This window comes from Lagenorhynchus albirostris, chromosome X, assembly GCF_949774975.1.
Source record: "Lagenorhynchus albirostris chromosome X, mLagAlb1.1, whole genome shotgun sequence".
Classification (NCBI taxonomy): Eukaryota; Metazoa; Chordata; class Mammalia; order Artiodactyla; family Delphinidae; genus Lagenorhynchus; species Lagenorhynchus albirostris.
This window is the reverse complement of record NC_083116.1, coordinates 15,050,155-15,194,333: the sequence shown is the minus strand read 5'-3', so window position 1 is coordinate 15,194,333 and position 144,179 is coordinate 15,050,155. Positions and strand designations below refer to the sequence as shown.

The 144,179-nt window shown below is 41.9% G+C and overlaps 2 protein-coding genes across 2 annotated transcripts; both read left to right on the top strand.

Moving 5' to 3' along the window:
* Positions 1-23,104: 23,104 nt before the first annotated feature.
* On the top strand, positions 23,105-83,682 carry ADGRG4 (adhesion G protein-coupled receptor G4). Its single transcript, XM_060137263.1, is given in 32 exon segments — positions 23,105-23,272; positions 23,275-23,731; positions 38,750-39,208; positions 39,211-39,364; positions 39,573-39,679; positions 39,682-42,844; positions 42,846-42,946; positions 42,949-43,233; positions 43,236-43,762; positions 43,795-44,107; positions 44,459-44,552; positions 45,542-45,554; positions 46,260-46,324; positions 47,782-47,828; positions 49,011-49,056; positions 50,577-50,740; positions 51,932-52,064; positions 53,812-53,881; positions 53,883-53,931; positions 61,241-61,296; positions 61,680-61,725; positions 62,204-62,216; positions 63,915-64,002; positions 66,078-66,199; positions 68,728-68,996; positions 72,171-72,249; positions 75,307-75,337; positions 75,495-75,563; positions 75,566-75,746; positions 79,798-79,870; positions 81,118-81,320; positions 83,585-83,682. Coding segments are annotated over 32 exon segments (7,743 nt in total).
* Positions 83,683-136,208: 52,526 nt separating this feature from the next.
* On the top strand, positions 136,209-140,437 carry BRS3 (bombesin receptor subtype 3). Its single transcript, XM_060137262.1, has 3 exons — positions 136,209-136,642; positions 138,221-138,572; positions 140,024-140,437. The coding sequence occupies exons 1-3, from the start codon at positions 136,209-136,211 to the stop codon at positions 140,435-140,437; spliced, it is 1,200 nt and encodes a 399-aa protein (XP_059993245.1).
* Positions 140,438-144,179: the final 3,742 nt, after the last annotated feature.

The window sequence follows — 144,179 nt, the reverse complement described above, 5'->3', positions numbered from 1 at the left end:
ATCAATAGTAGAATAACTGAGGCAGAAGAATGGATAAGTGACCTGGAAGATAAAATAGTGGAAATAACTACTGCAGAGCAGAATAAAGAAAAAAGAATGAAAAGAACTGAGGACAGTCTCAGAGACCTCTGGGACAACATTAAATGCACCAACATTCGAATTATAGGGGTTCCAAAGAAGAAGAAGAGAAAAAGAAAGGGACTGAGAAGATATTTGAAGAGATTATAATTGAAAACTTCCCTAATATGGGAAAGGAAATAGTTAATCAAGTCCAGGAAGCACAGAGAGTCCCATACACGATAAATCCAAGGAGAAACATGCCAAGACACATATTAATCAAACTGTCAAAAATTAAATACAAAGAAAACATATTAAAAGCAGCAAGGGAAAAACAACAAATAACACACAAGGGAATCCCCATAAGGTTAACAGCTGATCTTTCAGCAGAAACTCTGCAAGCCAGAAGGGACTGGCAGGACATATTTAAAGTGATGAAGGAGAGAAACCTACAACCAAGATTACTCTACCCAGCAAGGATCTCATTCAGATTTGATGGAGAAATTAAAACCTTTACAGATAAGCAAAAGCTGAGAGAGTTCAGCACCACCAAACAAGCTTTACAATGAATGCTAAAGGAACTTCTCTAGGCAAGAAACACAAGAGAAGGAAAAGACCTACAATAACACACCCAAAACAATTAAGAAAATGGGAATAGGAACATACATATCAATAATTACCTTAAATGTAAATGGATTAAATGCTCCCACCAAAAGACACAGACTGGCTGAATGGATACAAAAACAAGACCCATATATATGCTGTCTACAAGAGACCCACTTCAGACCTAGAGACACATACAGACTGAAAGTGAGGGGATGGAAAAAGATATTCCATGCAAATGGAAACCAAAAGAAAGCTGGAGTAGCAATTCTCATATCAGACAAAATAGACTTTAAAATAAAGACTATTAGAAGAGACAAAGAAGGACACTACATAATGATCAAGGGATCGATCCAAGAAGAAGATATAACAATTGTAAATATTTATGCACCCAACATAGGAGCCCCTCAATACATAAGGCAAATACTAACAGCCATAAAAGGGGAAATTGACAGTAGCACATTCATAGTAAGGGACTTTAACACCCCACTTTCACCAATGGACAGATCATCCAAAATGAAAATAAGTAAGGAAACACAAGCTTTAAATGATACATTAAATAAGATGGACTTAATTGATATTTATAGGACATTCCATCCACAAACAACAGAATACACATTTTTCTCAAGTGCTCATGGAACATTCTCCAGGATAGATCATATCTTGGGTCACAAATCAAGCCTTGGTAAATTTAAGAAAATTGAAATTGTATCAAGTATCTTTTCCGACCACAACGCTATGAGACTCGATATCAATTACAGGAAAAGATCTGTAAAAAATTCAAACACATGGAGGCTAAACAATACACTAGTTAATAACGAAGTGATCACTGAAGAAATCAAAGAGGAAATCAAAAAATACCTAGAAACAAATGACAATGGAGACACGACGACCCAAAACCTATGGGATGCAGCAAAAGCAGTTCTAAGAGGGAAGTTTATGGCAATACAATCCTACCTTAAGAAACAGGAAACATCTTGAATAAACAACCTAACCTTGCACCTAAAGCAATTAGAGAAAGAAGAACAAAAAATCCCCAAAGTTAGCAGAAGGAAAGAAATCATAAAGACCAGATCAGAAATAAATGAAAAAGAAATGAAGGAAACAATAACAAAGGTCAATAAAACTAAAAGCTGGTTCTTTGAGAAGATAAACAAAATTGATAAACCATTAGCCAGACTCATCAAGAAAAAAAGGGAGAAGACTCAATCAATAGATTTAGAAATGAAATAGAATCAATAGAATTAGAAATGAAAAAGGAGAAGTAACAACTGACACTGCAGAAATACAAAAGATCATGAGAGATTACTACAAGCAGCTCTATGCCAATAAAATGGACAACCTGAAAGAAACGGACAAATTCTTAGAAATGCACAACCTGCCAAGACTGAATCAGGAAGAAATAGAAAATATGAACAGACCAATCACGAGCACTGAAATTGAAACTGTGATTAAAAATCTTCCAACAAGCAAAAGCCCAGGACCAGATGGCTTCACAGGCGAATTCTACCAAACATGTAGAGAAGAGCTAACACCTATCCTTCTCAAACTCTTCCAAAGTATAGCAGAGGGAGGAACACTCCCAAACTCATTCTATGAGGCCACCATCACTCTGATACCAAAACCAGACAAGGATGTCACAAAGAAAGAAAACTACAGGCTAATATCACTGATGAACATAGATGCAAAAATCCTCAACAAAATACTAGCAAACAGAATCCAACAGCACATTAAAAGGATCATACACCATGATCAAGTGGGGTTTATTCCAGGAATGCAAGGATTCTTCAATATACGCAAGTCAATCAACGTGATACACCATATTAACAAATTGAAGGAGAAAAACCACATGATCATCTCAGTAGATGCAGAGAAAGGGGATAGGGCTTCCCTGGTGACGCAGTGGTTGAGAGTCCGCCTGCCGATGCAGGTTCGTGCCCTGGTCAGGAGCGGCTGGGCCCATGGGCCGTGGCCGCTGGGCCTGCGCTTCCGGAGCCTGTGCTCTGCGGCGGGAGAGGCCGCGGCAGTGAGAGGCCCGTGTACTGCCAAAAAAAAAAAAAAAAAAAAAAAAGTCAGATCACGTTATTCTTCTACTCAAAACTCTGTCATGACCCAGATCTTGGTTTCTAGGCACTATTATGCACTAAATGGAACCAGGGGTCCTAAGAGAAATGGTGGATTCTAGATCTGAGGCATGGAAAATGCAAGATAAACCTGGAGTATCTTGTGCAAGAAGGTAAGAAAGTGCTCAAAGAATCATAGGGATGTGTCAAAAAGGACACAGAAGCCAGCTTTCAAGGGCTCCTGTTGAGAAATTTGTCCCATCTAGGACAATTTGAACATCAAAATAATAATAGATTGCAACCCACTGAATAAAATAAGAATCCATGAGTTCATACTGATAAAAATGAATGAATGAATGAATATGGGAGAAGGGAAAACCCTTTCTGTAGAAAGCTGGCTAATAAATGCAAGACAAATGATGGAAATAGAAAATTGCCATTTGGCAACCATCAGGCAAAAATTGACAATGACTGCTAAAACTAATGGTTGAAGGTTTGAGGAGTGCTATACACTGAATGTTTATGTCCCAAACTCATATGTTGAAACCTAGTCTCCAATGTGATGGTATTAGGCAGTGAGGCTTTTGGGAGATGACTGGGTCAAGAGGGTGGAGCCCTCACGAATGGGACTAGTGACCTTATAGAAGAGGCCCCAGAGAGCTCCCTCATTCCTTCTGCCCTGTGAGGACACAGCAAGAAGAAATCTGTCTGTGGACCTGGAGGTGGGCCATCACCAGACACCAAATCTACTGGTGCCTTGATCTTGGACTTCCCAGCCTCCAGAACTGTGAGAGATAAATGTCTCTTGTTTATAAGTCACCCAGTCTATGGTAATTTGTTCTAGCATCCTGAATGAACTAAGACAAGGACGAATAGGATATTTACGCAGACTCTAAGTATTTTCCCACAGACCACTTACAAATTACAAATGGAAAAATTATAACTTTACCATGGAGAAATCTGTCAGACATCACCTTAACCAAGTGATCACAGTTAACATTCTCAATAATGGGACAAAATGACATCATGTGTGTCCTGTGTGATGCACTGCGAAGGACACAGCATCGTTTCTGTGCTATTCCTGACAAAAGTATATAACCTGAACTATGAGGAAAGATTAGACAAACCCAAATTGAGGGACATTCTATACAACAGCTGCTGGTACACTTCAAAAAGGTCAATGTCATGAAAGTCAAAGACAGGTTGAGGAATATTTCCACATTAAAGAAGACTAAAAAATAATGACAGCTAAAAGCAGTGTGTCATCCTAGATTGGACCCTGGATCAGAGGGGAAAACCAATAAAGGACATTAGTGAGACAGTTGGCTAAATGTGAATATGAACTGTATAGGAGGTAAGAGTACATCAAGGTAAGTTTCCTAATTTTGATGATTGTACTGTGCTTATGTAAGAACACTTTATCCCAAATACCTAAGCTGGCATTTTCCTAAAAATAATATTACATGTTGTCAAGGGATGCCTACATATGTAGCAAAAGTATGAAGGTACGCACAGAAACCACTACCAGCAGGGATTTTTTTGGATGGTAGTGTTTGAGGTAGCAATCAAATATAATCAAGACTGTCCTTGAAAATCTCTTAGGTAGTCACCAACTCTTCCACTGTTTCTATAGTTGAGCCCTGAATTCAATAGCGTGTTTGTGGTTGGGGGGACATGTTGTATGGAAATCATCAGACTCCTAATTGGTCTGGTGGGATGCTCATAGCAGGAAAGAGAAGGGGGAACAATGACAGCCTGGACCTTCACCAGACTAAGGGTCTGTTGTATTGTCAGAAACGGGGACAAAATCTCACCAAGCTCAGCACTCTGTGTGGGAGGATACTTCAATCAGCAGAGCCATATGGCTATCTAGACCTTCAAGTTTCCAGGGATGGATGGCTCATAACATCCCATGATAGCCTTTCCTGGTGTTTATCAACCCCTATCGTCAATAATGACTTATTTATGTTTAACTCATATCTCCCACTGCAATTTTAATCCATTTCCTATTACTCTATAGATACAGAGAACAGATGGTCAACATTCTCCTTATAACCTTCCTGAGAATGGAAGATAACCATTGAAGCCCTTCCTCCTCAGGTGGTATTTTTTTTCTTGACCAAAGGGTTCTGACCTCTTCATTTTTTTGCACATTTCGTTTTCCCGTCAATTATTTCATTTGCACTACATTGGATTAACAAAAACCCAGTGTTTTTCTTTGAAAAAGCAACACATACAGATGATTACAATTCTAATAGTACAAAAGTATATGCAGAGAATAGTGAGTTTCCTTCCCATCCAAGACCTCTCAGTCTCCTTTCCTAGAATCAGTTATTCTCACCAGGGTCTCCTTTCAGAGATTTTTAAAAACATATCCAAGTATGTATGAATATATTCTCCTCTAAATTCTTTTTCAATTCAGCAAATATTCGTTAAGCACGTACTATGTGCCAGGCACTGTGCTAACTCTTGGGGCACGAGAGGAGAGATGTGTTTTCCTGTCCTTAGGAGGGGAGAAAGATGTAGTCATTCATTCATCAAATCTTGATTGAGTGCTCCATGTGTGCCAGGCAATGTGTGAACCACTGAATAACACGGAGCCCCAGCCCTCCCAGAACTCCTGGGGGACGGGGAGAGACGGACCAATGAGCAAGCATGATGGGAAATATAAACCACCGCCAGGGGGCGCCAAGATGCCTAGCAATTGCCCCACATCCTCTTGTAAGCTGCATGGCCCCATGTAGGGAGCAGACCTCAAAAGCTTAAGCCTTTGTGACAGCCTGGAGGGGTGGGATAGGGAGGGTGGGAGGGAGGGAGACGCAAGAGGGAAGAGATATGGGAACATATGTTTATGTATGACTGATTCACTTTGTTATAAAGCAGAAACTAACACACCATTGTAAAGCAATTATACCCCAATAAAGATGTTAAAAAAAAAAAAAGCTTAAGCCTTGTTGCTAGTGAAAAGGGGAAGCGGTGGAGTTCTTTGCAGGAGCAGGGGGCACTGACACCCGTGCCAGGCCCTGGCCTAAGCCCTTTACACCCACCGTCTCACATAATCTTTACAGTGATATGGTGTGAGCGCCATTATTCATGTTTTACAAACGAGGACATTGAGGGCTCCAGAGATGTTAGGGAACTGGCCCTAAATCACACAATGGAGATTCAAACTCGTCTATCTTCTGCAAAACCGGGGCTCTCATCCACCATGTTGATCACAGTTTCTGGGCTTGGGGGTGAGTAATGCGTTATTCTGATACACCCCTTCTCCCCTCCTCCCCCCATGGAGTACCTACAGATAATAGGTTGACTCAACCTCTTATTTTATTTTATTTTATTATTTTATTTTATTTTTTGGACTCAGCCTCTTTTTAGACTGACTTTTTCCATTTAAGGTGTGACGTGGAAAGGAAAATACATTGGTCTGGGAGTCAGAAGCCTCGGTTCTAGTTCCTGCCCTGCCTCTCATAAGGTCCATGACCTTGAGCAAATCATTCTACCCTGTGGACCTCAGGGTCCTGAGCTTGGAAATGCAGAGGGTGGCAGGAACCATCTCTGGATGGTTGATGGGATTTGACATTTCCATCATCCCCAAAGGGCTGTAATGACACATTCTGGGGTAAAAACTACATCCCCCACCTTGAGAATGATACCAACAAACCAGTTCAGTAAGTCTACTTCTTTTTTATTATTTTAGCCACACCTAGCGGCTTGCAGGATCTTAGTTCCTGGACCACAGATTGAACCCAGGCCTGGGCAGTAAAAATGCTGAGTCCTAACCACTGAACCACCAGGGAAGTCCCTCAGTAATTCTACTTCTTTTCAAGGCAACTTGAAGGATGGATCTGCAGTGACGGTAAACTGCTGGCTCCCCCATACTGACAGTGTGAGATGTGAACAAATTAATACTTTCTTGGCCTCTGCTTTCTGCTCCACGCCTCCTCCCCACTTTCTCAATAAAGTGAAATGAGCTTGAGTTAAGTGAGCAAGTACCTGTTTAATAGATCTAATTTAATTAAAGCCAAAATCAACTAGCGACTGAAGATAATCGTTAGTGAAAACTGGGAAAGAGCCCTCAAATTAATGGGTTATTGCGGGTGTGTGATAACCTGAGAACTTTGCTCATGCTGATTTCATGCTTGGGAGAGCAGCCCCATGACGTGCTACCAGCCATGAAAAGAGGATGTGCCCGACCAACAAGCCCCATAAAGCTAAGAGCAGAGAGGCTGGTCTGATCCACAAAGGAAGGTGAGTGAGGCATGACCAGCAGATAATGAAGCTCTTGCTTTTTTTTTGCTCGTTTCATTTCACATCAAACATAGGGATTCAGAGACCAGATCTGGTCATTGGAAAAGCAAACTCTTCTTTTGGACCCCACGGTGACACGGGGGTGGGAGGCTAAGGGAGTCTAGTTCTCAGGTAAGTGTCTTCCTCTCTTCCTTCCTTCCTTCTTTCTTTTTTTCCTTCCTTTAAATTTCTTTAAATTATAAAAGTAACAGATATTCATCATACAAAACCAAATTGCATGTAACTGTATGAGGCATAAAGGTCCTTAATCTCTACCCTCCCTTTCTCTCTTTCCCTTTTCTTTCTTTCCTTCTTTCCTTCATTTTTTAAAAAATTATGGGAGTAATACAGGTTCACTGTAAAGTAATCAAGCAGTACAGAATGGTATGAGGCATACAGGAAACTGATTTCATTCCCATTCTTCCTTCCTATCTCTCTCGTCCCCTTCCTTCCTGTTTTCCCTCCCTTCCTCTTTCCCTCCCTTTCTTTCTCCTTTCCTTCAATTTTTAAAATCACATAGGTAACGTATGATAATTATAAAAGAATCAAGCAGTACAGAATTGTATGGTATGTAAAGGAAAAGTCCTCAGTCCCTGCCCCCTTTACCAACCCACCTTTTCATGCCTGATAGACACAGAGACTTACCTTATTCCTTTCAATGACTGCATAGTATTCTGTAGTGAGAATGTCCCATGATTTATTTATGGGGTGTGAGGTAAGTTTCTGAAACATACCGTGAAATTGTTATAAAAGTTTAGAGGAAATTCAAGAAAGGTATAAATTAGATTGTTTGCTGCTGAAAATTCCATTTTATAGATAGCAATCATATTCATTTCTATAGCCCTTTATACTTTGAAAATTGCGTTTGAAATATAACCTCATTTGATCCTCTTTTATAGCAGTTCTGGGAAATAGGCAGATTATTATCTCTATTTTTACAGATAAGGAAACTGAGGCCCAGGAAAATGAAGGAACAGCAATACGGTCTCAAAGCTAGTTACGGATTCGCAGTCTGTTCCTCTTCCAGCACTGGAAGTTTAAGCTGCCTTTCATCTTGCAAGTTATAAAAGATTTAGACATCCCCTTACTTCTAAGCTCGTAGTTTAGAAAATCCATCCAAGTCATACAAATTCCCTTATTATTCTAATGAGAATGGCAGTAGAACACTTGGTAAATATGAAGAGGTTTATTAATGGCTGGCGCTCATAGCAAGCCCAAGACTCATTTCGTTTCCTAATTGGCTTCTGTTACTTTAAATGTAAAGTGAGTCTATTCACTCCAAACCCTGCTTAGAAGTGGAAAGAAATACAATATGTTGCATTATCCTATAAAAAAATGTTTAAATCAGTAGTAAATCATTCAGAAGTGTATTTTATTTAAAATCAGAAAATACCCATCAGCATCTTACTGCCAAGCTTCTGTAATATGTTTCCATAGGATTTGTAGTTTCAATACCGTTTTGGTTGGAGAAAGGGGGACTTCCAGTGTGTTTCCCAAATAAGTAGCTTTAGTTACGATTATTTAAGGAGAGAAGGTGGATAAATGTAATGAGGTGGTCAGGTTTCTCTAAACAGGTCTGCTTTTTAAAAATAGCAATGATTTGGGAATTCCCTGGTTATCCAGTGGTTGGGACACTGTGCTTCCACTGCAGGGGGCATGGGTTTGATCCCTGGTAGGTCCCACATGATGTGCAGCATGGCCAACCCCCCCCCAAAAAAAAACAGCAACAACAAAAAAGATTAAAAAATAGCAATGCTTTGATGAGTTACTTTTGTTAATAAGATCTTGCATAATGCTTCCTCCAAAAAGTTTAGGATCATTAAAACAGCAAGTTGTTGGGTTGAAATTGTGTGCATTAATGTTGAATACATCACATTTTGTAATTATGCATTTAATGGCTGCCTTCCCCTCTGGACTAAGTGCCTCCTGAGGGCAGGAATCTCTGTCTTGTCTTCCCAGCACTGTATTCCCAGTGTACAACACGGTGTCTGATACATAGTAGACACTCAATAAAATGTGTTAAACGGATATGCAAAAAAATCAGTCGGTGAGGTTGCAGCCAGGCTGCATAACTCAGGCAAGGGTCTATACTGTGGCTGCTGCCATGGCTTTGAGCATGAGGAAAAAGTCTTGTGTGGGATGCGAAGGAAAAGTATAGTCACATGTACTTGGAGATCGTTTGTTCTGAATCTGAACTGGGCATATTTCTGACTTTTTGAACGCAGGTTTAGACAATGAAAGAACACATCATATATCAGAGGCTTTATGGAACCATTCTCATGTTGAGTTTTATCTTTCTCTCAGGTAAGAAAATGTATTCTTATTATCTTTTTCAATATCTCATGGACAGTAGGTTACCGAAATAAACCATTTGAAAAATTGCTGGGCTGCCTCTCAATGGCTTCCTGTCGGTCCATATGGCTATAGGACAAGCTGGAGCTTCAGCAAGTGAATCCACCCTCTCAGGATTCCCTGTGACTGGTGGAGAACTGGCCCCAAGTAGACAGTAGCTTGGACTACTGCTGTCTTTGACATATCTTAATGAAACTCTGACATGCCATTTGGTGGCTAATACACACCTAACATAAGATTTGGGTTTTCTTTTAGGCTGTTTTCTCTTATGCATAATGCTTTATTTAAAGCTCCCTGGAGCATTATGATATCATCTTTCTGTCTCCATGATATATATATATATATATATATATATATATATATATCAACAATCATAGAGTATAGACAGGGAAGCTGAGGTGTGATGAACAGGCATCTGTTCTGGGAGGCCCAGCCCTTGCCTAAACTCTGATCAGAACGGAGATAGCTTCTGTCTTTGTTTCTATTCTGCAGCAAATAGGTGATGGAGACAGTTGAACCGAAGTAGCTGGTAATTTGGAGACATAAGAACGAGGTTGTCTTGGAAGACTGCAATCTTGTCCATGTTAAGTGAATTCAGTTGGTAACATTGCTCATTTAGCACATCAGTCTTTAGCTAAAAGGCCATACATGCCAATGAGGGACAGTTCCTTGATGAAACAGAAGTGGGGTTTGATTTGAGTGGCCCTCAGATTTGAGAGCTGATCTTCTGGAAAAATACCAAATCATCATCGCCATCAACAACAAGCACTGACTGTGTGCAGAGCCTGATGGGAAACCATGTTTCTTATCATAAAGCTTGAAATGGGATCTAGGGGGCACAGTGGCAACTGTGTCGCCTGGCCTTGACTACCTGCTAGGATGTTGATTCCTCTTTTCCCTGACTATTTCCTCAAAGGCAAGAAACTGTGTTTCCTCGATTTCTTTATCCAAAACATCCGGCACAGGTCTTGACACACAGCTTGCCAGTACATATTTGCTGATTTAATAAATTAATGCAGTTTGAAATGATAAAACCTTGAACACCTGTACGGTGGTGGTGTATGTGACACAAACTCTAAGTGGATTTGTGTGTGTGTGGGCAGGGCATGGGGCATGGATAAGAGGGATCTAGGAATAGAGCGATCTAGAAGTCTTTAGTGTAGTCATGGAAGAAAAAGTGGAAGAGTGTGTGATACTGGAAGGTTAGAATGGGTTTTGTGAGGAATGTCATTGGTCAATGGAAATTATGATAGATGTGCAGATTTTAAACCTTCAAATCCATGGGGCAAGGCAGTGTTTCTTTTAGGTTATTAAACAGTTTTCATTGTCCTTCAGTTGGTGAGAAAGTCATCATTTTCTTCCTGGAACAAAAATTGGTTCTTGAAAAAAATAGTATGACTAAGGTTCAGTCCCCTTCAGGCTCCAGAAGAGTCACCAGCCTCCCAACTGTGAGGGTCATCGTGGGAGACAGGGCGAGGGCCAAGCCTAGATCAGGCAGAGGGTGATTCAGATGCTGTCGCTGGATGAGGCCAGAGTGTGGAGCAAAACCATGCCCATGGAGGAAATACCAAGGGTCAAGAAGAAGAAATCAAATCATTGTAAAGTCTAAAGGTGAGAGCAGTGCCAGAAAGAAGGGAGGAAGACTGAGGTCAGGAACTGAATAGTTGCAGAGTGGAGCGGGGGAGGGAGGAAGAAAGGGTAGAGGTAAGGAATAAAACAGAAATAGCCTCTGGGCTCCCTGCTTTTATTCTTGCTCTGCGATAGCCTATTCTCAACACAGCAGTCAGAGCCATCCTTTGATGTATTAAGTCAGATCAGTCACTCTTCTACTCAAAACTTGCCAATATGTCTCCATCACAATTAGAATACAATCCCAACTCTTTAATTAGCCCTAAAAAGCACTGCGCTATCTGGTCTCAGGGCCTCTTGGGCCTCGTTTCCTACTATGCTTCCTCTCCCTCTCTCTCACTCCAGACACACCAGCTTCCTTCCTAGTCCTTGAGAATGGCAAGCATAGTCCCACCTCAAGGCCTTTGTGCATACTATTACCCATGTCTGGGTCACTCTTACTTCACATCTTTGTAACCCTGGCTCTTTTTCATCTCCTAGGACTAAACTAAAATGACTCTTCTTCATAAGTTTTTTAAAATGTGTATTTATTTATTTATTTTTTGGCTACTCGACTTGCAGGATCTTAGTTCCCCAACTAGAGATCAAACCTGTGCCCCCTGCAGTGGAAGCGTGGACCTCTAACCACTGGACCGCCAGGGAAGTCCCAAATAACTCTTCTTCAGAGAGGCCTTCCTTAATTATCTGATTGAATGTAGACGTTCCCGTTCCCCTCATCCCTGCCCCTCGCATTATCTAGCTCATCAGCCTGTTAATTTCCTTCCGAGTACTGTTCACAATTTGTAATTCTCTCTCCTTGTTGAGTGACTGCCTCTCTCTCTCTGGAATGTTAAACTGACGAAGGCCAGGGACCTGGTGTGGACATGTGTTCGCTCTATCACTGCACTCCAACACTGCCATATAGTTGGGCCTCAGTGATCATCAGTGTCAAGTAAATGAATGGTCCAGGGTACTTCTGGCTTTATGAGTAAGGGCATCCATTTTGTTGGGTGAGACATGGGCCTTAGGCCCAAGTTTTGAAGGAGCAATCTCATTACCTTTGTGAGGGTAATTCCTTTGCCTCCCATTCCAACAAGAACTCTTGGCAGGCCACGCGTGGTCAGCAACCTGGGTACTGGAGGAGAGGACATGTGGATAACTCTGTAACTGGTGACTGGTGAGAGAAATGAGGCTCAAAGTTGGATGCTTCTATATATGGCAGATCTGGTTTTTTGGTTTTGTCTTTTTTTACATTTGTAGAGGGCAAAGTTATTCATTGATGGTAGGAAATTTTTTCCATATACAATGTTTCAGGCTTAATATATCATCTGTTTTTATTAACTAATTAATTTTTATTGAAGTATATTGATTTACAATATTATATTAGTTTCAGGTGTACAACATAGTGATTCAGTATTTTTACAGATTATACTCCATTAAAAGTTATTACAAGATAATGGCTAGAATTCCCTATGCTATACAATATATCCTTGTAGCTTATTTCGTACATAATAGTGTATATTTTTTAATCCCCTACTCCCTTATTGTACCTCCCCCTTCCTTCCCCCACTGGTAACCACTAGTTTATTTTCTATACCTGTGAGTCTGTTTCTGTTTTGCATATACATTCGCATTACATTTTAGAGTCCACATATAAATGATATACTGTATTCAGTGTCTGACTTATATCACTAAGCATAATATTCTCTAGGTCCATCTACGTTGCTGCAAATGGCAAAATTTCATTCTTTTTTATGGTTGCGTAATATTCCATTATATAGATATAGATATAGATATCACATCTTCTTTATCCAATCATCTGTTGATGGACATTCAGTTTGCTTCCACATCTTGGCTATTATAAATAGTGTTGCTTTGATTGTTGGGTGCATATATCTTTTTAAATTAGAGTTCTCATTTTTTCCAGATATATACTCAGGAATGGAATTTCTAGGTCATATGGTAACTCTATTTTTAGTTTTTTTTTTTTTTTTTGCACTATGCGGGCCTCTCACTGTTGTGGCCTCTCCCGTTGCGGAGCACAGGCTCTGGACACGCAGGCCCAGCAGCCATGGCTCACGGGCCCAGCTGCTCCGCGGCATGTGGGATCTTCCCAGACCGAGGCACGAACCCATATCCCCTGCATCGGCAGGCGGACTCTCAACCACTGCGCCACCAGGGAAGCCCTATTTTTAGTTTTTTGAGGAACCTCTATACTGTTTTCCATAGTGACTGCACCAATTTACATTCCCACCAACAATGTACAAGGGTTTATCTAAAGATTAGTTGGTTACTCACAAGACAAGTGGGAAGTATAGGCAATAGATGGCAGTAGCTGTGGGCCTCTGTGGTTGTCCACAGGTTGGCCATGGTGATGTGGGTAATGAAGCTTTCCAGTATCAAGCATGAATCTACTGTATCTACTCAGACAGCCATGGGTCTGCCAGCACCTGGTCTACCAAGTTTTTCAATGCTCCTGGCTATTCATTTGCAAGGATTTGTGATAGTAAGAGCCAGAAGAGCCCTTTTATGAGTGAGTAATGACATCTCCTAGTTGAGGCAGGCATGGCATGCCCTTGGCAGAATGCTTACCTTCACAGTGGGCAGATTCTCTACAGGATTGAAACAGCCAATGACTCCGGTGGGATCCATCCCCCAAATCTGTTCTGCCCCCTCTCCCTCCTTGAATAGAAGGTATTGCCAGGTGTTAGCTGGGCCTTGAGCCTTATGCAGTATTATGAGTTGAATTGTTTCCCTCCCACAGTTCATATGTTGAAGTCCTAACCCTCAGCACCTGAGAATGTGATCGTGTTTAGAAATAGGGTCATTACAAATGTAATTAGTCAAGGAAAGATGGAGTCACATTGTAGTAGGGCGGAGCCCTAATCCAATATGATGGTGGTCCTTATACAAAGGGGACATTTGGACACAGACAAGCACACAAGGAGAAGGCCGTGTGAGGATAAAGGCAGAGATTGGGGTGATGCAGCAGAAGCCACGGAACACCACATATTGTCAGTAAACCACCAGAAACTAGGAGAGAGGCCTGGAACAGATTTTTCCCTCAGAGTCCTCAGAAGGAAACAACCCTGTTGACACTTTGACCTCAGACTTCTAGCCTCCAGAGCTGTGAGACAATACATTCCTGTTGTTTGTGGTACTTTGTTACAATGCCCTAGCAACTATTACACTCAGACTCTGATGCTCAGTCAGATTCCCTGGATCAGAACTCTTGGGTAAAGTAGAGGAAACAGGTCACCTCATGGGGGAGAAACAGTGACCAGATCATGCCCACAGTGCCTGACCAGGGGTAAACCTCATTCGTCCACTCCTCCTAAGACGATGCAGGGCAGTGCACCTAGAATCTCAGTCCCCTAACCTTTGAAATACTTTCACATTTCAAGGAGAATCTTTGCCAAGAGAAGACAGGAAAACAAGTATAGAATATATCTGATGATTACTAATGCTGCCTCAGAAAATAAAGGGACTTTACTGAAAAAAAAATCATGCAAATTATCTATCTCTTAGAGTTCTAAACGTTTTATTCACTGCCTTTAATTTAATTTAATTTATTTGTTTGTTTGTTTATTTATTTATTTATCGGCCACGCCTCGCAGCTTGCGGGATCTTAGTTCCCTGACCAGGGATTGAACCCGGGCCATGGCAGTGAAAGCCTCCTAACCACTGGACCCCCAGAGAATTCCCTCACTGACCTTTATTTTTTTTCCATGGTCCAAGTATGTGGTGATTTTTATTAAGAGCAACTTTGGTTCTAAGAATTCCACCCTCAATTCTGTAATGCTTTCCTTTAAAAACAATTATACAAGAGCAAATACAAAAAATCTTAAATTATGAAAACAAATCCATTAAGGCTCCCTTTATATATATTATATATACTCAAACAAGTCAAGATTTTTCAGAGTAGAAGAATAAAGTCAAATGTGATAGCTTAGAAGTCAACACTACTTTACGGTGACTAGAAAACACTGAGCTATTTTAAGAAAACCGCAGAGTGGAAAAATGGAGCCATTTTTGTCAAAAAAGTGGCTCAAAGCACTGCCCGTGAGTCCTAGGGGTTTGGACTGTACAGTATTAAAGTGTGAGGGGAGAATGATGCCTTTTTAAACTCAGGCTTATGAGCCGAGCTGATCTGGCAACTACAAAGAGCTTCTCTATCTGTATGTCCCACTGTTCACTGAGGAGACATCAGTGAACACTGATTCAATTCAATGAACACTTGACACAATTTACAAGTCTTTTGGCCAGACCTTGGACTACTAATCACTAATAATTTTGCAGATTTGCCTCACTGACTTTTTTTTTTTTTTTTTTTTTTTGCGGTACACGGGCCTCTCACTGTTGTGGCCTCTCCCGTTGCGGAGCACAGGCTCCAGACATGCAGGCTCAGCGGCCATGGCTCACGGGCCCAGCTGCTCTGCGGCATGTGGGATCTTCCCGGACCGGGGCACGAACCCGTGTCCCCTGAATCGGCAGGCGGACTCTCAACCACTGTGCCACCAGGGAAGCCCAACCTCACTGACTTTTAAAATGGATGTATTTGTTACTTTTGGGGTCTGATGGGGAGAGGGAACTATCTCCTGATCTTTTGCCAAAGATTCTCTAAAACAGAGGGCAGGGCACAAGTTCAGTCTGTAGTTCAGAATTTGTCATCTTATGCCAGATGCTTCACCCACAGCACTGATACTTTTGCACAAGGGACAGCCCTCCATATGCTCACCTGTCAGCTTCCAACTCAGTACCCTAATAATAGGGAACAATGATTATATTCAGTAAATAGCAATAAAGTACCTACTACGTGCCAACCATTATGCTGAGCACTGGAAACTGGCAATAGTGGCCAAGACTCCAGTTATACTACTGCCCAGAAAATCAGATAATACAAAAGTTGGAGCATTCTGGGAAAAACTGGCATTGTTTTATGCTCAGTGAATTCAATTCTGCTTTAAAAATTGCTTAAACTTGGCATCCTCAGGCAAAGCAGCTTTAGAATTTAGCAAAAAGCAAAATAGAATAACATCTTGAGTGAGTATTGTGGCAATATGGCAAGAGTATTATTTTCCCTCTGGCTCCGCCAGAGAAAGACCTGGGGCACATTCTCTTGCTATATCAATCTGCTAGAGAGTTATAAAATGGTAGCTGGCATATAAAGATATCATGAGAAAAGAAAACTACACACCAATATCCCATATGAATCTAGATGCAAAAATTCTTAACAATATACTGGCAGACTAAATCCAGCAGCATATTGAGGATTATCTACCCTGACCAAGTGGAATTTATATTAGGAATGCAAAGGTGTTTCAACATATAAAAATTCATCTACCAATGTAATACACTACATTAATAGATTGGAGGGAAAAAAACATATGATCATCTTAATTGATGCAGAAAAAACATTTGACAAAATCCAACACCCTTTCATGATAAAAGCACTCAACACTCTAGAAATAGAAGGAAACTTCCTCAAGCTGTAAAGGGCATCTATGAAAACCTAATAGTGAACATCATACTTAATTGTGAATAGCTAAAATCTTCCCCTAAGATCCGGAACAAGACCAGAATGCCCACTTCTGCCACTTCTATTCAGTATTGTGCTGGAAGTTCTAGCCAGAACAATTGGACAAGAAAAAGAAATAAGACATCCAAACTGGAAAGAAAAAGTAAAATGATCTCTGTTTGTAGATAATACGATCTTACACAAAGAACATCCTAAAGAATCTGAAAAACAGATGATTAAGTTAACAAACAAATTGCAGGATACAAGATCAACACATAAAAATTAGTAGTACATTCTATGCACTAACAATGAACAATCTGAAATGAAGTTAAGAAATAATTTCATTTACAATACTTTCTAAAAGAATAAAATACCAAGGAATAAATTTAACCAAGTAGGTGAAAGACTTCTACACTCAAACCACGAACATTGCTGAAAGAAATTAAAGAAGACCTAAGTAAATGGGAAAAACCCCATGTTTACAGATTTAATATTAAGATGGCAATATACCTCAAAGAGATCCACAGATTCAAGGCAAACTCTATCAAAATCCCAATGGTCTTTTTTAGGGAGTTCCCTGGTGGTCCAGTGGTTAGGACTCAGTGCTTTCACTGCCATGTGCCTGGGTTCAATCCCTGGTGGGGGAACTAAGATCCCACAAGCCGTGCAGTGTGGCCAAAAAGAAAACATTTCAATAAATAAAAAAAATTCCAATGGTCTTTTTTACAAACATGGAAAAGCCAATCCCACAATTCACATGGAATTGCAAGGAACACTGAATAGCCAACACAACCTTGAAAAAGAACAAAGTTGGAGGACTCACACATCCTGATTTCAAAACCTACTACAAAGTACAATAATCAAAACAGTGTGTTATTGGCATAAGGATAGACATAGATTAATGGAACAGAATTGAGAGTTCAGAAAGAAACCCATACATGTATGGTCAATTAATTTTCCACAAGGGTGCCAAGACCATTCAATGGGGAAAAATAATCTACTTAACAAACGGTGATGGGAAAACTGGGTACGTAAACATATATGCATGTATACATACAAATACATGTAAACACATGTAAAAGAATGAAGTTGGACCCCTACTTCACACCATATATAAAAATTAACTCAACATGTATGAACAATCTAAATGTAAGAACTACAACTATAAAACTTTTAGAAGAAAGCATAGAGGTAAATCTTCATGACCTTGGATTTGACAGTAGATAGATTCTTAGAAATGGCACCAAAAGAACAAGCAACAAAGGAAAAAACAGATAAATTGGACTTCATCAAAATTAAAAACTTTTGTGCATCAAAAGACACTATCAAGAAAGTTAAAAGACAGCCTACAGAAAGGGAGCTATATGCAGGTCATATATCTCATAAGGTCCTAGTATCCAGAATGCATAAAGACTGCTTACAACTCAACAATAAAAAGACAACCCAGTTAAAAATGGGCAAAGGGGGCTTCCCTGGTGGTGCAGTGGTTGAGAGTCCGCCTGCTAATGCAGGGGACACGGGTTCGTGCCCTGGTCTGGGAAGATCCCACATGCCGCGGAGCGGCTGGGCCCGTGAGCCATGGCCGCTGAGCCTGCATGTCTGGAGCCTGTGCTCCGCAACGGGAGAGGCCACAACAGTGAGAGGCCTGCGTACCGCAAAAAAAAAAAAAAAAAAAAAGGGCAAAGGACTTGAATAGAAGATATGCAGATGATCAACAAGCACATGAAAAGATGCTCAATGTCATTAGTCGTTAGGGAAATGCAAATCAAAACCACAATGAGATGTCACTCACACCCTCGAGGATGGTTATAATACTAATTAAAAAAAAAACCAGAAAACAACAAGAGTTGGCAAGGAGGTAGAGAAGTTGGAACCCTCATATGTTGCTAGTGGGAATGTAAAATGGAGCAGCCACTGTGGAAAACAGGTCAGCTGTTACTCAATAAGTTAAGCATAGAATTACTATATGACCCGTTCCTAGGTATATACACAAAAGAAAAGAAATGAAAACATGTGTTCAAACAAAATGAATAACATGAATGTTCGTGGCAGCACTGTTCATAATAGCCAAAAGGTAGACACAACCTAAATATCCATTAATAGATGAATTAATTTTTAAACTGTGGTATACCCATATGATGGAAATTATTCGGCCATATAAAGGAGTGAAGTGCTAGCACATGCTACAACATGGATGAACGTTTAAGACACTACACTAAGTGAAGTAAGCCAGACACAAAAAGCCACATTGTATGATTTCATTTATATGAAATGTCTAGAATAGGCAAATCCACAGAGACAAAAAGCAGATTAGTGGTTTCCAGGGGCTGATGGGAGGGGCAGATGGGGAGTGACTGCTTAACTGGTACAGGGTTTCCTCTGGGGGTGATGAAAAGTTCTGGAACTAGATAATGGTGATGATTGTACACCATCGTAAATGTACTAAATGCCACTGAATTGTACACTTTAAAATGATTAAAATGGTGAATTTTATGTTACGTGTATCTTCTCGATACAAATACAATGATGCCTGGCACTCCTGGGGGCTGTAACATAGTCGTTTAAATGGGGTTTATGATAAGGTTTTCCCAACAGGGAAAACACTTACGTCATAATGTTAAGTGAGGAAAGCAGGGTACCACATTTTTCATACAATATGATCTCAGCCACATAGAAACAAGCAAAACCCATGCACAGAACCAAAAACAGCAAAAGAAATATTGTAAAATGTTAATGGTGGTTGTCTCTGGGTGGTGGAACTCTGGCTGAGTTCGTTCTCATCTTTTTACTTTCTAATACTTTCCATTTTTTTCTTTTAAAAAGCGTGTACAGTATCACTTTTATAATGGAAAAAACACCTCTTTTTTTTTAAAGTGGGGGAAACAATACATGCAATTTAAAACAAAAGGAAACAGAGGATAGAGGCGAAGAGACACAGAGGATGGCCAAATCAATTGCTTCAGGGGAGCAATCATGCAATTTGAACTTGAAAATTGCCAGGGAACAGATGGCAGCGTTCAAGCAGACATCTGCAATGGATAGTTAAATCATATGCAAAGACACAAGTGGCTTTTGAAGTGGGCCCTGGAGAGGCCCGCCAGAGAACACTGGTTGCCTGGCCAAACAGAAGGGCAAAGCTTCTGTCCCAACTCATCACAGCCCAGCCTCCTCCAAGCCCTGCTCAGGGCCTGGAGACTGCAGCAAGGGCTCAGCGCAGACGTGCTTGCATGTGTGAGGGCGCAGAGGAGGTTGTGGAAGAAGAGGCCTCTAATAACGACAATGGCAAACACGGCAGCTGACATTTACACGGGGCTTCGCAGTTTATCAACTTTCTCACAAACGTGACCTAAACATTAGTTATTGCACCAGTTTGTTAGTTATTGCATCAGCTTTCATAACGTCCCTACTAGGTAGGTAATTATTAATCCCATCTTACCATGGAGGAATGAGGTTCAGAGAAGTGACGTGAGTTTAACATACATATAGTGCTCACTGTATGCCAGATGCTGTCTTAAAAGCTTTCACATGGGGGAGGGATAAATTAAGAGTTTGGGATTAACATGTACACGCTACTATATACACATTACTATATGTAAAATAGATAACCAACAAGGACCTACTGTATAGCACAGGGAACTATATTCAATATCATGTAAGAACCTATAACGGAAAAGAATCTGTAAAAGAATATACATATTATATATGTATATATATTATATATGTATACATAATATATATGTATATCCAAATCACTTTGCTGTGCACCCGAAACTAACACAACATTGTAAATCAGCTATAGTTCATGAAAAAAATTTTTTTTTTAATTTTAAATGCTTTTACCTGCATTCATTTCCCATGTTCACGCAGCTAGGAAGGGGCAGAACTGGGACTTGAATCTGGCCTTTTTGGATTCCACTACACCACACTTCTGCTCAGATCTAAGCAAGACTTACCTCTGTCTGCAGAACCTTAAGGATGGCCACAAGTGGTTTCTATCTATCTGTCCTATGTATGTATGTATGTATGTATCTATCTATCTACCTATCATCTATCCATCCTTATTTTTCTGATTATAAATGGAACACATTGTTTATTAAAAAAACGCAAATATTACTGAAATAACATAGAAAGTAAAAATCTCCCTAAATCTCAAACCTGAAGATACTCATTCTTATCTGGAGTGTATTCTTTCAGATTTTTTTCTAGTGTATGCCGGCACACACATTTTTCTCTTATTTTTGAAATAGGATAATACTATATCTATACTTATGTAACTCCCATTTCACATAATAGTAAACCTTGGAAATCTCTCCATGACTATACATCTACTTTGTTTGTTTTACTATTCCAGTGTATAGAGGTGACAATTAACTTCTTGAGACATAGAGATTTTCCTCTTTTTTTCTCAATTACAAACAATGCTGCAATAAATATTCTTGTACTTGCAGCTTTGTACACATGTATGTTTGTCTAGAATAAATGGATAGAAATGGAATTGCTGGGTCAAAGCATATGCACAATTATGTACAATTAAAATTTTCATAGATATTGGCAAATTGCCCTTCAAAAAAAAAAAAGACAGACTGTACTAATTGTACTCCCACCACCAGCAGTGTTTTAAAGTGACTTGTTTCCCCACAGGCTGGTCAGTACTAGATATTCTCAATCTAAAGTGTTATCATCCTAAAAGGCAAAAAATGGTATCTTATTGTTGTTCTAACTTGTGTTTTAAAAATAGTGAGAGCCCATCTTTTTATATTTCTGATTTAGTTACTTGCTTGTTCATGTCCTTTGGCAACTGGTTTTATACTATCATACTGCAGAGAGCAGAGGCCCTTGTAGAGCATGTGAAATTATGATACATTCTCTTTTAAGGGACAAGTAAGCCCTGGAGATTTATGTTCACCATAATAACCATTCTTAAGTGTTGTATTTGACGTCATTTTGGAGGGCTGGACAGAGAAGCAATGTTAACCAACCATAATTGAGACTTGGGTTTCATAGCAATTATTGCCATGTGGGATTAGCTCTTGATTTATTAGCCACATGAAAGATGATGATACTATAATCACATAAGCCAAGGACAGAAAAGAGCACTTGCTCATCCACCATGAATGGTTCAGAAATAGCTCCCTGGCAGGTGGATGCTATGAGTTCTGGCGTATGGTTCTGTGTGTGTGTGTGTGTGTGTGTGTGTGTGTGTGTGTGTGCAGGCGAGTATGTGTAGGCAGACATGTATTTATTTGCTTTTGGAAGATAGTCAGTGGAGGAATGGAGGGAGAGAATTCTGTAGGGCTAGGGAGTATCTAGAAGCTTTCATATGGGGACATCTTCCCAAAGCAGGGAAGTTGTCACTTCCTGCCAGCCTGTGTAGTGTGCTGTTACAGCTGTCAGTTCTAGAGTGGCGGTCCCAACATTACACCCCTAATTCAGGGAAAGGTTAACGTTCCATTCTGCCATAAAGCTCTTTTTGCTTTGTCTTGGGCTATGCTGGGAGTGGAATTAGGTTGATGTTCGGCAAGCCTCAGATATTTGCCTAGTGCCCCGGGTTGTGAGGTATGCGATGGTGATAGTATCATGATTCATTAATAGCTACCTATGAAACAAAGGGCATACTCAGTTTATACTTTCATAGATATTGCCAAATTGCCCGCCAAAAGACTGTACCAATGCGCATGTCCTTCAGCAACGTTTGAGAGCACACATCATGTCACTTAATCTTCAAACAATCTTGTAAGGACAGCAGGTAGGGGTGTTATTTGGCGTAGACTATAGTGGTGGCCCTGGGTTGTGCATTCATGCAACACTGTGGCCCTGAATTCCCATTTTACTGAAGCAAACGGTGAGGCATCTGGAGGTTAAGTCACTTGCTCAAAGCGACCCACCTGATGAGCGTCAGAGCTGGGATTCCAACCCAGGTTGCCTGACTGCAGAGCCAGCGGTAACCAGGTACGTGGCCATCTCGAGCCTCTTAAAGCTGCAGCCCCCTTAGTGAGGAAATGGAAGGGAGGAATCAGGATACACTCCGGGCAGCGCCCTTTCTCCCTTTCCTGAACGCAAACGGAAGCCCTGCAACTTCAGCGTTGTCTATCCTTCAGGCCCCTGTCAGTGCCTCAGTGAGAAGCCGTCCCCAGAGACAGAATAAATCAGGTAATTTGGCTCAGGAAAAGGCATTGGAGAAATAAACTGCTGTTGCACCGTGAATATAAGAAGGCAGTTAGGTAGATGGAAATAGTCATCTTTTGATTATATGAGTGAGGATTATGTGCAGCAAATTTTAAGTCCAAGCTACCTTTTCCTTGGTCTCCCCCCAACCCCACTTCTAACCGCCCCCTCAAAGTGTTCAGTTGGTGTGTGCTCTGGGAACACTAATCTAACTTTTCTTATTAGCCCAGGCAAAATATAATTAGGAAGAAGCTCTTCTGCCAAAGTCAAGTCACATGCTAACGTCAAATAGAGATGATTTTTGTATATCAACTATTTTGGCTTACTTGCACCGGTATTGACCCATAATAGTATTGTATAATCTGGATTTGGCTCTACGGCTAAAAAAGATGTTAAAATTGATTTTTTTGTTACAAAAAATTTCATTTGTTTTCTCTTTCCCCTTCCCCAAATGTGGACAGATGCACTTTCACTAAAAGGAAAAAGGTTGGATTTTTAGGGCAGAGCTGACACATATGTAAGCCTGACCAACACCATTCCTGAACTCAGTTGATTCACAGTACGCGTTGACCTGCGATTTGTGGGTGCCAGATCAAGTGACTGGATGGCCTTCTCCTATAGTGTACTAAACCTACTCTCCTGGGTAGAGGAGACATAGACCTTGGACTCGCAGGAGACCATCAGCAGCTAATTGTGTACAACTTGGGCAAGACCTTTTACATCCGTTACCACCTGACTCCATTTCAGTGGCACACAATATGCTTGATATGGGATGGTGTGAAAGGCAGATTAGAGCTCCTCCTGAGTAAAGAAAGGATACTGGTAATGATGGATCAGCCACAAAACCTGGCGCCTAATGGGACTCTGGTTCTAGGACATTTTCGCAAGAAAGTGGACGACCATGTTAAAGGCATGGTTCCTAGGTTCACCAGCAGCTTGTACTACTTTCAACTCTGGGACCACATCCTGGGAAATGAAGAGTTTATGAAGCGTTTGAGCAGAAACGTGGTTAGTTGGGAAGAAGATGTTTGGCTCATCAACAAGATCATTCCAACCGTTGACATGAGAGTGCGCTGCGGTGAGAAACTGATGAATTGTCTTCCTTAGCAAGGGTAGTGGTGGTGCAGAACTCTTCTGCTCGCTACTATAAATAACCCACTCCTAGGCCCAGGCTCTGTCTTCCTCAGAGGGGCCCAAGGTTGCCACAGTTTTGTCATCTACTTTTTAACGTAGAGCAAATAGTACTTTTTGTCTTGTATTTTGATATGATTTCAAACTTACAGAAAAATTGCAAGAATAGGACAAAAATTTTCTATATATTCTCTACCCAGCTTCACTGTTACATTTTCCTCCTATGTTTTATCATTCTCCCTCTCTCTCTGTCCCCTTCTCTTTCCCCACTCCATACACTCTCTCTCTCTCTCTCTCTCTCTCTCTCTCTCTCTCTCTCTCTCACACACACACACACACACACACACACACACTCACAAATTGTTTCTTAATAATTTAAGATTAAGTTGCAGACATAGGGCCTCATTTCCCCTAAATATCTCAGTGTGTAATTTCCTGAGAATAAGGACATTCTCTTACATAACCACAGTACAGTTGTCAAAATCAGGAAATTTAACATTGATATGGTACTAATATCTAATTCATAGTCCATATTCAAATTTAGCCAATTGTACTAATCATTTCTCTTATAGTTATATTTTACTTGCTCCAGGATCCAATTCAGGATCATACATTGCCTTTAGTTATGGTGTCTCTTTAGATTCTAATCTGGAACAGACCCTTAGTTTTTCCCTGTCTTTCATGATGCCAATTTGTCTCAATACTGGTGACGGTAACTTTGATCACTTGATGCTAATGATGATAGTTAGATTTCTCCACTGCAAAGTTACTCTTTTTCCATTATAATTGAGTAATTTCCTGAGAGATATTAGGAGGCTATATCAATATCCTGTTCTTATCAAACTTTCACCCAGTAGTTTTATATCTATCGACGATTCTTGCCTCAATCACTTATTACTATGATGATTGCCAAATGACGATTTTTAGAACTCCATCATTTTTCTACATTTATTAGTTAGTATTCTATTGTGAGGGAGAGTGTTCTCTTCTACATTTACTTATTTATTCCTTCAGTTGTTTATATGTTTATATCAGCATGAATTCATGGACTCTTAGTTTATTCAATGGGTTACAATCTGTTGCTGTCATTTATTTTATTGCTCAAATTGGCCCAAATTTGGCCAGTGGGAGTCCTTCAGTCTGGCTCTTGTGTCCTTTTGACACATTCCCATTATTTTTCAAGCACTTCCGTACTTTCTAGCACAACAAGATGTTACAGGCTCATCTTGTAGTCTTCCCACTCAGCCCAAGAATCAGCCATTTTACCAAAGAGCCCCAGTCCCTTTTAGTGGGGAATGATATTGATAAACCAATTCATTTTTCTTTTGAGAGCAATGACGTTGTGGGAGAACTGTTAGATGGAATTCTTGTAAGAAAACTGGGTTTTTGGAATTACACATGTATTTCCTTCCTTCTTTCCAGTTTTTAGGAGGAAATATAAGGTTGTTTTTCTCTGTCCAACCCCACTCTCCCGTCAAATCCAATCTTCTCCATTGTCAACAGCTGCAGTCCCGAAGCATGGGTAAAGTCACTGATAACAGCATCAAGATAGAATTTTTTCTCATTTCCTGAAATGTTCACTTATTCTTAGAGGAATAGTATTTACTGTTCTTATGGATTTGGGAGGGGGTAGCGAGGGAAGGGGGGCTAGATCCATGCCTAATAGGACTCCTGCAGACTATGGAGATAGGTTTTCACCAACGGTCTGGATGCTGTTTGAGTTAATGGCAGAGGGTTTCTGTGTTTCTTTGAGCTCAGACTAATGCAGAGGAACAGGAAAGCCATTCCTTTGAGCTACTACCTGAAGGCATTTGGTTTTTCTCCTTTCTGAAGGCTTGAAAATGAAAGAGAAAAGTCCTAGCTGGCTCTGATTACAAAAGCGAGCTAGTAGGTTAAGCCTGAACAGCTCACTCAAAGCAGTTTAAAGTAACTTTATCATTGATGGAAGGAACCAGAAGTATGGCTCTATTAAATCCATATGCTTAGCAGTGGTCTTTGAAAACCTAATCTGGCCAGTGAATTGCCACGGCCTTTCATACCACTTTGCTGGTAAATGACTAAATCTAACTGAAGTGATAAAGTGTTAGATGACCCTCATTTATTTTGCTCTTTTGTACACTTTTTAATGTACAATCTATCCTCTTGGTCTGATTAAGTCTTGGTGGGCATAATATACAAATAATCCAATACAACAAACAAGCCAAAGAAAACATAACCTAAAATGACAATCAGTAAAAGGAGTAGAAAATGTTATTTCTACTATTCAGGTTCCTTCAAATGTTCTTTCCAAACCTTAGACAGGGTTTCCTAACCTGAGGTCCAGAATGGCCTTGACAGGTGAGCAAAGCCCTTGAGATGGTACGCACCATTCTAAAAATGCAAGATGAATATTTTCTTCCTGAGGACAGTCTATAGTCTTCATCATATTCTAAAATAATATAATCGCTGCCTTTTACTAGGTCCTTGCCGTGTGTCAGGCACATTATGGATGAAGAAAGAAAGCCCCTGAGAGCTTAAATAAATTGCTTAAGGTCACCCATCAAATCAGTAATGGAGCTGGGATTTGCACAAAGATCTGTCCTGTTGCAAAGCCCATTCTTTTCACCCCACACACCTTGCAGGACTGCCTCGAAGGAGTCTGTGGCCCCAAAACGGTCATGAGCCACTCTCTTAGAAGCTTCCTTTGAAGAGAATTGCTGGTGTTGTTAATCCACCTGGGGAAATTAAGCTACCAGCTATGGTCGCTGCCTGTTCACCCCTGAAGGAGCTGTAACACCATAGAATTTCTTCTACCTCCATCTTGCTGTCTGACATCTGGGGAAAATGAAGGCAGTTATCTGAATAGATAGGAGTGGTTACTACATGTCTAGCTTCAGCTTTTGCCTAATAAATTGCTATTTATGGTCCATAGAAGGATTATGACCTTTCAAAAATAAATTTTAATGAACACATGGCTAGGTTACAATTCTCAATAAATCTATTTACACATAAACTATATATGTGTATATTTATATATTCATGAGAACAGGGCTTTGGGGGAACATTTGCCGAAAACCATGAATGCTACCTGGGTTTAATAAACAAGTATTCACTGTAGTTGGAGATGTCTCAGGAGTATTTAAACAGTGCAGTGATAAATAATAATCATGGCAAAGGTGCTAGCCATTAGTAATTTAGTTTTGGAGTAGTTTTTAAGCCTTTTTTCTTTATTAAAAAAGTTACAAATGCAATAAATGATTGTGAATAAAACAAACTCAAACAATGCAAAAATACATGAAACATAAAGTAAAACCTACCCTGCGTCCTCTCCACAGAGGTGTCTATTTTTTTTTTAGAATTTTTTTTCCTATGGATTTATAATGTGTGTGTGTATGCATGGCTGTGTATGGATGTGTATAGTTAAAAAAGTAAAAATAATATATGCATATGTACATATAGGTTTACAATTTGATTTATTTTAACTTAATATTATCATGGACACATCAGTAGGTTTATAACCAGCTCATCCATTTTGGGGCTTCATATATCCATTTATAGATGTACTATAATTTATTGAACTAACTCACCATGGTTGAGCATTTAAATTGCTTCCAAATTTTTGCAGTTACAAGTAATGCTACAATGAATTTTCTTGTACACACATCTCCGTATACATGGGCTGGTAATTTCATAGGACACATTATTAAACGTACAATTTTAAGAGAAAAGGATATAAGCTTTTACAATTTAAGTTGGTTTACCTTTTCTGCTAGTTATTTTATTAAGTTAACTATTCATTAAAATTGATTTAGTTTTTACAGTAAAAGTAATAGACATGCATGGTTAAAATTCAAACAATGCATAAAGATATAAATTAAAAGTCTCCTTTCTCTTCAATCCCCTTACCCCAAGTGCTTCTCTCTAAAAGTAATGATTAAAAAGTTTTTATATATCCTTGCAGAAACAATTTAAAACTTGGGTTTGTGTGTAAATATTCTTTGTTTTTCTTTTTCACAGTTGGGATCATCATCATAAGCATAGTCCTCTGTAGCTTTTTTTTGCATTCGATAGTATATTTTGCAGATATTTCCATATCAGAAAGTATAGACCTACCTGACTATTTTTGGTGTAGGGGTTATGATAGAGCTATGCTATAATTTATTCAATGATCTTTCTTTGAAGGACTTTTAAGTTGTATCCAGGTTTTAGCTGTGACAAAAATCTAATGTATTTTTAAAAGGTATGGATGGTGACTGGAATTTCTTGATGTGATCATTAGGGACTGATGAGAAGCTAAAATTCCTCTCTAGGTAAATTGAGAGTGATTTCCTAATCTCAGCTCAGACACATGATCCAACAAAGGATTTGTTCTGACTTCCTAAAGGTATGTAGATTAAATCACTCTTAGTTAATGCATTTGAGAAATCCCTTCTTGGGAAAGAATGAAGTAACATGAATTGAGTCCATTCTGCAAAATCTACCCTGTATCAAAACATAGGGTCCCTGTGTGTGTGTAGCTATTGATTTACTAAGATTTATTAATTAATCTAATGCTCCAGCTGCTTTGAATTACTTTATGAACTAACCATTCTTAAAATATGCAGAGATTGACTATATAGTTTATGTACTTTCTAAGGCCCACTATTAAGCCTTCTATCCAGTTATCAGCTCTGATAGGAAAGGTTTCATTGTGATGGGCTCTTCTAGCTAAAAGGCAATTTGGTTTTGCCCCTGTACATCAGTTCTCTGTGCTATCCTCATTTTTCATCACGAAAGATAAGCAAGAGCTGTTTGTAGTTCATTCAAACCTCCTAATTTGTAGTCTCCTGCACAGGGTGACATTCGCCTATGGATTCAGAGATGGAAGCTTCTAGCCTGTCTCTCTCTCTATTGCAGGATTCATTTTTCATGTCCTTGCCTGGAAACTGAACACAGACAACATTTTGAAAACAACTTTTTTTCTCATCATGTTAAAGATGCTCATTTCATATTTTTTCTACCCCACAGGCAGATGTGTCTGTGACAGTTTCTGGTCACCATTATCTCTCACAAATCTAATAAACACGCTCTGAATTATATTTCCAGAGGTCGTGATTGAAAGAAAAATCAGATGCAAAATGTGGGCTCGAAAAACGCAAAGATTTAATATGAGGTGATATACCCAAATCACAAGCAGAATTCGGTACCTTAGCAAATGTTCTACTTAATATTCTGTTGGCAGGTACATCCGCAACAAAATGCCTCATAAATATGCAGCTACTCTATACCTCTGTTCTCCAGCTCCCAATGATTACAATAATACAATTTGGTCTAAAGTGAAGGAGCAAATGGCAATTAAGCCCACAGGCCCCTGCGAATTAGCATGGATTATCACCGCTTTAAAATACAGAGACAGCAAAGCTCATGCAGATCACTTGTGCAAGTGATCACTTGTTCACAAATGGGAACAAGATGAATGCGGCAAAACATGTTTGTAAGCCCTTCAAAGATGGAGGCCAGACTCCGTGGCTTCTGTGGTCCCTGCAGTACAAATGGACATTCAGTTATCATTCAACTACCTGCACGGTGTGGGCTTTTGCATTTGCTTCTTTTAACTTGAATTTTTATTGAGATAACTGTAGATTCACATGCAGCTGAAGATCTCTTGTACACTTTGCCCAGTTTTCCCCAATTGTACCATTTTGCAAAACTATGGTATAGCAACCAGAATATTGACATGGATACAACCCACTGATCTTATTCAGATTTCTCTAGTTTTACTTGTACTATTTGCGTGTGTGTGTGTGTGTGTGTGTGTGTGTGTGTGTGTGTGTGTATTGAGTTCTATACAGTTTGATCACCTGTGTAGGTTTACGTGTCCACCACCACAGTCAAGATACTGAATGGGGGCTTCTCTGGTGGCGCAGTGGTTGGGGGTCCGCCTGCCGATGCAGGGGACGCGGGTTCGTGCCCCGGTCGGGGAGGATCCCACATGCCGCAGAGCGGCTGGGCCCGTGAGCCATGGCCGCTGAGCCTGCGCGTCCGGAGCCTGTGCTCCGCAATGGGAGAGGCCACAACAGTGAGAGGCCCGCGTACCGCAGAAAAAAAAAAAAAAAAAAAAAAGATACTGAATGGTTTCAACACTGCAACCATCCATGGTGTTGCCCTGTTATAAACACGCCCACCTCCCTCCTTCCCTTTTCCCCCACTTCTGCTTCCCACATCCCTAACCCTTGACAACTACAACTAATCTGTCCCGTTTGTAAAATTTTGTCATTTAAAAAATGTTAATAAATGGAGTCATGAAATATGTAACCTTTAAGGACTGGCTTTTTTTTCCACTTAGCATCATTCTCTGGAGAGTCATCCAGGTTGTTGTATGTATCCATAGTTTGTTTCTTTCCATTGTAGAATAGGATTCTATGGCATGGATATATCACTGTTTGTCTAGCCATTCACCTCTTAAAAGGCATCTGGGCTGATTCTAATTTTTGCCTATTACCAAAAAAAAAGCCTGCTATGAACATTTCTGTACAGGTTTCTGTGTGAGAATAAGTTTTCATTTCTCTGGGATAAATGCCCAAAAGTGTAATGGCTGGGCATTATGGTAGTTGCACATTTAGTTTTATATAAAACTGTCAGATTGTTTTTCAAAGTGGTTGTGTCATATTCTGTTCCACCAGCAAAGTATGAGTGGTCCAGTTTCTCTGCATCCTTGCCAGCATTGGGTGTTGTCACTATTTTTCAATGTTACCCATCCTGGTAAGTGTGTAGTGATTTTCATTGTGTTTTTTTTTTTTTTTTTTTTTTCGGTAGATGGGCCTCTCACTGTTGTGGCCTCTCCCGTTGTGGAGCACAGGCTCCGGACGCGCAGGCTCAGCGGCCATGGCTCACGGGCCCAGCCACTCTGCGGCATGTGGGATCTTCCCAGACCGGGGCACGAACCCGTGTCCCCTGCATCGGCAGGCGGACCCTCAACCACTGCGCCACCAGGGAAGCCCTTCATTGTGGTTTTAATTTGCATTTCCCTGATGCCTAATGATGTTGAATATCTTTTCCTGTGATTATTTGCCATCTGTATAACCTCTTCAGTGAAGTATTCATGTCTTTTACCGATTTTTCTCTCTTTTTTATTGAAGTATAGTTAATTTACTATGATGTGTTAGTTTCAAGTGTACAGCAAAGTGATTCAGTTATACATGTATATATTCTTTTTCAGATTCTTTTCTATTATAGGTTATTACAAGATATTGAGTATAGTTCACTGTGCTATACAGTAGGCCCTTGTTGTTTACCTGTTTTATATATAGTAGTGTGTGTATGTTAATCCCAAACTCCTAATTCATTGCACATTTTTTCATTGGATTTTTTATTTTTAATGTGGAGTCTTGAGAGTTCTTTATAGATTCTAGTCCTTTGTTGGATATATGCTTTGCAAATATTTTCTCCTAATCTGTAGATTACTCTCTTATCCTTTTCACGTGGGCTTTCACCAAGCAAAAGCTTTTAGTTTGGGTGAAGTACAATTTATTGATTTTTCTTTTTGTGGATCATGCTTTTGGCGTCAAGTCTAAGAACTCTTTGCTTGGTGTTAATTTGTATCCTCCAACCTTACTGAACTCACTTTTAAGTCCCAGGAGGTTTTTTGTGTTTTAGGTTTTTTTAGGTTCCTTGAGATTTTCTACATGGACAATCACATAATCTGCAATGCCTTTTTTTTTTTAAACATCTTTATTGGAGTATAATTGCTTTACAATGGTGAGTTAGTTTCTGCTTTATAACAAAGTGAATCAGTTATACATATACATATGTTCCCATATCTCTTCCCTCTTGCATCTCCCTCCCTCCCACCCCCCCACCCTCCCTATCCCATCCCTCTAGGTGGTCACAAAGCTGATCTCCCTGTGCTATGCGGCTGCTTCCCACTAGCTAGCTATTTTACATTTGGTAGTGTATATATGTCCATGCCACTCTCTCACTTTGTCACAGCTTACCCTTCCCCCTCCCCATGTCCTCAAGTTCATTCTCTAGTAGGTCTGTGTCTTTATTCCCATCTTACCTCTAGGTTCCTCATGACCTTTTTTTTCTTCTTAGATCCCATATATATGTGTTAGCATACGGTATTTGTCTTTCTCTTTCTGACTTACTTCACTCTGTATGACAGACTCTAGGTCTATCCACCTCATTACAAATAGCTCAATTTCATTTCTTTTTATGGCTGAGCAATATTCCATTGTGTATATGTGCCACATCTTCTTTATCCATTCATCTGTTGATGGACACTTAGTTTGCTTCCACGGATCTTTAATCCCTATGGATCCTGGTTAAAAAGCTACTGACGTTTGATTGGATTACCTCTATTTGGGATATGAGTGATTATTTAAGGAATATTGTTTCAGGGCATGGCTGTAATTGGGATCCACATTGGGTTTCAATGCCTAGGCTTGCAAGGGTGCCTTCATGTTTTGCTTTAGCACTGTGATTCTCTCTTCTAAAGTTTGTGTCTGACTATTTTAGGTGATAGCTTTCTCTTGAGCAGTTCAGCATTTGCAGAACTTGGCTTTTATTATCTAAATTTGTTAATTCTTGATTCTTTTAGGTAGAGTCTCTTCTTTCTCCAGGGTTTGTGATGATTCTGTGTGAATTGAAGGCATGCACTTATGGGTACTGGATAATTGAAGCACTAGCACACACTGTCTTATTTCTTTTTTTATTTTTTTTTATTTCATTTATTTTATTTTTACTATGTTTTTTGTTTGTGTGCAACTTTTCAAAAAATTTCCCAACATTTTATTAATGAAAAAATTTTAAATATATTGAGAAGTTGAAAGGCTTGTAGGATGAACACCCATGTACTCTCTACTAGATTTTACAATTCACATTTTACTCAACTTATTAAATACATCCACCAACCATCCTTCTCGCTCTATAGCAGTCCATCTTATTTTGTTGATGCATTTTACAGTAAGTTATAGAAACACTTTATACCATTACACATGTTAACATGAGTGTCATTAGTTTTCTTGTTTTTATTCATTCACAATTGATTGCAAGAAAGCTTTGTAAAGAATCTAGACATTCTGAGGTAGATCCATAACAAAAAAATAATGAAAAGAATGACACTGGTTTTACATTTTTGTAAATCTCTTTTATGGCCTAAATAGAAGACAACCAGATTCTCATATTTGCTTCTGAATTTAATCTGTTAGGACTTGGGTGTTTTTGGTTGCTATATATGCAGAAGATCTGCCCTCACACAGACATGCAACTGGAGAAGGGAGGAGTAATTTAATAGCCATTTTAGATCATTGTAGATCGTCTTCTTTGATACTACATCAAAATAATTGTAAAAGTCGAGCATGGGGACCACACTGTCTTATTTCTTCTCTACATATGTCACCGGCGGAAATCTCGTCTCAACACTGAACCTCTCTGGGCCTAATCTCTAAATGAGGGGATTGAATACAATCTCCAACACAGTGCTAAAATTCTGTGATTTAATTAAGGAAGATTTGAGTTTTTATTAATAAAGACTTTAGAGGAAAAACCTTGAGACAGTAACGTCTCTGGAAAAAAACCACTTTCATCTGAAAGATTCAATGGGAGGTTTGCTGAATTATACAAATCCAGGTTTTAAGTTAAAATGAAAGTTGCATTCATTCCTAGGAGATATCTGGTACTTAAAATGCCACCTGTTTGGCAATTTTGTTCAACTCATTTGTTTTTCTTTTTCTCAGTCTTATGCTTCTTTTTGAGATGCTTACAGGAAGTGTCAATAACAATTAACGTCTATAGCTCAGCCCTCTCCAGATAAAAATATCATGCCTAACTCCCATCCTCCGTGTTCTAAAAGAGTTTACTTGTTATGGATTTCTCTAACAGTGCTATTTGAATGCTGGATCAAAGAAGATTACTTAAGCTTTTGTGTTATGTAGTGTTTTATTGTCTTCCTAGAAGGTTAACGCAGCTCAATCATTAATCATTTGTAAAGGAATGGGAATTGTGAAATCTTCTCTCAACAATTAGTGCATTCATAGGGAGTGATTCAGGCCCTGGGATGCCACACTCCTCAAATGTGATATAAGTGACACTGTAACAGGTTTGCTAAGCCAGTTGGCTGTGGTAAAGCCATCTGCAAAAATGGGAACCAAGATCCTGACAATTCTCTTTTTACTTGCAGTTATGGAAAAATTTGAATGCAGAAGCTTGAAATAAATATTGTGCTGCTGAAATGTACCGGTTTCTTGATACTGCCTAATAGGATGTGAATCTCTGATAATTGAAACAATGCTGTAAAATTAAGTAAAAAAGTACTTCTTATATCACTTTGAGTTTTCTTTTTATAAATGTGTGAACTTTTGTCTACTCATCTATACAGTTAGTTGCAGGTTTCTGATTGTCACTCATTCTACTTGCTAATGACCACAAAATCCCAAAGGATATCCCCCACACATCTCAGAATTTCTATATATGCAAATTAAAAGTAATTTTAATGCTCGAGACAGTGAAATAAGTTAGTAGATTGTCTACCACCATAATTATTCCTACATCATAGGTATTATGCTTCCCAGGTAGATAAATTCAAAATGCTAATTTCCCAATGGCAAATATGCATGATTTCATTTTGGGTGATTTGAACTGGTAAAAAATTATGACTCAGTGTTGAATTTCACTATGCACCATTTTCACTTGGATGTTCCACCATCATTCCAAATTCCACTTATCCGAGCCTGAAGCGGGTGTTTTTCTTCCGAGTGAGGCTGCCCTCCCAATTTTCCTATTTCTATGAATATCACCACTGTTCTCCAAGTAGCCCAAAAGCAAAAGTCAAGTTCTCTGACATTTCTCTGTCTTCATCTCTTAAACCTCTTCACTAACATAAACTGTCATGTCAATTCTTCCTTTCCAATAGCTGTAGGATTAGGGTTCCCCACACTACTCTCATCTCATTCCAAGCCTTCATCATTTCCACTTGTTCAGTTAGCCTGCAAATATTTATTGGACATCTACCACATGCCAGGCCCTGTACTAGGCACTGGGGATGTAATGGTGAGTGAGCAAAGAAAGATGAAGGCCCTACTCATAAAGCGTAGTGAGGAAGACAGGTATTAATAAGCACACACACATGAAAAACTGCATCTGTGACAAGTACTATGAAGAAGAGGTATGAGGGTTGTCATAAGAGGTATGTCATAAGAGCCTAGAATAGATTGGTTTGACCTAGTTATGGAGGCAAAGGAAGGCAGTCTTCCCTAAAAAAGTGATGCATGAGCGAGATCTGGAGGAAGAATAGAAGTTAATCAGATGAAGAAGGGTGGGAAGATCATTCTAAGTAGAGGCAACAGGACATGCAGTAGTCTTGTGGTGGGAAAATAATGCCAAGTATTGCAGGACTAAAATGAGGCTGCCGGGCTGAAGCCCAGAAAACAAGGGAGAAACTTAGTACAAACTGAGGCTGGAGAGGCAGGTAGAGACCAAACCATGCATAGTTTTTTTAGGCTCTATTAAGAAAATTTTTTTTAATCCTATGAGTAATACAAGGCCACTAACAGGAGCTGAGTATGTGAAGGTGTGTGTGTATGTGTGAGAGACACGTGATCAAATCTGCATGTCAGAAAGATCATTCTGATTGCATTATGGAACAGATTGGAGGGGCCCCAAGAGTAGAGGCAGAATCTAGTTGGGAAGCTACTGTAGTAGTCCAGGTGAGAGATTGATGGTGGCTTGGTCAGAGTGGTAAGTGATAAAGGTGGGGATAAACAGGTGGAGTAAAGAACTATTCAGCAGGTAAGATCCATAAGACAAGATTATGGATTGGCTATAGCAGGTGGGAGGAAATGAAGGAGACAGAGGGAGAGGGTTTTGGCTTACACAATTAAATGTATGATTCACTGTGGGAATACTGAAAGAGAACCCAGTTTGGAGAGAGTTCAAGTTGGGGCATATTGAGTTGAGGTGTTAATGAGATATCCAAGAGATGATGTCAAGTGAGCAATTAGTCATGTAAATGTGGAGCTCAGAATAGAGATCTGATCTAGAGATATAACTTGGAGATTCATCTGTGTATATGTGTAAGTTGGAATCCCAGATGTGAAGAAACTATAGAGGGACTTGCCTGGTGGCGCAGTGGGTAAGACTCTGTGCTCCCAATGCAGGGGGCCCAGGTTCGATCCCTGGTTGGGGAACTAGATCCCACATGCATGCTGCAACTAAGAGTTCGCATGCCACAACTAAGGAGCCCACATGTGTCAACTGAGACCTGGTGCAGCCAAAATAATTAATTAATTAAAAAAAAGAAATTATAGAGTGAGAAGAAAAGAGGTGCTGGGACCAAGCCTTGGGGAACCCTGATATTTAATGGCCAGGTGAAATAGGATGTGTCTGCAAAGGTGATAGCCAGAAGGAGTGGCCAGAGAAGTAGGAGAAAAACCAAGAGTGCGTTATGTCATAGAAGTCAACTCAAAGAATATCTTAAGAAGGAAGGAGTGGTCAACATTATCAAAAGCTGTTGAAAGGTCAAGTGAGATGAGGACTGAAAAAGTATCCATTGTATCTGTCTACATGGAGGCCATTGGTGGCCTTAGTGAGTGTTGTTCAGTTGAATGATGATGGCAGAAGCCAGATTACTGTGGGCTAAAGAATGGGTCAGGGGAGCATGAAGACAGCCAGTAGAGATCAATTTTCTTTAAAGAAGTTTGGGTGTGATGGGGAGCAGAGTGACAGGGCAGTACCTGCAGAAGGATGTGGATTTTTTTAAATCTTATTTATTTATTTTTGGCTGCTTTGGTTCTTTGTTGCTGTGCGTGGCTTCCTCTATTTGTGGCGAGCGGGGGCTACTCTTCGTTGCGGTGTGCAGGCTTCTCACTGTGGTGGCTTCTCTTGTTGCAGAGCACGGGCTCTAGGCACGTGGGCTTCAGTAGTTGTGGCACATGGGCTCAGTAGTTGTGGCACACCAGCTTAGTTGCTCCACGGCATGTGGGAATCTTCCCGGGCCAGGGCTCGAACCCGTGTCCCCTGCATTGGCAGGCGGATTCTTAACCACTGCGCCACCAGGGAAGCCCGGGGTTTTTTATGTTTTATTGCAACAGACTGGAACATGTTTTAAATCAGGAAGGGGAAGGCTCCTTAGGGAAAGGAGGGATGACTGTTGGTGTCAGCTTTCTGAGACGGCAGCACAGCTAAGTTTCTACCTGATGACTTCCTTTGTTTTTTCCTATGAAATAAGAGGAAAAGGTTACTTGATAAACATGTGAGGGTAAAGTTTGAGAATGGAGAAGGTTTTCAGTAATTATTGCAGAGAGTAGGAGCATAAATTGACCAGAGAAAAGTGGTAGGCTGGATGGGCAGTGTGAAAAGCTTATTTGAAGTTGGTGATCATGAATATATAGACATACTAATTCATCCTCCTGTGTGACTGTGCCCATCATTACATTAGAATGCAGGAAGAAAATATTGTGAAACTTCTGTTTATATTTATTTTTATCATATTCTTTTTTTTGTGTGTGTGTGGTACGCGGGCCTCTCACTGCTGTGGCCTCTTCCATTGTGGAGCACAGGCTCCGGACGCGCAGGCTCAGCGGCCATGTCTCACGGGCCCAGCCGCTCCGCGGCATGTGGGGTCTTCCCGGACCAGGGCACGAACCCGTGTCCCCTGCATCGCAGGCAGACTCTCAACCACTGCGCCACCAGGGAAACCCTATCATATTCTTTTGGCATATTTTGAGTATGTTTATAATGTACATAATGTAAATTTATTATACATATGTATACATTATTGGTAAATATATATACATAAATGGCATATGTTAAAGAAATTTTAATCTTGGGGTCCCAGATCAAAACATTTTCAGTTTATAGTACTGAGATGAATAATAGGCATTTGACAACAGTTAATCATTTTTTGAGCACTTCCTATATGCCAGGTGCTATGCTAAGTATTTTACATGCATTAACTCAATTCTCAAAACAATTTTTTAAGGTCGGTGTTATTATCTCACATTACAGAGGAGGAAATTGAAACACAGAGAGGTTAATTAACTAGTCCATGATTACATAATGAATAAATGAGGGAGCCAGGATTTAAAAATACATCTATTTGAATCCAAAGCTGGTCCTCCTTTTTTGGGAAGACTTTAACCACACAATCCAATTTCTGTAATAGATATAGGACCATTCAAGTCATCTATTTCTTCTTAAGCGAGTTTGACCACTTGTCTTTCAAGAAATTGGTTCATTTCCCAAAGTTAATCCTCTCACTCAGTGTGCTACTCTAGTATGCACCCCTCTTTTAGGAGTGCCTATATTTTTTTATGGAGACACGATGGAATGGATATCCTTCTACCTGTTACTTAACCAGGGCATTATGAGAACCATATATAGATTTTGGAAAGTAGAAAATCATCTTAAGAAAAACCAAGTAAAAAAAAAGAAAGAAGGAAGGAAGGAAGGAAAGAAAGAAAAAGAAAGAAATAAAAAAAGAAGGAAAGAAAGAAAGAAAGAAAAATCAAGTACAGTTGGCCCTTGAACAATGTGGAGATTAGGAATGTCAACCCTCCAGAGCAGGGAAAATCACGTTACAATTTTTTTGTTTTGGCTGCGCCCCGTGGCATGTGGGATCTTAATTTGAACCCTGCACCCCCTGCAGTGGAAGCGCAGAGACTTAACAACTGGACCACCAGTGAAGTCCCCCCATTACAACTTATAGTTGGCCCTCTGTATCTGTGCTTTCTCCATATCTGCTCTTCCGCATCTGAGGATTCAGCCAACCGTGGATTGTGTAGTACTGTAGTATTTACTATTGAAAAAAAATCTGCGTATAAGTGGACCCACACAGTTCAAACCCTATAATTCAAGGGTCAGCTGTAATCACATGATTTGATTTATATCTGATACTTATCTCCTCTTAAAAATGTGAAAAACCATTATAGAGCTGTTTCTTAAATTGTCTCTGACTTCTAAAGTTGAATCCAAGTGACATCCAAGTGACACATGCTTTGTAATTTTTCAGTTGTTTCTGAAAATATAGCAATTCAGGAAACAACTACAACTCTTTCACAGCAAATAGATTTGACAACACCACTCCAAGTTACTGGACTAAAACCACAAAAGACGGTCTATTCTTCTACCGTGGAGTCTAAAAGCATGCCTGTATTTGCAACTGATTATACAACCAGATCGTATTCCAATACAACATCTCCACCTCTGGAAACAATGACTGCACCAATTTTTAAAAAGACATCCATAGCTGAGACAGCTACATTCGCAGCAGACATTTCGTCTACTTCAGCAGCCATTGCTCTGTCTACCAAGAGTACCTCCATAGGCCCTACTGCCAATTCCATGAAAATAAGTAAATCCCCATCTTCAGAGAGCACAAGGACAACAAAAATGGCTGAATCCATTGCTACTGAGACCTTTCATCCAACAGTAGCTACTAGTTTTCTGTACACATCTGGATTTACCAAGAGTTAATTACATTCAAAACTTCAGTGACTGGATCTCAGTCGGCTGTTAGGAGGACAACATATTTATTCTCATCTATTGAGTCGATATCCATGTCTACAACATCTTGACCCAAATCCACAGGTATGGGGGCACTCCCTATCTCCACAGCTAGCCAGGAGTTTTTTTTTTTTGTGGTACGCAGGCCTCTCATTGTTGTGGCCTCTCCCATTGTGGAGCACGGGCTCCGGACGCGCAGGCTCAGCGGCCATGGCTCACGGGCCCAGCCGCTCCGTGGCATGTGGGATTTTCCCGGACCAGGGCACGAACCCGTGTCCCCTGCATCGGCAGGCGGACTCTCAACCACTGCGCCACCAGGGAAGCCCTAGCCAGGAGTTTCTTGCATCTACAGCTGCTGGAAGTGTACCTCAGTCCACGGTGGACCAGACTTCAGCTACAACTACTCACGTTGGGACTGCATCAGCACTGCCACCTGAGTCTGTCTCCTCTCCACAGCTGTTCCAGTGGATTCTGTATTTCCTAGAAATCAGACGGCATCCACATTGGCAACAACTGATATGGAAATACCCTTTACAGTTTATTCAACTAGGTCTATTGAAATGACACCTGCGCTAAGAACAGTTGAAACAGAGCCGGCATTTACAAATTTCCAGGATGTCTCTTCACCCAGAGTGGAGGGCACAATATCTACCTCTGTGCCAAAAGAGGCCTCTTCCGTGGCCCTTTCTTTTAGGACATCCTCTCCATTCACCAGAGCTCAGAGTGTACAGACAGTTATTGATGCTGAGACTACACATGCAGCCTTGACTACTGGGATCACACTTGCACCTACAGTGGCTGGAACTATGCTTTACCCCACAATCACTGGGCCAGTATATACCCAGAATACACCCCCCGGTGGTGAAAACATGCTTTCTCTGATTTCCACTAGATCAGCTTCCACATCCAAGGTGTCTGAGTCTGGTCCCACATCAGTAACTGATGAAGGTAACCATCTATCCTCCACCAATGAGATCATTTGGACTTCCAGGCCAGAACAGACTCTGTTGACATCAGCATTCCATGGGAGTACTTCTAATACAGAGCATTCATCCACAACTGCTAATATTATCATCCAACCAGAAGCATCCATAGAGAGTGAGGCCACTACCACCGCTGATGTTACTACCGACAGATATACAGCAGTTCTATCCAAATTGACATCTCCGTGGTTTGCTAATTTCTCCACAGTTTCTGAAGCCACATCTGTAACCAAACTGCCTGAGTGTAAACTTACCAGCTTACTACTAAAACCCACCTCTATGTCCACAGTAGCTGGAAATGAACTTCTTTCAACACCAAGGGAGACAGTTGTTCCACCAGTAGATAGAATATCTACCCTTGCTTATGTTGAACCAAATTTTTCTACTGAGGAGAGTGCTTCTGAGAACACGCAAACAGAGACAAATGGTACAATTGCATCTGGAGAGACAATAGCCCCTGTTGCAGAGTCTGCAACAGCACAAAGATTCAGAACTGCTGTGACAAGGAAAGAAACCACTTCCCATTTTCTTAAGGGAAAATCGACTGTAGCAGCGACAACCGAGGTTTCTCCATTTGCAACGATACTGGAAGCAACAGATGAATCTGTTTCCCCACTTCCTGATATGGAGAAGCTGACTACCCAATTGGATAATACAACTGCAACTACTGAAGCGAGAGAAAGTTGGCTTTCTACAAAATCGGTGAAAACCACGCCTAAGAATTCACCTCATGGAACTACAGAAATCTTTAATTCCACCCACATCTACACAGCACATTGGACTTCAGAGACTCTACCTGAGGGGAATCCAGCCCCATCTCCCACTTGTGGGAGCACAGAGACATTTTCTGAACCCTTGGGTGCTTCCACCACAAGGATACTGAGGATGAGTTTTGCCACTATCCCTACAGACAGGACGGCTATGTCCTTGACTGCTGGTGCCTTGTTTCCACAGCCTATAGCCACGCATTCCTCAGCAGCCCCTGTGCCTATTACCCTTGTGTTCTCACTGCCGGTTAATGTCTCTGCTGTCACCTCTATGGTGCTGTCTGAGGAGACTAAGGTTACCATGCCTGGGCCTTCTACATTGGCCAGGGCTTCCTCCACATCTCTGCCCTCAGATATCTCAACTCTGTCATCAGCTGCAGTGACCACAGCATCGATGCCGCCATTGGATCAGAGCACTTCCACAACCAGCGGTACCGTGCCTTCCCACAGAGACTCCATCCACACCACTTCAGAGGCCACAGGGATCTCTGTCAGGATGACACCCACGGCGGTTCCCTCTCTGGCAGAAACTCGAGTCCCCTCGCTGAGGCCTCCCACTCCTGTGGCAACTAAGGCTGAGACCACCATTCTGTCCCCGTCAGCTGACACAGTAACCCCTTCCACACCCACTCTTGGCTGCTCTAAAGCTCTCCCTGACAGCACTCCTGTTGTGTCCTCCACTCATGTAACCTCAACTATGTCTACACCATTAGCAACCCAACCCATAGCTCAAGTGGAGGAGACTTTTACCCCTGCTCTCAGCTTTCCATACACTTTCAGTGGTAGTGGACACGTTGTTAGCTTGGCTACCGGCACCACAGACACTTCCATTGTTGATGACACTATGCCCTCACACACCTCCGCCAACAAGCTTATTGCTTCACTCTACGGTCACATTTCTCAATCTTCCACACATCCTGTAAACACACTGGTCCCCACCTTATTAGTGACTGACATTTCTACCTTATCTTCTGACAAGGAGCGGATGACCACCTCCCTGGGAAAGACCCCTAGAACTCTGAAGGTGACAGAAATGTCCTCATCAAAGAATCCTCTTATTTCAGACTCCCACAGTACTTCATCCTCGGAAATGACAGACACAGGATTTGCTGAGGGCACGAAAATTTCCAGTCACCAAACACATTCACTTTCAGAGACTCCGTTTGTGACTCCACCTAATGAGAGTCCAACTTCATCTCCCACTTCTGGGAGCGCGCACACTCCACCTACCTCAACAGCAGATGTCCACATTTCAGAAACGCCTCCCAGTCTTGGGAAAACAGCTCTCCCTTCACAAGCTCTGACAATGACCACGCTTTTGTCTCCTGAAAAAGAGAGCATGAGTGCCCTCTCAGTATATACTCCCAGGACTGAGAAAAAGGTAGTAAGCACTACCTCTGCGACTCACCCGTTCTCACACCGCCAGGATACTTCATCTGCAGATACCATAACTTCTGGGACAACCAGGATATCAAATCCTGTAAACAATAACACAGCTCCTTCACACTTGCTTTCATCTAGGACTCAACCTGAGGTGTCTTCAGTTGCCTCTCCTATTTCTGAAAGCACACAGAGCTCCCCTGAGACTCCGTCTCTTTCCACAGCTCGACTATCTAATGCCAATTTTACAACTATGTGTCCTGACAGGATCGCTACAGCCCTTTCTGCTCCAAATGTACCTACAGCACTTCTTGGGAAAACCGCTATGGCAACGTCCATTCCCATCTACCAGAGGTCCCCACGGCCAGTTAGTGTCACTGCCTTCACCTCCAAAAGCGTTTCTGACACTCCCACGGTACTAATGACTGAATCTTCTAAAACAGCGCTCGCAGATTGTTTGAAAAGTCTCTGTAGCCACTTCTGGGCCTGTGGCTGAGATGTCAGCTAATGACTCTGCGCTTCCACCTTCTGCTGTTTCTTCTGATGCTTCCACAACAGCTGGATCATTCTATACTTATTGTCTTCAATTACCCCCAGGCCTTCTATGACCGTGCAAACATCGACATTGGATGTCACACCTGTGACATATGCTGAGTCTACTTCAAAAAGCACTGTGGCTTCCTGTGCTTTCACTACTTCAGAAATAACCGAGGTGTCCTCCAGGATCACACCTACATCCTTATCCTCCCCAACAGAGCCAACTTCTCCTTCTGTGAAAACTATTCCAACCACTATAATGGCTGGGCTAGTGACTACATTCGTAAGCACGCCTGCCTCTCCTCTATTCAGTTCTAAGAACATGAAGCTATTTCTTCCATTCCAAAGACCACATTTTCACCATTTCTATCAACAACACGACAACCATCACAACGATATGAGGCCTCCACTCTGGGCATATTCTCTGGGATTACTAATAGCTCTCTGTCTACTGTAAGCAGTGGTAAAGTAACGGTTCTCACAAATACTTATTCCAGAATTGCCACCCCTGAAAGTGTGCTTTCATCTACTCCCTCAGAAAATCCCCACACTTCCTTGAATATTCAGGTTTCCCCCTCTTTGACTGGCTTTAAGAGCACTCCTGGACCCACAAAAAGTGTAAAAGCCACCACTTACCATTCTTCAAGTACAGAAAAGATGACTTCCTTGTCAGAAAATACTTCAACAGCCGGGACAAAAGGTGCCACGTCTGTGAATGCACCTGTTTCATACCCTCCCTGGATTCCATCCAGTACAGCTCCACCCTCTTTGACATCATTTCTGTTTTCACCTCAAAGTACTGAAGCCGAGTTCTCTACTCCAAAGACTTCTTTTCCTCCTACATCCCAAATGGTTAATAATGGTTGAATGGTTGAATTGACCACACCCGGTCTATTGGTGCTATGCTTCTACCTAGCCCTACAACAACATCTACGTGGAGCAGAATCCCAGCTGCATCAGCATCCCCGACATTAGTTCCTCCTAAGCCCACACAGGACTCCGTTCTAAATATAGCCACCACTACATCCACTGCTACTGGAGCCCCATCTCCACTCATATCCACTGGAGTAACACATCCTTCTACAGCAAGTGTGTCTTCACTAACGTCTTCCTCTTTTGAGACAACCTGGCCTGACTCCACACCTTCCTTTTTATCTATGGAAACTTTGACTTCACCAATTGCTGTTAAGTCCAAAGGTATGTTCCGCAATATATGTGGCATCACAGAATGCATGCACAATGGGATGTGTGTTCTCCAAGGGAGCCAGTTCTCTGAAGGCAGAAAGGTAAAAAGAAGGGTACAGGTATTTCTTATTTATTTATTTATTTTTTGCAGTACGTGGGCCTCTCACTGTTGTGGCCTCTCCCGTTGCTGAGCACAGGCTCCAGACGCGCAGGCTCAGCGGTCATGGCTCGCGGGCCCAGCTGCTCCGCGGCATGTGGGATCTTCCCAGACCGGGGCACGAACCCGTGTCCCCTGCATCGGCAGGCGGACTCTCAACCACTGCACCACCAGGGAAGCCCTAATCTCCTTATTTTTAATTACAGTTTCCTTCTACAATATTGAAATGAGCTTCTCTGTCTTTGATGAAGAGCTAAGGATCCCTATTACCAGGGTTGTAAAAGAATTTGCAAAAAATTGGTAAATAATCTTTTGAATATTTGTGCTACATAAAAAATACGTGAAAAAAATATGACTGAGTAGATTAAAACTAGGCTACACTTTTTTTCTACCCATAATTTCACAGCAAATTGGTTTTGATTATTTTTGCTGCAAATTTATCCACTCTGTAATCAACACCATGAGGATGTATGAGGTCTCTCTTTCATAGTGCAAATGCTAAAAGCTTTTATGGGATGTTATTATTTTAATTGGTTTAGAACTGTGCATTTCCCTCCACTGACATGAATTCTGGGTCTTTGCCAAATTTCCCTATTTGGGGAACCTAGGAGAGCCGTGATAACATAGCGTATGCCATTATACTTAAAATATTTTTGTTTTCTGCATTTTCATTTCTTCTCTCTTTTACATAAGAGATGTTTCAGTTATCCTTACATTTTTCTGATGATAAGAGTAATACGTAAAAAATTCAGAGACTAAAATCTGAAACCCAGAAAGTAAATATCCTCCCTGATATTGCTTCTTGTATTAACTCCTCTTACCAGTTTAAAGTATATTCTTTCAGATTTTTTCTATACATATAATAACAGTGATACATGTGTGTTCCTTTACAAAAGTAATTAGAATCAGTAATTACGCTATTCTGCAACTTGCTTTCTTTCCACTTAACCCTGTATCTTTGAGCACATTCATGCTGGTAAATATAGATCTACCTCATATACTTTAACAGGATTTCACTGGATCGTTGTATTGTAGTATTTCTTTTTAATCCAGGCATCTTTTTGTGGACATTTAAGTTGTTTCTATTTTTTTCTCTATTTGGAAACAATGCTGACAATGATGCCCTTGCAATAAATTTGGGGGGCACTTGAGTATTTCTGTAGGATAAATTCCTAGAACTGGAATAGCTGGATCAAAGGACATGAATGTTTCACATTTTAATAGCTATCACTAAGTGACCTCCCACCAACAGTAAACGATGATGTCTGTTTTCCCTCTCTCCCCATCAGCATTTATTTTCAAGTATATACGACATGATTATAAGTGCTTGAAAAGGGGGGGGTGTATTCATCCACCAGGGCTGCCATAACAAAATATGATGCACTAGGTGGTTTAAATGACAGGCTTTTCTTTCGTTTTCTTTTTAATTGTGGTATAGTTGACTTACGATGCTGGGTCAGCTTCGGGTGTATAGCAAAGTGGTTCAGTTATGTGTATGTTATTTTACAGACATTTATTTTCTTACAGTTCTGGAGCTTGGAAGTCCAAAATCATGGTGCTGGCAGGGTTGGTTTCTGGTGAGGCGTGTCTCCTTGGCTTGTAGATGGCCACCTCACTGTGTCCTCCCACATGGCATTTTCTGTGTGTGTGCACGCAGAGAAAGAGAGATCTCTGGTGTCTCTTCCTCTTCTTATAAGGACACCAGTCCTATCAGATTAGGGCTCCACCCTTATGACCTCATTTAGCCTTAATTACCTCCTTAAAGGCCCTATTTCCAAATACAGTCACATGAAGGGGTTAGAGCTTCAACATGAATTTGGGGGGGGGGACACAGTTCATCCCATAACAATAGGTAAAATGTAAATTGAAAAGCTGAGTGGAGAGATGGAGATGTTGAACCAACTGAAATAATGAATGCAGCTTAATGATCACATCATCTCAGGTAACGTTGCTGGGTTAAGAAAGAGCAGCAGGAGTCCTCAAACTGATATGTCTTATCTTTTACAGTTGACTTCTATATTTCAGGACAGTGAATCTGTTCTTGCTAATCTGGCTGTTCAAATTAAAAGCAGGTATGTGAGTGTCATCCACTGTGGGTCTGTTTCTATCCCGAGGGGATTTCCTTTGTTTTTCTCTGAGATTTAGAGACTGCTGCATTTTGAGTTTCATCTTCCCTTCTGAGTGTAAGTTCTCTTTGGAATGAGAAAGAAGTTTATATTATTACTGTAGGGTATAAAGCCAATGGGAGAACAAAACAGAAGAAAGTAAATAGGGGAAACAGTAGAATTGGACTCAGTTACCCCTAATACCACTTTTAGCTTTAATATGCTATGATTGTGTGACTTAAGGAAAAAAAAATCATGTCTTAAAGGGATGAAAGGCTAGGGATGGCCATTGCATGAGGATTTATAAGACCTTTTACTTTTGGATAATGCACTTTCAGGAATTAGAAATTCCAAGGGAATTTGAAATGTTTAAAGTGAGTGAGGAACGCTGGTTAGTTCAAGACCTGCCTGGGGCACAGATTTGGAGAGGTGATTGCAGTGAAATTGGCAGGCACTGAGTAGTATCCAGAAGACCATGACAAAGGCAACTGGTCATCTGAGAACTATTTTCTCTGCTCCTGCCCTGCACATATACTAGCCCCCTGTCAAAGGGACATCCAGAAGAATCCCTTTGAAAAATAAGCATGGTTCTGGTATACCATAGTAAGCTGATTTTTTAAAACATTGAATGTGACTGCCTGTCTTCCATACCCTGGGATTTTGGTTTCTTTTGCGTGTTCAAACACAAATGGGTTCAAGAAGGTTCATAGAATGTAATGGAAGTAAATCCACGATAGGTTATTAAAAGAAAATTGGAAATGTCTGGAGTATACAACATTCTTTTAAAGAACTGTGTCTATGATTTTTCTTTATCACCAAGGTAATATGTGGTCATTGTAAAATCTTAGAGCTTTACAGAACTATATAGCATGGATAGCAAAAATCTTCAGAAACCTGCCTTTCCCCACCTACTCTGGTTAACAGCTTATTTTATATATTTCTCTAGATTTGTTGCCATGTGTTTACTAAGAGAATGGGCTCCCACTCTACACACTGTTTTACAACTTTCTTTTCTTGTTTTAGAATACCTCATGTACATCCTCTCAGGCCAATACATACAGATCTAGCTTATTCATTTTGATGACTGCGTAGAATTCTTTTGTACGGGTGTGCCTTGGTGTATTTATCCAATTACCTTAGTGATGGACATTTCAGTTACTTCACTTTAGTATATCTATTTTATACACCCCGGCTGGTATAGATTTCTAGAAGTGGGATTGCTGAAGCAAAGTCTTACCACCATTTTGGAGTGCAAATAATGACCCAGCTCTTTTAAAGTGTCTCCTTAGAGCCCTAGTATTATGAGAATTCCAAGCTGGTGGATGTTACTGTTTTGCCTGAGTTGTCATTCTCCTGAACTTGTTCCCTCATGTATTTGGTACTATATTTCATTTTTCTATAATTTTTTGATGATTTTGGTACAGAGATACTACTGAGGAAGAAATAACCATGGACCGAACGTTTGTAAGTAATTTTTCAAAACAAATCTACTTGCGACCCATCCTATACCTGATTAGATATAGCTAAATAGCTCTTCCATTCAAGGGTATATTATCAGGCAAAGTTCAGTTGTGATAACTGAGGGTCAAATTACATTACTTTCTTTGGGATCTGCACAAGAAGCCACTAAGAAAGCCATCCTCTGCTTTTCTGAACTGTCTATGTGGTAGTTTTTTGAGGCACATTTTGGGGGCTACAGTAGTATGGAATGATTTGGGGATTGTAAATGATAAATGGAATTTCTTGGTTGTAGACATCTGGCAAGAAAGCCTGGTTTTTCCAAGAGTGACACAATTGTTTGCAAGACAGGCATTCACGTAATAAATCCAGAGTGTGACAAAACTATCTTCCATCATCTGTTCCAGTGCGTCAAAGCTTTACAATGTTAGATTCTGAAAGAATTAGTATGCGCCCAGGGTTTAAGGTGTTTAAATCTGAGACAAATATTTTGACTATACAAAATACAGTCAAGCCTACAGTGCATTGCAAATTATCTGCCATCATTTAAAATACACTCTGTAAATACCTGAGTCAGAATTTAAAGATTGAACACAGTATAGATAACATCACATAAGTAAAATTCCTGTCAAATAATAGATGTAAAAACCTTTTGGTGATAATATGGTCCCCAGAGTCAGGCTGCCTGGGTTAGAATCTCTGCTTTTCCACTTCCTAACTGTGAGACCTTGGGCAACTTAATTAAACTTCCTATGCCTCAGTTTCCTCATCTGTAAAATGAGGATAATAATATCACCGTTCTTCACAGGGCTGTTGGAAAGATGGAACGAGATAACTTACATACAGTGCTTAGCACAGGACATAGAGTACAGTGAAATCTTGTTAGTGTTAAAATTATCATCACCATGTTTGGATCCAAATCCTGTGAGCCATCAGCTGTGGGATACTGGGCAGATCATTTAAGTTCTGTGAGACTAGAAAATGGGGTGACCACCCCTGCATTACCTACCCTACAGTGTTGGTGTCAGGACTAAATGCATTGATGTTTTTGCAGGTGATTTTTAGATGGCAATGGGTTACATAAATGTAAAGTATAATTACGATCGTGGTTGTTAACGATAAGCCCCCTAGTCAATTGTGACGTTTGTTTAAAGATTTCAGTGACTACGTACTTTTCTTTTGCGTTATTTGAAACAGAGAGAAAGGCAAGGAATGGCTACAATTTCCCGTGTACCATACAGGTAGGAGCTGAGTTTATTCGTAGCTGGTACATTTAGTTCTGATTTTCCTTCCATTTAATTCTGTATGTGTAGCCTGTTGGTCAGAGTTGTCAGAAGGAGATCAAAGTACCCGGTGGTTATTTTACAGATGCTGTAAATGGGCTCTTGCCTTCACGAAATAAGTTGTTTTTGTTGGTCACGGCACAGCCTAACAGCCTGCCTGCTGCCTCTTTGTAGTGAAGAGAAAATGGGGTCCAAAGTGGTCATGATTTGGGGATAGGTCAATAAAGCATTTATTGTCATCAAAAAAGTCCAGGAAATACTGAGCAGGGAAATTGAAAAACAACATGGAAAGCAGCCTCGGTCCTGTTCAGACTCGTGGTCTGGCTCCTCCCAGAACACTGGCTATTGCTGGTCTGCTCGATGCAGCCCAAGAAGGACATATAGCCATAGGAGGCTCATGGAAAGGTCATTAAAATGTTCAGGGTGCTAAGGGTAGAGGGTCTGCTCTACTCTTGCAGCAAGAGGAGAGGGTTAAAAAAGAAGAGTCCTCTTCAGACTGAGAAGATGAAAGCTGAGAAGATAGTCTACCAGTGGAATGGGTAGGATGAACAGGGACTTCACCAAATATGGATCAGTCGCGGGGGGGGGGCATGGCTTCGATTGGACATAGAGAGAAATTTTAGGTAAACACAGGCGCATCTGACTTTCAAGAGCTGATAGGAAATATAGGAAATGGGTTCTTCCAAAAGATGTATCTACAAATGGAAATGGAGAAAAGGCGTAGGTAAGTTTGTGAATCTGAAATGTGCTCAGTAATGGAGGAGTAGAGGAATTTAGAATGTTTGAGGACCTCACTATAGAGATCGAGGTTAAGGACAGCCCTATTCTTTCATAACATATCTTTTAGTAGACAGAACATTCCGAAATGAAATATTAGGTCTTTGTGACCTTGGCTAAGGCTCAGTTCCTTCATCTGTAGAATGGGGATAATAATAGCACTACCTCATGAAGTTCTTGTGAAGATAACATGAATTAAAACATGCAGAACAAGAGCTCTACAAATGTTGGCTACTGTTATTATCATTATTATTCTATTATAGAAATAGGCCTTCTTCAGAACGCAGCTTTGTAGACTAATTGAGCATGTGCCTATTTGCCTTATTATTGCGGTAATGATGGGTAAATTAGAGACCAGAACGGTAAAAGGTTTTCTCTGAAGTAATAAATCCTGAGTACTCCATCTTCCCTATTAATTATCACAAACTCCTAGAAATCGCATGGCTAGTCAATTTCAACATAATGCAAATGTTGCTGACTCTTCTTTTGAAAATGGGTTTTGAGTTGTTTGTTTTGGATATGAGAAAATTTATCAGATGACTTCAATATGCTGTCTTCCATCATTTCTTAAGATTTGCCACTTAATAGCTGTAAAATGCTTGACATTTATGGACTACTAATTAAGTCATCTGCAACGCAGGCCAAGTTGCACTCTGTGGCCATAACTCCAACATCTTTTTTTTTTTTGCTCTTCTTTTTAGCTGTGCTTGTCAGGTCATCATAAAGGCCAACTCTTCATTAGTGCCTACCAAATTGATTAGCAGGATCAAAAGTAAAATACATGGCAACCTCACTCATGGAAACTTCACACCAGGTCAGTTGACGTTATTAGTAAAGTCTGAACACGTTGCAGTGAAAAAACAAGGTAATTTCCATTGGGTATTTCCATATAAATTCACTCTTTGTTATAAAGCTCCAAATGCATACATAGTAAGAGATTCTGCCTTCAGAGGGGGAGAGAAACTGTCTTCGATTTCCTTTCCACAGCCTCAGTGCTCATCTTGCCCTGGCAACCTTTCTACCTGGAAGAGCTTTAAAAACGAGTGCCGGAGGGGTTACCAGAGACCATCGATCCGCTCTGGATATTAGCAGCGGCCAGTTCATCAATGGAGTGGGCGGACTGTTTCTCTTGCTTAAATACACCAGAGAGGGAGAAGAAGGCGTCTTACATCCTCACTCAGAGAGAAAACTGGAATGGTTGGGCAAGGCTGGCTGGCCCGCTTCTCCGGCCACCCTGATTTCTGGAATCAGGGTCATAAACCTCGTGGGTGGTCAGTAAAAACTGGGACCTTGGGAATTCCCTGGTGGTCCAGTGGTTAAGAATCCATGCTCTCACTGACGTGGGCCCAGGTTCGATCTCTGGTCGGGGAACTAAGATCCTGCAAGCCGCGTGGCGTGGCCAAAACAACTACCTCCCCCCGCAAAAAACAAACAAACCTGGGACCTTACCACATAAACTTAGCTCAGGACATGTCTCCCTTAATGTGACAACACTTGGCAGCAAAACCTTGCCGTCAGCATCAACAAGAGAACAGAGCACCCTGGTCTGTACTACCGATGACGAATACACTGAGTTTACTAAAACCAAATCCACCCCAGAGCCCATTAAGAAGGGAGGCGCCACCAGAAAAAGAAGCCAGCCTTTAGCCTCCTGTCACTGCACCTCAAACCATTAACAACTGCCACTCAAAAGGAAGGCAATCGACAGGTGGGGACTGATTTGATTTTTCACTCTACATCCCTTTGCGTGGCTTGATTTTTTTCAATGCCTATGTACCATTTTAATAGAGCCAAAGCAGAAAAACTGGCCCATCAAGTGGTAGTTTTAAGGCAAAGGACCAAATGTGAGATCGTACTGGGAGCCTTATTTAAAAAAAAAAAAAAAAAGATTCCATTTAATGTTATTTTCAGCCTGGTTTAAATTGCCTGGTAGAAAACTTTCCCCTTTTATTAGCTGATGTTTATGTGCAGGGTAATAATGTTGGGTGATAATGGATGTTCATGAAACTTTTAAGTGCCTTTTGCCCTTTCAAATGTGCATACATTTTCTCTGTAGAGTCCAGAAAGTGCAAAGCTGAAGAAACAGCCTCTAAATACAAAGGGACATATAAGTGGCTCTTAACCCACCCTACCGAGACAGCCCAAACTAGATGCATAAAAAATCAGGATGGAAACGCTACTAGAATCTGGTACGTACCAGCCGAGTTCTAATTGAGCGTTCAGATACATAAAGGTCTGCTTAATTGGGAGCATGTTTCCATGTCATTTGAGCATGCTCCCTCCCTTTCTTTCTTTTACCTTGTGGACCTACTTAAGCATACACATGCCATATAATAACATTCCAGAAAAAATTTCAAAACAGAAGAGAAAAAAAAAGCTCCCATAATCCCACGACCTGAACACAGCTGTTTTTAAGTTGTATTTTTCCATTTGGCCTTTCACCGTATGCCCTTTAAATTGTATGTAGTGGTATTCACCGTCCTTATAGCACTAATGTCATTCACCCTTTCACTCCATGGTTTATCAAACGTTTTCCATGCTTTACATTCATCTTCTTAATGACTTTTTCAAAAACCTGCCTCAGAAGCTACCTTGTTGATGGGCCATAATAATTTACTAAATCACTCTTCTATTGTTGACTTTAACATTTTCCTTTTTAAAATCATCAGCCCCTCTTTTCCTACTCTCTGCTACTGGTTTATGCCATTAACTTAAGTGGGCAGGCCAGAGGGGCAGCAGGTTTTGACAAAAGCTTAAAAATTCTCTTTTGGAGGTGACATCTTGGACAGGGTCCTACCTCTTCCTGCCTGCATCTAATCACTTAGCAAGTCATGCAGCTTTTGTGGTCATAATCAGAGCTCACATCTACCCTTTCTTCTCCTACCCCACTGCCACTCCTTGGGTGCCTACGATTAAAGTAGTCTCCTTGCCTTCTAACTGCCCACTACCCCCCAGCTACACTCCACCAGCGTGATTTCCTAACGTATGGCTGTCATCGTTCCAATCTCCCACTCCAGTTCCATATTGCCTCAAGAATTAAGTCCAAACCCCTAACGTACTCAAGACCTGCAGGCTCCTTTCCCTAACATGCACTCCAGCCAACAAGGGCCATTGCCACTGTGGACTTGCATCTCTTTCTCTGCTTGTGCTATTTGCTCTGCTTGGTTGGAGGAGTGGGGGACACTTTCTCCATCTCTGTCCTTTTAGCGTCCAGCTCAGCTCAAAAGTTGCAAATAAGATCTCCTTGATTGATGGCTCAACAGATTCTGTTTTGTTTCTACACTTTTTCCATCTCATATCTTGCCTAATAAATGTAGTTACATTTACAGTCTCAAAGCACCAAGTTACAAGCTCCTCAAGGGATGAGACCTTGCCCTGTTTGTCTGTAGTACCTACTACCAGTCCTAGAACACAGAAGGTTCCCAATAAATGTGTTAGCTGATTTGAAATGAACTGGCTTGAATTGGATGGGGCATAGTGGAGGGTGGATGATGAAGGCCAGTGAGTCACAGAGGGTGCTATACTAACTGCCTTGAGTAAATTAACATGCTGAAATAGAGACCACAATTCTAACAGGAATTCCCTCTTAAAATGAGGGTAAGGGGCAAAAGTGAGGGTAGGAGTCATGTCCAGAGGGGCAAAAATCTCTGCCTTGACTCCCAGTCCGATGGATGTGGCCCTGCTCCATCTCAGCCTCTCTTGCCTGTTTATACCTCCTGCATGGGGACCCTAGATTCACTTGCTCCCCAGGAGCAAAGTTTTCTTCACTGTACAAACACTGGGCTACCACCTTTGCTATCTCAGCCAGGAGGCTGGGAATGGGCAAAGGGGAGGCATGCCAAGGACACACCGTGTTCCTTCACCATTCGCTTTCAAAGTATTCTGGCCTCATCTTCCAACCATGAAGCTTTTTGTTATCTCTCCTCTCTTTTTCAGCTCAATCAGTATCAACACTGGCAAATCTCACTGGGAAAAACCAAAGTTTAAACAATGCAAATTGCTTCAAGCGCCTTCCTAATAAGATTGTGGACCTTGCTAATATTACAATAAGTGACGGTAAGACTGTTCTGTACACATTAGAGAAATAATGGAACTCAGTTAGTTTGTCTACTTGACCTGAGACCAGAGAGAGTACAGGCAAACCACCCACAGAAAAACCTACCTGACAACAATCCAATTTCAGAAACGAGGTAGTTACATTGGTGGAGGTGGGAGTGGAGCATGAGAAGTCAGAACGGTCAGTGTTTTTTGTTTCATAATGTTTTTTATTTTATAATTGTTGGCTGATTATTTTTTGTTTTATTTTAAATTTTTAAAAGTTTTAATAGGTAATACTTCATATAGTTCAATATTGAAAAAATAAAGAAGTGTATGCAGTGAAACCTCTCCCTCCCACTGCTAACCCCAGCCATTCAGTTAGTATCCAAGGAGATATCTATGCATCTGTAAGGAAATGCGTGTGTGTGTGTATTCTTCTTCCCTTTTTGTATGCAAAGTGGAGCGTGCTATACAAGCTGTTATGCACCTTGCTTTTTCCTCTTAACATTATATTGCAGATATTATCATACTAGTATATGATAATATAATATACATTCTTTTTTTCACTGAGTTGTATTAACTGCATGAATATGCTACAATTGATTTCTTTAACCGTTGCCTGCGGATGGTAATTTAACTTGATAATTACACTTTACTTTTAAAATACTGCTATAATGGATATCATGCATGTGTCATTTTGTGTAAGTATGGTATGCTTAAAGCATAAATTCCTAAAAGTAGAATTGCTGGGTCAGTCATACTTTTCTTTAAGATAAATTATCTTTTATTTGCTATGCCAAAATTTTTTTGAATTGATAAAGCTAGACTTTACATTATCATTTCACTTTTTTCTTATTTGTCTTATTTCTTTTAGTATTTTTTATTTTATTTTTTAATTTTTTTAATGGTTTTCCTTTTTTTCTTTTAGTATTTTTAAAGTTGAAGTATAGTTAATTTACAATGTGTTAGTTTCAAATGTACAGCAAAGTGATTCAGTTATACATGTGTAAATATATATATTCTTTTTCAGATTCTTTTCCATTATATGTTATTAAAAGATATTGAGTAGAGTTCCCTGCACTATACAGAGGGACCTTGTTGTTTATATATTTTATATACAGTAGTTTGTATCTGTTAATCCCAGACTCCTAACTTATCCCTCCTCCTTCTTCCCCTTTGGTAACCATAAGTTTGTTTTCTAAGTCTGAGTCTGTTTCTGTTTTGTAAGTTCTTTTGTGTCATATTTTAGATTCCACATATTCGTGATATCATATGGTATGTGTCTTTCTCTGTCTGACTTACTTCACTTAGTATGACAATCTCTAGGTCCATCCATGTTTCTGCAAATGGCATATTTCATTCTTTTTTATGGCTGAGTAATATTCTGTTTATATATATATATATATATATATATATATATATATATATATATATATATATATATATATATATACTATATCTTCTTTATCCATTCATCTGTCAATGGACTTTGAGGTTGCTTCCATGTCTTGGTTATTGTAAATACTGCTGCTATGAACATTGGGGTGCATGTGTCTTTTCAAATAAATCATACTTCTGATGGTGTCAAAATGCTCTCTGTAATAATTGCACCAACTTATACTCCCACTTGCAAAGTGCCTGTTTCAGAACATCTTCAAATCGACACAGCATGCTATCAGATTTTAGGATCTTGATTTGATAAGTATAAATTAATCTCAATGTAGTTAAAATTTTTTATGGAGGTACTGACATCATAAAATTCAGCCATGTAATGTGGACAATTCAGTGTTTTTTAGTCTATTTGCTAGATTTTGCAACCATCACCACTAATTCTAGGACATTTTAATTACTCCTAAAAGAAACCCCATACATGTTAGCAGTCAGTCTCCATTCTCTCCTCCCCTCAACCCCTGGAAACCTCCAATCTACTTTCTTCCTTCTTTTAATTTTATTTTATTGTAGTAACTACACTTTATGTAGATATACCTTCTTGACATTTTTTTTACATCTTTATTGAAGTATAATTGCTTTACAATGGTGTGTTAGTTTCTGCTTTATAACAAAGTGAATCAGTTATACATATACATATGTTCCCCTCCCTCTTGCGTCTCCCTCCCTCCCACCCTCCCTAACCCACCCCTCCAGGCGGTCGCAAAGCACCGAGCTGATCTCCCTGTGCTATGCGGCTGCTTCCCACTAGCTACCTACCTTACATTTGGTAGTGTATATATGTCCATGCCTCTCTCTCACTTTGTCACAGCTTACCCTTCCTGCTCTCCATATCCTCAAGTCCGTTCTTTAGTAGGTCTGTGTCTTTATTCCCGTCTTACCCCTAGGTTCTTCATGACATTTTTTTTTCTTAAATTCCATATATATGTGTTAGCATATGGTATTTGTCTTTCTCTTTCTGACTTAATTCACTCTGTATGATAGATTCTAGGTCTATCCACCTCATTACAAATAGCTCAATTTCATTTCTTATTATGGCTGAGTAATATTCCATTGTATATATGTGCCACATCTTCTTTATCCATTCATCCGATGATGGACACTTAGGTTGTTTCCATCTCCGGGCTATTGTAAATAGAGCTGCAATGAACATTTTGGTACATGACTCTTTTTGAATTTTGGTTTTCTCAGGGTATATGCCCAGTAGTGGGATTGCTGGGTCATATGGTAGTTCTATTTGTAGTTTTTTAAGGAACCTCCATACTGTTCTCCATAGTGGCTGTACCAATTCACATTCCCATCAGCAGTGCAAGAGTGTTCCCTTTTCTCCACACCCTCTCCAGCATTTATTGTTTGTAGATTTTTTGATGATGGCCATTCTGACTGGTGTGAGGTGATCCCTCATTGTAGTTTTGATTTGCATTTCTCTAATGATTAATGATGTTGAGTGTTCTTTCATGTGTCTGTTGGCAGGCTGTATATCTTCTTTGGAGAAATGTCTATTTAGGTCTTCTGCCCATTTTTGGATTGGGTTGTTTGGTTTTTTGTTATTGAGCTGTATGAGCTGCTTATAAATTTTGGAGATTAATCCTTTGTCAGTTGCTTCATTTGCAAATATTTTCTCCCATTCTGAGGGTTATCTTTTGGTCTTGTTTATGGTTTCCTTTGCTGTGCAAAAGCTTTGAAGTTTCATTAGGTCCCATTTGTTTATTTTTGTTTTTATTTCCATTTCTCTAGGAGGTGGGTCAAAAAGGATCTTGCTGTAATTTATGTCATAGAGTGTCCTGCCTATGTTTTCCTCTAAGAGTTTGATAGTTTCTGGCCTTACATTTAGATCTTTAATCCATTTTGAGCTTATTTTTGTGTATGGTGTTAGGGAGTGATCTAATCTCATACTTTTACATGTACCTGTCCAGTTTTCCCAGCACCACTTATTGAAGAGGCTGTCCTTTCTCCACTGTACATTCCTGCCTCCTTTATCAAAGATAAGGTGATCATATGTGCGTGGGTTTATCTCTGGGCTTTCTATCCTGTTCCATTGATCTATCTTTCTGTTTTTGTGCCAGTACCATACTGTCTTGATTACTGTAGCTTTGTAGTATAGTCTGAAGTCAGGGAGCCTGATTCCTCCAGCTCCATTTTTCGTTCTCAAGATTGCTTTGGCTATTTGGGGTCTTTTGTGTTTCCATACAAATTGTGAAATTTTTTGTTTTAGTTCTGTGAAAAATGCCAGTGGTAGTTTGATAGAGATTGCACTGAATCTGTAGATTGCTTTGGGTAGTATAGTCATTTTCACAATGTTGATTCTTCCAATCCAAGAACATGGTATATCTCTCCATCTATTTGTATCATCTTTAATTTCTTTCATCAGTGTCTTACAATTTTCTGCATATAGGTCTTTTGTCTCCTTAGGTAGGTTTACTCCTAGATATTTTATTCTTTTTGTTGCAATGGTAAATGGGAGTGTTTTCTTGATTTCACTTTCAGATTTTTCATTATTTGTGTATAGGAATGCCAGAGATTTCTGTGCATTAATTTTGTATCCTGCTACTTTACCAAATTCATCGGTATTTGTTTTTCTCTTTCTGACTTACTTCACTCTGTATGACAGACTCGGCAGGCGGATTCTTAACCACTGCGCCAACAGGGAAGCCCCTGCATGACGTTGTTGATGATCGCTATTAATTGTTGTTATTTACACTTAATAGCTCATCTACTTCTCACAAGAAACCAAGACTCAAAGAGTGCTGTGATCTGAATGTTTGTGTCCCCTCAAAATTCTTGTGTTGAAATCCTAACCCCCAAGGTGATGGTATTAGTAAGTGGGTTGTTTGGGCAGTGATTAGGTCATGAGGCTGGGGCCCTCATGAATGGGAATTATGCCCTTATAAAAGAGGCCCCAGAGAGCACCCTCACCCTTTCCACCATGTGAGGACACAGCAAGAAGGTGCCATCTATCAACCAGAAAGCAAGCCTTCACTAGAACCCAACCATGTAGGCATCTTGATCTTGGACTTTCAGCCTCCAGAACTTTGAGAAATAAATTTCTGTTGTTTATAAGCCACTTAATCTGGACTTTGTTATAGCAGCCCTAACAGACTAAGACAAAGAAGTTAAGTAGTTTTGCCCAAGGTCACACAGCTAGGAAGTGGCATAGCTAGGAATCAAACCCAGGATGTCTGACTCCAAAGTTCAAGTATTTAAGAGGTTCATACGTTAATACCTGGGTGTGTTTGCATTTTCTAAGGATACTATCCAAAGAAATGAATTTCTAATGGTCAAATTTTCACAGAGTTATTTTGGGGGAGGTTGTACTGAGCCAGCTTAAACATACCACATACCAACTCAAATATAACACATTATCTCTAGCTATGTCTGAATGATGCTCAGTTCTCCTGGAATTCTGTAACTGCTCCCCCTCTATCTAAATTCTATTTGTTCCTGTGGGCTTAGCTCAAATTCCACCCAGGAAGTTTGCCTGGAGTTCATGAGTCCCTGCTCTCGTCCTCACCTCCCTGCTTGTATTCTTTTTTTTTTTTTTTTTTCGGTACGCGGGCCTCTCACCGCTGCGGCCTCCCCCATTGCGGAGCACAGGCTCCGGACGCGCAGGCTCAGCGGCCATGGCCCACGAGCCCAGCCGCCCCGCAGCACACGGGATCCTCCCGGAACGGGGCACGAACCCGCGCCCCCTGCATCGGCAGGCGGACTCTCAACCACTGCGCCACCAGGGAAGCCCCCTGCTTGTATTCTTGTCTTACATCTCTGCCTAGCTTCTAGATTGGTATTCCCAAGGAGGTTGTGGCATATATCATGGCTCAGGCATGTTTTATTTTCATGGCACCTAGCACAAGGTTAGGTACCCAACAGGTTTTCAGTAGCTATATATTTATTAGACCTTTTTTTTTTAATGGAAATAATAGGTTGGACCCAGGACAGGCCAGTTAATGAACAAATAATTTTAATAAAAATTAAGAATGTGGTTCATAGCACTCAGGCCATTTTGGTGAGCTTGTAATTTCTCTGTATCATCTCAGATGCCATTATTTTAGTCTTAGTTTCTCTCCTTTCTTCAGAGAGCTGTGCTTGTTTTGTAGAATAAAAGATAAACCTGTTTTGCATAGATTTCACACCTAATAAGTCATTTTTATTCACTAACACCTTCCACTGAAAGAGATTAAAGATCTTTGCCAAAATTAGCCTTCAGACGTCATGGTGCTAGATGAAGGAGGATTAGAAGTAGCCTACCATCAATTTCAGAACCGGAAGGGTCCTTATAATTAATCGTGTCCCATCTCCTCATTTTACCAATGAGGATATTGAGACCCAGAGAGGGGAAGGGCCCTGCTGGAGGTGACACAGTTTATTCATTTATTCACCCAGTTATTTATTCAGTTAGGAAATATTTATTAAATTCCTACTATGTGTCTTGTGTGGTGCTGGATGGTGGGGGGAGGTTCTCACATGGAAGGGGGTGACCTGAGGCTGGGACCTGGGCCACTGTTTTGGGGGAGTAAGCACTTACAAGAGATGCCACCGTTTAACTACATCCCATCCCCCGCCCAAGTTCTGAGTCTCACAGCCCTGCTTTCGCACTGCTTCTTCTAACATCTTTTAATCAAAATCTTAACTGTCATTACAACATACTACCTTAAGGATCGTTGATAAGACACCACTCCTGGAAAACACGTGCCTCCCCTTCCACCCCTCCACTCGCGGGCAGTCCTCGGGGAGAGGGACAAAGCACGAGGCAAGTACAATACGGCACAGGGGCTCTGGAAGCACGGGGATGGCATCTACCCCTGTGTGGGAGCTCAGGAAAGGCCAGCTGTAGGAGAGGCATCAGCTGAGACCCGAGGTTGAGTACCAGCTAGAAGATGAAAAAGGGTGAGGAAAGGAGGGAGGAGTGTTTCCGGCAGAGGACACTGCTTCTGTAAAGGTTCAGAAGTGAAATAGGTACAACTGGAGCCTAGAGCCAGAAGGTGGAAGAGTGAGCAATGGTTTACTTCCTTTCCCTGAACAGCCGCCATTTTGTAAGTCAAGGAAATAAAGCCAGAGAGCAGGTTAATTCAACCCTGGGTCGCAGTGTGTTTCTCCAACTTTGGCCTTTTCACTACAGAAAACTACATCTCTTAGACTAAGTTGGGAGGGTTGTCGTGTGCCACAAATAAGACCCTGCGCAGACAAATAAATATTTTAAAAAAACATTGGCTACTTAACAGATGTGATTCCAAGACTTAATGAAAATTTTCCCATTCCAGGTAGCAGAGGTGTATTGTAATTGGGGCCTTCTAGAAATAATGCCTTAGCCTAAAGGGATAAATAATATAGTGCGTTTCTAGAACAATGGCAGATTGGCAGGGGAGTCACTGGGGGGGCAGGTGGATCTTTTGGTTGTCCCATCACTCTAAATGATATTTAATTCCGTTTATTTTTGAGGGAGGCAAACCACTTCATTCAAAATAATGGAACATTTTTATCCTTTGATTTTCCATGAAGAGCATTAAAATATGTATTAATTATCACCAAAGGATTAAAACCATAGTCGTATGGCATAACATAAAGAATATATTAATAAACGATCAAATTTAGCCGTGGTATAAGAATGAACTACTATTCCATTCTTTGATGTTAATGTATGTCCAGTGTGGAGTCTTAATAGCTTCCTTCATTGCCAATCTAAAAGACCATATGGTACAGCACATTTTTCATGGACCTTAATTCTAGTAGGGAAGAAGGAAGAGTGGGAGAGGGAACTTAAACAGAAATAGATACGAAATGAAGCATGTTTAATGGGTAAGATCTCTTCATTCTGGCTGGGGCCACAGCTCTCCAAGCATCCCCCATAACCAATTTCTCATTGCCCTCCATTTCCTTGGAGATTGCAAGAGTGTTTCAGGAATGTTCACTAGGCCTAATGATAGGCGGCTCAATCTTGTATCCATAAGGCTTGACCTCAGCTGTGAGCCTCAAATTCCACAGTTCCACAAGAAACACCCACCTCACATCAGACCTGCATTGACCATCTACGGTCCCCTCCTGGACTTTGCACCAGAAGGACGTGGCAAATTCTTATGTTACCAAATGCTTTAAAGGACACATACCAGTTCACCATGCAGCAGTAACATACTATTTTCTCACTTGTGTACCCCAAGATTCTTGGGGTTCGTTTTAAAACCAACTCACAAACGGTCCGTGTGTGTGTGTGTGTGTGTCTAGTGTTTGAGAAAACATTGAGAAGAAAACACTTGTGTGTAGTTGTCATTGTATGGTAACGATCACAAGGAAAGGTATTTGCCTCTGATTTTTCTTTTTTCTAGAATTATGATCAAGTTCACTGTGCCTTTTGGGACCTTGAGAATAACAGTAAGTATTTTTCTTAGCAAGCTTTGGCCTTGGTTCTCAATGAGACTTTGCCCCTGACCATGTTGCTATCTGGCAGTTACACGGGAGCGAGTTGTACTGAAGTTACTGTCTTATCAGACCCTACAGGGGACTCTGAATGACCAAGATACAAACATGAGTTTCATATCTAATTAGGGCATGGGAGTTTTTGTAAAACTTTCTTTTTGAGAAGAGACTTATTTTGGAGATCAGGGGAAAAAATCACATAACTCAGCAAGCTGGAAGAAACAAAGTTGCAAGACCCAGTACAGAGCAGTCCTGAGCTGTTTGAAGAAAGTTAAGGGATGAAGATCTGGCTCTCTTTATCTGTCTTTCCCATTAGACTGGCCACATTTTTCCTTCTTCTCTTCTACATTGACTGTGTGACCTTGGATGGTCCATTTACTCTCTAGGGGCTTCAATCTTTTTATCTTTTCACGAAGGGGATAAGACTTTCTAGTTGGTCTCGAAGGGTCCTTCCTGCTTGGCTGGGTATGAGTCTTTGGGGACCATAAGAGAAGGGGTCGTGGAAATAATGCCATTTGCAGCAACATGGATGGACCTAGAGGTTGTCACACTGAGTGAAGTAAGTCAGATAGAGAAAGACAAATACCATATGATATCGCTTATATGTGGACTCTAAAAAAAATGGTACAAATGAACTTATTTACAAAACAGAAATAGAGTCACGGATGTGAAAAATTTGATTTTTTACATGGTTACCCAGAGGGAAAGGGGGGAGGAATAAATTGGGAGACTGGGATTGACATATACACACCACTATATATAAAATAGATAACCAACAAGGACCTACTGTATAGCAAAGGGAACTCTACTCAATATTTTGTAATAACCTATATGGGAAAAGAATCTAAAAATAGTGGTTATATGTATATGTATAACTGATTCACTTTGCTGTACAGCAGAAACTAACACAATGTTGTAAATCAACTACACTCCAATAAAAATTAAAAAAAAAAAGAGAAGTGGTCGTGGAAGGGGATTGCTGAATGGGTTCCTCTTAAGCTTGTCATTGCCATTGGAATCTCCAGGGATATAGCCAAATCTCAGAGAATTCCACACGGAAGCAATTGCCCCTGGAATGTCAGGAGTGGCTCTGGGACCAGGCCTTCCACCTGTGGAAGCTCTGCCTGGGACTTTTCCTTTTTTTAGTATCCTCGGAGTTCTGGGGGAAAAAGGGGGAAATTCTCTTCCCATTCGACTCCCTGGCATGTGGAATACTACTGCTTTCCTATAACAGAGATAGCGCTGTCCTTTTCTGGTCCCCTCCAAGTCGCCCAGGATAAGATTTCCGTAAAATGGTAGGCTTTGTTCCCCACAGCCTCAGTAAGTTGATCTGTGTGTTCATAATACCTCTTGCTGGGCTCCTCCCAGGTCATCTTTGGCCCCTGCCCCTCTGTCCATGGATCCAGAACTTCTGGGATCTATTATCATTATCCTGGATGGACAAATTTTGACCACACTTAGATGCCTGCCCTAGGATAACCCCTCTGGTCTGGTACTACTCTGGAGGTTTTACTCTAAACCTGGTCTAGTACGCAAGCTCTACAGGTTCTTGAGGTATGTGGGTTAGTTCTAGAACCCTGAATATGCTTAGGAGTGAGAAACTAGGCAGGTGGCAAATAGACCAGAGGCTTTAATTGGCCCTGAGGAGTTCCAGACCATCATCTGGCTTAAATGCAAAGCACTTGAGACCATTTGAATTCTGGGTTGAGCTGGCTGTTTCAGATGTTTATTCCAGTCCCACCAAGGAAGCCCACGTGTCAGCCTATATTCCATAGCTCATGCCCTTCAAAAAGTTCTAGATCTACCCGTTTCCCCTTTGTGCTCCTTGAAAAAACAGTCCTTACTCTGTCATTCCAGCATGGTGGTAGAACTGTTGTTCATCATTGAAGTCTGTCCTAATCTGTAGAAGAATGGGAAAAGTGAGAACCAAAGAAGTTATGCCATTTACGAAGTTCCCCACAAGTCACTTTTGCCTATTAGACTTAATTTAATTTCAGTGTTCAATTATACGGCTATCCTGCTGCCTTAACAAACGATACTAATTATAGCACACTTTGGAAAGGTACATATAATGAAAAGTTAAACATTTCTGAGAAAAGCAAAATTGCTTTGAAATTCCCTTCTGTCGCTTGCAGATGGGCAAGGTGGACGTCAGGCTGTAAAGTAAAGGAAACAAACCTGAATTACACAATCTGTCAGTGTGACCATCTCACCCATTTTGGAGTCTTAATGGTGAGTTGTCTCTCAATCACTCCTTATAGAATTTTGACAACTTTTTATTAGATTACAGACCAGAAATATATGTGTGAACTAAGTTGTGGAAAAGTTCCACGCAAGTGGAAAAACAGCCCCCTACCTTGTTCATTCAAAGTAGAGCAAATTGAAACAAATATTTATTTTTCTCCTTATAAAATTAATGCCTGCTTGTCAAAATTCAAACATTACAGAAAAGGTCCCTATAATCCCCCTCCCAAGAGATCACCACCTTTAACATCTTTATGTATATTCTTTCAGGTTCTTTTCCTGTGTGTATATTAATATATGTTTTTGTTTTATAAAAATAGGGTCGAATTATTCATACTGTTTTTACCACTTGCTTTTCACCTAACCATATATATTGGACAGCTTTCAGGCAAATACATATCCATCTACTTAATTTTTAAAAAATACATGTATAGTATTCCACTGTGTGGATTTAACACAATGAATTTAACCAATCCCCTATAGGTAGGCATTTGAGTTGTTACTGTTTTTCTCCGTTATGAACAATGCTGTAATATGCATTTTTATTTGTCTTCTAATATTGGTGTAAGCATTTCTGTAGAATAAATCGATGGAAGTAGAATTGCTTCCAATTAAAATATTAAATTGTAATAGATATTGTCTAATTGCACTGTAGGGAAGTGCATATTTTTTTAGTGCTTGTGGTACTTAACCAAACAAGAGTTATCTGATCAATTCGCATATCCAGGCTTAGAGCCTCGGAGTCACTGTTAACCTTTCTATCTCCTTCGTTTCCTATGGTCCTCCCTAACATCAGGACTTGATGCGTTTTCCTTCAAAATGGCTCTCAAATGTGTTTCCTTCTTCTCTACCCACCCTTGAGCACTTTGTTAGTTCTCCTAAATTACTTTATTGTACATAGTATATACTAGTATCTGAATGTGTTGTGTATGAGTTGTTTCTTCTACTAATGGTAAACTCCTTGAGGGCTGAGAGTCTGTTTTATATTTTTCTTTCTTTTTACCATATCTATTCAACAAATAAGAGGTGCTCCACTGATAATTATTGAACTTTAAGAATTTTGTTTACTCCCCTGCAAATTGGTTAGAACATTATGGCATGAGTCAAAAGACCAGGGCCCACAGTCCAGCTCTGTCACTAACTATCTCTGTGATCTTGGTCAGGTTATTTCACTTGTTTGGACCTTACATTTGTCTTCTGAAATGTGAAAGATTGGAATAGACCAGGGTTTCTTAACCTCAGCACTATTGCTCTTCTGGGACAAATAACTCTCTGTTGTGGGTGCCGTTTTGTGCATTCTAGGATGTTTAGCAGTATTCCTGGCCTCTACCCACTAGATGCCAGTAGCACCCTCTCTAGTTGTGACAACCAAAAATGTCTCCAGACGTTGCTACCTGTCCCTGGGCAGGGGCAAAATTGTGTCCAGTTGAGAACTACCAGAGTAGACCAGCACTTCTTAACCTTTTATGAGTCACGAAGCTCCATTACCATCTGATGAAAGCTATGGACCGTCTTCCCAGTATGATGCATACCATTCAAATAATTTTGCATACCATTTCAGGTCTTTTATGGTCCTCAGGTTAAGAAATTACTGGTTTATGTGATCTCTAAGGTCCATTTTGTCACTTAATTTTATGAAAATTATTTAAGGTCTAAGGGAAAGGTACATTTTTTGATGTTCTGTGCAGTGTTTTGGGACGCTCAGTATAGATAATAATTCACTTTGTATCCCAAATTCACATCTATTAGTTTGGTTATATTTGAAGTGTGAAACATGTTAATGACAATAAAACCAAGGACTAAATATTCTTCCAGTACTGTTGATGGGTCTCCATGCCCTATACACAGTAAGTTGCACTAGGCATACTCAACCAACAATATACTCAACCAACAATATAACAATATACAGTGTTATCATATATCCATGTACATACTCTGGTTTTGTAAGAGCTTTAACAGAGATGCTGTGCATCCTGGGAACCTCCTGTTAGTGAGCACTGGAAGTGTTTTACCATAAACTTGCCCTGGCAAATGTATAAAATACAACACATTGCATTCCCTAGGATTTATCCAGGTCTGCAGTGGATGCAGTGAATGAACGGATATTAGTGCTTATAACATACACCGGATGTGGAATCTCCTCCATTTTCCTGGGAGTTGCAATAGTGACATACATAGCTTTTCAGTAAGCTGGTAGAGTCTCACTCTAAATTTAATTTGGTTTGATGGATGCTACTGGCATTGTAACCTTGTTAATTTCATGTTAGTTTCACAAAAAGTTTCTTATCACAATAGGGAGAGGCCAGATCCATTAGATTATGAAGTGGGCAGGTTAAAAACAAAACAAAACAACCAAGGCTTCTCTGAAAAAGAAAAAAGATTGTAATTAAATTTTAAGAAAGCAAGAGCTGGGATAGGGAGGGTGAGAGGGAGATGCAAGAGGGAAGAGATATGGGGATATATGTATATGTATAGCTGATTTACTTTGTTATAAAGCAGAAACTAACACACCACTGTAAAAGAATTATACTCCAATAAAGATGTTTAAAAAAATCTAATGAATCAGAATTACTCAAATAAATAAATAAAAAAGCAAGAGGGTTGAGATAGGAGAAGGTTTCTCTAACAGGATACAAAAACACTAACCATAAAAGAAAAAGTTGACAAATGAGACTTCATTAAAATTAAGAACTTCTTTTCATCAAAAGATACCATGAAAATAGTGAAAAGGCAAACCACAGATTGGGAGAAGATATTCACAATGCATATATCTGACGAAGGATTTGTATGCAGAATATATAAAAACTACAGAGCAAAAGGCAAAAGAAAGACAATACAGTTAAAAATGGGCAAAAGAGGGCTTCCCTGGTGGCGCAGTGGTTGAGAGTCCGCCTGCCGATGCAGGGGACATGGGTTCGTGCCCCGGTCCTGGAAGATCCCACATGCCGTGGAGTGGCTGGGCCCGTGGGCCATGGCCGCTGAACCTGCGCATCCGGAGCTTGTACTCTGCAACGGGAGAGGCCACAACAATGAGAGGCCTGTGTACCACAAAAAAAAAAAAAAATGGGCAAAAGACTTGAACAAGCACCTCACAAAAGAAGATATCCATGTCTAGTCCTAACCTCTACCCAAATGGCTAACAAGCGTACGACAAGGTTCTCAAAATCATTACTCATCAGAAAAATGCTAATCAAAACCACAATTATACTTTTATGCCCCCACCAGAATGGTTAAAATTAAAAATACTGAAAATAGCAAGGATCGACAAGGATATGGAAAACTACAAATGGCACAGACACTTTGGAAAATTCTTTGGCAGTACTTACTAAAGATAAATATCCATCAGCTGTTGACTCAGAAATTTCACTGTTAGGGAGAGATGATTGTATATGTCCACGGAAAGATATATACAAGAATATTCACAGCAGCTTCACTTATAGTGGCCCCAAATTGGAAACAACCCCAATGTACATTAACAGTTGACTAGTTGAATAACTTGTAGTATATTCATAAAATAGAATGCTTCACAGCAGTAAAAATGAATAAACTACCATTGGCCTTTGAACAACATGGGTTTGTTGTTCAAACAAACTGTGAGAGTTCGCTTATATGCAGATTTTTTCAATAGTGAATACTATGGGGGCTGCATGATTCTGGGCTGGTTGAATCCGAGGATACAGAACCGTGGATAAGGAGGAGGGACAACTACAAGTTATAAGTGGATTTTCGACTGCTCGGAGGGTCAGTGCCCCTAACTCCCAAGGTTCAACTATACTTCTACATAATATAATGTAATATCTAAATCTCATAGACAGAGAGTTGAGCAAAGGAAGCAAGAAAAAGAAGAGAATGTGCTGTATGGTTCCATTTATTTGAAGTTTCAAGTACAGGCAAAACTAAACCTATGCGGATAGAAGTGAAACTATTGGTTACCTCTAGTGGAGGGTATTTAATGGGAGAAGGAATGAAGGAGCCTTCTGAGACGCTGAAAATACTCTACCTCTTGATCTGTGTGGGGGTTCCACGGGTGTATTCATTTGTAAAGATTCAGTGAGTTGCATTCTTAGGACTTGTGTACTTACCCCAATTTAAAAAACCCACGTACACACAAAATGAAAATTGCAAAATTTAAATCAATAGACATAATAGAAATGAAAAAGAATCAAAGGGAAAGATTTTTTTTTAATTTGGAAAATACAGGATCAGTTTTCACAAGTACAATTGTGATCACTTAGTGAAACTTAAGGTCATATTTCCATGATGCTAAATATCTGGATCTTTGGAAATACCCAAGTAGCTACTTGAAATGGTTTCCATAAGTCATCCCGCCATTTGGTCATATGTAGATCCAGCCTTGAGTCTGCTGAAGGAGTGGTGGGAGAACTGTAGTATCCAGGGAACTCTTTCCTTCCTTCTCTTCAAAAGAGAAAAAGAAACAGAAAAAAGGGGACTGCTTAGCTGAGAGAGGCTATTATAATTCCTGTCAGTGAAGGTCACCATGTTTAGAATACTTTGACTCTACCTGGAAAGAGAGTGGGGGACTCGAAAATTCAGTACATATAAGATAATATGGATAATTTAATTTTAATAGGCAGTTCTTTTATTCTTTCACTTATTATGCAGATAAAACATGGCGATGCTTAATCAAAAACAGAGACCCTAAAAAAAAAAAAAAAACAGAGACCCTACCTAACATTGTGCCTTTTCCTTTAGCAAACTTCGAAAAGATCATCCTTCCAAATTCCTGATCAACCTGTGCACAGCACTACTGATGCTAAACCTGGTATTTCTGGTCAATTCCTGGTCATCATCATTTCAGAAATCGGGCCTTTGTATCACAGCCGCTGTGGCACTTCATTACTTCCTGCTCGTTTCTTTGACTTGGATGGGTCTGGAGGCAGTCCACATGGATTTTGCTCTAGTCAAAGTCTTCAACATATACATTCCCAATCATATCCTTAAATTTTGTCTGTTTGGTTGGGGTAAGTATATCTGCCATGGTCCTTGATGTCTTTGTTTCAAGCCTGTGTCTGTCTAATTCTAGCTCAATTAGACAAATTATTTGGGACCAAATGCTGTTACTATCATAGGTAAGGAGTTAAGGATTGCTTCACTGGTGTTTGGGTGGACATTTCTTTTCCTGTCTGTATTGCTCTATAAATTCAACTTTTAACCTCTATGGTGAGGAATCGGTCCACACATATTTACTGAGCACCTGCTTGTGTGCTGTGCTAAATGCTGGATCTACAGTAGTGAACCTGTCAGCTTTTATCCTTCCCTTTACTCAAGTTACAATCCCAGCAAATACACACGGATACAACAGCCAACACTGAGGTAGCGCTCCACGTGCCTGACGCGGTTTGAAGTGTCTCGTTTAGTCTAAGTGTCTCATACTCATTTAATCTTCACAATACCTCTCTGGGAAAGGTTTCATCATTGTTCCCATTTAAGAGATGAGAATGCTGAGGCACAAAGAGATTAGGTAATTTGCCAGAGTTTACACAGCTAGTAAGTGGCAGAACTGGGATTTGAACCAGGGGGTCTGTCTCCATAGTTTGGACTTTGACCTCTAGGATCCAGTCATATTGTTTAAGGGCCAGGGAAAAGACTTGCAAGATGTGAGAGGGTGCTGGCTCAGACATGCCCCCATTCACACCACGCCTCATGACTGTCACCGTTCTGCTGCCCTATAGAAGAAGCCAGGTAGGAACTCAGCATGAACAGTTCCTAATTTAAATGTCATTTCATTGGTTGGCTTTCCTGCATTTCTAACTGACATGGACAACTCAGCCCTTCCCCACCCCTTGCCTATTCAAACCGGCTTTGAGGTTCAGAAAATGTGTTGGATCCATAAGGGATGTGTATTAAGTGAGATGCGTAGGATACCCGGGAAGATAGATTTTATCTTCCACTGCCTTGGTGAAGACAGTAGCTTTGCAATTAGCTACTCATCCTTTTAATGAGGTCATTAACGTAGTACATGCTTTCTTTGGATACACGGTTAGTGCTATTAGCCATGGTAATGTGGGGAGCAGAGACGGGCAAATGCTAAACAAAGCATGATCTAAGAAGTGGTTTGAGTATAGTTTGGAACCCGTCAGAAATACAAAGCCAAAAGCAGTCAGAACACTCCCTTTTGTGCCTGGCAACCCTCACCTCGAGTCAACTGGAAGATTGAAAAATGTTGTGGAAGAGGCTTCATGAATAACCCAGAAGGCGGAGAAGCCACATCTGGCTAACTGTGCAAGGGCTGGGAATAGCACTCGTTCCCCCGGCATCACTCATTCTCGGCTTCCTCGTCCGACCCTCCTTCCTTCACCTGCTCCTTCGTGTTGGTATTCCCCAGGGCTGGCTTCTCATCTCCTTGATCTGCACATTCCACACACACTTTCTGGGGTGCAGGGGGGAGGCAGGCAAGGCTAAGGCTTGGTAATTGGAGGCAGGAAAAACTTGAGGAGTGTCAAGTACACACCCAAGCCAAGGCCAAGCCATGGTGAAGGCCTGACCGGCTCAACCAGTAAAGATACAACGAGCCGCTTTCAGACTCAGTTGATGACTTATGTAGACGGTGAAAAGACAAGTAGCTAAAGCTGCCAGCTCCCAGGTCCTTTCTCCCCACACTATAAAGAATGACACCCAAACCAGAGAGAGCAGGTGGCTGCCACACGAGTCGCAGGATTCCCTGCTGCTGACGAGCCAGCTCTCAGGTGAAGCTATGTGGTTTCTACTGTGCAGCTCTGTTCTGAGGGCGCAGGGTGCAAAGTCCCACCCTGCTTCAGAGCCCAGGAGGCGATGAGAAGCTGCGTCATGACAGTCTTCTGGGGAGAAGAGTAGGAGATGGCCTCGGAGCCCCCCCTCACAGGCCTGCCTCGTCTTCTCGAATTCGTGGAGGATCACAAGGCATTCCACCCAAACTCAGATCAGTCGTGGTACAAGCCTTGGCCTGCTTGGTCTCTGGCTCCCTGCAAGGTCGGCCAGGGAGCCACTGCAGAGCTGGCCTGCTACAGGGAGTCTCAGAGCGTTTAAATATTAGACAGATGCAATCAACTGTTAGGAAAATAAATATTAGTCTCTGTTTGTGTTTGAAGTTCTGTCTTCCTAATGCCAAAACAACCTGTTGAAAAGGTTTCATTCCTTTATTTAAATCCCTGTCGAAGGCAGTAGATATATTTGTCCACATTTTTTAATAACCAGTAGGCATCTTTTTTGGTTTAATTAGCAAAGTGTTAACACAGCTTGGGGACTGTCTCACGACTTTCTTCCTAAATGCGAGACCTCCCTCCATCCCTCCCTTCCGGCCCCAAACTAGTATTTTTTTCATCTGCATCATGCTGGGCCCTGTGCTAGGTGTGCCACACACAGAGCAGAAGGGACTGTCCTGTTAATCACAGGATAGGACGATGGAGGATTTCTTAAGATGCTTGGCACTCTGGGGTTTGAAACAGCTTTGGAAAGTATCTTACAAAACCCCTAAAATGTGTGCAGGTGTTATGCTCCTAGTTTAGGAGAAATACATTGTGAAAAAGAAAGAAGTCTTTTAAGTTTTGCAAATGTACAGGTAATTGGATTTTTAAACCCTGTGTCTATACTCATGTCACGTTTGACCACTTGGACTGAACTGATTGCTTTATTATACTTGGACTGAATTGACTGATCGTTAACTGGTCGATCTAGTCAAAATGTCAAACTAGTAACGAGCGTGGAAACGGCTCCCCTGTCAGAAAAGCACTGAAGGCTGCAGCTGATTGCCTGTGCCCTTCCTCCAAGGTGGCCTAGACAAAAAGAGACCGGGAACTAAGGGGCAGTGTTGAAAGAGAGACACATTGGCAGCCAATCCTCCGAGAAGAAATGCTTTATGCGAACTTGCATTCCCATGAACTAGATGTGCCAAGTTGATTTTTGGTACTTGTGCTATTTTTAATAACCAGTGGGTGTTGTACTGAAGCCATTGGCATGCTGTTTAGTTTAGCAGATTAGAGAACTCCTAGAAATGTTTAACCTGGAAGAATTCACAAACATTTTGCAAACAATGGTATTTTGATGCCCACACATCTGTGGCTCATTTAAAGTGTCTCAATGTATCAGTGCCAACAGTCATTGATCGGGAGCTCTCCCACTTCCTAATGGGATGCCTTTGGCTTGCTTTCTCACTCTAGGAATCCCAGCGATTGTGGTGGTGATTATACTGGGTGTGAAAAAAGATCTGTATGGGACTCTGAGCTCAACGACTCCATTGTAAGTACCAGCATGTCTGCTTCTCCAGTGGTAATGCTCTTGGCCATCAGGGTATGGTGAGGTGCTCCCTGGCCTGGGGCTTGGTCTTGACACTGGCTTCAGGGAGGAAATTGGTCTCAGCCTTTTTACCCTAACAAAGTCATGCGTGCACTGATATAATGGTTAGGTGTCTGCGCTCAGTATGACCTTGGTCAATCAACTTACTTTACCTCTTCCTTCCATTTCCTCCTCTGGGAAACGGGGATAATAATGTTTGCTCTCAGTGTTGGGTGCAGATTAAAATGACACCATGTATGTAAAGTGCTCAGCATGTGGCCTGTCCCATCGGTGATACATATCTGGTAGTGATTATTAATTAATGAGTAGTTTATTTATCTATTTATTTATTTAATTTTTTGACTGGTAAAGAGCTCTCAAATTTATTAAATGGGGCTATAATAATGATGTAAATACAATGCAAGAAAACATAATAAATAAAAGAAATCAGCATTATAGACAGCTGGCAGCTATCATGATTAGAAAGCTTGCAGAACTTAGGAGTTGGAATGGCCACTATAACGAAATACTGAAACGGGTTGGAAAACGTTTCTGTATTTCAACGACAAAGGTCTCCCCTGAAGAAGACTCCACCACTTTCCTCTGTAAATTGGCTCAGCTTTGTTGTCCTGTGGTTGTACTTTTCTTTCTTGCTTTTTCTTTGCTCTTTTTGATATATAAAGCCCATCTCTTTGGTTCTCTCAACCACAGGTGCCAGAGAGTAGCTATTCAAGTCGCTCTACCTCTCCAGAACCTTCTTTTACAGGCCTGTAGATAGTTACCATGCAGTCCTTCAGACTGCACAACCTCACTTTACGCTTTGGATTGTTTTTTACTTACCCGTATCCATTCTCTGTATCATAGCCTCTCAAGTTCTTTTTCACTATAGAGTTCCTCTCCCACTGGACTGGAATCAAATGCACAAGGTCTTGCCCTCCAAACTTCTTCGTCTTTCATATTGAGATGACAGTTTCCAGAGGGTCAAAATTATATTGCCCCTGCCAGCAGATGCCTTGTAATTATAATTGCTCCTTATCCTTTCTCTTTCTCCCTTTTCTCTTCCCTTCCTTTTCATCTCCTCCTCCATCCTCCCTCCTTGCTTGTTTTGTGACTTAAAGGGTCCCCAGTGCGTATCTAATGGTGATTCTTCTTCAAAGATCAAAAGCAAAAGCAAAACCAGAACAAAACCAACTCCACTCCCCCTGAAAAAGCCCTTTCATGTGTGAATTGGTCAGTAAGAGGCAGACTGCTCTAAGAGCTTTTAAAAAATAATTATATTTTGAAGGAGTAATACATGCATACGGTAGAAAATTCAAAAGTACAAAAGGGTAGAGGATGAAAAGTGAAGTCCACTCCCAACACCAAGCTTCCCAGTTTCCGTCTCTTGATGCAACTCTTATTGCCAACAATCGAATTTGTGTAGATATTCTCTTGTACACTTTGTCACCCAAATAGTAGATATACACTGCTTCGTACTTAACAGTATGTCTTGGAGATGATTCTCTAACCAAATATATAGCGCCGCCTTTTTAAGAGTTTTCTATAGCCTCTTTTAAGGCTGAAGATGATATTCAGGGAAACTTAAGTTTTTCTGGTTTTTTTTTTTTTTTGACCACGAAGTTGAATGTCTTTCTTGTTATAAGCCACAGACATTTTGCAATGAATGCCCAATTCATTGCACTTCAGATTGGCTAATAAGCATGTACAGGAATGCAGCAGCAATATTTATTAAATCTAAAATCTTTTTGAAAATTTATTTTTTAAAAATATTTATTTATTTATTTTGGCTGTGCTGGGTCTTAGTTGCAGCACGCGGGAATCTTTAGTTCCATCATGTGGACTTCTTAGTTGCAGCACGCATGCAGGATCTAGTTCCCCGACCGGGGCTCAAACTGGGGCCCCCTGCATTGGGAGCGTGGAGTCTTACCCACGGGACCACCAGGGAAGTCCTGAAAATTTATTTTATTGAAGTAAAGTTGATTTACAGTGTTGTGTTAATTTCTGGTGTATGGCAAAGTGATTCAGTTATACATATATATAATAGTTTGCATTCGCTAATCCCAAACTCCTAATCCATCCCTCCCCCATCCCCCTTGGCAACTACAAATCTGGGGAACCCTAAGTATTAGATTCTATTAGGGAAATTAAATGCTTTACCCCTACTCCCTTGAGACCCACACAAACACACACAAACTCACATACAGATGAAAGTATCCACACCAACGTGAACAATATGACCACAGGGGATATTCCTAGCTCTGGAAAAGAGGTCTCAGCTAAGTTGACACACAGTTAAATTAGTGAAGCTCGTCTATGTTCAAAAATCACAGGTAATGCGTGTAGTAATTGGAAATGTTATGAGATGAAGTATCTGTTCCCATAAATCACTGCATAATTCTTCTTTAATAGAAACTGTAAAGCCGTTAATCAATCCAGTGACCAGCGTTGCCTTTTGGAATTCAAACCTGTAGCTGTGGTGCGGGATTGAAAATAAACATCATATTTGAAAGCAATACAGTTAGAGCTGTCTTCTTTTTGTTGAATTTTCATTAACTCTGATGATCTCATCGCTATTTGATATAGCAGTCCAAAAAGCCAGTCATTACCCGTGTCCTTTCACTGTGAAATTTATCATGTGAAGCAGAATTTATCCTGCAAATACAAGCTCAGGTGTAAGCCACTTCGGGGGGAATTACATAATGTGTTTTTCTGCTATTGAGGAAGAGAATAGCCTCCCAGGGAATTGGACTGAGAGGTTTCTGCATGTGTAGGGCAGAAATATCCTCTAGGATTTTTAACTTGACGCTGGGAAGAACCTGGACTGGGGCTCAGGAGACTGGGGTTCTGATGCCAGCTCTGCCTTCAGTGAGCATGAGAGAACTCTGTCGAGCTGGTTTACACTCTAGGCCTAGGTGTTCTCGTGTGAAATGCAACTGACTCAGTGATCATCAGAGTCGCATTAAAAATAGGAGTTCATGTTTCTCTACCTCACAATGGCCTTCTCTCCTTGGTCTCTTCCAGTTGTTGGATTAAAGATGATCCTATCTTTTACATCGGTCCGGGAGGAACCCACGTGCCGCGGAGCTGCCGGGCCCATGAGCCATGGCCGCTGAGCCTGTGTGTCTGGAGCCTGTGCTCCGCAACGGGAGAGGCCACAACAGTGAGAGCCCCGCGTACCGCAAAAAAAAAAAGATGATCCTGTCTTTTACATCTCAGTGGTGGCTGATTTTTGCCTCATATTTCTCATGAATCTCTCCACATTCTGCACTGTTCTTTTGCTCAACCGAATTCCATGAAATCCCAAAGCCAGAAGACTCGACGGAAGATGATGCTGCATGACCTCAAAGGCACAACCAGCCTGACATCCTTACTTGGCCTCACCTGGGGGTTTGCCTTTTTTGCCTGGGGAGCTGTGAGGACCCTTTTCTTGTATCTTTTTGCCATTTTTAACACTTTGCAAGGTAACTGTTGCTTCTCTGTACTTTCTCTGGCTAGCTAAACCTCCATCAAGGTTTTTGCTGCTTTGGAAAATCTTACCTTTAGTATTCAGTATTTTTTCAAAGGAGGAAAAAATAATCCAAGGGGCCTCTGCTGTCAATGACTGACAGGCAGCCGCTAGAAACATTGGCTAGATGTTAGGGCTTCATTAAACGAGACCACTCTCTCTTACTCAGGGATGTAGAGAGAAATCCAGATAGCTAACTCAACTGCAGCTAGTTGGCCATGTGTCTATCGAACACTGATAGGCAGTACACCCTACAGTATTCATTACATCAACACATTGTGCTCGTAAGTGTACAGATTCACACCTGTGTTGACATTTTGAAGTACATAATCTCATGGAACATAGCAATTACTGGACAGTAGAAACATTAAACTGCTGACCCCATAGACTCTGGCTGCATCAGATATCCTCATACTGTGGGAAGGAGCCAGGTTAGGAAATTGTAGAGCCATAGAGGATTGAACGTGGAGAGCAAAGAGCAGTGGGCCACGGCAAGAAGCCAAGGTTCTGGTCTTGGTTTTGCTACAAATCAGTCTTGAAAACGTCACCACAGCTGGTTGAATTAGATGACCCTAAACGAATGACTCTATAGCTCTTTAGTCTCCTGTCTGTTTTCTGGTGAGAGGAACAAAGGATTAATGAAGTTATTCAATGGTAGGCCAAAGATGGCATGAGGAGTAAAAGGTAGGGCTCTGGTTAATACACTTCTGAGTAATTGCTGCTGTTCATTATAATCTGAATTCTTATAATCTGCTTATCTGAACATCTTGGCAGGAAGAGGCATGCAGAATGATTTCCTGGGCGTCTCAAAGTCCACCCCATGCTCTTATCCTCAAGTTTGGGCCAGCTCATTTGGGGTACTGGGGCAGGCTGTGAGTCGACTTGGGCAGTCCATTGAGTTAAGGTCTCCCTTACTGCTCTTAACTACTTATTCATTCAATAAACCCTTTTACCAGAGTACAGGGAACTGGTGGTCCCATAGGGTGCTTCAGCAAGAAAGAGTTCTATGGTCAAAGAAATTTGAGAAATGCACAAAACTACCCCTCCCCATTCTTGAAATGACACAATGTTCCCTAGCATGGTACAAGTTTGAGAAATTCTGCTGGGGGAAAATAACTTTAAAAATTTGTTTTAAATTGAACATTTTTTAAAACCTCAGAGTCCTTTGTTATTGTGGTTGTTAACCCCTGAGGAACCTTGGGAAATATGAGCTGCTCTGCAGTTAATATAGGCCATGCTGCAGGGCGTGGGGGAAAAGTCCAAAATAAAGTATACTCTTTGACGGCAAGTCCTGTGATTCAAGAAACCATCTCATTTTAGAGCAATGCAGTGTATCAATTGGAACTTTTGTCCCACTGGATTCCACCAACCTTACACGGCCAATTCTGATTGGAATATAAAGAGACACAAGATATGTTGTTCTCCGTCCATGTGCCGTCTTTATTCCTTCTGACACTAGGGCCAGAATTTTTAGGAGCTCTCCACACTACTGTCGCGTGGTTTCCTTTGAGGCTACCAGCGCTTGGTTGTATCTTAGATCGTCAAACGAGGGCCCGATGATGGTTCTACACTTTACCTCTTGACCTTACCTGGCCTCCACTGAGGTAGCCTGGTCTCAGTAGCATGATGCTTTGAGAACGAAGCTGCCTTGCTCTAGAATGTGGACAGAGGTAGATTCGTGAACTAGGTGCCTGTGTGGATTTCTTCCTAAGCAGTAACTCCAGGCTACTCTTGGGCTCACAAGTTCTGAGGAGAAACACACTCAACCTTATGGAAAGAGGGGTTAAAGGAATAGCTGATAAAAGAACCAGAAAGCAAAGAAGTTTAGAGCTTAAAGCGGGGGAGGGGTGTTTTGCAAAAACAGCATGTGCTCCATTCCTGTGGTGGAAGGAGAGAGTCGTGTCTAAGTGGGAAGCCTGGATGGGTAGATGCAGAATCCAATGGGAGATCTCCTGAGGACGAAAACCAAAGCCCAGATCCAACATCAACAGAGCCAAGCTGTCTGCGTCTGTCAGATGCACTTTATGTCAATCAAGCACCAAGGCTTGCTAGTTCCTAGTCCCGCCTACAAGGTAGAATGCGCCATCTTGCAGAAGGGGGTGTTTTCAGAGCTCTGAGTTTCAAACTCTAGTCCCATGGACACACACACACACACACACACACAGAGGTCTCAAATATTCAAAACAAGAATGCAATGAAACAAGTGAACAAATTAGCCATTTAAAAGACAGATGGTAGGGCTTCCCTGGTGGCGCAGTGGTTGAGAGTCCCCCTGCCGATGCAGGGGACACGGGTTCGTGTCCCAGTGCGGGAAGATCCCACATGCCGCGGAGCGGCTGGGCCTGTGAGCCGTGGCCGCTGAGCCTGCACGTCCGGAGCCTGTGCTCTGCAACGGGAGAGGCCACAACAGTGAGAGGCCCGCGTACTGCAAAAAAAAAAAAAAAAAAAAAAAAAAAAAAGCAGATGGCAAGTTTGTAATTCTGGCTGAAGGGGGTTGCCCTGTGGTCGTGTGAAAAAATGATGCTCTTGCTGAGCCATTTCTGAAGGAGGGATGCACAAATAAAAATGCAGGTGACAAAAACCTGACATCTTCCCTCCTGCCTATGTGCTAGTGAGTAAGCAGATCAATCTGTTATTGGAAAGAAAAAGGAAGGCTGTCAGGAAGAAAGGGCGAGCTGGCAGGCAGCTCATTGGAATTCACAGAATAACCTTTAAGCCTGAGAACTAGCTGAACTCCATGCAGGAAATCAGAGCAGTAAGAGGGGCTGGTTGTCACTGTGGCCCCTTGTTCCTGCTGAAGCTGGAGGAGTTTTACCTGCTTGGAGACTGGGATTTGCTCTCATCAGGCTGCCGGACCACCTTCCAGGTAGCTGCTGCTCAGAAAGAGTGAAGGCTGCTGGCTTCCTCTCCACTGCTGTTTGGTTACAAATGGAGATAAAGCCCTCAGGGGAGGTAGTGGGGCTTGTCACTTGTCACCGTTTAGCCTCCAGATTGCTGCCTCCCACCTGGAATCAGAGTCTCAGTGCTGGGGCCAGGAAAGCCAGGTCTTCCCGATCCAACTTCCCCTCAAGTGACAGGAAGTCACAAGCCACCACTTGAAACTTCCTAGAGACAGAGAGCTCCGCACTCCATAAAGCAGAGCGTTTAACGTCCCTTTTCTTTTCTTTCTTTTTTTAAATTGAACTATACTTGCTGTACAATATCGTATGTTACAGGTGTAACATACAATTATGTATGTTACATAATTCTTAAAGGTTACACTCCATTTAGAGTTATTATAAAATATTGGCTCTATTCCCTGTGTTGCACAATATATACTTATAGCTTATTTATTTTACACATAGTACTTTGTACCTCTTAGTCCCCTACCCATCCCTCTCTCCACTGGTAACCACTAGTTTTAATGTCTCTTTTTTAAAATTTGAAATATATTTGACATATAGCATTGTGTAAATTTAAGGTGTACAACGTGTTGATTTGATACATTGTATATTGTAATACAATTGCCATTGTCGCTTCTAATCAGCTCTGAATCTTATCTGGGTCATCCTTTCCAGGGGGGTGGGTTGGAGAGAGAGAGAGAGAGAGAGAGAGAGAGAGAGAACAACATCTTTTATAACCTAATCTTGGAAGGGACATGCCATCACTTCTGCCATATTCTATTGGTACAACATGGGAGGAGACTACATAAGGATGTGAATGACAGGATATGGGTATCACTGAGAGCCATCTCAGAGGCTGGTTCCCACTGCAGACCTTATCTCTCAAGCTCTAGGACAGACAGCAGCCCAGGAGGAAAACTGCGGTTGACATGAAACCTTGATACAGACCTTCTTGCTAGCACTACCATTGAGAGAGAGGCTAGAAAGGTGACCTCAGAAAGCTAGTAATAGCCTTGGGGGTTCCTTAGAAGGAGTATTGATGGTGACAAGAGTAGGCTTGAGTCTAGGCATTGGTGACAGCGAGTGAAAGAAGCTGAAAAAGACTGACCTTCTTCTCCTGGCTAGGGTTCCTCATTTTTGTGTTCCACTGGGTGATGAAGGAGCATGCCCAGTGGATACTGGTAAGATGCCATTTGGGGTAAGGTATTGAATTTACAGGTTTTCCAAACTGATGAGATTTACTTGTCTCCTGACGAGTTCATACACCATCAGCATCAAATGGAGGCTGTTTCCATGTCAGGAAAAAGATTTGTGCTTTTGTGCGGAGATGAATGAAGTCAGGTGAAAGATGTGACTTCGGCCATATTTTAACATAATGAAGCTTCGCTTTTGGCCCAAATTCCTTGGACTGCTTGTCCTTGCTGTCACTTAAGTCTCAATTCAATTAAAAGAACATTGGGGACTTCCTTGGTGGCACAGTGGTTGGGAGTCTGCCTGCCAGTGCAGGGGACATGGGTTCGAGCCCTGGTCCGGGAAGATCCCACATGCCACGGAGCAACTAAGCCCGTGCGCCACAGCTACTGAGCCTGCGCTCTACAGCCTGCAAGCCACAACTACTGAGTCTGTGAGCCACAACTACTGAAGCCCGCGCACCTAGAGCCCACGCTCTGCAACAAGAGAAGCCACCGCAATGAGAAGCCCGCACACCGCAACGAATAGTAGCCCCTGCTCACCGCATCTAGAGAAAGCCCGCACACAGCAACGAAGACCCAACGCAGCCAAAAATAAATAAATAAATAATTTAAAAAAAAAAAAAAAAAGAACATTGATTGAGTGCCTATGGTGTTCCGGGCACTGGGTCACAGGGGCTTTCTGGCCTGTAGCCAACAGTTGACTGAGCAGATGTGGGAAGCAAGAAGTCATGGTGGAGGAGAGAGCTTGTCAGCATCCCTAAGATGCCTGGCTGGTGGCAGCCCAGATGGACCAGTGGCCCTTCCTGCACGGTGGGAGGTATAGTGGACTCTGGTGTTGCCTCTGAGAATATCTCCAGTTCAGGCAAACTGGTTTTCTATGCATCAAAATGCTCTTCCATCCAATTCAGGTAGCTTCGCTCAGTCTCAATGCAAAGCTCAGTTTATTGCCTTTAGGGAAGGCGATGCTTGAGCTAGAAGATGCTATAAGTAGCACAGAGATCCAGTTCCTTTTTGCTGGGCATGTCAGTAACCTGCTGGTCCCTGTGCTGGGCTCTAGGGAAAGCGGTCTTCCTTGATAAGTGAATTGGCCCTGCCTGTACCACACATTATAGTTCAAACTTACTTCTCACAACTTCATAGAAAAGCTGCCTCCTTGAGGTACCCAGAACGAACAGACTGTACATTGGGCTTTATATTTTTAACAGGATTCTTAAGGTATAATTTACACATTTGAAGTGTAGAATTTGATGAGTTTTCTGGTTTTAACTGTTTGGGGAGTCATTTCAGATGGCAGCAGCCTGTGTGAGCTCGATGTTGGGCAGAAACAGGAAAGACTGAAGAAAACCTTTGTGCACAACTTGTTGACACCGACCGTCAAGTCAACTGCAACTAGTTCCATTTTCAAATCTTTAGGCTCCGCCCAAGGCACTCCTTCAAAAACAAGCTCCCCAAATGGTGAGAGAAAAGGCTACACTGTCTATACTTATATTCCAGAGGTATTGAATTAGTGTGAGGCCTCAGACGTGGTCTTGGGAAATGATTCCTCCTCAAAACGAAATGCACATGTGCATGTGCACACCTGGGCTTACTCTGGACTGAGAAAGTGTGCATAGAAGCACCTAGTGAACTTAGTATGTACAAATCAGTGGGTTATTAGATTCACGGAGGAGAGAAGAGACTGGAGGTAAAGAAAAAAATTGCATGGGTAATTGCAAACAATCGTCACAAACTGTTAAAATCCGAAGGCACCTCATACATTGTCTAGTGCAATCCCCTCATTTTACAGATGAGGAACCTTAAGCAGGAAGAGGAGAACGCCTTATGGACAGTCCCGTCAGCAGCAGAATTGGGGCCAGAAGCTAGTGACCCCCAAGCTAGTGCTCATCACACCCCACCGAGAATACCGGCTGAGCTGCACATTACTCTTAGAGGCTCACCTTCTTCCACAGGAAGCCAAGCTTCTAGGTACAGAGACAGACGTGAGGTGGAGATGGGTGTTAGGAGGGAAAGTGTAGGGAAAGGATTGCTGTAAAGGCCTAAAGTAAGCAGAAAGGCAAACTAGAGCAAAAACTTAAGAACTTCAAGGTGATGTTATGATAACTCCGTGTTCTGTGCTTCCAGATGGACCATAGTGCAGTGGCCTTTGGTTGCCTTTCTTAAAGACCAGAGTAGACTCCGGTTCACACACAGAACACCTCTGGTGGCCTAGCTGTAGTCATTCTCTCCATCTCGGTGCTGGTGGTAGAATGGCCTCATCCCCCTGTAGTTTTCATTCTATTGGCTCCATCAGCAGTTCTATTTCCAAGGGCTGTAGTCAATCTGGAAGCAGTATGGTGGGTTAAAAAAAAAGGCACCAAACTTAGAGTCAGAAGAGTTTGGCTCAACTCACTAACTCCATGACCTTGGGCACATCACTTCCCTACTCGGAACTCCATTCTCTCTACCTTCAACATGGTGGGGTGTGGGGGGCAGGATGAATCATCTCCAAAGGGCCTACCAGCTTCAGGACAGTGTGAGGCCACACCATTTTCCAGTTTAGGCTCATTGACTAGTGTTGGAGTCTCTGCCTCCATTTCTACATGGGCAAGTCGGTGCATGTGAAGAAAATCTTTCCGTGGCCACAAGCGTCCATCAAATTTCTGGCCAGCTAACTTGCAGATATCTTGGTGCCCATGTGGAGCCACTGGGGAGCCATGGCATATAGAGGCACGAACTGTGGAAGGTTTTTAGTGGATAATAGTTGGATCTGATTGGGGAATATGTTCAAGAGGGTGAGTTAGGCTTGGCTCCCCTGCTGTCCTTGAGGGATATTGTTTCATCAGCAAATATACAGCCCAAATGGACATACTTTTCTTTGAAAGAGTAGTAGTAAATACCATGTCCAGGATTTTAATGTCGTTGGACCAAGCTATAGACCTGGAGAGCCCAGGGGCCTGCAGCCAGCACTGAGATGCTTGTCAGTTATGACAGTAACTCAGCCAGTGGGGCAGGTAGTCCAGCCTCTTGGGCCACAGGTTCTACGACTGCAACCTGGATGCTGCCATCAGACATATGGCAGCCAGAAACTCGATTCCATTGGCACTGAGTGAAAACTTGCACCCTCTGTACCACTAGGCACTCTCAAACTTGAGAAACAGCTGAACCTTCAGAGCAGGAATATCAAATTCATAGGGGATACAGATAGGTGTGTTATCATTTTATGTTGTCTTTTCCTGAAGGCCTCCAAGGTTTGTCCATGACTAGCCTCCTCTAGGTTAAGGTTACTGTGAATAACATAGCCTGTTATTCACAAGGCAGGAAGAACAGATGCACTTGTAATTGCTTAACAGTACTGTCAGGATGAATTAATTCACCCCAAATTTAGATTAAACTATCTGAGGAAAGCGCCACAACTTTTACTTCCTTTCTAATTCTTCTATTTATTCCTTCATTTGATAAACATGTCTTATGATTCTACTATGTGCAAAGTCCCTAATGCCACAGCTGAAAATGCTCTTTTTTTTTTTGCGGTACGCAGGCCTCTCACTGTTGCGGCCTCTCCCGTTGCGGAGCCCAGGCTCCGGACGCGCAGGCTCAGCGGCCATGGCTCACGGGCCCAGCCGCTCCGCGGCACGTGGGATCTTCCCGGACTGGGGCACGAACCCGTGTCCCCTGCATCGGCAGGCGTGACTCTCAACCACTGCGCCACCAGAAAAGCCCTCTTTTTTTCTTTAATGCAGACAACTTTGATGAAGATCTCAACTGTTTCTCTCCTTTGAGTTGTGAAGCTGTGGAAATCAAAATGAATTCCATTCACAAACAAAGATTTCTTCAATAAATCCCAGCCGAGATACCCACCTTCCCCTACCCCCAGATTGGGGAAAATGTTGATTTTGTGAAAGCATCTGCTTCAACTTTGTATTCTAAATATTATTTTGGAAGGGGCAGAATGAGATAACATTTAGTGAATATTAAAGCCAGAATAATTCTCCTATTCATTGTAATAGTTGTTTCTTACATTTTTTGTAGAGAAGTTATGAGCCTATAGTTATGATATGTTAGGCGAGAGCTGTCTACAGCGTTGGAGATTTTGTTTCGAAAACTCTTGTGTCTACATCCTGAAAGAAAAAAAAAAAAGATCGTGATCAGGGTCCTTACAGTGCTGAGAGTCAAACAATTTCAGGTGGCAGAAGTTTCCAGGTACCCAGTTGGCCTGACACCCACGCAGGCAGTAGATAAGAAAAGTCACAAGGTCATACCTTTTGGGGAAAAAAAAATGCTATCCTGTTGGCTTGTCATGACAAAGCACCTGAAATCCGCTTTACTAAAGTTACTCTTTTGATTGAAGCCCCTTGTTAAAATGTCAACATGTTTTGTGAAAACGGTGGCTCATCAATCCACAGACACCCATCAGTTCCTTAGTGGGGATGAACTTCTCAACCAAGACAGCCCCTGAGGGCACAGGAGGCAGGGTTCTGAGGAAGGGAACAGAACAGGAGCTGTCTGAAGCTGGTGGTTTTTCCTAGGGAGCAAAGGTCAGGGTGAGCAACAGTAAGGGATGGAAGAGAGAAGACTCATCCAAAGGCAACAGAGTGACCCCGAGGATGAACTTTGCCTGCCTTACACTCTGTAGCTAAGCATGATGTGTGGCCTTCTTCTTTTTTTTTTTTTTTTTTTTTTTTTTTGCGGTACGCGGGCCTCCCACTGCTGTGGCCTCTCCCGTTGCGGAGCACAGGCTCCGGACACGCAGGCTCAGCGGCCATGGCTCACGGGCCCAGCCGCTCCGCCGCACGTGGGATCTTCCCGGAACCGCCTGCATCAGCAGGCGGACTCTCAACCACTGCGCCACCAGGGAAGTCCTGAAAATATATTTTGATCCCATCTTCTAGGACCCTTCAGCTCTGAATAGGGAGGGCTCAGTTGTGGGAGAAGGAAATCTGCTTACATTCCCCATCTTACCATACTCTTGGCATGATACTCACAAAGTGAGATTCATAGAAAAGGGGGAGGCATATGGCATTCAGGGCCCTGCAGTGGAAGACTCTGGTGTGAGTATTAAGAAAAGCCCCCAAAGAAATCAATAGTAAGTGGTAACTTCAAATATTGAAAAAAAAATTCATCTCATCTAAATGCATAAGAAAGCTACAGATGTTTCTTTAACATATGTAGTCTTATGTAAATGTTTATGTAAATTAAACAAAAAGTTGGGACTGGCAAATTCTCAAGTTTTCAAGATTTACTTATGTGAACGTAGTATTCATCATAGAAACAGATGGAAGGTTTTTGCTCACACCTCCTATCACTTAGATGGGAGGGGAGGCAAGCCTGAAGGATGTGCTACATTAATGGGGGAAGGCACTCAAATCAGGGGATGTACTAGATAGATGGTTAGATAGTTAGATAGATAGATAGTTTTCACCTTCAGAATGTTAGCCAGCTCATCCATCGTGCTTAGCTGGTTTGGGGCAGCAAGGGGACTAGAAATAGAAATGAATCTGGGTTGCAGTGAATTTTGATGAAGGCCTAGTTCATGCAAAAAAGATTAAAAAATAAATCTTCAGCCCACCAATTCCCAGAGGAATGGAAAACTTTAGAGCAATTATAGGGGAAGAATAAAGACCTAGACCTACAGCCTCCATCAAATCTTCGACACTGGCCCTTTCAGGGGTAGAGACAGAGGGGTATACTTTACAGTGGATCAGACTTCCCCAGTTGGTGGACCTAAAAAATCAAGTTGTGAAGGCTGACAGTGAGTTGGATTGTCCTCTAGCTGTTTTCCACCCCCAAAATATTCTCCCAGTCCTTCTTCCCATCCTTTATTAACCTCAAAATGGTTGTGTAATATACCTACTCCTCTGCATCTTGGCTTTTTTGATACTGTTGTTGTTGTTTTACATTTAGCAATATGTCAGAACATGAAGGGTTTTTCTTTTAAGACTGCATGGTATTCCATTGTATGGCTATACCATAACTTTTTAAACAGGTTTTCTAATGATGGTTTCCAAATGTTTGCTATTTCAAAAGAATGCTGCAATAAATAGTCTTGTATATGTCCCCCCATAAAGAAATAGGTTTGTGGACTTGAGGTTGGGGGACTATTTCCTAACACTGGGACCAGTGGCCATACAGCTAGTGACTGCTTCCTTTTGACTGAGTCCAGAAATGTGAGCAAGTAAAGGTTTCAGGGAGGTCTGACATTCTTTTAAGCTGTTTATCTGACCAAGTACAGCATGCTGGTCATTACAGGTGCTTCCTCTGGGCCCAGCCCTATGCCAAACACCACAGAGGATGCAGTGATATATAAGCCACAGTGCTACCCATAAGAAACTGGAGCTGTCCTTGGGGTAATAAAACACCCACACCAGTAACAAATTGTAGTAACAAATGTTCACCCTTCAAACTGTGTGGTAGAGACCCTCAGGCATAATATACAGAAGTCACTTAATTATAAATCTAATTCCTCAAATACTTACTGAGAATCCACTATGTTTGAGATGCTAAATAAGACAGATACAATTCCTACAATTGACTGGGGAGACAGGAAACCAAATGTCCAATAACAATACTGTGTGTGATACTGTCATACACTATTACTGGAGGTTTCAATTTATACAGCTGGTGGGAGGACAAATAGATACAGCCTCTTTGGAGAACTGTTTCGTAGTTTCTAATAAAAAATTAAACAACTCTATGACCCAGCAATTCCACTCCTAGGTATACGCCTTAGAAAAATGCAAACATATGTCCACAAAAAGACTTGTACACAAATGTTCATAGCCGCTTGGTATTCGTAACAGCCCAAAACATGGAAACAACCCAAATACTCATCAGCAGTGGGAGCAAACAAATTGTGGGAGACTCATACAGAGTAATATTACATGACAGTGAAAAGAGAATGAACTATGGATACACAGAACAACACGGGTAAATGTAAAATATATACTGAGTCAAATAAACCAGACATTAAAGATTATATACAGTATGATTTCATTTATATGAACAGGCAAAAATAATTGATGATTATAGAACTCAGGATAGAGGTTATCTCTGAGGGAAGGGTATATACTGGGAAGGTGCAAGAGGGAAATTTCTAGGGTGCTGGGAATGGTATGTATCTTGATCTAGATGTTGGTTACAAAGGAATATATACATATAAAAGTTCATCCAGCTGCACACTTAAAATAGAACCTTTTATCCACTTTATGTATGCTGTCTCTCAACTGAAAAGTAGAAGGGAAAAACTTTTTGGAGGGTACTTTAGCAGTATCCACCCAAACTTAAATGTACATGTAATTATCCCCAGAAATCCAATTTCTAGCATTTTATCCTAGCATAGAAATATAAAGATGTATGGGCAAAGTTCTTTACAGCAACCCTGGAACAGTGAAAACTGAAAATAAACTAAAGCCCAGCAATATCATAATGGTTAAATAAATGTGGGCTATATATAATATGAGATAATATGCAGCTAATAAAAAGAATAAGTTACATCAATATGATTAATAATGTAAAGATGTCCACAATATAGTTTGTGCTAAAAAGCAAATTGCAAAATAGTACATACAGTATGATAAAATATGTGTAAAAATAAAACCGTGTGGGTATGCATATCCATATATATGTGGTCCACAGAAAGTCTGTAAGGATACACACCCTCTTGTTAACAGTGGTTTACCTCTGGGGAGAGTGATTGGTGGGGACTTTCACTTTTTATTTTATATTCTTATGGATTGTTTTAATTTTTATAAAATTAAAGCCTATATACTTTTTGTAATTTAAAATGTTAGTAATAAAAAAATAAAATTTTAGTAATTTTAGTAAATAAATAAATAATTTTAGTAATGATCAAATACGTGTAGTGCTCTGCGTTTCCCTGTCTTGGCTGTTATCATTCATTCACTGAGATAGTAACAGTAGAAGTAATCAAAGGGGGATTGTTGAGAAAGATGACAAATTCAGTCTTGGACATCTGGTTTTGAGATGCCTGCAGGACATTCAGGTGTAGATGTTTAGAAAGGAGTTGGATAGGTAGGTCTGGATCAGAGGGGAGCAGTTAGGGATGGAGATAGAGATTTGGGGGGTATGGATGGCGATCAAAGCCACTGTAGGAATCAATGTGATTATTGAGGGATAGTATATAGCGGAATAATGGAAGCAAGGAGGCCCAGACGTGAGGAACACGAAGGGGCCGACAGAAGTGGATCAGCCTGCAAAAGCCATCTTGAAGGAATGGCTAGAGAGGTAGGAAGGAAACCAAAAGTATGAGGGGTCATGCAAGCCAAAAAGGGAGAGGTTCACAACAGACAAAGTAGTGACAATATGCTGCGGAGAGTGGAGATATGAAAAGGGGAGGAATATCTCTTCAGGATTTAGTGACAAGGAAACTCTAGTGAGATCAGGAGGTTGAGTGTGTAGGGGGACAAATGTAGCTCTTTCATGCTTAAGGAAACTTTTTTTTTTTTTTTTTTTTTTTTTTTTGCGGTACGCGGGCCTCTCACTGCTGTGGCCTCTCCCGCTGCGGAGCACAGGCTCCGGACACGCAGGCTCAGCGGCCATGGCTCACGGGCCCAGCCGCGCCGCGGCATATGGGATCTTCCCGGACCAGGGCACGAACCCGTGTCCCCTGCATCGGCAGGTGGACTCTCAACCACTGCGCCACCAGGGAAGCCCAACTTTTTTTTTTAATATAGAATTTTTTCATGGGAGTCAAACTATTGAAACAAATGCCACTACCCCCCCCTCACTAGCTGTTATTATTATTTCTTGTAAACATTTCACTAATTCTTAGAGAATGGTCTCATGGGAAGCTGCTCTGAAGTGCTTTTTCAGTTACTTGAGTCTGCGATCAGTGTGGTAAGTTGCTGGCAGGCATTTTGGTGAAAGACCCATCCATGGTTAGGAAGGATGAGGCCAGTGGGCGGATTCTAAACCTACACCGATTGCTCAAAAATATAGCTCTTTCAATAAATTTAGTTGCTACATTGCAGGAGGTGGTGGTGGAGTTGGGGGTCACTGGAAAGGATTGAGGTTGAGACAGATTTTTTTTTAATATAGTATTAAAATCAGAAAGACTTGAACACATTTACATGGTGATGGGAAGTATCAATAGCTAGTTGAAGTATAGAGATTGAAATACTGAGGGGGAGAGGGTACGATTTAGCCAACCGAGCAAGGAAGGAGGGGATGGGGTCCATAGCCCAGATGGACAGACACCTCCTAGACAGAAGGTGAGACACTCCATTGTAACAGGAAGGAAGGAGGAAACGGTGGGAGTGGATGCTGGCAAATTTATAGATTTGGTAATAGGAATTTAAGGTAGTTCTCATCTGATAGCTTCTATTTTCTCTCTGAAGTAGGAGGTGATGTTACCTGCTGAGAGTGAGGGGAGAAGTGATAAGATGGAGAAGGTTTAAAATAGCTGCTATGGAGAACAGGAGGAAGCGCTGAATGAGGAAACAGAAGAACTTGTAGGCCTCCTTCAAGCTCCACTTGAGGTCATAATCGGGGGGATGGTGTGAGTTCATCTTCTGGGAGTGAGGGTAGAGGTGGAGGGTCTACACAATGTCAAGATCTCCGATCAACTGGGTTACTTGATTCAAACAACTAGTTAATTCAGTGAAGGAAACCTGCTAACATAATTACTTGGCACGAGAAGAGCCCAAATCATGATTACATCCCCAGTGGAAGCATTTGGATTGAATTCCATCACCAGAGGCTCTATAGCATGTTGGAGAAAAGGAGACTTAACAGTAGCACCTCATTACTCTAGTCACAGCTCAGAAGCAGCTGCCTTTACTATTCGCACCCTCACCAACAATACTTTTCTAAATTGGAATGTTTCTTTTTTTTTTTTTTTGCGGTACGCGGGCCTCTCACTGTTGTGGCCTCTCCCGTTGCGGAGCACAGGCTCCGGACACGCAGGCTCAACAGCCATGGCTCACGGGTCCAGCCGCTCCGCGGCATGTGGGATCTTCCCGGACCGGGGCACGAACCCGTGTCCCCTGCATCGGCAGGCGGACTCTCAACCACTGCGCCACCAGGGAAGCCCTAAATTGGAATGTTTCTTATTGCAGCATTACTTATGGTGACAGGAAGTTGGAGCGGCAAAATGTGGTGGACACACGTTTGGGAGTCGTCTTCAGCAATTAGAAGCAAGGGATTAGATGTAGATAGAACAACATGTATAGATTTTGAAAACAATACTGGGTAAAAAAAATAGCAAGAAACAGAATAATATTTACTGTAATACCATTTACAGAAATTAAAGACATTCATTGAAAATGATAATATGCATTTTATAAGAATACATACAAACAAAAATATAGTAATTAACCAGAAGAGAATGGTGGCCAATGAGGGAGGAGAGTGTGAATGACATGCTGGGATGGCCGGGAATAAATAAATTCTGTGTTTGATTAACTCAACCTTCTGCACCTAAGGCACTAACTAAATACAGAGGTAAATAAATCCAAACACTTCCTAATCTCTTGAAGACTTTGTTTCAAGCAACACCTTTATCTCCAACCCAGAATAATGGACTCATACAGGATCAGAGCTGGGGGAGAGTGTGCAGGTCATCTAGGGCTGCCCCTCACCTCACCACTTATTTTTATTGAGGAAGAAACTGAGGCTCTGAGAAGGGAAATGACTTGGCCCAAGTCACACTCTCAGTTGCAAAACTTAGACTAGATTCAGATCTCCCAAGCCCTGTACTCCTTCCCCTGAACCCTGCATATCCACTCGAGAGAATTCTCACTTGTTTTGTTGTCGTTGGCCTCTTAAATGAATTCAACTTCATCCTATGGTTTCTGTTTATTTTTTTTTAATCTAAAAATAAAAACAGGAAAAAGGTGTACTGCCCTGCTTTGCTTACACAGGGGAAGAGCGGTTAAAACCAGTGAAACTTATCCCAATTGCAAGGGTTCTCAACAATTTTTTTAAAAGCCTATGACACACTTTTTAAAAACTTTTATTGGGATATGATAGCTAGATTGAAGGGCTTTCGAAAGTTTACTAAACAAGGCAGTAATAATAATAATGTAGTCCCTACTTCACTGCTACGTCTCACAGGGCCTGGGATAGCATGGCGACATTAATCTACGTGTTTATCAGCACACGTCAACCCTGTGTCATGGTTTGAGTAGAACAGTTCCCTGCACTGACCACCCTCACTTATATACCCTTGAGGCATGTGAACATGCAGTCTTTCTGGACATCTGGAGTGATATTGTTCTGTGACATCCATTTGATGTTGTTTGATGTTGCCCTATGCCTCTTCCCCCTTTGCAGGTTGAACTCCAGTCTATTCTATATTGCGTGGTCTACTCAACACAATATTCTTTACGACAGTCATCGTCGTGACATTTTGCATGTTTGGTCATAGTAAAAGTACATCACTTTCTTGACTCACCAGAGGGGTTCAGGGCACACCTGCTGAGCCCCACTGCCACAGGCTATAATGGAAGGCAGCAGAATGGAGTCATTACTAGTATCAGAGAGGCCAGGGTTTAAATGCTAGACCTGTCACTGTGTCACCAAGCCTTGGCAAGATACTTAAGCTGTTTAATACAATCCAACAAAAATTCATGGACCTATTATAGGCAAGGTTCTGTTCTAGGTGCTCGGGGGTACAGTAGCAAATAAAACAGATGAAAATCCCTGCCCTCATGAGCTGACATTTTAATAAGGGGGAGATAGACAACAAACAATTAACATAATAAATAAGTTAGAAGGTAGAAAATGTCATGGACTAAATAAAAAGTTGAGAAGTGTACTTGGGTATTGGGTTGCTGGGGAGAGGGTGCAGGTTGCAGTATTAAATAGAGTGGTCAGGGTAGGTCTTATTGAGAGGTGACATTTGGGCAAAGAGGAAAGGAAATTAGCCATATGGCTACCAGTGGTGGACAGAGGTATTTCTGGCAAGATCAAGGAACAGGGAGGTGGCAGTGGAGGGGTGAGGAACACTTGAATTCTGGATATATTTTGAAGGTGGATCCATCATGATTTCATGACAGATTGGGTATGGTGACTGAGAAAAATAAGATATCAAGAATGACTCCAAGGTTTTTGGCCTGAACAACCAGAGGGATGGAAATCCTGCCTGCAACTGATGAAAGGTATAGTTACTGCCCACATCTGATGAAAGGCAGAGTTTGGAACAGGTTTTCCTTCTTTCTTACTTGTTTATTGTGGGGAAAGATCAGAAACAGTGTTTTGGACATGTTGAGATGTCTATTAGAAATGGTAGTGGAGGATTTCCCTGGTGGCACAGTGGTTAAGAATCCGCCTGCCAATGCAGGGGAGACGGGTTCGAGCCCTGGCCCGGGAAGATCCCACATGCCGCAGAGCAACTAAGCCCGTGTGCCACAACTACTGAACCTGTGCTCTAGAGCCTGCGAGCCACAACTACTGAGCCCGTGTGCCACAACTACTGAAGCCCATGTGCCTAGAGCCCATGCTCGGCAACAAAGAGAAGCCACCGCAATGAGAAGCCCGCACACCGCAACAAAGAGTAGCCCCTGCTCGCCGCAACTAGAGTAAAGCCCGCGCGTAGCAATGAAGACCCAATGCAGCCAAAAATAAATTAAAAAAAAATAAAAAGAAATCCTAGTGGAGATAATGTTGAGTAGGAACACAAGCCTGAAGTTCAAGGGATAAGTCTGGGCTGGAGGTACAAATTTGGGAGTCATGGGTATAGAGATGGCCATGAGACTAGGTGAGACCACCTGAGGAAGGCGTGCAACTAAAGAAGAGCTCCAAGGACTGAGTCCTGAGGCCCCACAGCATCAAGAAGTCAGAGATGGGACACAACCAGCAAGGGAGACTAAGGAGTGATCTATGAAGTTGGAGGAAAAGTAAGACAGCGAGGTGTCCTGAAAGCTAAGGAAGGAAGTGCATGGAGGAGGGAGTGAGCCACTGTCTTCAGTGCTGCTGACGGGTCAAGGATGACCGTGACTGAGAACTGACCCATGGATTGGGAATGTGAAGGTTATTGGCGACTTCGCTGGAGCAGGTGTTATAAATGGTGGAGGCGAGATCCTGATTGGAGTAGCTCTAAGGAAAAATTGGAGACAGAGCGGAGGCAACTCTTTAATGGTGTTTGCTGTGAGTGGGAACAAAGAAATGGGTGGTAGATGGTAGATGATGTCTTAGCCCCCTCCTCTGTAAAAAGGGATTGATAGCATTGTCTATCTCTCAACATTAACGACAAAATTAAAGAAGATCCAATGCAAATTTTTTGAGTACTGAGATAGTACATGTAATATGTTTATTACATAATTGGCACTCAATAAAAGGTAGTTATTATTTTAATAGTGATTAAACATTATAACATTAAAATAGAATTAAAAGCATATTCCTTTTTAAATAATACATATTTTAGTGTCCTAGGCCAACAGATGAGTCATTGTATGAGGGAACAAAAAAATCTCAGAGGGAGGGAGGGAGACGCAAGAGGGAAGACATATGGGAACATAAGTATATGTATAACTGATTCACTTTGTTATAAAGCAGAAACTAACACACCATTGTAAAGCAATTATACCCCAATAAAGATGTTAAAAAAAATCTCAGAATAAGTTTTGCTGTAGTGCACATCAAACCACATCTCACAAAGAACACATCAGCTGAGTTTTCATCACATCTGTGTTCCCTAGAATGTAGTAGTTATATGTAACTACCAGAGGCCTAGGAGAAAAGCTTCTTTCAAAACCACAATCTTCTCTCAAAATGGGACAAGCATCTCCATTAGTGAGCATATCTCTTAAGTGTGACAAGGCCGTAAAGTTGGCCTCCTTTTTTCCTGTATATACATTATTTTTTCCTCTCTCAGCCCCTAATTGCCAAGTTAAATGTCACAGAAGTAAACTGACATCTGAGAATTTTCTCCTGTCCAAGCCAATACACCTTCTAAAATCTTTTTAAGATGGTGAACAAACGATATTACATAAGCTACAAGTTGTGAAGCCTGAGCAGACCTGAAGAGAGTTTATCTGTGAAATAAAATAAAACTTAAAACGAAGTTAAGCTGACAAGTATTGAATATATGATGGTATACACAGTAGTTAGCATGCCGTATGTTAATTAGGCGTAAGTGGTGAGCTATTAGCATGAGTGATTCGAATTAGTTATTCTGTTACACAGCCAAGCCTGATTGCATCTTTCCTCTTTGTTAATTTTCCAGGCACTAATATTTCTATTAATGGTGAAGATGTTGATGTTCTCCAAAACATCACATTCTATCATGTTTGTTTACTTGTTAATTCCTTTCTGTTTCCAAGAAAAGGTGTTCTTCCTTTCTAAGAAACACACTTCCATCACCTCCTTGGGGATCTACCTCCATCAATTCCTTCTCCTCCATGACCCAAATCTGTCCTCTGCTCACAGTGCCCGAACCTCTGGCATACTAAAATTCCTTCCCCAGAATCTGTCTCCCCCACAAGCCAGCACCCTATTCTGCTTTCTTCCAGCACCAAACCCCTCACAATCCCCAGTTTCTCATTTTTCAGTCCTTCTTCCTCCCCAGCAACCTACCTTCTTCCTCCCCTGCACTACTGAAACTGCTTGGGCGAAGATCACCAAGGACCTACTAATTAACTTATCTGATGATTTCCTCTCAGCACTTATCCTTTTCAACCTCTTGTAACATTCCAAACTATTGACACCCCTCCATGCTGAAACTTTGTCCTGCCTCAGCTTCCTTGACACCATTCTGTCCTGGCTCTTGTTGGCTTTTCCCCGAGTTCTCTCCTCAGTCCTCTCTCCTCTTCTTGCTTTGTGTATTCTCCCTGGGAGAGAGAATTCACTCCTATGGCTTTTGTTAGCAATAATATGCTTGTAAATTTCATGTCTGTATCTCTAGCCTAACCCTCTCTACTGAACTCCAGCCCTATATTTCCAACTCTTAATGGACATCTAAATGACTCCTAGACACCTCAAAGTCAACATGTTCACACCCCAACTCACTAACTTAATCCCATCTTCCCAAATGAGAAATCTGGGCATCATTCTCAAGTCTCTCCAATGTCTGGCCACCCACATTCAATTTGTTCCCCAGTTCTGAAATGCCTCTGGAGTCCTTACCTCCCTCTTCTTCTCCAGGTACCAAGAACTTGATTCAGTGTCTCTGCATTTTTATATGAAGTCTCTCCTCCCCCACCAACTCTATTGGCTTCAACCACATGGAACTGCATAGCCTTCCCTGAAAGTGCAATAATGTCTTCCACTAAGGAGCAGAGCCTAACTTACTTATATTTCTCGAATGTATTTCTTATCTTGTAGAAAATGCCATCTGTGTTCAACCTACAGTATATGCAGGCTTCAAGCCAATTATGCTGCGTTACTGAGTATTCAGTGTAAGGAAGCTCTGGGGCTGATGGGCTACAATGTGCTTTGTTGTATTAACAGGGCCCTTTGGGTCCCTGGCTGGTCTGTGACCCCCTCCCTCTGCCCCGCTCTGGAAGTATCATGCAGATTAGAAAAGATCAGCTAATGACCAGATATCATTCAGGGGACTCCTACCTTATTCTGTGCAGTGAAGATCTATAAAAGGAAAATGCCCATTCACTCATCCAAAGCAAAATGGAACCCCACGGTAAGCTGGAAAATGTAGGCCTAATTCCTGGTAGCGGCCTTTCCCCGGTGCCCTCCACTCAACCCATTTGGAGAGAACGGATCTGATTGCAGTTCTCTCAGCTCATTGTAAAGGAGTATTCACATTTAACAAAGGTGTATTTTAAGAATATCTCTGTCACGTTGTTACATTTTTGTTTCAGACAAGAAATCCTAGTATAGTACAGTATTTCTTAGATCTTTCCTTCATTTCTCCAGCCATAGACCAAATGCAGATCTTAACCACGTTATTCTTGAGCAATTATAAGGTCTCTCCACCTCCCATGTTAGTCTACGTGATTCCTCTTTCCAAAGCCATTCGCTTATTTATCCAGTCTGCCTATTGGTTCATCAGTTAACAAGAATTCATTAACAGTTGTGCACTGGCCACTGTGCTAGGCCCTGAAATAAGGGAAGGGGAGGAAGATATAAAGTAAATCAGGGGACTTCCCTGGTGGCACAGTGGTTAAGAATCCACCTGCCAGTGCAGGGGACACGGGTTCGAGCCCAGGTCCGGGAAGATCCCACGTGCCGTGGAGCAACAAAGCCCGTGCACCATAACTGCTGAGCCTGAGCTGTAGAGCCCATGAGCCACAACTACTGAAGCCCGCGCACCTAGAGCCCGTGCTCCGCAGCAAGAGAAGCCACCGCAATGAGAAGCCCACGCACCGCAACGAAGAGTAGCCCCCGCTCGCCGCAACTAGAGAAAGCCCGCGCGCAGCAACGAAGACCCAACACAGCCAAAAACAATAAATAAATTTATTAAAAAAAAAGTAAATCAGACACCCACAAAAGGTCCACAATTCAGCGCGGGAGATAGACATCTCTGCCTGGAGAGACTCCATTCTCCCCTCTGCGCGAGCAATTCGTGCTTCAACTCAGCACTCAAATATCACAGGCAGAGGGGTTTGCTGCTCCTTGGTGCTCCCCCAGCTCTTTGTTTACACCTTCACTGGGGTGCCTGTTGCAGTGGATTGAATATTCTCTCTTATCTCAAGACAGCGACCTCCTTGAGAACAGGGATTATGAGCTTTAGACGTGTAGAGCTTAATGCATCCGAGATGCCTCAAACATCGCCGAACGAAGTAACGCAAGAAGAGTTCAACTTCCTGCCACGCTGAGTTCCAAGCAGAACGCCATCTGTTGAAGGGCGGGGGCTCTTCTTTATTCTGCGAGACCTCTTCTGCAGCCAGACAACCTGCTTGCCAGTCCATGAATAAGCAATGATTCGCCTGTCTCCAACACCCAGACATCCCGTTCCTGGCTCACCTGTTTGTAGCCCGGTGCTTCTCAACTTAAATGTGCGCCCAAATCGGTTAGACATCTTATTACAATGCAGATGCTCAGTCAGGAGATCTGGGAGAGGTACCTGAGATTCTACATGTCTACTAAGCTCCCAGGTGAAACCCGTGCTGCTGGCCCAAGGACCAGACTTTGAGTAGCGAAGACTCTAGCCAGCTTTCCCTATTCTTAGGCCTGCTAGTTACTTAAGTTAGGACCGCCCCATACGGCTTTGTAGAAATGCCCAGCATCAAGGCACCCAGCGGAGAGGATAATGAGGGTTGAAAGCTAAGCCGTGCTTACCAGGCTCTGCACTCTTGCACTGGCCACATCTGCTGGCAGGAAGGGGCACCTTCCCCCCACCTTTTTTCTACTTCCCACAAAGGCTCTGTGAGCCCCGTGCACCTCCGGGACTGCATGCATCGGAAGGGAGCACCTTTTTTCTAATTCACACAAAGCTGTCCTATAGTCTAGCAGCCTCGGCCATGTGTGACACCCAGCCTGCCCCGCTCCTGTATCTTTTGCTCCTTTCTGACTGATCACTCAGGTTGCTGGTTCTGTATACAATTTGGTTTTGTTCTGTCACTTTCATGGGTGCCCCTGCATTTGTTGATACGTGAGAAACAACAGGATGTGAAAGCACCGTACTCTTCATCACGGGACTTGCGCTCCAGACCCAGCTCCTTTTTTACTCACCTCATGACGTCAGGCAAGGCGCAGAAAGCCTGTGAGCCTTGGTTTCATCATGTATCAAATGAGGATTGTTAAGACCTGCTGTACCGGATTCTCTTGGTTATTGTGAGGATCAAAAGTGATAACCTGGGGGAAAGCCCTTTGTAAATTGTAAGGTTCTGTACAAATGTTAAGGATTATTACGAAGGGGTTAGGTGGCATATCTTTAAATCCCTTTGTAATTCTCCCCAGCCCGGAAGCACAGTGACCTGCGTGTGGCGGCTTCAGAGCGTACTACTAGTCGACCAGCTGACTCCACAGGAGTGTGCTCTGCAGATTCTCTCTAAAAAGCCCAGCGACTTTGGCGAATGCATTGTGTGCCAAATTTAGAAGGAACTGTAACTCAAGTCCATCAGCTTGCAGAGTCAGCAGGAAGATAACATCTTTTCATGCAATCACAGTGGTTTCACAGGAATTAGTCTGTACAGAAACACCAAAGTAAAGACACCAAATTCCAAAAAGTTGCTTTTAAAGGTAATCTTTCATTTTTTTCAGATTTGGAAGGTTGACTCACCTGTTTATATGCTAAAAAGAACCCCCTTATTTTGATTTCTGAATACTTTCCCTCCTAGTAGTCAAACTTATTATAGAATAAAACATTTTGATAATTGCTTTTTAATATGATGAAAGGTTGGAACCTTTTCCAATGACAAGGAAATGAGAGAATATAATGGAATGATGTCTTGTAATTTTTATAACTTCCAAATAGCAATGAGAGAGTCGTTCATTTATTCACTGAAGTTTCCTTCCAGAATCACAGAATTACTCCTACACAGCAATTAGGAGGGAGAGATGAATGTTTAAGCCTTAGCTGTAACTTGTCTTCTGGGGAGGAGGGGACTAGGTTTAAGCTGTTGGCAATGGGAAAAGCTAATTAACAAACAGAAAATGTTAGTTATTATTTTCCTATGTTCTGAAAAGCTTTTCCAAATTGAGGAGTTAAATAAACCATCACTGTAATCTTCAACGGTTTTCTTTTAGAAAGGAAGTCAAGGTAAATAAATCTAAATGTTCATATTTTAAGTGTTAATCTTTACTTTAAAAATATGGTTCTTTGGAGGAAGGTTTCTTACCTATCACTTGTCAAAGTCCATGGCTGGGCAGTTCAGTGGGTAGGAGCCCAGAGCTAACAATTCCACGTGTTCAGAACCTTGTGGGCCCCTCAGCTTCCCCTCTTCTCAAAGTTACAGCCAAGCCTGCCAGTGTGGGTCACAACTCACCAAGGGCACTGGCCAAGAGAGTGGGGAGGGTTTCAAACAGAGCCATCCTCGCTCCTGGAGAGACAGCTCAGAGTTGATGACTTACTCTTGGGACTTCATGAATTATTTCCTTGATTGCCAGAGAGGCCAGGACAATTTCAGCCTTCAGGTGCAGTAACTTTCTATCTTCAGTTCCTAGTCCGTTCCTGTCCCTCCTTTCCTGATGGAGTTGCTGATTTTTCCTCCTTATCTTTCCTTTAGCTTACCTGGGAATATGTTCTCTCCCAGTCTCTCTATCTCTGCCTCTGTCTCTCTCTGTCTTTGTCTCTCTCTCACAGTAAGCCTCTTCAGCTCTTCTTTAGAAGTCGTTGGCTGTTAGATTTAAGGACAGCTGACTCAACAGCATATCCCAGTGGGCAAAGCTTACCTTCATCTTCTACCTAGAATCTTTATTTTTTTAATTTTTTGACACTTCTCTTCTTCATCTCTCCTTGACATTTGTTTTCTCACCTATGTACTTTACCAGTTAGTGCTGAGAAAAGAATAACAAAAAATTAATGAGAAAGGACATGTGTGTTAGTATCCCATGTATTCAAGCTCTTCCAAGAACATTACTGTTTTGCTGAAAGTTGTGTGCGTCTGTCAAGAGTGAAAAAGCAGAAAATGGGATTTTTGAAGATGGATTTTTATTTCTTACTGCTTTAAACCTAGAGACTAGTTGCTACAACAAAAATCACTCGCTGGCTGTCCTCTTCAGCAATGTCCTAATTTTATATCTGTCCTAATCTAAATATACGTGACTTTCAAGCCATGTCAAGTCCTTTTGGGAAAACGATGGTGTGCAGATAAAATGGTTTTTTTGTTTTGTTTTGTTTTGTTTTGCCTTGCCTGCTGTTTTAGTGTTTTACAGGCTATGGTGTGTCTCCAGCATTCATTCATTAACTCCTCATTCATCATTCATTCATTCATTCATTCAATAATCACTTAGGAAGAGCCTCACTTTCTGCCAGCTCCTTTGCTAGGGCCTGGGGACACAAAGATACACAAAAATTAAAAATCCCTGTCCTCAAGGAACTAGGTATAAGGGAGAAACAAAACTGCCCTCATAGAGCTTACACATTAGTGAGAGATGCAGACATGTTCACAAATAACTACAATATTACATAGAATTTATGTGCTATGAAGGATACAAGTAAAGCTGATGGTAATGCAGAGGATGCAGTGACTAATTTTAAGTTGGGGAGGATGAGGAAGGCTTCACAGAGGTGGTGGCTTTTAAGTAGAACCTTGAAAGATGAATTGGTTTCTCTGGGCCAAGGCGTAGGAGAAAGGTATTCCAGGCTGAGGGAACAGTCTATGGGAAACCTCAGATGTATGGAAGAACTTTCTGTGTTCATGTCGTTAGGTGGGGAGAAGATGATGAGAGAGGAGGTCGGGAAGGAAGTGGGAGCACTTGGAATACCAAGCTAAGGTAAGGAGCACTCGGGGGCCTTCTCAACATGCTTCCAATCTTGCTTTCATCCTGATCCCGTCACTGTCTCCCATTGTCTCCCATTTTCCACCCCACTTCTGCTGGTGGGGGTGTAGTGACTGTACTGGTTTCCCTAGCATGATTCTCAATACCCATTAAGGACTTGCACTGGTACTTCTGCCTCTTTCTACTCCTGGTTGCTTTGGGTAATTCTCCATCTTAGCCTCCAGTCCTTGGGATCCAAATCCAACTGCCTTTGGCCTATATCCTGGTTAATTCTCTGCCCCCAAGCCCAACTTCCCTACACTTGCAAGGAGGGTCAGAGAGCAATATGATCAGACAGGAGCTCAGCTAGCAGCATAGGGCTGTGGGCTGATTACTAGTTTCCTGTGCAGCTTAACTAGCTAGAGGCTGGGGAGGGGGCGTTCTTGCACCAAAGAATACCCCCAAGAGGCAGAATAAGACTACAATTAATTTGATATTTTAGGAAATTGAGTTTTGAAAACTCAAGGTTCTAAACATAAGGACAAATATCACAACATTGTGGCACCAGTGAGTGGCTTCTTGGAAAAAGAAAAAAAGCAAATGTGGATGATTGAAGGGGAAGTAAAGGTGGCCTGATTTTCACCTTAAATATAGTTATTTTTCCTGAGCTTTTCAGTAATATTGGGGGTGGGAGAAAGTTTGGAGACACATTATTGATACCTTCAGGCATTTCAATGAAATAGTTTATATTTATCCATTGTCATTTTTCTTCATTTTCTTTTCCTTTTTTTCCAGGTTAGCAGAGTGAAGAACCTATAGTGTGGGTCTGGGTAAGGCAGATCTGTATTTGAATTCAGGCTATGCCACATATTAGAGGTGTGACCTCAAGCAAGGCATTTAATCTCTTGGAGTCGTAACTTCTTCTCCTGTAATATGGAGATAGCAAGTAGTACTTACTTTATAGGGATGTTGTGAAGGTTAAATAAGGTAATACATATAAGGCATTCAGCAACAGTGCCTGACACATAGTAAGTATTCAGTAAGTATTTATTTTTGCTGTTGTTATTGTCATCATTATCCTTTCATTGTGCCTCTTCTGATACCTTCATTCACAATTCTGTTCTTAAAATGTTATCTCCAAGGCAATCAATATTAAGGAGGCAGAATGGTTGAGATTTTACAGATTAAAGTAAGTATAAGGGTCACTGGTTATCTCTACTTAGAAGTTCAGTACTGTAACTGACATCAGTTAGAGAACAGCCATTGACCATCAAGCTCCCATTAATTTCTTTGAGATTATCCCCAACAGATAACCCAGGAGCAATGGATGCCCAAAGATATCAATAATGTGTCCCCAAACTTTTCCCCACCCCCTGTATACATAAAAAGCTCAGGAAAAATGTATATTCTAGACTTAAACAGGAAACACCTGTTTCATTGGCCAGAGTTACTTAAATAATCTTTTAAGGCCTGCATAGTCTCAAGGGAGTTGTCTCTATATGCTTGGATTCCTGCACAAAGGATTGGTCCCCTAGCTATTGTACTTTCATCTAAGAGCACTGGAACTGGTTTGTGTCATATACGATTGCTGCTCTGTCCCAGGGAGGGCAATTTGTCTGGCCCAGGTAATTAATTGGTCATTTGATAAAATTATAGAACCCTCCCATACTCGAAAACATCCCTTTTTAAAATATTCATTGCTGTCTCAATAGAACGATAAGTAAAGAAGCCAGATCTGAGAGAACTGAGGAATGAATGGTAGGTAAGAAAGTGGAGAAGGCACAACATGTGAAGACAACTATAAAACAGTTTTGCTGTGAAGGGGAGCAGGAAAATCTGAGAAGGGATGTGGAGTTATGGAATCTTTTAAGAAGGGAGATTATAATAGATTATGTTCAAATGCTGATGGAATGTTCTAGTAGAGATGGAGTGATTGAAGCTGTAGGAAAGAGGGGAATAAATAAAGGAGTCAAAGCCTTGAGTGGGTGAGAAGAGTTGGGCAACAGCTTGCAAGAAGTGAGTTTGAAAGAAGGAGGTAGTCTTCACTGTATCAAGAGGAAGGAGCGGACATGTACAGATGAAGGTAGAATTGTGGATTTGATGATGACAAGATTCATTCATTCAATGAACACATACCAGGCACAGTTCTGGGCTCTATCTGAGGATAACGTGAAATAGACAAAGTCTCCCCTCTCACATCATGGAGTTTTCATTCTAAGGGAGAAGACATATAATGAAGAATTAAAAACATAGAATATATAATAGAATTTCAGAGAAATACAAGTGTTAGGAGGAAACATAAAATAGGATAAGGGGTCACTGGGTGGTTGTGTGTATGGGGGAGTTGAAGTGGTTATTGTTTCAAAGGGAATCAAAAAATGTCCTCTCTGAGGAGCAGAGCCCTAAAAGAATGTGAGGGGAGAATGTGTCAGAGAAATGGAACAATGAGCAAAAAATCCCTGGGGGAGAAAGCTGCTAGAAGCACTGATGAAAGAAGGCAAGTATTACTAGAACCTAGCAAAGAAGAATAGAGTCAGAGCTGGAAATGTGGGCATGGGAAGTTTATGATCATCCTTATAGGCCTTGGTAAAGACTTTGGATTACATTCTAACAGCAATGAGAAGCCTTTACTCTTATAAAGGATCACTCTGGCTACTTTGTAGGTAATGGACTGCAGAAGAGCAAGGGAAGAAGCAGGGAAACTAGGTAGGAGGCTATTACAGTAAGCCAGGTGAGACATGACTGTACCTTGGACTGGGATGGTGCTGTGGAAGATGAGAAGTAGGTTGATTGGTCATGATTTTGATAGTAGAGTTGAATGGACTTGCTGATGGATTGGTGTGAAAGCAAGAGAGTAACCCAGGATGACTCCTAAGCTTTGGGGCTGAGCAAATAGGTAAATGGTGGTACTATTAACTGAGATGGGAATGACTAGGAGAAGAATAGATTTTAGTGGAAAAATCTAGAGGATTTTTTTTGAAGATGTTAAATGCAAGCTCTATGTTAGACAACAAGTGGAGATGGAGAGTCAGCAGTTGGAGAGATGAGGCTGGAGCCCAAGGGAGAAGTCACAACTGGAGACATCAGTTTGGAAGTCATCAACTGATTGCTGGCACTTGAAACTATGGACATTGATACAACGACATTAGATAGAGAAGAAAAGTAGTCTGAGGAATGAGCTCTGGAGCACTCCAACACTTAGAAGTTGAAAGGATGTGGAGGAACTAGCAAGAAATGCTGAGATCAGGACTTCCCTGGTGGTCCAGCGGGTAAAACTCTGCGCTCCCAATACAGGGGGCCCAGGTTCGATCCCTGGTTGGGGAACTAGATCCCGCATGCATGCCGCAACTAAGAGTCCACATGCCGCAACTAAGAGGTCCGCATGCCGCAGCCAAAATAAATAAATAAACAATTTTAAAAAAAGAAAGGCTGAGATGAAGTGGTTACCAAGGTAGGACAAAAACCAGAAGAGTGTGGTTTCCAGAGGGTCAATTGTATCAAGAGGGAGGGAAGGAGGGAACCACTGTGTCAAATGCTTCTGTGAAGTTGAGTAAGATGAGGGCTGAGAAGTGAGCTATTGATTTGACACATGGAGATCACTGGAGAGATTATTAAGAGAAATTTTGGTGGACTAGTGGAGATGAAATCCTGATTCGAGTGAATTCAAGAGAGAATGCGAGGAAAGTAACTGAAGACAGTGAAATTCTATAACTCTTGAGGAGTTCTGCTGTAAAGAGGAGAAGAGAAAAGAAGTGGTACCTTAAAGGATATTTGGCTTTTCTCTGATGAATGATAGAACTCGTGTTTGTATGCCGAGGGTAATAATCCAGTACAAGAGGAATCTTGATGATGCAGGGGATGGGGCCATATATGTTGGAGCTGTATTCTCCAGTAGGCAAGAGAGGATGGGATCCAGTGTACAGGTAGAGGGGTTGGCCTCTGGTTTGTGTGCAATTGAATTACATGGCTAGAGAGGTAGGTGAGTTGGTAGATTTTGTGATAGAGACATATGACATTTTCTTTTTATCATATCTATTTTCTCAATAAAGTAAGAAGAAAAGTCATCTTTTGAGAGAAAAAGTAAAGAGAATCTTGGAGATTTAAGAGGAGAAGCTGTGAAATAATCGTCTGGAAGAGTAGGAGAGTAGCTTAACTAGAGAAATGTATACAGTAGGCCAGCCAGCCAGTACTGAGAGCCCACTTGAGGTCTTGGCAAAAATATTAAGTAAGATGAGTCAGTATGGTTGCGTGCTTTCCTTCAGACAGGCTTATCTGCTCAGGAGCTAGGACAGAGTAGGTGGAAAGTTGGGTTTAACCACCACTGAGGTTTTGTCAGGCAAGAATGATGGTGGAAGAAAGGGATCAGTCCTTTGAGAATATATGCAAGAGGGTGGTCATAGTATTGGAGTCTAAGCTGGGTAAGGAAGAAAATGAAGACATGAGAGTTTCAACTGGTTGGTGGAAAAGTGGTAGGGTTACTGGATTGGAGGTCTAGATAAGAGTCAAAGAATGGTTGGCATAAGGGAACTAGAAGAAGTGAGCTGGAAGGGTTGGAGGTGGCAATCAGAGAGATGCTTGAAGTCAAAATTTTGCAGATGGTGCATTTTTGGACAATGACTATGGGAATGAGTGGCTGAAGTGAGTTGGAGGAAAAGATCACAAAGAGAGAAAGGGAGTCATGGATCTGAGCAGCTAGAGTGTTGGGTGGATCCTATACTTAGATGTTGAAGTCACCAAGAATATCAAGAGTTTGGGCTGAGAAGATGGTAATTCAGGTACTGAAGTCTTCAGTGAAAGACTAGGAATAGCTGGGGGAAGGGTATGATTGATAACTGAAGTAAGGAGGGGATTCCTGTAAGGGGGCTTCTATTATCTCAATGAAATATAAAGTGAGGTCATCTGCTGAGAACGAGGAGTATAGCAGGTTTGAGGAGAGAGGAGAGACGTGACACGATTATTTTGGAGAGTGATAAAATGAATTTACCAGGGAAATGTACCAGGATTTCCTGGTGGTATGAAGTGCCATTTGATCCTTGTGATCATGAACTGAAAGTGAAGGCAGGCATCCCAGTTCTGTGATTATCTCCAGAAATATTTAGTGGCTCCGATGCTGAGTTCAATCAGAGTTGGACTTTTGCCAGGTGAATACTATGGGGGAGGAGAGAGAGAGGAGCGAGGGAGAAAGAGAAACCAGGGAGTTGCAAAGAAGTGATTATAAAAATGGCTCATGGAACCTAAGCTGGACAAGGAAGGAAGGATGGAAGAAGGTGAAGAACTTGAGAGAAAGTGATGGGTTGATGGATTGGAGGGCTCAGTGAAGTTGGAGAATTTAGACGTGTCTGAATCCTAGCTTAGCTTCAAACCTGAATGAGTCTCCCCACTCCCCACACCATTGACAGAGCCAAGTCCTAGCACCTACCCAGCTAACTGGATCCACCAGATAGCAATCGATTGTTAAGACATTTGTACAATGGTTGAGGCAGTGGAATATTCTAAATTCATTGGATAGTTATACAGCCTTTGACTTGACTTTAGCTATATAAACACAAGTACTAAAAACCCAAAGACCTTATAAAACCTCCTTAGGGTGGACTTTAGAATGGTTGAATCCATTCAGGTTTTGCAAACGTTGTTCCCTAAGGTCACACCAAACTTTAGGACATTCACAAAAATTGGCTCTGAATCCTTGCACAGTTTTGCTACTGAAACTGTGAGAGTCAATTCCCTGCTTGGCAGTACACTTTATGGGGGCACAAGTTCTTCTAGGATCTGGGCTAGAGAGCATTTGATTGAGACCACTCTGGGTCCCAAATGCATTCTTTGATGACTTCAAAGTCAAGACCAAAGACACAAGTATATTCTCTCTCTCTCCCTCTCCCTCCCTTCCATCCTTCCTTCCCTTCTTCCTTCCTTTTTTAAAAATTTATTTATTTACTTGTTTATTTATTGGCTGCATTGGGTCTTCGTTGCTGCATGTGGGCTTTTCTCTGGTTGTGGTGAGCGGGGGCCACTTTTCATTGCAGTGCGCGTGCTTCTCTTTGCGGTGGCTTCTCGTGTTGCGGAGCGTGGACTCTAGACACGCGGGCTTCAGTAGTTGTGGCTCACGGGCTTCAGTAGTTGTGGATCACAGGCTCTCGAGCGCAGGCTCAGTAGTTGTGGCTCATGGGCTTAGTTGCTCCGCAGCATGTGGGATCTTCCCGGACCATGGTTCGAACCCGTGTCCCCTGCATTGGCAGGCGGATTCTTAACCACTGTACCACCAGGGAAGTCCCCCTTCCCTTCTTTTTCTATCTTCTTCCTTAGAGTGAATTTTCCGTCATCCTGGGGCCTTCCCCCATTCCCCAGCCAGAGGTTAGGGCACTCTTTGTTTTCCTACTTTGTCCCAGAATTTTAATCCTAGTATGGGAGACTCAATCTCTAAATCCCTTTTGTGATTCTTCTCAAGAGGCCCAGTGGTCACCATACAGATAAGGAATCCTTATGTTCTGGCTTGTCAGCTCAGAGTTTCTCATGTGACTTTTCAAATTAGATTCCTACCATTACTCTTGCTTCACTTTTAAAAAACTATCAAAATACCAAGAGGTTCTTTTTAAGCGAGTTCACTATAACTGTATGTTAGCCAGTTCACTGGTTATAAAGTCCTTATAAGGAAAATAGTGCAACATGAGTTACAAATGAACTCTGCAACTAGACAGAACTGGGCTCTGCTGTGACCTTTGGTAAGCACCTCACCTCTCCAAGTCTCCGTTTTCTCATCTGTACCATAGGGCTCATGACCACTGCGAAGACTAAAGGAGACAACGACCCACGTAAATTACACAGCACAATGTCAGGTGCATTGCAATTGCTCTACAAATATTCTTCCATATTATTATGGCATAGAATGCAAGTACTACGAGAGCAGGGATTTTTTTCTGTTTCATTCACTGCTATATCTCTAGTGCCTGGAGCACAGTTTGGTACACAGTAGACACTCATTAACTATTTGTTGAATGAATGAATTATACATGTCTTATATAGTCTTGTGTAATTCCCACAGTGTTAGGTACTCGTAAATGTCTATTAATCCCACGTATCTTGAAATAGTATAGCTATAAAAACTTGAGAGATGGGCTTCCCTGGTGGCGCAGTGGTTGAGAGTCCGCCTGCCGATGCAGGGGACACGGGTTTGTGCCCCGGTCCGGGAAGATCCCACATGCCGCGGAGCGGCTGGGCCCGTGAGCCATGGCCGCTGAGCCTGCGCGTCCGGAGCCTGTGTTCCGCAACGGGAGAGGCCACAACAGTGAGAGGCCCGCGTACAGAAAAAAAATAAATAAAAATTTAAAAACTTGAGAGATTATGACCAACATTTTTATTTTACAGATGAGGAGACTGAGGTTCAGGTCAATTGAGTGAGGTGTCCAAAGTCACAAATCAGTTAAAGACAGTACGGATGGTTAAGCGCTCAGACTCCAAAGCCAAACCACATAGATTCAAATCCCTACTCCCACTTACTAGCTGTGTGATTTGGGCAAGTTACTTTACCTCTCTGTACCTCAGTTTCCTCATGTGTGAAGTGAGGATAATGAATAAAACTCTTTACTCATGGAGTTTTTATGAGCATTAGACAAGTTAATATATATGCCTGGCATATAATAAGTGCTTTACGTATTAACTATTATTATTTATTAGTTATAGAGCTGAGAGTCTTCCTACTTTCAGTCCAAGTTGTTTCCTAGCACATTGCTTGGTTGAGGTAGGTATTTCTCCACTGGAATGAATTTCTCCAGGTTTCTAGAAAGTATATAATTGCTTCTGTGAAAGGCAGAGCAGATTAGCCTGCCTCAGATCCTCATCTTGTGTCTGGTGGCTTTTCACTGTAACATTTAGATCACAAATGCACCACTGTTTACCCTGTCACCTGGAATGGGAATATGTACTTTTCTTGGTGCTGATAATGTATCTTGTACAAACACTATTCAGGGTCTTCATCGTCTTTTAATTCCTAGGGTCTGGCACACATTCGAGTTCAGTTAAATATTAGTTACTTGTTGAGGCAATGTACCCTCCTTTAGACCTTTTGTCATATGATCGTGCAGTAACAGCAGGAGTCAGTGAAGTGTTTTCTGTAAAGGGCCAAATAGTAAATACTTTAGGCTTGGGAGCCACTCAGTCTCTGCCATAGCTACTCAATTCTGTTGTGAAAGCAGCCCCAGGCATAAAAAAATGGGTGTGTCTGTGTTCTCATAAAATTTTATTTGCAAAAATAAGTGACTGATCTATGCATGGGTCAGAGTTTGCCAACTCCTGGTTTACAGAGTAGCCAGAGGTTTAGAGACAGAAATGGATAAAAGCGATAAATCTAGTTAGGAATATGTACTCGAATGAATTTTAAGCATTTAATTTTCATTAAACGAATGAACAGAGGTTTAAACCATAAACAAATTCATTTGAATTCTAAGCTTTTCTGTTGGATGTTGTCTGGACCTGTGTTATCCGTGTTGGTAAATGAATCAAGCACCAGAGACTATTAAATTAAAATTAACAAGGTACAAATTAGTATGGGGACCAAGAGTACAGTGCTTCCAAGTTAGTGCTTTTTTACTCTTTTGGGTTCTTACACTTGTTTCTTTATGAGTGCCAGTAGTTGTAGACCATATGACTTAGGGCATGGTTGGTCAGGGGCTCATAGGGACAGTAAAGCATGACCGGGGAGCCCTGCTTGCCCTCTACCTATTACTTTGACCCCAAAACATATACAATAAAATCCCTACTCTTGCTTTTTTAAATGTGGCAGATAACAACAGGGAGAGGGGACTTATTCATTTGACAAGCAACTGAGCATCTATTCTATGACAAAGATTATGAGAACCTAGAGAAGGAAGCTAAAAGGATGGAAATATGCATGATCCCTGCCTTTACAGAGCTCCCAAGCCAGTGGGGGAGACAGATCAGCAAACAAGCAATAACCCTTACACTAGAGTGTGGTATTGTTAGCGTCGTTGGAAAGCATTGACTACTCCTAGAGTTTTAAAATCATATAGTATATTATTTGGATACTGAAGACTTACATTGCACTTTGAGGATGTTCACACCCAGTCGTTAGTATAAGCAAAATTAATTGCTATTATAACAGTTCATTTTATATGTGTATGCATGTGCTTTCAGTCAAATCTCATCCCTAGAAACAATACACTCGGAGAAGAAAGCATTGTTCTCCTTTGGTTAGCTTATGAAGGAGCCATTAACGATCCCAATTTGTTTGACATTTGTCCGGAAGGATAACAAAGCAAAACAGACCCGGGAAGAGGCAGAGTCCTTCATTCTCTCATGATCAATACTAGACTGCACAGAACAGGGTGCAGAAAATAAGGAAGAAATAGCACTCATTATAAATATGTCATGACTAAACCCTATCTGATGCATGTGGCATAGGAGGATAATTGGGAATTCTATTTATGGTCCTATTTACACTTCAATTGTCAAAATTAATGATTCACTATAAGTGAAAGGTTTTGCCTATATTCATCACCATCAGTGCCTGTGACTAAGTTAAAATGTGTTTATATTTCCATAAACCTTCATTTTCATTGCCAAGCCCCAGACTCAAATTTTATGCGCTAACATTCATGACCAATAGCCTAAAGTATTCCCTAAATCGGCAAATCCTTACCCTTCCAAACAAACATTTATTTAATAGGTTTTATTAACTACTGAACAGATAGAATTGTCTAGCATAAGTCTAAGGAATGGCTATGAAACAAACCCGGAATGTCGGCCATCAAGAAACAAGAAATAAACACATTTTAAAAATTAAATTTACTTTTGTGTAAGTAATGCATTACATGCTATAAATTCAAAATTTACAAGAAGGTATACATACGTTGAAAATTCTATCATTTTCTTTCATGTAAAACCCTTCCTTATTCTTTTTTTTATGCGCATCCTCCGGTATATTTTATTTTATTTATTTATTTTTTACATCTCTATTGAAGTATAATTGCTTTACAATGGTGTGTTAGTTTCTGCTTTATAACAAAGTGAATCAGTTATACCTTATTCTTTTTATGGCTGCAGAGTATTCTATTTATAGATTTAACATCATTTATTTAATCAGTCATCTACTGATTTATATTTTGCTTGTTTCTAATATTTTCCTGTTATTTTTTAAAATGCTGCAATGATTAACCTTGTGTGTAAATTATTTAACACATATATGAGTATATCTGCAGAATAAATTCCTAGAAGTGGAACTGTTTGGTCAAAAGGCATGCATATTTTGTTTTCTTTTCTGTTTTTTTTTTAAGGCATGAGTATTTTTATACAGAGAAAGTGTATGCTTCTACCGGCAGTGCATGAGAGTGCTTGTTTCCCCACACTTTCATGAGTGAAATATGTCATTAACCTTTGTCGATGTTATAGGTGAAAAATGGTATCGTGGTGGAATTTAGATTTGCATTTCTCTTATTACCGAAGCTGAGCATCTTCATTTTTTCTGTATGATTCCCTTTATATGAAGTTCTCCAAGAGGCAAAACTAATCCCTGATAATAGAAATCAAAATAAAGGTCTGGGGCAGAGATAGACCGGGAAGAAGCATAAGAAATTTTTCTGGGGCGATGAAAATGTTCTGTATTTTGATAGGTGGTGGGTATGAACGCTACCTCAATTTAGAAAAAAGATAAGCACATAAGTACCTCGCAGAGCATCTGGTTTGTAGCAGGTGCGTGGTAAGTGACTGCTGAATGAAATGACCGCTCCCTAAGCGATGAAGATGAGGGAGGAGGGATTCGTGCTGGACTTCTCCCGGGATCCACTGCCTCCCACGGGCAAGAACTAGCTGGGACCGAGGGTTGCACTTAGGACCTCCCTGAGCATCGTTTCTTATGTCAATAGCCATTTGTATTTGCTCCTCTGTGAACTGTTTGTTCATCTTCTTCACCTATTTTTCTAAGGCTTATTGGTCTTTTTCCTATTGACTTGTAAAAGCTGTTCATTTAGGGAAATTTGCTCTTTATCTGATATTAATCCCTCTTCTCCCCAGTTCATTTGTCTCTTTACTTTGTTTAGGTGGTTTTTCCATTCATAAATTCTTTATTACTATGTAGTCTAATGTATCAATCTTTTTATGGTTTGGGGGTTTTCTGACATATTGAGAAGGTCTTCACTCCAAGAGTAAAAGCAACAGACATTGAAACAGAACTGTGATTCCTGAATCTTCCTGCAATCGAGTGTAAATACTATTTTACCTGTAACATCTCTACATCTGACCTCAGGCACTGAGTGGATTGATTGGGTATAAAGAATTCTGCATGGTGACGCTTCAGAAACCCAGTTGCTATGGAAATTTGATCCAGCTCTGTTGTTTAAAACACACTCATCACTTGTCTATTATGAGTAAAACACTGTGCCAGGCACCTTGTAGGATACAAGGAGAAAAAAATGGATCCTTCCCTCCAAAGAGCTTGCAATATAGTGTGGGAGATAGATTTGGTTAGAAATATGGGGGGTAGGGGGGAAGGAAGAGGAAAATGGTGTGTAGGGATGAGGGGTAGGGCTCAATGTAGGTTGAGTGTCGAACTAGCTAGCTTTTATTGGTCTCCATATTGGATCACCAATGTTCTTTTCTTAAAAATTTATTTTATTAAAGTATAGTTGATTTACAATGTTGTGTTCATTTCTGCTGTACAGCAAAGTGATTCAGTTATACATTCTTTTTCATATTTTTTCCATTATGGTTTATCACAGAATATTGAATATAGTTCCCTGTGCTATACGGTAGGACTCTGTTGTTTATCCATTCTATTGGGTTGGCCAAAAAGTGCCTTTGGTTTTTAAGTAAAAATAAAAGGCACATTTTTCATTTTTACCAAGGACTTTATTGAACAACGTATTCACCCTTTTGTTCCACTACCTTCTGCCATTTTTCAGGCAACTTCATAATTCCATCTTCCCAAAACTTTTTATCTTTTTGAGCAAAGAACTGTTCCAGGTGCCTTTTACAGTCTTCCAGGGAATTGAAATTTTTTCCATTAAGAGAATTTTGTAACGACCGAAATAAATGGAAATCCGAAGGGGCAATGTCTGGTGAATATGGTGGATGAATCAAAACTTCCCAGCCAAGCTGTAACAGTTTTTGCCTGGTCATCAAAGAAACATGCGGTCTTGCGTTATTCTGATGGAAGATTATGTGTTTTCTTTTGACTAATTCTGGACGCTTTTCGTTGAGTGCTGCTTTCAGTTGGTCTAGTTGGGAGCAGTACTTGTTGGAATTAATCGCTTGGTTTTCCGGAAGGAGCTCATAATAGAGGACTCCCTTCCAATCCCACCACATACATACCATCACCTTCTTTGGATGGAGACCGGCCTTTGGTGTGGTTGGTGGTGGCTCATTTTGCTCGCCCCACGATCTCTTCTGCTCCACATTATTGTACAGTATCCACTTTTCATCACCCGTCACAATTTGTTTTTAAAAACGGAACGTTTTCATTACGTTTAAGTAGAGAATCGCATGCAGAAATACGGTCAAGGAAGTTTTTTTCCCTTAACTTATGTGGAACCCAAACATCAAAGCGATGAATGTAACCAAGCTGGTGCAAATGATTTTCAACGCTTGATTTGGATATTTTGAGTATGTCGGCTATCTCCCGCGTGGTATGACGTTGATTGTTCTCAATAAATGTCTCAATTTGATCGCTATCAACGTCAACTGGTCTACCCAACTGTGGAGCATCGTCCAGTGAGAAATCTTCAGCATGAAACTTCGCAAACCACTTTTGACACGTTCAATCAGTCACAGCACCTTCTCCCTACACCGCACAAATCTTTTTTGCATTTCAGTTGCGTTTTTACCTTTCTTGAGATAATAAAGCATAATATGCCTAAAATGTTGCTTTTTTCCTTCCATCTTCAATATTAAAATGGCTACACAAAAATTCACCAATTTTGATGTCTTTTTATAAATGCACGCTGATATGACAGCTGTCACATACAATCTAACAAAATTGTTTTGGAATGAACTTAAAGACAATTAAGTGCTACTAAAGCCATCGTATGGAAAAAACCGAACGAACATTTTCGGCCAACCGAATACATATACCAGTTTGCATCTGCTAACCCCAAACCCCCAATCCATCCCTCCCGCACCCCATCTTGGCAACCACAAGTCTGTTCTCTGTGTCTGTGAGTCTGTTTCTTTTTCGTAGATAAGTTCATTTGGGATGATTGATGTTCTTATCATGCAGAGCAGGGGTTGGCAAGCTTTATATGTAAAGGGCCAGCTAAGAAAATTTTCAGCTTTACAACTATTCAATTCTGCCTGAACAATGAGAGTATCTATGTTCCAACAAAAGTTTATTTATGGACACTGAAATATGAATTTCATGTAATTTTCATGTGCTGTGAAATATTATTCTCTTATGTCTTACTTTTTGTCAGGCAATAAAAAATATAAAGACAAAACCACTTAGTTCAAGGACCATACAAAAACAGATGGGAGGCCATATTTGGCCCACGGGTCATAGTTGGCCAACCCCTGATGTAGAGAAACGACCACGAAATTCTACACCAGGAGGAAAGATGATTTTGGGGAAAGCTATCAATTATTGAAACCCTCAAAAATAACTCTAAGTTTGGTACAAATCATTAGGTATAATATAAGCTACAAGGATAGATTTACAACACGGGGAATATAGCCAATATTTTATAGTAACTATAAATGGAGTATAACCTTTAAAATTTTCAATCACTATATTGTACACCTCTAACTTATACAATATTGTACAGTAACTATACTTCAATAAAAATAATAATAATTTTAAAAACTTTAAGTTCATCACGTTAAGTTTTGCAAAAGGAACCTGGAAGCAATGAATGGAAAATCAGTGAATATGTGACCTTCTGCTCAGCTTAATGCTGCTTCAAGCTGGAGAGGATGGAGTTCTTTGAATCAAATTCACAGATTCCTTCCATTAAACTGCCTTTCACCTAATATTTCTGTCAAAGAATCTAGAAACTATGGTGATTGATGCCATAGAAACACATAGCGAGCGAGCAGGGTGATGAGCGTGTGGATTGTGGCATGGCTGAGAGGTAAAAAGCTTTTTAGCTGCCAATCTCCAGGTTAAGTAATAGAATAAAATGCACTGCAGCTAGCGTGTGGGGACCTTTGCTGTTTACAGAGCACTCTTCACGTATATTATCACCTTTAATTTTACTCAAAACTCACAATCACCCTGTGTGGTCATTATTTTTATGATTTTACAAATGAGAATCTGACTCTTATGGCATTATTCACATTGCCCTATGCATAAGGACCAGATGTTCCTCAGGGCTAAGGCTAAGACCACAATTAGTAAATAATACGTATCTTCCTCCATTTACAATGGGGTTATGTCCCAATAAACCCATCATAAGTTGAAAAACTCATTAAGTTGAAAATGCATTTAATACACCTAACTTACAGAGCATCATAGCCTAGTCTACCTTAAATATGCTCAGAACACTTACATTAGCCTACAGTTGGGCAAAATCATCTAACACAAAGTATTTTATAATAAAGTGTGGAATATCTCATGTAATTTATTGAATACTGTCCTGAAAGTGAAAACAGAATGGTTGTCTGGGTACAGAATGGTTGTAAGGGTATCGGGTGTTTACCTTCGTGATCGCGTGGCTGACGGGGAGCTGCTATGGCTACCACTGCCCAGCATCACGAGAGAGTATCTGACCGCATATCACTAGCCCAGGAAAAAATCAAATTCAAAATTCGAAGTAGGGTTTCTACTGAATGCATATCGCTTTTGCAACATCCTCAAGTTGAACCATTGTAAGTTGGGGATCATCTGTAATGAAGATGATGATAGTAAAAGCATGCTGGTCACTGGATGTTGGTCATGTTCCAGACATTGAGCTAGGCAACTGACATATGATGGCCCATTTTGGCCTCACAACTGCCCGAGTATGGAGTCATTATGGCATTGTGTTTTCAATCACACGCTTTGGAGTCAGATAGATCCATGTTCAAGCCTTTGTTCTGCCACTTATAGCCCTGTGACCTGGGGCAAGTTACAGAACTTCTCCGATTTTCAGTTTCTTGATCTATAAAAGGCAGGTGACATAATGCTACCTATTTCTTCTGGCTAGAGTATGAATCAGATGGGATAATGAATGTAAAATGCTTAGCACAGTAGCTCACACATACTAAGTACTTGATAAATCTTTATTATTACTACACAGAGCTTATAATAACTCTGATGATCCTGCAAAGATGATGAAGATAATTTAATGGAATCCACACACACACCTGGCATTCAGACCATTAAAAAAGCTTTGAAATCATTATAGACTTGCAAAACTAGTAGAAAGAGCCACACACTCTGCCCCCAGCTTCCCCCAATGGTGACATCTTATATAACTGTAGTACAATATCAAAATCAGAAAATTGACATTAGTATAATATCATTAAAGACTTTATTCATTTTCCACATTTTTTAAACCTACATTCACTCATGTGTGTATAGCTCTATGCATTTTCATCCCAAGTATAAGTTTGTGTAACCACTACCACGATCAAGACACAGAGCTGTTTCCATTACCACAAAATAACTTCCTGGTGCTTCCTCTATGGATTTGCACCTAACCCCCATCCCTGTTCCATGGCAACCACTAATCTGTTCTCCATCTCTGAAGTTTTGTCATTTCAAAATGCTATGTAAATGGAATAATACGGTATATAACCTTTTGAGATTTTTTTTCACTATGTATGATGTCATTGAGATCCATCCAAATTGTTGCATGTGTCAATAGTTCATTTATTTTTTTACTGTGTTCCACCATATATGAGAGTTTGTGCAACCAACACTCATTGAAGAATATTTGAATTACTTCCAATGTTTGGCTATTACAAGTAAAACTGCTATGAACAATAGTGTACACTTTTTTGTGTGGACATTAGTTTCCATTTCTTTATGCCCAGGAGTGGGATTGCTGGGTCATGTGATAAGTGTATATTTAAAATTATAAGAAATTGTCAAACTGTTTTCCAGAGTATCTGTACCATTTTATATTCCCACTAGCAGTGCATGAGTGATCCAATTTTTCCACATCCTCACCAGCATTTAGTATTATTACTATTTTTTATTTTAACTGTTCTAATAGGTGTGTAGTGATAACTCCTGGTGGTTCTAATTTGCATTTCCCTGGTAGCTAATGATGTTGACCATTTGTTCCTGTGCTTATTTGCCACATATGTCTCCTCTTTGGTGAAATATCTGCTGATGTCTTGTACCCATTTTATAACTGGATGGATTGTGTTTTTATTGTTGAGTTTTGAGAGTTCTTTATATATTATGGATATAAGGCCTTTTTTGAATATATGGTTTAAGTTGTAGGCTTAATTGTGTTCCCCCAAAACCCCAGTACCTATGACTGTGATCTTATTTGGAAATAGGATCTTTGCAGATATAATCAAGGTAAGATGAAGTCATACTGGATGAGGATGGGCCCTAATCCAATGACTGGTGTCCTAATAAAAAGAAGAAAATTTGGGCACAGACACTTAAGGAGAACACCATGTGACAAAGGAAGCTGGGATTAGAGTAATACATCTACAGCCAAGGAATGCTAAGGATTGCCAGCAACCATGAGAAACTAGGAAGAGGCAAGGAAGAATCCTTTGCTTACAGCCTTCAGAGAAAGATACTGACACCTTGATATTTGACTTCTGCCCTGCAGAACTGTGAGGGAATAAATTTCTGTTGTTTTAAACCACCAAATTTAAACCACCAACCACTGTGCCACCAGGGAAGCCCCTATTTATTTATTTATCTTCATTTTTATTGGAGTATAGTTGCTTTATAATGTTGTGTTAGTTTCTGCTGCACAGCAAAGTGAATCAGTTATACATATACATATATCCCCTCTTTTTTAGTTTTTCTTCCCATTTAGGTCACCACAGAGCACTGAGTAGAGTTCCCTGTGCTATAAGTAGGTTCTCATTTGTTATCTATTTTATACATAGTAGTGTATATATGTCAATCCCAATCTCCCAATTCATCCCACACACCCCTTCCCCCCCAGTATCCATAAGTTTGTTCTCTACATCTGTGTCTCTATTTCTGCTTTGTAAATAAGTTCATCTGTACCATTTTTCTAGATTCTGCATATAAGCGATATTATACTATCCATTCTTTAGAAAAACAAGACCATGTGATCTAGAAGCTAGAGAGAGAGAGAGAGAGAGAGAGAGGTCAGATAAGATGCCTAGAGGGAGTAAGCTGGAGAAAGTGTATCTGTAAGGGCACTGTACCTCTCACTTCCCTATGGTTTTATGGTATATAGTAAGTCTTAACATTAGGTAGAGTGATCCTTTCCACTTTATTCTTTTTCAGAATCGATTTAGCTATTCTAGTTCCTTTGCCTTTCCATATATATTTTGGAATAATCTTGTCTATAGGTACAAAACATCTTGCTGGGATTTTGATAGGAATTGCATTAAACCTATCGATCAATTTGGGGAGAATTGACATCTTTACTATGTTGAGTTTTCCAATCCATGAACAAGGTATGTCTCTCCATTTATTTAAATATTTGATTTCTTGCATCAGCATTTTATAATTTTCAGCATAGAGATCCTATACATATTTTGTTAGATTTATACCTAATTATTACATTTCCTTAGGAGTGATTTAAAATGGTTGTATTGTTAATTTCCTTCCACACGTTTGTTGCTACTGTATAGGAATGCAGTGGAATCTTGTGTGTTGATCTTGTGTCCTGCAACCTTGCTAGCTCATTAATTTTACAAGCTTTTTTTTTTTTGCTGATTTCTTGGTATTTTTTACATACTGTGACTCAGCTATTTTTTTAATAATCAAGATGCAAGTTTGCACTGATCTAGTGGTACATATTCAAGGAGGAAGTATCAGAACTATTGATATACAAGCTCAGAGTCATAACTCTAACTCCCCTTCACTCACTTAAGTCTTCTGAGGGTGGCAGCACATATGAGAATCCTTAGTTACAATTATTTATTTTAAAATTAACATTAACTTCCTAATATAAAGACAAGAGACTTGTCTCACATGTATGCATTCCTAAACTAGAATATGTCTTAGCAGCTAAGCTCAGTTCCATTGATCAGTCTGGGGAGCCATTCAACATTCATTCAACAAACAATTACTGAGAGCCTACTCTGTATAAAGTCACTGGAATAGATGCTGTGAACCCAGAAATAACCAAGATGCACATATTCTCAAATGTATTTGCCAAGCAACATCTTGAGCTCAAAGTCAAAATTTTATAAAAGGATGTTTATGCTGCTTCTAATTTCCTGAAGATTGAATTATTCATTCAATTAGCCAGTGAGTTCCCAAAGTGTTTTATGATGTGGCATTTACATTGGGAAAAGCATGAGAAAGAACACTGTGGTTACAGTTCTATTGACATAATGCTATATCTTTGAAAGCAAAAAATTAAAATAATAATAATAATAAAAGCAAAAAGAAAAGGAAAAAGGAACAGCCACCCACCCTGTAGTTTGATCAGTGTGGTCACCATCCCCCCAACCCTACTTTTAAAGGCCATGACTCATTCCCAGGGTCTTCAGGTCTCCCTTCTTGCTAGGAGATGATAATTTGACCCCCAGTTCCAGACTTAGCAGCATCTCCAGGCCCTAATATTGGTCTCAACCTTTGCCATACATTAGGAATCACCTTGTGAGATTTTTAAAATACAGATCTTAGGGACTTCCCTGGCAGTCCAGTGGTTAAGACTCCATGCTTCCAATGCAGGGGGCGCAGGTTCTACCCCTGGTTGGGGAACTAAGATCCCACATGCTGTGCGGCAAAAAAAAAAAAAAATATATATATATATATATATATATACAGATTTTAGGGATCCAGACCAGAGCAATTGATTCAGAGCCTCTGGGGCTGGGGCCTAGGCACAGGTATCCCTTAACATCTCCTGAGATGATGCTGAGGTGTAGCGAGAACTAAGAATTACTGTAAATCTAGCCCAACCTGCTGGATTATGGTTGTGTAAGTCCAGTCTTTGTGGACCAAATTGTATAATTGGATTTTGTTAAGGTTCCACTTACTATGTTCCAGGTACTGTAGTAAGCACTTTACACACATTATTTTGCTTTGTCCTCATGAAGTATTTGAGTCAGGAGGTGGCTTGAAGGATGTCAGGGGGAAGGAAAGTTTTAGCTTTCCTCCCATCTCCATCATATCTCTGAAAAACAACTCCAAATAATTAGATACAGAATGAAAAGACACTGCTGATTCCTTGGTATTTTTTACACACTGTGACCCAGCTATTGTTTAGGCTGTCCCCTCCAACTAAACTGTCCCCTCCAACTAAACTGTGCCTGAGTCACTCCTGTATGGAAATCCAGGAGCTGCCACTGCTTCAAAACAACCACGTGAGGTGGGTATTATCATCCTTATTTTACAGTTGAGAAAACCAAATCACAGGGCGCTGAAGCGATTTTCCCAAGATCACATAGCTAGCAGGAGAGCAGAAGCCATTTCTGTTCACCCACTTCACCAGGGCTGGGACAATCCTGTCTTAGTTGTCACTGTATAGCCAGCATGTAGCCCAGCACCTGCACCTGGTGCATGATGGACGCTCTAAATGAACAGAAAGGCAGCAAAGTCATGCTCTTTACCACTTTGCACATGCCTTGTCCCAAGGTCCAGGCTCCCTTGTCCCTTGCTCTAGTTACTGGATCTATGCTTCTTCCCCAAGCCCAGTGTTCTACCTAGGACTCTCATCATTATGATCTGACTCAGCTCAGTGCTGGGTCTGCTGCTCTCTCCTGCGTAAAGGTATTGGATGTCAAAACACACCACACCAGAGCCCATGTTTTCAAGTGATTCAGAGGTTTATTTTTATACATATGTCCCCAGAACCAGGTGCCTGCCCACCCGCACTCTCTCTCTCTCTCTCTCTCTCTCTCCCAGGGACTCCTCTCACTTTGCCCATCCCTGGGTGGGTGGACCCACTGGTTAGAGGGCTTTCTGATGTTCAAGTGGAGGGAAAGAGAGAGAGCACACCTGGCCCTGGGTGGGGATACACACACACACACACACACACACACACACACACACACACGTACGTGATAGGAGCCTACCTGCAGGAATTTTTAATAATATCGGGGCAGTCATCACATTGCAGGGTTTGGGGGGAGATCAAAAGAAGCAGGACAGGTTTCTTGTAAGGAAGTTATCAGACATAGTGATTAGAGCTGGGGCTTCCGACAGTTCCTGACCTGGCCAATGTGAATGGTTTGGTCAAATGTCATCTTGCTAGCAGTGACTTACTGCGCTCAATTTTATTTTCCCACACTTCCCCCCTGACATTAGGTCACTGTGCCAGGACTCTTGCATGTAGGTGCTGCTGGTTTGCCACACCCAGCTGAGTATGGAAAGTCCACCTGCCATCGGGAGGGACCCCGGAACAAGGTGCGCAGCCAGTCTCCCCAGGCTGCAGGGGATGCCCAGGAGAAAGGGCTGTAGGAGTTCCCACCACCTCAGGTAAAAGTTTAGTTATATTGATAAGAGTTTTAGTTAGATGCTACACCTCTCTGGCTATTCGTGTGGCCAATTCTAAGACGTCCTGTTGTCCCAAGATTGTTTTTCCTGTGATTTAGTTGTTGCAGAAGGCTGAATCTCTACGTTTCCAGTACCAGCAGGTCTGCCGGGGGGCTTGCAATTTTGGCCCCAATTTCTGCCTTCCAGGGGTTCACCAAAATGGTAGACTTATGGGACCATACCAAATCTACTCAACAATTGTCTGCCTTCTTCTAGTGAGTTCTAGTTACTAAGGCCTGAGTCTCACTGCAGTGGGGTGGGCTGGGCTGTCTGTCTGGCCATGGAAACAGAATGTAGGAGAGGGAAAGATAGAGTCCTCCTTCAGGGACTATGATATTCTGGATGGGCCCTTTTTTGTCTTTTCTCTCTTTTTCTTTTCTTTTTTTTTAAATTTCAAAATAAACTTAGAGAAAAGTTGCTAGTACAATGCAAAGACTTCTGTTTTCTTCAGTTGACACTAAGTTGCTGACCTGTTGTCCCCTGTGTAATAACCAGGTCTTTTATTTTTTGTATTTTGATGCTCTGACATCCGGGCTCTGGGGCCTTGCTGACCCTGGAGGGACTGCCCCCTCAGGATAGCCAATTCCTAGAGATAACAAACAACTTGTGAGTGAGGTCATTTCAATGTGAATCAACCACTCCAGAGTACCCCTCGCCCAACTCTCCACTCCAGCCACTATCCACCTGCCCTAACGGCCCCAGGGCCAGGTACCAGACAAGCAGGGACAGCTCCTGGAGCCCAGGGAAATTATTCCAGCTAGCCAGTCCTAAGCCTGCTTACACTGCCTTGCCTATTCCTTCCAATGGAAAGCTCTTGTATGTCATCAGACTCTGTTGCTGTGGTGCTTCCCTCCCCCATCTGCCAGAGCCTCCCATTTTGGGGGGAGAGGGGCACAGATACTGACCCCACTTCCTGCACCAGTTACGTGTTATGGTCATTCTTTACCTGCTGCTCTGGCTTTTACGCCAGGCCTGAAGTAAAGAAAAGCCCAGGGGTTGGCACCAAACCCTTCCGAGTGTCACCTGCTGCTGACTGACTCCGGCCCTACCTGATCCCACTGTGTCTCCCTCATGGTGCCCCTCAGGCCCTCACAGCCTAGGGCAGCTAGAGCACACCCAGAAAGTTAGCACATACCAGGTCCACCAAGACCCCCTACCCACGTTTGCACCAAGTCTGAGAACACAGAATATTCTGCAAGAAACCAGCTGGAGAAGGCCCCCGTTAAAGCATAAAGGCCCCACCCACCTGCAGGAGGGCCAGCTCTGGGATCATGTGACCAGACCACCAGCCATCGCCAACCCCGAGCTAAGGCAGACCGCACATGCCACCCCTACCAGGGAAAGTGAGCTGCTCTCTTGGGGGCCTTCCGCTGTTCCCCGGGCCAGAGCCTGAGCTACAGCCTGTTCTCCTGGGAGAGTCACCCTCACAGACCTGAAGAGAAGGGCAGGAAGGCAAGAGAGGGAAGGAGAGTGGCCAGGAGGAAGGAAAGAGCTGTTGGAGGGCGGTGGGGGGGAGGACAGCCCGCGGGGTGTGAGATGCCAACGCTTCCATCAGGGATAGCCAACAGGGGCTGAGGTGCGGCCCCCTGAGAAGAAGAGGCTGAGTCCCTCTCGCAGACAGTGCGGCCGTGAAGCAAACCTGGGGGCAGGAGCGCCCCTGCAGGCTAGTCCCTCAGCCTGACCCCATAGCGCCCCGAGTTAATGCTCCCCTTCCTGCCCCCCCATGCCTCAGCATGGGAGAAGGGAGGAGTAGGGGTGGGGTAGGGTCAGGGGAGGGAGGCCTTGCCCTTGGCCCCCAGGGCACACCTCCTTCCAAGTAGGAGTAGCCAGATAGTGGCAGGCTCCAGGCAGAAGGGGTTGTGAGGGGATGGGAGGGGGTGGGGGCGATGGAGACTTTCCCCAGCAACCAGAGAAGACGGTCCTTCTGAGCGGTGGCTCATCCACTTTTCCACTTTTTTTTTTTTTTTTTTGGCTGCTTTGGGTCTTCGTTGCTGCAGGCGGGCTTTCTCTAGTTGTGGCGAGCGGGAGCTACTCTTCATTGTGGTGCACGGGCTTCTCATTGCGGTGGCTTCTCTTGTTGCGGAACACGGGCTCTAGGAGCGCAGGCTTCAGTAGTTGTGGCTCGCAGGCTCTAGAGCACAGGCTCAGTAGTTGTGATGTGTGGGCTCAGTAGTTGTGGCTCACAGGCTCTAGAGTGCAGGCTTCAGTAGTTGTGGCTTGTGGGCTCACTAGTTGTGGCTCGCAGGCTCTAGAGCACAGGCTCAGTAGTTGTGGCTCGTGGGCTCTAGAGCGCAGGCTTCAGTAGATGTGGCTTGCGGGCTTAGTTGCTCTGCGGCATGTGGGATCTTCCCGGACCAGGGCTCGAACCCGTGTCCCCTGCATTGGCAGGCGGATTCTTAACCACTGCGCCACCAGGGAAGTCCCGTCTCATCCACTTCTGATGGGTTTTAGTTTTAGAGACTCTGATAAAATGGGACAGAGATGAGAGAGAAGGAGGTAGGATGGACAAGGAGCGGCACAGCCCCCTTAAGCACGGCTGGCATCAGAAACGGCTGCGCTGTCTGGCTGGAGGTGCACTCTAAAAAGACTCCTGCGTGTCACAAAGCCATCATCCTTTCTCCACCTGTCCGTACTTTAGTTCCACCACTGCCAATTTAGTCCTGAGGTCAATACTCAATTACCCCCAGGCTCCTTCCTCCCTTGGGCCCTTTTCAAAGCCCTAGAGGACGTCATCTACTAACTGATCCGTTTCCCTTATGAACCAGCACACAGTTTTCCCTCCAGAAAAGGTAAAGCAGAGAACGCAGAACAGGCATTAGGGACTGCACTTGCATAAGGAGAAAAGCCAGAAGTATTGGTAAAAGGAGAAAGGCAGGCTGGTGTAGAGTGAGTGAGTCTGTTGGCATATTAGAAAAGGCCCAGAAAGGTTGTGCAAGTGGGACCAGGGCAACGATGTTTCCCTTTCTGTTCCTATCATTCCACAGAATACTTCCATAGGTCCCTAAACAGGGCCAGGCTCTGGCAAACCAGCCTGAGCTGTCTTCCAGCCCACCTCACAAGGAAAGGATCACTACTGATGCAAATTTATCTACCGCAAATCACCACCCACACTGCTCCCTTCCACACAGTTAAAGCTCAAACATGATAGAAATGCTATGAGTAATTCTAGGCACCTGCCTCTGTAAAGGCAGGCACACAGCTGCTGTGGCCCAGAAAAGGGATCTCCCACACCCGCTGGTCCAAGGCCAAAATGTGTTCTCACTGTTTCTACCACAGTCTAGAGGACCAATATCAGAGTTCCCGGTCTGGGTCTTCACACTAAGCCTCCCTCTCATAGGGGTAACACCTAGGAAGGGGCAGCTAGCGTGGACAGAGCAGCAGATTTGTCCCTGCCGTTGCCACCAATTTTTTGACTAACACCAAATCTCCTTGTCTGGGCCATCCAACCAAGTTTCCCCCTGGGCTTCCTCCCAGCCGCCTAGTAAGGGGAGGATGTCTCCTGATCCATGCCCCTTAACCAGTGCATGATTTCTTCTACTGGAAATAGATCAGACTCTGGAAAAACAGAAAAGCTGATGCTATTTCCAGTTCCTGGCCCCTGCAGAGTGCCTAAGGCAACTGTTCAATTTCAGAGGGGAGGGGTCTGCAGAGACCACAGGCACACGGCAGCAGAGGCTTGGGAAGGAGGCGCTAGACCTCATGGGGCACCAACATTTCCTCCACTGTTAGTTATTTTCTCTGGACCGGAGCTCCCTTAATTCTCCCTTTGGTCTGTGTTCTACCCATCGATCAAGGGGAAGATGACTCTTGAACCATCCCCTTAATAGTCAATACCCAACTGCTTCTGCTGGAAATAGATCAGGCTCTGGGAAAATAGAAAAGCTGATGGTGCTTCCTGGCCCCAGCCGCTGTAAAGGCCCAAATGCAGCCGCCCCATCTCAGTCTATCCAAGGCAGAGGAGACGGCAGCAGAGCCGGCAGTGTAGACTCAACAGGGCGGAAAGGAGAGTGGAGCAGAACGTGTGGAGAGCGTATTGATCCTTGGGTAAAGAGGGTCAATCAGTTTCGGAAAAGTTTGAATCCTTGTTTTCTGGCTTTTGCTTTTAACCTCCTGAAAGCCATGATCACAAATCCACCTTTCTAGTCTGTTGAGTCACTGCCAAAAATTCAAGGATTAGTCTTGGTTTATTAGTTTTAAAAACTGAGAGAGATAGTGTCCCCTTGCCCATAGTAAATTCAGCTGAAAGAGTAAAGCATTACCTAAATCCCTTACCCTAGCCCTGTAAAGGCCCTAACACAGTTGTTTTATTTACAAGGGAGCTAAAGAATGGGTTGAGGCAGACAGCTCCACATGCCAGGCCCGTGAGAAGCGGAGTCTTGACTCTCGAGGACTCTGGAGCAGCTGTGTTGGCGAGTCATTGTTTCAGGCTCTCCGACTTCTCCCCCTTCCGTACTCAGGATTCTTGTCACCACATAATCTATTCAAAGTCTTCCAAGAGATCGTCTTTGAGATGATGTAAGTAACTGCGTATTGATGTGCACTCAAACGTGTGGTGTGTGTGAGAGAGATGCATAACACAGTTCATTTCATTACCCCGCCATAAAAATGACTAAGGCAGGCTTGTTATATACTCTTAAAGACAGGAAACTTCGAGGTGGTCGAGGAGAGTCTTGCTTTGGCAGCCTTTCTCTCATCCTGCCTCTGTTAACCGACCTCAGGTTAATCTGGGGATGTTCATTCCCTAACCTCATGTCCATCGTGGACCCCTACTTAGCCACGGGCCGTGAGACTCAGAGACTCGGTACCTAAGTCCATGCGACCACCCTGATAAGCAGCCTGGGACACAGGTGTTTCTCCCCAGCCTCACACCACACGAAGGAGCAGGCCTGCCCAGTGCCTCTGAGGGTGTGTCGGGCGTACTTGAATCCTAAACAAGGAGGAAGAATGAGAACTTTGGTCTGTCTGACAAACTGCGCGGGAAAGCCATCTGGGTGAGGTCGGCTTTGGAGCGGAAAGGCCAGTTGTGCGGGGAGCTCCCAGCTGCGTCCTAACTGCCCCCTGCTGGTGCCGGGACCATACGCTCTGCCACCACCACCACCCCCGCCCCATGGAAGGGGCTGGCCCCCTTGCTCTTGTACGTGCCAGGTGAGGCAGTGAGCTATTTTGCACAGCACCCCGCTGGAAAGAAAGTGGATAGTCTGAAACGGAGGAAGAGCGTCTCAGAAGTAACAAGAGAAAGAAAACGGGAATTGAAGCACCATCATGTCTTCCCAAGGCCATGGCAGTCTGTTTCGCTGGTCACGAGTTCAGGGTCTACTTCTTGTTGTTATTTACGTGCATCTCCAGAGCTTCAAACTATCATTAGAATAAGATCAGATGCAAAGAATGCAGGCTGTTGCCAGTTGAGTGCATGGCAGAGCACCCCTCTTCTGGGCAGATCCCTGGTGCATGGGATAACAGTAGCAAAGCCGCCATGGGCCTGCTCCCTAGACCCTGAAGTCTATCGCCTGAGAGATGGATGTTCTCGGGGTTAGCCCTGCCCAGGAAAGTCACTATACTGTTGTAGCAGACGCTAAAGCACTTCCTCGGGCCTGTGAGAGGGGCAGTGCAGATCCTGTCACATCCTCCATTCCTGGGACTGTAGGATGCTCAACTATGTATTCAGTTCCAGCTCCCAGTTCATGTGACTGAGGATTGGCTCTGAGACAAAGGAGTGTGTAAGGAGCTCCAGCCAGCATTCTGGACTTGGCTTCAAGCTCCTTTATTACTTTTTGTGGCCCTGCGTTTGCCTTTAGTTTAGATGGCCTTCCACGTTACCTTTTTCCTACCTTATATAAACTCGGGCCTAAGTCCTTCTCTTAATACTTTACAAAGTACCCTTCATTTTCCTTCCTCCACGGGGAGTTCTCGTTTCTTGGTGGAGGGTAGAGGTGGGTGACTCACAGGTTGGAAGTTACTGTGAGGTTCGGGAAGAATCCCTGAAACAGCTCGGGTCACCAGTCCTTCTCCCCCCGCTTCCACAGACCCGTCTTCTCTAATTCACCCACCTCCCCTTCCTCCTACGGTCACTCAAAAAGCTCTAGCTACTTAGCTTTATTGTCCATTCCTTCTCCCAGATGAACCCAACTCATAGAAACCAGGCTAGATCCCGCGAGTCAGAGCTGCCCTCAAGGGCCTGGGGTTCCCAAGGCAGTGCCAGAGGAATCCCCACTGAAGAGCAGCCGGGTCTCTAATCAAAAAGGCCAGGTTCTTAGAGAGTAGATGTACACAGCCTCAGCTGCCCCTACACCATGCACCAGGGATCTGCCCAGAAGAGGGGTGCTCCGGCAATGCACTCAACTGGCAACAGCCTGCATTCTTTGCATCTGATCTTATTCTTTCTTCCAGTTCGTCCTTTTGCTTTGTCCTTTTCTGTCTGGCCTTAAGGATGAATAAAAAGAAAATAGACCTTGGTACTAGAAGGCTCAGGATTTGAATTCTGGCTCTTCCACTTACAAACATGTGTGAGACAATTTCTTCACCACTAAAATGCAAAAGCCCATCACCTACCTCTGAGAGCTGGCTCCGGATTAAACGGGGTAACGTGCATGGAGAACACGTTACAGCACCCAGCGCACAGTAGGCGCTCAGGTCCATGGTGGCTGTTATTCCACCTCCAATCGAGCCTCACGGAAGTCTGGTCGTGACCAAATGTGCATATTCTGCTCTTCATATCTGAACCTCGCGACTCTCCAGCTAGAACACTTCCCTCCTCAACCACGTGGCTTCTATCCCCCAGCATCGGCTCCAGCAAACAGGCTTTTTAAAGTTGGCATGGCCCTAGGAACCCTGTTTTGAAACCCCTCCTTCCTATTTCCAGCCCCCCACGGCACTCCAACCAGCCCTGCTTGTACTGGGTGGGCCCGGAAAATGGGAACTGGAAAAGCAAAACAAAACCAGATCTTCAGACCAAATAAGACTTGGAGACAATGTGGTCAAAGATAAGATGAGGTATGGGCAGGTTAAGGTGATGTTCAGAAATGATTCCAGGGTCACAGCCAATCTGCCCTAGTACACCCCTTAGGTGTGGTTCAGTGCACCTCTTAAGGGACAAGGTGTGTCTCGGGTGTTTTTAAAGGAGCCAAGCTAATCCAGACACCCACTTTAATTCTCTCAACCGCAGGTGTAGTGTGGTGGCTGTACCCCTAAACTGTCAACCAAAATACAGAAGAAGGCTCCCGGAGTATCTGGTCTGAGATTGTGGAGAGGGGATCTGACGCCATCGCTCTTCGGCTAAAACATTGAAATAACTTCTTATTGAAATGACTTCTTATTGCCTTTCAAATTAAGTTCAGTCTCAGACCACAGCATTCAAATGTTTTTCACAAGTTAACCTCAACCTACCTTGCCAGGCTTATCACCTTGCTTCCTTTCTACCCACACTTCAGCCAAACTGGACTGTTTATTCCCTGAACATGCCCATGTACACTCCCACCCCTGTGTCTTCGCTGTTTATCTTACTATTTTTATTGCAGAGTTTTGGTGTTTTTTTTTTATTGGAGTATAGTTGATCTACAATGTTGTGTTAGTTTCAGGTGTACAGCAAAGTGATTCAGTTATACATACATACATATATTTTTTTTCAGATTCTTTTCCCTTATAGGTTATTACAAGATATTGAATATAGTTCCCTGTGCTATACAGTAGGTCCTTGTTGGTTGTCTGTTTTATATAGTGTATACATGTTAATCCCAAACTCCTAATTTATCCCTCCCCCTTTCCCCTTTCCCCTGTTTATTTTTATTTTTGACTTCTTTCCCGTCCCTCATCACTACCTACTGAAATCCTCCAGACTCCCTCCGAAAAAATGGACTCTCCCATGAATCCTTTCCTGATCCCTCAGCTCTCCTCCAACGGGACAGAATTTACTTTCTATTTTGCTTGTGGCATGGATTCTAGCTAGAGCCTAGGTGCTGGGGTTGAGACATACTGGGTAGTCTGGTAAATTGAGGGAACGGTGGTGGGGCTAAGGGCCTCTGAGGAGATAAATCCTCCTGAGGGGAGGAAATAACCAAGCATGACAGAGCTGCCTCAGGCACAAAGGCCAAGTCGGTAGTAGGAAGCCGTGAATTGGAGTACAGTGCGAAGGCTCTTAACTGAATCTGCCCAGCCCAGCCTCCCTGGATGCCTGCTTCTGTCCTATCCAGGGACCTTTTTGTATCCAGGAAGGCTTGTCATGGCAGCAAAGGGAATGAGATCCTAACCCCCTCTTCCTAACACAGCCCACTGAGGTTCAAACGAATAAACCAGCGGCCCCCAAACTTTTTGGCACCAGGGACCGGTTTCGTGGAAGACAATTTTTCCATGGACAGGGGAGCGGGGGCGGCGGGATGGGGAGGGTGGTCCAGGCGGTGATGCGAGCGATGGGGAGCGGCAGATGAAGCTTCGCGCACTCGCCCGCCGCTCACCTCGTGCTGTGCGGCCCGGTTCCTAACAGGCTGCAGACCGCTACCTGTCCGCGGCCTGGAGGTTGGGGACCCCTGGCATAAACGATGTCTAATGGCCTGGAGTGGTCCCAAATGAGGTTAGATTGCTGAGAAGGAGCAAGGAGGGTGCTCTGAGAGGAGGCTTTCCATAAAAGGGGCATGTGGACAGGCTCTCAGAGTCCAGACCATTGGAGGGCATCTGGTTCAGGACACGCAGTCATTCTGGATATCCTGTGGGTGCTCCTCAAAAGGAAAGAACTGCACCCAAGCCGCTAAAGGGTTAGAATCCTCCAGGGCCCAGGCAGTCTTTCTTTAGGACCCTTCTGAGCTGAGTCTGACAGAGTAGAAATGGCACCTTGAGAAACCATCTTGATGAGGATGGACCAAGTCAGCACTCTGTGCTGGAACCAGTTCAAGCTGGTGGTTTGGTCAGGGCCACCTCTGATTAACGGGGGTAGTGGTTAGTAGCAAGGACTCTGGAACCAGCTACCTGGGTTCAACAGCTTTCTCATATGTAAATGGGGAGAACTGAATCGGTCAACTGAGGGCAGCAAATGGGACCACCTTGTTGTTAACAGCTGTGAAGTCCATTTCAAGAGGCAAGATTAGGTTGCCAATAACCCAGCGGACTAGACCAAACAAATAAAGTAGACGACTGATTCGTGCATGTGTGGAAGCAACCCTAGAGATGCTTGGGTCAATTTAAGGAGGGGAACCATTAGAATTCTTTCTGGAAAAAAAATGAGTGTGTATGGGGGCGGGGTCTCAATGCCATTGTAATCTGGATATGGGAAGATGAGACTTTTTTTGAGGTATTTTTGACCTACAGCATTATATTAGTTTCAGGTGTACCACAGAACGCTTCAATATTTGGATATATTGTGAAATGATCACCACAATAAATTAACATCCATCACTATGTGTAGTTTAAATTTTTTTTTCTTGTGATGAGCAGTTTTAAGATTTATGGAGACTGGGACTTCCATGGTGGCACAGTGGATAAAACTCCACACTCCCAGTGCAGGGGGCCTGGGTTCGATCCCTGCTCAGGGAACTAGATCCCACATGCATGCTGCAACTAAAAGTTTGCATGCCACCACTAAGGAGCCCATGTGCCGCAGCTAAGGAGCCAGCAAGCTGCAACAAAGAAGCCCTGGAGCCGCAACTAAGGACCCCGTGAGCTGTAACTAAGGAGCCCGCCTGCCGCAACTAAGACCCGGTGCAACCAAATAAATTTACAAAAATAATAATAAGACTCAAGGAGAACTTTTTTTTTTTTACATCTTTATTGGAGTATGATTGCTTTACAATGGTGTGTTACTTTCTGCTTTATAACAAAGTGAATCAGTTATACATATAGGAGAACTTATTTTTAATGTGCAGGCTTATCCTACCCTACCATACTGGCAGAGCCTCGCAGACCAGTGGTGCTCCCTGGAGAGGGACTGCCGTGCTCGGTGGGGCAGTGGAGAAGACCACGAGGCCTGGCAGAGTGACCCGGAGATGGTAAGGCACCCAGTGGAGCAGCAACAGCGCCTGTGAGAATATACTTGTTCATGAGCACACGGAAGACACTAGGAAAAACCTTGAAGAGTTAAACGATTGCCACCAACTCTAGCACAACCTGAGTCCCAAACTACAGCTAAGACCCCCATCCTTAGGGGCTGCCAGAAATACTTGAGGTGGAGGACTTTGCAAGAAGCTAAAGATCCTGCGTGACGGGGCTTCCCTGGTGGCGCAGTGGTTGAGAGTCCGCCTGCCGATGCAGGCGACACGGGTTTGTGCCCTAGTCCGGGAAGATCTCACATGCCGCGGAGCGGCTGGGCCCGTGAGCCATGGCCGCTGAGCCTGTGCGTCCGGAGCCTGTGCTCCGCAACCGGAGAGGCCACAACGGTGAGAGGCCCACGTACCGCAAAAAAAATAAAAAAATAAAAAATAAAAAGATCCTGCGTGAGCCCGTGTGTGTAGGTGCCCGAGAAACTGAGGTTTCCTGGTTGTGTCCTTACCTCCTCTCTCTCGTTAAGTTCTTTGAGGACAAGTGCTATGTTTTACTTATCTCTGTATCTCCCCAAAGCAGGAGCCCTAGTCCTGGCAGAGGGCTGCAGGGCAGAGTCTGGTGCCCGGTGGGGCGGCAGCAGTGCCAGCGAGAGCAGCCTTGATCCAGGCACAGGTGAGACTCTTCCACCTCGCCATCCCCCAACAGCATCTAGCCAGGGACTTACTATTTTCTTCTCATTTTTCAGCTCCCTTGAAGTATAATTTACATATCATGAGTTCACTTATTTTCAGTGTACAGTTTGAGGTTTAATAAATTTATACCATCACGCAGACATCATCATGCCACATCATTACAGAACACTTCCATTATCCCCAAAGTTTTCCTTGGGCTCCTTAGCAGTCATCCTTGCTCCAACCTCCAGACCTAGGCAACCACTGATGTGCCTTCCATCACCATAGTTTCGCATTTTCTACAAATTTCATATTAAGGAATTATACAGAGTAGCTGGTGTCTTTCATCGCATATGTTTGAGATTCATCCCTGTTGTAACACGTATCAATAGTTTGTTCTTATTTGGGATCAGTGGCCAGTCTGAACTCATGACAGTTTAGTGCTAATATGTAGGAAAATCAACTCTCCCAAGTTATTCCAATCCTACGGTCAAGGTGAGAGTGGAATGATCAAAATGCATTTAATATGCAATTTCCAATTTGCAAGAGTCACCATTTTTACCTGGGACGATTCCCACTACAGATAATAGATCATGAAAGGGTTTCATGTTGCTAACTAAATAGCCACAGAATGGTAACACTTATGTCTCATAAAAAAGTAAAATTAATAACCAGTAAACTGGATTTTAAAAATAATACTGTTCTTTTTTGAATTGCTGACTAGTAGTCCACGGTATGGATAAGTCACATTATGTTTACCCTATTGCTAACTGATGGACATTTAGGATGTTTCCAGTTGTTTTTTTGTTTGTTTTTTTTTTGCGGTACGCGGGCCTCTCACTGCTGTGGCCTCTCCCGTTGTGGAGCACAGGCTCCAGACGCGCCGGCTCAGCGGCCATGGCTCACGGACCCAGCCGCTCCGCGGCACGTGGGATCTTCCCGGACCGGGGCACGAACCCGTGTTCCCTGCATCGGCAGGCGGACTCTCAACCACTGCGCCACCAGGGAAGCCCTCCAGTTTGTTTTGATGAATGATGCGTCCATGCACATTTGCATTCAAGTCTTTGTGTGGACATATGTTTTCATTTACTTGGGTAGATACCTAGGAGTGGAATTGTGTGGCCTTTATTGACTTAGAGTCCCTTAATAGGGATTACGCTGCAGGAAGCTGAAAGTAAGCCCCGTGAAAACGGAACACGTGATTAAGGGTATGTGAGAGAATTTTAGGAAAAGGGAGGTTACTGAGAGGTAGAAACGCACTAAGAGATAAATTTATCTACTTCATAATTTGTACCTCAATATTTAGGAAGCCTAAACATTTTATCTGATGCAAAACTGCATCTATTATAATTGGAGACTCATGGACCACAGCATACAATATTAGGCATGTGTGGGTGGACAAGTACAGTGGTCAGGGCATGAAAGGCACCGAAATCTGAGCAGCCTACATGGTTGTTCACTTTTTCGGAGCCATTAGTAATTATGACAAGAATTTGCTTTAACGAAAAATTCCACTTAAAGATTCGAGTGGAATTTCTACTCCTTGTAGAGCCTACCATTACATAATTTGTATTTTTTTTAACCTGGTCTCTGCAGAGACCATTCTGAATAGTAGTCTCCTCTTGAAATATGGAACTATACCAATAAGGTTTTGGAGCAAGAAATTATGAGGGAGAACAGAGAACTCTGTGATGACAGGAATCACTATTACATAGATCTAAATACACCCACAAGTCAAACTTGTCCTCTTAAAATTGATCTAACCCAGTTAATTAATAACAAAGAAATCCATCCTGTTTCCCAGCACAAGAACATTAAGAAAAAAAAAAAAAGGAACCTGTATTGTTGGAGACTTATAGATTGGGAATTCTCGTTATTCATTTTTCAGCTCTCAAATATGCAGACAGAATTTGACGTTGAGTCATAGGCCAAAAGTTTAACCACTTCGTTTTTCTCCCATTGGAAAGATCACCTCAAGCACCCTGAGTCATTTGAGCGCAGGTACCCGATGGTTCAGTAGATGTGGCTTACCCGGGACTGAGATTCATACGGAGGATTTTTGAAGTATCCATCACATCACAGAATTCCTTTTTCTTTAATGAAGACCTACAGAAATCTCTCTTCGACCTCAATATCAGGAAAAACCATGCTTCTCCTGAACAACTGGACTGTTTTCATTTTTATCCTATGTAAGTGGGAACCTGTTAGAAATGAAAATGCTCAGGTTCCACCCCAGACCTATCAAGTTAGAAACTCTGGACGTGAGACCCAACAATCTGTGTTTTGTTAAGCCTTCCTGGTGATTCTGACGCAAGCCGAAATTTGACAACATTAACTGAATTGGACTGAAACCAGGAAGACCAACTTTAGAAAATTGGTAATTTATTTGTTCAATGTCTAATACTTCCTTTTGAGTTAAAAGGTTACATTAAGGTTGTATTACAATTGCTTAATCTACAACCAAGTAGTTGGTTTTGAAAATCTAGGATGATAATATTGACCAATTATGTACTAAAAACAAACAAAAAGGGATTTCATCATCTTGTATAGGCTAAGTGCCCTGCAACTTGAACTACAGACGATTAACTAGACACGATTATGCTTTGTGCGTGAATTACAGGGTAAACGAAGTAGATATTAAAGCAGATGAACTTAAATTATCTATCACGATTTACTTGTTAGCCTGGAAATCTCTTGTTCTTTAGTTAATAAAACACACAGAAAACCTAAGTCCACGATGCCAAATGAGCAAATATGGCTCATTGTCAGGAACTGAGTGTTTTTTAGCTCTTGCCGCTTTCAGAGTCCAGAGGGAACCTGTTTCCATCTCAGCTCTGCTATGGAATGCTTTGTGTGACCTCATATGAGATAACTGTCCCCCTCTGAACCTCATTTTTGCCTCTGAAAAAATTGAGGATTTGATTTCATCATCTTTAAGTTCACTTCCATCTTTGATCTGCTGGGATTCTGGAATTCTAGAGATCCCCAAACACCAACAGCACCCAGGACATCACTGCTCTCTCCTGACCTCTCCTGACCAGAGGGCAGAGGAAGAAGGGAAAGCACGCATGTGGTTGCAGCCTGAGGCAAGCGTGCCTGAGATCTTCCGAGTTCAGATCATTTTAAAAATCGCCCGCCAGGGTTTGTTTCTTACTAAACAATGCTGTGTGGCCATCAGCCGAGGTGTGAATTGGGGGATACTGCCTGCTCTTTGCTAAATGTTACACAGGAATCCCAGAGAGATTTTATCACTAGCTTTGTGAGAACAAGATGTGAACGGTATAGAGAGCCGTCTTCTGTAGAGCCGATCTTAAAGAGGCAGCCCAGTGTGTGAAATTACGTAAGGGTATATACTTCAAAGCTAAGGGGTTTGGGTTTATCCAAGCATTCCCCTTCCTCTTTCCCATCAAAAACAGTTATTTCACTGGGTAATTCAAGACCTGGAGATAATTTCATAAGGAGTGGAGGATAGGTGTGGTTTAGGTTGTTCAAATTAACCAGATAATTGATTCAATTCACCCAATTCACTCTCCCTGTAGAATTTATTGCACCTATTATCGTCAGTAGAAAAAGCTATCTTTGCGCCTCCTGTTCATTGGCCAGCCAAATACTTTGCTGCCTTTCATGCCACTTCCCAGACTAATTCTGATCTGGATATACTTATAAGCACCTTACTACAAAAAGTTTCTCCTAGCTGAGAGATTATCCTTTGAATTTGATCATTTCAGAGAATATTCCTTAGCAGGTAATATTATCCAATGCCTTTAGACTGCTGGTCTCCCACCCTGCATATACACGCAGAAATCACATACCTACATTTTCTGTGTCAAGGGGCATTTCTTGCTGGTACTATTGCTGGTACTAAGGGAATTGCCTTAATTTTCTGCTTCCTTCGGTTGATGTAAACATTATCTCCATGCCCATCACCTCTGGAGTAGCCTGTGGCATTCCCTCACTTGAAAAGAATGATTTTCATTCTTACAAGTCCTTTTGCGTCAGGACCTCGAGCTGGGTTCTGCATTATTTTGTTTTGGAACGAGGCAGGTTCCTTTTAACCACTTCTAAAGGGAGAAACCCTAAATGGCATTTACAAAAATATATGGCATTAAAACAGACGGTCAAACGGTAAAAGGGTGTTTTATTAGGACATTTAGAGACAAAGCAACTGGTGGTTTGCCTGGATTTTGCATGTCTTAAAGGTTGCTTTGATACTGTGCAGCAGAGCCCTGGTAATACGCAGGGTTGGGAATTACCATGTGTCAGAGCTGGGTGATAAGCCCAGGTCACCTGAATTATTCCTCCTCGGAAGTGACATCAGCCCTATCAAAATGTGAATGATTTGTTGCCTCAGCACCTCTCTGATATTAAATCTAGAGGAGTGGATTCAAGTTTGTGCTTCAGGGGACACACATACTTATTTACCCTGTAAAAGAGAGTGCACTAGACCACCTTCTGATTGCAGAGAAATGGATGAAAATTGACAAAATCTATACAGATCTTCGTGGTTAGACATGGAAACAGAGTGATTCTAATAAACAATAAGTATTGTTTAATAACATCTAGGTAGTCCATAAGATTCCCTAACAGGGAAGAACAAGCAACTGCAGAGCATTTCCCAAACCCCCCTCCTTCTGTCATGGAAACGCCGGTAAAAGTCCTCCACCTCCCACACTCCAGTGCCAGATCGGTAAGCATTTAGCCAAGCATGCTGGGAGACAAAGAACAACCGAAGGAAAGGAGTATCCGGGTGTCTTGGATTTGCTTTCCATTCTGCTCTGTTGCTCTACCATCTCGTAACTAGACGTAGGCATTGGACGTGACAATCAACTACATTTGAACTGAGCAGAAGAAATATTAAAGGCATAGGCTTCAGAAGAAATGTCTCAAAGGCAGCCTCAGTCACCTAATCAGACTTTAATTTCAACCACAAATGAAACAGAATCATCAAGCCCTGTCGTTCCTAATGATACCACAAATAAAGGAAGGACCGGTGACAACTCTCCAGGAATAGAAGCACTGTGTGCCATCTATATCACTTATGCTGTGATCATTTCAGTGGGCATACTTGGAAATGCTATTCTCATCAAAGTCTTTTTCAAGACCAAATCCATGCAAACAGTTCCCAATATTTTCATCACCAGCCTGGCTTTTGGAGATCTTTTACTTCTGCTAACTTGTGTGCCAGTCGATGCAACCCACTACCTTGCAGAAGGATGGCTGTTCGGAAGAATTGGATGTAAGGTGCTCTCTTTCATCCGGCTCACTTCTGTTGGTGTATCAGTGTTCACGTTAACAATTCTCAGTGCTGACAGGTGGGTTTCTTTTCTCAGTTATATTTGCCAGGATGTGAAATTAGGCGAAAAGAAAGGAAAGCTTGTACGGAGCGTTCACTGGCTACTATTCTGCTTTTCTCACACTCTGTAACCTGGATGTAAGATTGAAAAATCGGGGGGCATTTTAAATAAAAGTCGGTGTAAGAATGTTAAAATTCCTGTGTTAGCATCGGACGAGAGATTGAAATTGTGTGCTTCAGGGATCATTTAATTTCTTTGAAGTGTAATTGTTTGTTTGAAAGAATACGGAACGGTGTTTTCCCCCTCGGTTTATTAAGGCAAATTATTCCAGGTGTAAAAGAAAAACAATCCTTTCTTTATACATTAGTGCAGCCTAGTGGTGCAATATTGTCAACATTAAAACATCAACATAGGTGTGAAATTGACCACATACACGTTACTGTCTACTGGAAGAATGGTAAAAAGATACATGCATCTAATTTATTTGAAATGCATCAAATTAATTAATGGCAAGAAAACGGTGAGGCTCTCAGCTTCCTGGTAACTCAGTGTAATGTCATCACTTAATTGTATTTGTTTATTTCTATAGGCGTTCAATGACATTCTCATTTCCAGACATAAATTAATCCCGGCTGACTTTTAGAGCTCTATGGATGGAGCGTGTGAGAACCTCTGGCAGCCAGGGTGTTTGGGCTCTGTTAGGATATTTTCAGTCTACGTACTGGGTCTTTCTGTGCCTATTGTAGAATGATAACTGTGAAAGCATGAAGAAAAATTAAGGCTCCAAATGTTAAAAGTGATGCTTTAAAAAGCCTGCAAGAAGCCTGTAAGTAATCAATGCCTGGCAGTACCAGAAGGAAAAGCTTCTTTGGATTCTGGAATCTGAGAGGAGGAAAAGCTTTCCCTGTGTCTTTTATGGAATTTTGCTTTGACTGGTTTTATATTCTGTTTGAGGGCAGATTTACTTAAAGGCTGTAGATTGTAAGGTGGATTTGTCAGAATAAGGAGGCATCTTTTCATGGGTACAGGGTTTCCGATTTCACCCTTGCCTTGCCCTAAATCTACCTACAGATTGGATCAGCTTGGGCACGAAATTAGCACTTATGAACAGGGAAGAAATTAACCCTCTCCTCTTTCCTGCATAAACTCATGGAATTCTTTTCTAGGAAGGTTGATGACTGCTCTCTCACAAGGAAAGGAGAATTAGGTTTAACATCAGTCACTTACATAAAAAGGAAGTCTTTTAGAACACAAGGTAATGCACAGGTAATGAATTACTCTCCATCACACACAAAATCGTGCCGAAAAATATTTATTTGCCCTAAGTAGAAGGTCTACAGGAAAATTATAAAAATTGCAAATCTGGAATATCTCATAACAGTGAATAAAGGAAAAAGTGATTAGCATCAATATAAAATACTGGGATGTATTATGCATATTTGAAATCATCACCAATTCCAGTTGGTTAATGTTGACTTGGCTATATACATATGGTATAAGAAGGTAGAACTGGATGACCACGGAGATCACTTCTAACTTTAAGATCCTGTAATTTTGATATTGATTTTTCCCTTTGCTATGATTATGTGTTTCTAGATACAAGGCAGTTGTGAAGCCCTTGGAGCGTCAGCCCCCCAATGCCATCCTGAAGACCTGCGCCAAAGCTGGCTGCATCTGGATCGTGTCTATGATCATTGCTCTACCAGAGGCTATATTTTCAAATGTATATACTTTTCGAGATCCCCACAAAAATATGACCTTTGAATCGTGTGCCTCTTATCCTGTTTCTGAGAGGCTCCTGCAGGAGATACATTCTCTGCTGTGCTTCTTAGTGTTCTACATTATTCCACTTTCGATTATCTCTGTCTATTACTCTTTGATTGCTAGGACTCTTTACAAAAGCACCTTGAACATACCTACTGAGGAACAAAGCCATGCCCGCAAGCAGGTATGTATTAATCAGGACTCACACATGAATTTAGAAGGGAAATGCCTCCTTTTGCACCCCTGAGCAATAAATACTTTAGCAGTATCGTATTTTTGTTATGGTCATGGGCTGTGGAGTCTGTCAGACCCAAGATTTAATTCCATACCAGCTGGGCAATCTTGAGTAAGTTACTTAACATCTCTGAGCCTCACTTTCCTCATGTATAAAATGAAAATGAGGTCTGGATGATATATATGAAACGCTTAGCATAGTTCCTGCTGCATAGTAAACATTCAATAAGTGGTAGGACTACTATTATTAGAAAGGGAGCAGCTCAAGTTTGGGATCAAAAATCACCCCACAGGATAGTGAGAAACATCACACAAGGTGAGACTATAAAGTGAAGCATCTTTTGTTTAGAAAAACACAGGATGGTAGAACTGGCAAGAAGCCATAACATTATTCAATGCAAACCACTTACACACAGATCAGCAGACTGGGCGGAGGGGTTGTCTCGAGGGATGCAGCGCCAATGGCAAGAGAACACAGTGATTCACAGAAGCTTGATTAAGACCATTGCAAGACCCAGGTGTGCTCTCCTCTCATAAATATGAACAGAATAAAAAGAATATTGGCAAAACATCGTTCCATTTGATTAAAAAAAACCCAACAGGATTTCTATCTTTCTTGGGCGGGAGGAGATGATTCCATTTACCTCTTAACCAGTATGTGCAGAGCTCAGCGCTTTTTATTTGGAGCTAGTACATTCAGTTGCTTCAACAGTGGTGGTCAGGAGGCTAAAGTTGCGTTTTAATGCCCATGTGAACAGTTATCTTTGCTCTATCTGTGACTACAGGCAATGTTTTCACTTAATCTGGTTCATTTCTCTTATTAAGAGGTGCAGGTAGGATTATTTTCATACATGAAGGGTGGCACATTGATTTTTATTCCTTTGACTATATAGTTAGAATTCCTATATGTTAACAACAATTTTTGGTACCAATTTAGCAACTCTCATAAACCCCAGAAGACTATTCTAACCTAGTCAGCCTCTGCTGGTGCAGTGAAAGCAGGTTTGCATAGCATCTATTTCTTAATTAAATTAAATTTTCGATAATTCCACAACACTGCTTGAGATAATTAGAGACACCCTAGAGTATCTCAAAACCAGGGATGGGAGTCTCTGAATTAGAGCTAATCAGAGACCAAGATCACGGGTTACCATGTCAATTAACTTGCTGTATTCTCTAGCCACGGGCTGACTTCCTTTACCTGCACGTTCAAAGGGACACCAGCCTGTTAACTGTAAATTTCTATGTAAATCTAGAGAATAGCTTTTTTAAATCTCTGCCAGCTAAATGTTTTTGATTGGGTTTTCGGTTGTTTTTGTTTTGTTTTGTTTGTTTTGTTTGGGTTTTTGTTTTGTTTTGTTTTCTTGGTTGTTGTTTTTGCCATTTTTCTTCCCCCTATAGATTGAATCCCGAAAGCGAATTGCCAAAACGGTGCTGGTGCTGGTGGCTCTGTTTGCTCTCTGCTGGTTGCCGAATCACCTCCTGTACCTCTACCGCTCATTCACTTCTCAAACCTACGTGGACCCCTCTGCCATTCACTTCATTGTCACCATTTTCTCTCGGGTTCTGGCTTTCAGCAATTCTTGTGTAAACCCCTTTGCTCTTTACTGGCTGAGCAAGACGTTCCAGCAGCATTTTAAAGCTCAGTTATTCTGTTGCAAGGCAGAGCTGCCTGACCCTCCTGCTGCCGATACCCCTCTTGACAACCTGGCCGTGATGGGAAGGGTCCGGGGTGCTGCAAGCACTCAGGTGTCTGAAATTAGTGTGTCCGTGTTTGCTGGCTGTACTGTGAAGAAGGAAGATGACAGAGCCTAGCTTTTCAATTAAAAATAGTATTTCTCCTCCCAGTGTGTGTATTCGACTCTGAGCTGTGTGTAGGTGTATGGTGTCAGGATTTTTGTTGCTTGAGAATTGTGCTGAAATCTTAGGAGGGAAGGATCAGACAAACCATGATTTTCTTCAATCTACAAGCATTAACGAACATTATTGGGCTTTCTAAATAAAATGGAGCCCCACTAGGCATAGAAAGACATATCTGCGTATGTCAGTGGGTCCTATGAGAGGTTGAATAGGAGGTGAAGTGAAATAAACAAGATGACACTTAAAAATCTAGTATGTTAGACGCAAGAGGGAAGAGACATGGGAACATATGTATATGTATAACTGATTCACTTTGTTATAAAGCAGAAACTAACACACCATTGTAAAGCAATCATACCCCAATAAAGATGTTAAAAAAATTAGGCCTATGAATAAAGAACTTCCCTAAAAAAAAAATCTAATATGTTTCCATCACATCTCTGATGCTTATAATTTCACATATACTCCTGTGATTTGCATAAGACTGTGTTTATTATGCGATGTAAATCTACAGATTATACTTTGCATATGAAAAGGGGCTCAAAGAGAGGTAAAACATCTCTTCTGCAGTTTTCTTAAAAAACAAAATCCTAAAAAAAAACCTTCCCAGGGTTTGTTTTTGACTGCCCTTTTCCTTTAATCTCTATTCCATTAGAACTAAAGCTATGCAATGACAACGTCTTGGGGTCAGTGAGCATAAAGTACCGAGTAAGGATCGGGGGCAAGGTGTTTGCCTTACTAGGTCAGCACTTACTGACTTAAGGTAGTTCTGGAGTTACAACTCCCATTGATTGATAATTGGGCAAAGTTATCTTTCACACATATTGTGAAGAACTTGCCTTCTTCATAGGCAGAGTAAGTGGCCATGTTTATGGTGTCATTTGAGGGCTCCAAAGAAGGACCTCTGTCAAAAAACCTGTGAGCCTGCCAGTGTCTGAAATCCTTCCTTGAAGGAAATTCATTTCTTTCTGGTAAGCAGTGCCCTCTTTCTAAAAAATGCAGAAGTACCACATGAGATCCCTAACACCTGGGTGTGCAGTTATTGTCAGATCATCTTCCTGCCCTTGGAAATCAGAGGACTTTCTATCCTCTGCTCCTACTTGCTAACACTATAAGCTTGCTAATAAATATTATTTCAAACAACTGTTGTCAATAGACGTGTCAGATTTAGATTTATGGTTTCAGAAAATGTTTTCTTGGGGGCAAATTAAAGCATATGTTTGGCACTATCGTTAGTTAAATTTGAATTTTCAAAAACTTGATTTTGGGGTGTGCTTTTGGTAGTTTTGAGCTTTCTTTAAATGGCTTGTGTAATTGTGAACTTTTGCTTAAAGATGTGGCTTGAAAAGGGGATATATATTAACACTAGACTTTACATTTAAGTAAAATTGGCTTACTTAAAGTGGGGGGGGTGTTAGAATTGTATTAGTATTGCTTTGGGTTGGATGTTGTAACAAGGGGAGAAAAATAAATATGAAATAAAGTTTTAAATGACTGTGTAACTTTATATTCTAAAAACAATACTTCTGACAGAATATCACTGAGAACCTATTTTAACTCCAAAATGTATTTTCAAGTGCCAAATTCCAAAATATTTTACTATTTTCCTTACTCTGGGTAAAAATTACATCCTTATTCTCCTAAGCATAACATTTTAGAAATAACTTGATAAAAGTACCAGATTACAAAAGCTAAGCGATCTTTTTTTTTTTTTTTTTTTGCTGTTTGCGGGCCTGTCACCGCTGTGGCCTCTCCCGCTGCGGAGCACAGGCTCCGGACGCGCAGGCCCAGCGGCCACGGCCCACGGGCCCAGCCGCTCTGTGGCATGTGGGATCCTCCCGGACACGGGCACGAACCCGCGTCCCCTGCATCGGCAGGTGGACTCTCAACCACTGCGCCACCAGGGAAGCCCCTAAGCGAGCTTTTCAGCAGTTGACAAAACTAGAGCTCCGAGAAGTTTGATTTTCTTCATTCTCAGTAATCCCTGGGTGACTTAGGGATCTGATATAAAATAAATCCCTGAATGGCTGTATAGGGCATCAGCCTCCCATCCAGAATTAGGGAATTGGGATTAAAATTCATGGCTTTGCTTTGATTTTTTTTGGAGTGGGTGGTCTTTTTTTTCACAGATTATCCTTGTCAGAGCTAAACTTACAAGTAGGCCCCAATATCCACAATTTTTCTCACACTGACTATTGTGTGCAGAAATGTTACTACATGTTACCCTCTTTGGAGAGGGTCCTAAATGGGGCAGGGGGAACACATGAAAAACAAATTTTGTATACTTCTCAATTTTGCTCAGGGCCTGCCTTGACCCAAGACTTAGAATAATGGACCATAATAATATAATATGCTACAAAGCAGGAAAACAAAGTCACAAACTTAGGTAAGTCTTTGTCATTGAAGTTGATAGTATTACAAAACATTTAATACTGGTATACCTACTGACAATAGCAAATTTGGGTTTAAAGAATTTCTGCAGTTATTACCATCTTAAGTCAGGGATCCATCAATTTTTTTTGTCAAAAGGAGTTACTTTTATTTCCACTAAGTCTTGAGATTACAGGAAGTGGGGACAGGAAAATTCCCGAACAGAGTGAGCCTGAATGGGCCATTAAAAAAAATCTACTTTGGCATAGTTCAGTAGTTTTCCAGAAAGACTTCCTCGGCCAGGTAGATGACTTCTCTGTCCAGGCAGTCTCTGCTTTTGTAGGTTAATGAATTTTTATCCACCAAGAAGTCGGTGGCCTATTAGGCCAGGAGTACAGCACAGATCACCCCTCACAGAGAAGAACGAAGATGATGATCAGGGAGAAGCCGGCTGTCTGGGTTTTGTCTTCCTGGGTCCAGCAGCCCCTTGTGCAGCCCATCCATATTCCATTCCTGGAGTTTCAGGAGCTACCCCCATCCTTATAATAACAAAGGACCCCCCTTTTTGCTTGTTAACTTGAGTGTTTCTTGCAAAAAATCTTGGAAATAAAAACAGGTTATAGGGACTTCCCTGGTGGCGCAGTGGTTAGGAATCCACCTGGCAATGCAGGGGACACGGGTTCGAGCCCTGATCCTGGAAGATCCCACATGCCGCAGAGCAACTAAGCCTGTGCGCCACAACTACTGAAGCTGGTGCCCCTAGAGCCCGTGCTCTGCAACAAGAGAAGCCACCGCAGTGAGAAGCCCGCGCACCGCAACGAAGAGTAGCCCCCGCTTGACGCAACTAGAGAAAGCCCGCTCACAGCAACGAAGACCCAACACAGCCAAAGATAAATAAATAAAATAAATTTATATATAAAAAAAGAACAGGTTATAAAGAGATACTTCCAGATTACCTCAGTTCCTAGGGATTTAATTCTAGGAATCCACAAGGAAATAAGAACAGGAACCAGGCCTCATAGAGACAAAAGTATTGCTTAAAAAAAAAGAAAAGGGCTTCCCTGGTGGCACAGTGGTTGAGAGTCCGCCTGCCGATGCAGGGGATACGGGTTCGTGCCCTGGTCCGGGAAGATCCCACATGCCGCGGAGCGGCTGAACCTGTGAGCCATGGCCACTGAGCGTGCGCGTCCGGAGCCTGTGCTCCGCAGCATGAGAGGCCACAACAGTGAGAGGCCCGCATACCGCAAAAAAAAAAAAAAGAAAGAAAAAACTGGGAATTCCCTGGCAGTCCAGTAGTTAAGGACTCCACACTTCCACTGCAGGGGGC

Bases quoted from the DNA above. Each gene is read 5' to 3' on its own strand.
- BRS3 (XM_060137262.1), top strand. From the start codon at position 136,209: ATGTCTCAAAGGCAGCCTCAGTCACCTAATCAGACTTTAATTTCAACC. The intron at 136,643-138,220 runs GTGGGTTTCTTT...ATGTGTTTCTAG, and splicing joins ACAATTCTCAGTGCTGACAG to ATACAAGGCAGTTGTGAAGC. The intron at 138,573-140,023 runs GTATGTATTAAT...TTCCCCCTATAG, and splicing joins AAAGCCATGCCCGCAAGCAG to ATTGAATCCCGAAAGCGAAT.